Raw genomic sequence first — 143,304 nt, 5'->3', positions numbered from 1 at the left:
ATAGTCACCAAATCCAATCGTGCTGAGGGTGATAAACGCATAGTAGACTCCTTCTCTGTAGCTCCATTTTTCTGTGAGGCTGAACACGAATGGGGGTAAAGCCAGGAACAGGATTATTCCAACCACCAAGAAGAAAACAATGGTAAAAACCTTCACCCTTTTCTGCAACAGAAATAAAGGAAAATATTATGAAAATATTTCAGACCAAAAACTAATTTGTACTTTGTCTAACTAGTCTTTACGTAAGGAGTACTTGTTTGCATTGTGATTAATAACCATGCACAAAATACATCTGCCAGCACATAGTTATTATTTTTATTTTTAGAGGCAAATGTCTAAGATGGATGTTATGCTGGCATGGTGTTTAGCACTATTGCCTCATAGTTCTTCGATTCTAAGTTTGATTCTGAACTGAAGTACTTTCAGTTTGTCTTGCATGTCCTTTTTGTGTTCTTCAGCTGCTCTGGTTTCTTTTCTTCAAGAGTCATGCTAGCTAATTGAATTGAACCCTGCAATGGTGACACCTGACTGATGTATTACCCACTACTGCTACACTTAGCACTACTGCTATAGGTGTGTATAGGTACCTACTGCTGCTAGGTAAACTCTAAGTTGCCACAACAATCATATGAATCTTTCTGATAATGCATGCATGAATGCATGACAAAACAAATCTCAATAAAAATGTAGTATATATAATTCTCCCCTCTTCCTCCACCATTTGCCACTGAAAATGAAAATTCCCAGGCTATTTCCAGGCCCTATTGTTTGAAAATAGAGAAGTACAGCCAAGGTACATTGAAAACAGACCTTTTGAAAACTCTGTCGTACTGTGCCTTTAATTAAAACAACAACAACAACAACTACTACTATTTAAAAAGAAATTACTGCTGTGTTGAATGCATTCTACAGGGTATATGAGTATTTTGTTACCAGCAATTTCAACTACACCTCATCCATTCCTCTGTTGTATAGTCGAGTCCCCAGCTTCTCAGTCCAAGAAGACAGGATCTTCCCCACATGGTTCAGAACAATTAGGTTCAGGGGAATTCCAAACATCGCAAAGAGAACACAGAACATTTGGCCTCCTGCTGTCCTTGGAGCCAGGTATCCATAACCTGTATAGACACACTGTTAGTCACTACAGCTCTACGAAATGTCCTTGTTTCTCATTTAACTGTCTCCATTACAAATATTTAAAATATTTTTTCTCTAGAATTCTTAAACTTTATTTATTTTCAACCATTTCATGAAATGAACTCAACGGGGGGCGGGTTCTTCTTCCTGATAGCATTGGTATGATAGCGCTCGATGGTAAAATAAATCGAATCAGCAATGCGAATTTATTTTCTTGCAAAATCACCGCAGCAGTACTGGTAGCCTCTACATGATGTTCATCTGAAAATGTTCTCCATTGCACTACTGTCAGTCTGCTGTAGACCCTGAGCACTCATACAATGTAATTATGAACCGCTGTGATGAGACTTTACCTATAGTTGTTATTACGGAGCCAACAAAGAAGAAAGAACTGCTGAAGTCCCAGTTACTGCCATTACCCACAGGATTCACCCCACTTTTCACTGCTGCAGTCATGACCTACAAGACTCAAACGAGAGTAGCATGTGAAATTATCTGTACACAAACATTTGAAGTTAGAGGGCGAGTGACCATCCAGCAAAAAACCATCATATATTTATATATATATATTCATAAATTCACTTTACTGAAACAAATGAATATGAGAGGCCATCTAAGTGTTCCAAGGGGGAAAAGGTATTTGTGGAAATTGTTTCAAAGTCAGACTTTTTTTTTAAATGGTCACCTTCCAAAAACAATCATTTTTCTCTGTTTTTTTTTTTACAGTTTCTGTGAAGTAGGATTTGGCAGTTCTCCATTGTAACTCAAAGAAACGTGATCTTTTTTTACCCACGGAATACTCTGAAGATGCAGAAACATGTCGCCCTTTCCACAAACTCTATTGCTCATCACTTAATCTGTACTTGTATTCCTTCAGGCACCGCAATCCCGATGGCAAGAAACGCCACTTCTCCATTTGTAAAATTACTGCATACATTTAGCGTACTGTGCCAACTTTTAGGTGCTCGTATGTCTCTTTAAACTCAAAACTTCCACAAAAGAAAGGAAGTAACAGACTACTATTAGTATGTTAGTAGGAACATGTCAACATTGTTAACAGTGCTAGGAGGAAAGAGCTCTTACCTCAACAAAAGTTTCCACAGCTTCTTTGGTTAAACATGTGTAGTTTTTTAGAAACAGTAACTTCTGGAGGTACATTTCTTTTCTCATCTCTTCCTCAGAATGCTGTTCCAGCGCTTGAAAGACAGCAGCTCCCATAAGTAAATAAGCAAGGTACCCGATAATCATTAATACCGTTCTGGCGCAGCGCGAAGACATTTTTATTAAAGATTCCGGATTGCTCAATACGGAAAAAGCACTCTATGTAAACTTAGTAGTTTATATTTAGTCGTAATTACATTTTAGACACTGGATTCTTTGCATATATAATGTTCTGAAGGAATTCATGTCCTCGCAGATTCTAAAGTTTCTTTTTCTTTCATCATGTGCGATATATATCAAGAAATGAATATGCTACGACAGAAAACGAGGTAGACGATATGACCTTTAAATCCCCGGTCTGGGGAAAGAGGAGTGGTATAGCTCTGTTTTGACGACCCCAAAGCGGAAATACCAAGGTACATTTCATTGGTAGAAAACTATTACGAGGTGGGAGAATCGTAAGAAAAATAATAAGCGCTACAGATAGTATCCTAACTGCTCAGCTTGCCAGGAAGTTTCTGTGAGGAAACAAATTGAAGAGGCGCTAAAGAGACCGAGGAGGGTAAAGTCCATGGATGAATGACGTGCAGAGGCTGTCAGAATTAATGTAAATTTAAATGCCAAAAACAGGATTTTCTCCTTGCATTTGTTTAACTTTTAAGTCACACATTCATTTTTATCGATTTGAGTATCATCTACATATCCAAAATCAACTTAATGTACAGAACAGTGTTGTGTCTTACGCTACCGGTGTTTTCCAACGTCGGCTCGCTGTGTTCTATCCTGTGAAACACTACAGGCGCGCATCCAAATATATTCTCAACCTGTATGGTTGAACTGCGAGGAGTTATTAGCCTTGATTTTGGATATTCAATCAAACCTAATCAATTGCGTTTTAGGAATTAGGAAATACATTTGTATGACCTAGCTTCCTGTGCATTTTTTTTTCCATTCCATGAACAGCTCAGCTGATTCTTTATTAAATTAATCGCTGTGTTCCCGGTAAACAGGAATATCCGTCTTGCCGTCATTTAAGTTTCCACATCTTGGCACGTTAAAAATGTTAGGAAGTTAGGAACTAAGAAACAAATAGTCTTTGACAATTTCCTGCAACAATAGTACATCTCTTTGAAAAACAAAAACAACATGACAAAAACTGCAGATCATCGTCCTCTCATGCTGTATTCTGAAGTCTTAGTTTCGTGGCTTTTTTTTAGCAGTTCGTCACACGTACAGTAATATGAGTGGTTTATTTTTTTTATGAATTAGAAAAACGCAGAACACATCTAGTTCAAGTTTTGGTTTCGGTGCCAACAGGAACTATAAAACATAAGAACATAAGAAAGATCACAAACAACCAGAATGCCACTGGTCCATCTAGCTTTTTCGTAAAATGGAAGACTCACTGTGTTGAAATAGTGCCATACTGTACCTAACCTAAAACTGCTAAGGCCTCTTTGCACTGCGAGATATTGAGATGTGTGCCTTGTTCTAAAAAGGACACAGAATGGGTGTGGAGCTTTTATACTCCACAATCTACCGCAAACTCAGTTCTATTTAACAATATTTATATGTTTAATATTGTTTCTGGTCCTTACACAGGAAAGCATGGCAGTTCTTGCAGTTAGTAATGAGATGATATATTGTTTCCCTGGGAAGCATCTACCACAAGACAATGTGCAAGATATTGCAGAGAGGATGAAAGATTTCCTGAGTCTATTACTTTCACACTGGGGACACAGAGATGTCTTCTCTCCAGACAGGAGTATTATAAATTCACAATGGAAAGGGTGAGACACACACACACCATAACTTCTTTGCAACCTATTGTTTGTACAGGATATTTACGTAGATTTCCCCCCAATTATTTTGCTACTTAATTTCACTTATTTTCTAAATCTATTACAATTAATGGCACTGATGTTGCCAAACCAAAAAGTGAGACTGTATGCTTACACATTTTCAATAAATGACCCACAGAAAACTGTTAAAATGGTTCTCTCTACCTTAAAATAGCCATGTTTCCTAAGAAAGGAGTCTCTGTTGGTGTTTTTATATAAATGGTGTCCCATCTCAGATTTCTGTCTGTAACCAGTACCTGAAAACTTTCAATAGGCTGACTTATTTATAGTAGGTTGGAGGAATATTGCATGTTTAATAACCTCAATGAGCAGTTCCTTTATTTTGAAGGCAGTTAAAGAGAACTCATCGCACTGTTTTGTGAAATCATTTGGAATGGGCCCGTAATGATTTTCGGGACCTGGAATAAGCTGACCAAGGCTTTTCCATAAGCAGACTTGAAGAGATGTCTATGTGATTTCTCTTAATGTACTGTGGGTGAGGGGAGGGTCAGGACATGATGCCCAGTGGTCATCATGTGGTTATCCCTATTGGACTTGTTGAAACTTACGGTTATGAATGATCAATTAATAAAAACTACACCAGAGACAATGATCAGATATCCAAAATACATTGTTGGTACTAAATATTTAAAACAACATGCGCGCAAGAATGATAAATCATTTTCAGGGAAAATGTAACAAATGTAATAAAAAAAACAATGTAACAAAATAACAGTTATTCCCCGTAATGCTTTTATGGTGAATACCCAAAAGATGGCGATAGTGTCTCTGTGTTTGAGTTTTCAAAGTCAAGCTTGAAGGCTTTGCGGCGGAGCAGGAAGTTGAATTAGCAGATACTCGCGATACTGTCTTAAAAACTACTTCCCGGTTGCAGATCCAAAATTGTCAATGATTAATGAAATAGCGCGAAAAAAGTGATGATGATGATGATGATGATGATGATGGTGATGATGATGATGATGATGATTATTATTATTATTATTATTATTATTATTAAAGAGTAACACATTGCACATAATGATCGGATTTACCGTGTTTTGCATCGATGTTAACCACGTTTAAAATAAAATTATTATATTACAATTTAAAAATGTTTAGTTTAAGTGCATGTATTAAAATGGAATAGCACCTTGAATAACCCCTGTTTAATGTGTTTCAGTATGGTTCATAAATCATGTTTTTTTTAAGACACCACACACTCTTTACACGAATCACCGCTGTTTCTGTTGCTCGCATTAATAACCTCTTAAAGTTATGATTTGTTTTGCTAATAGGCAGTTTCCTGAAGTTGTCCCACGAGGAAAAGCCTAATTGAAAACAACACCAGATTTTACGCTAATACAAGTTTATGAGACCTATCGGGGCACCTTTTGGCAGTTTTACAGTTGTTCCAAAAGAGCTATGTACCCGCATACATAAATGAAAGAAATGTTCAATTCTAGTTATAGAAATCTTGATGTGTAAGACATAGACATCTGTATATGTTTGATTCTGTGCAGTTAGTTTCACTAGATATTTGGGGATCAACAGATCTGTATTTGAGAATTGAGAAATTAAATGTAGTGTCAGAATGATAAAATAATAAACACCCAAACTTCTCAGGAATAAAAGAAGTGTGGTGCTGAGTGAAGAGTTGTGAAGACAGGTTTCAAGCTCATCCATTCATTGCTTCTCAAGAGGTGTCTGCACACAGACTGCCTCTTCAGTCAAGTGTCATTCTCTCCAATCAGAGGCCGCTCTCATGAGTTTAATTGAATTCACTGTAACGAGTGATGACTCTCTCTCTTTCTCCCTACTACATCCATGACCCATGCTTAATTCTCTCTCCTCACTGTAACAAATAACAGACGTCTCAAATCACAATGTACACATTGAAATGTCTTTCTAGAGGGCGAAAGTGTTTGATTTTAAGCAGCTCCAAATTTTGCTATGAGTTTCATTAAGCACTCCTTCTGTTAATTGGGTCCACCGGAAATATCACATAACTACAGATAGTCCATCTTAAGCATAGTTCTGTTCAAATTCATTTCTGATTGGAGTGTCTTATCTTCCAACAGTATGAAGGTTGTGGGTTTGGAAGACTGCCATCCACAGCCCCCAGAAACAGCCCTGCTATTGTTAATGCTTATTTTATACCAGTTCCAATTCTGTTTCTATTGTTTTTCTTAAAAGCATGTGTGTGCATTCCCCTGCTTTATGTGGTATCATTGTGGCTGCTTTGTAGGTCAGATCACACTAAAAACCCATAAAAAATACCAAGAAGAGAAGCTGGTTGAGAACATTGGCTGAGCAGTCAAAAAGTTGACAAAGAAATGAATTTCTGCAGGGCCATCACATCATTGCCCTTTTCTGCTTGTATGTAGTGTGTGCCAACTTCAACCTCTATGCCTAGAGAAGAACACATCCTTTGTTCTGTATAGTCTAATGCAGTGTGGTTTACAGAAACTGGTGTATGCTGAGGTCCACATTAATTAATCTCAGCTTTTTAAACAATAGCTGACACATTATTAATCACCTTCCTGTTGTTCAGGTGCAGAGACTGAAGCCATGTGAACAATGTCATTTATCACATCTTGGCCAAATCAAAACCATCTATGAATCATTACCTTTCAAGTAAGGATTTGTGTATATAGACAACCAGAGTTGAATTTTCCACTTGTTGAAACCAAAAACCAGAAGGTAAACCTAAGAGCAGTTTGAGTTTTTTAGGTAATTATCCACATAGTGAAGTCTGAGAATTTAATACAGTTTATTAATGAAAACTTGAAGCAAAAGTGGTTAGTGGTATTTCTGTTCCTTCTTATGTGGATTTATTATAGGTTTCTCTCATCCACAGCAAAGAGGTATTTCAAAAATACAAGTGACAAGCTTACTTTCAGTCTCACAGCACTGGCTTGTGACTCAATGCATTGATGATGAGAGATTCCAGACACAATGGTAGAGAGGGGGGCTTTATCTGAAGCACAGCTTGGAAAACACCTGAAAAAGGTAAATTATTGAAACAAAATATGCCGAAGTGGCTTGAATTATGTCAAATCAAAAATGAAATTGACAAGGAATGTAATGGGCAATTGATTTGGTGGCTTTATTGTATTTGAATCAATTACTCTCCACTATTATTGTTTTTTAGCAATGAAAGTTTGAACGTGAACTTGTGGTGTGTTGCATTAAATTGATGTTAATAATTTAAATTAATACTTTGGTAAGAAAGATGTTTAAATGAAACAAGCTGAGATTAATTCAAAGCTGTATTCATAAAAGACAAAAAACCTTTTCAGTTACAGAGACAGGTGGCCGTTTTTGAAGGCTTTTTCAAAGGTCGAACTTTTATCTTTTCTTGCCTTTTCTTTCAACTTGGAATTATCTCCTACTTAGTTCCTTTGCAGGTCTCACACTGACAACTCCCCGATCTCCAATAGATTTTATAATGTTCACTTTTGCATCCTGAGTCTAAAAAGCATGTCTGAGTAAGGGAAAGCTGAACACACTTCCAGCTGTCCTACATCAGACAAACAATGAGAGAGTAAAGACTTTGGAAGTAAAAATGAAAAAGAAGCCAGTCTGAAAGATTTCACACTAAATTTGTGAAATAAACAACTGTTTCAGGCTTCTTACCTAAATTGAGCCTTTGCTCACCATACTAACGAGCATGGCTCATTAGTGCCCGTGGCCGTAACAATAAACAGGCCTAACCAATCTCTCCAGCAGTAACACTTACAGGCAAAGCTTTTAAAGTGTTGCTCAGTGTACTGTACATAAAGCAGATGCAGGAATCCAGTATCATTGTTTTATTTTTGTTACAGAGTTAGGGAAAGGTGAACAAGCTTGGCTCTAAGCACAATAACAGAAAGTCTGCCAAAAAGACATTGTGTTTTGGAAACTGTTATTCATCCTGTTTGTGACTGTTTTATTAGTGACCTGTTTCCCATACTGGACATATCAAGGAAAATTAGGACAGCACCCTCATGAGCAGCACTTCACTAAAGTCTGTCTAGCACCTGACAGCTAGATGGCTAGATGGGCCTGATGTCTCCCCTTGTTTGTAATCCTTCTTATGCTCTTAAGTCAGGCATTATGGAAGATTTGAGATCCTGAAGAATAATGTTGATGCTAAGGGGTGTTAATTAACACAGGATTTATAGGAATTTAAATGCTGGAGAACCGAATGTAGACTTGCTTTTAAATGTCCATTTCTCTAAACCGATTACCAGTATGAATTCACTGACAGTTGCTAAAGTTTTCTCTATCAAGCTTTGTTAGCTCAAATGTGGCATAGATAAAAAAAAAATAAACAATCTTATTTTTGTGCCTGACACTGCAAAGGCTCATGGACAAGTCTTCTCACAGTCAGAACGAGTGTGGTTCAGAGTGGGCCCTTGCCAGCTGACGGAAATGCTTTAATTCCACTAACCCTCCTTAGATCTTGTATTTTGTTCATAATCCATTGTTATTCTGTCTGTGTTTCATTATTTTTAAAATCTTTCAACCAGTGGTAGTTTTTCACACATAAAAAGGAAACGTTTTTGGTTATGCATATCATTTTCTTGCTACCATAATTCATCAAATGAAAATATAAAGGACCACATTCTTTTTAATCTCTCAAGGTGCATTACTTAAAATTCTAGTGCCTAACATTGCACCGAAGAATGCAGAATATTACAACTTTATCTGAATGAAAAAGTAGTAAATTCAACAGTTCAGGGCTGATTGGTGACTTCTTTCTGTACTTCCTCAATATATTTTGATGGCATGAACTTTCATCCAGATAGGGGTTAAATTGAGACCACCAAATTACCTATTATGAAGAAGATATGTGATATATGTAAGTTTTTTATATCTATACACACACATACAATATAGTTCAAGTGGGTAGCTGCGTCAGCATGCGTAGGCTGCAAAGGAACAAGTAATAGGTTTATTCCATGCTGAAAAAAAGAAGAAAGAGAACACAACGTTTCGGTCGTGGAGCCTTCTTCAGGTGTGAGAGAGACAGGGCAGTAGGCAAAGGTAAAGTAGCGGGAGAACAAAGGTTGGGAGGGAGGAGGAGTGAGAGGCGGGAGCAGGGGACAGAAAGAGAGGCCAATCAAGAGGTGTGAAATGAAACTTCCAATGAATGGAGAAAATTTAAAAGAACAGTAATCTGTCGTTAAGGAAAGGGAGAATGTGTGATCCTAGCTGCAGAATAATTTTGGTTTCAGGGGTCTTTCTGATGTATGAGTTCGGAAAACCGTCTTTGAGAACACAGACGGAGAGATTAGAGTGGTCGTGGCCGTCAGAGGTGAAATGAGAAACAATGGGCTTGGAGAGATCTTTAATCTTCACAGCCCTGACTTGTTCTCTGAAGCGGTATACAATACATACAATATATATTGATTATTTAAGGAGTTTGTATTGGTAATCCCCTTCCAAACCTACCTCTGTAGTCTTCTTCCAAAGCATTTGAGAAATTCCATAACAGTGGGCTGGTTCAGTTCCACTAGCAAATACAGCTGAACACATATTGCAGGACTGATTCCAGTAGATCAGAGGTCTGCAGCCCTGGTCCTAGAGAGCTCACCTGGATGAGTGCTTCAGACCCCTGCGATGAATGTTCAGAGGTATCCAAAGACACATACAGCAGGACTCAACAAGCTTCTCACGATGACAAGAAATCTGCTCTCTGTACTTTGAGATCAGAATTTCTTGCCAGCTCACTTGTCCACTTGATGTAATTTTATGCTGCAACCATTGTCTTTAATCCTTTGAAGCTGTCTGTAGTAAACATTAGCCAGGTCTGCTAATGCTTTCACTCAAGCTTCTGTACCACATGCTGTGACATTCCCTCTATTTTGAATAAGATGGGTCACTCCAATGGAACATGCCATTCTTTAATATGTTTACAGGTCACTATATAATACAAATATAACATATATACACCATTGTAAATCAAGTAAGAACTGAAAAACAGTTCCCATAGAGGCAAATTTAAATTTTCTGTTTTTGGTCTGTGTTCTATAGATTTCATTTTGTGTTTATTTTCTTGCATTTTGCAGCACAGCTAGCACACGGACTTTGTTTTACCAGTGTGTGATGATTGCTGGATTTTGACAATCAGCAGAATGTCACAACTGGATTAGCACAAGTGTTGCCTTCTGGAAGTCAGGAACTGATGCTTTGGAAATGTACTGTACCTTGGTTTACTCCATTATAATGGCATTGGAAACGAAAGGGGACTGGCAATGAAATAAGGCCAGATCTGAGCCAAAGGGGACTGCATGTCAACACAAGGATGTGGAGAGCAGATGTTCCTCCTGGCTCTATTGATTAATGGCTGCTGCAGAGCCTGTAATGTGCACTAGCACAGTGTGTGGATGAACCTGCAGCAGAGATAAGAACGATCTCCCTTAAGTGCTCCCAGTCTCTGGGGAGAACAAGAAAAAAAACCGGCGTGCTGATTGACTAAATAGCAAAAAGCAAACTGTACATATTGTTTTCTGAACAGGGGCTTTGACAGGCTTGTGGAAAGGTAAGTCATGCGCTTCAAATTACCCCCGTGTTTAATTTAACGACGCCAAAGGGGGTGAACAGTTTGCTGCTTTGCAGAAAAGCCTGTCTCTCCCATGGAAACCACTTCACGTCCGAGTGGTTTCCCATGAAGACATGCAGAATTCAAATGGCTAATGTGGTATGTTAAGAATATATGCACATTAATAAAATAGCATATTATTGTATATTTAATATATAATATTATACAACATAGTGAAGATTTAAATGGAAAATATATTTTTTGTATCTTTGATTGCTCTTAGAATTTAATACCATTTCTAAGCTTCTAAAATTGCTTGGGTACCATACTGTATATAAAAAGAGAGAATTACCGGCATGCCTTCTTCAGATTGTTAGCATTACAAGTTTTCTACCCTATTTTTTCATTCTGTTGTTTGGACCTTTGCTCTTCATTGCTGTAAGAAAAGACCTGGTTGTATAGGAGTGGAGAGAGAGACATGGAAACGCTGCCAGCCGAGACAAGTGCATCTCCAGCCAAACAGCAGTGAAATCAATGACCTCATTAAATTGGCAGCTCCTGTTACTCACGGGGGATGACCGCTCTCTTTAGACTCATTGTTTCTTTAAAAAAACCCCGAAAAAAAACGGAGTCTGGAGTTATCAAAGTTTTCATTCGCAGAGATTAATTTGTCTCCGGGAAGCATGTGCAATTTGGATCATTACCAACAGATTTTTTTTTTTCACTTGCCACAATGCATATGTTTTTGGATTTCCATTTTTTTCAAACAGAAGAAAGCTTTGCTTCAACTGTGTAATGAAAATATCTGCCCACATGTGACAGGAATGATCTAGTGCAGGCAGCTGAAACATATTCCAAGTGAAAATAAGAACATAAGAAAAGTTGACAAAGGAGACAAGACCATTTGGCTCATATAGTCTCCTTGGTTATCAGTAAACAGTAACAATAACTCTGTGTGTTTATTGGCACATTGTCATCTTCAAAATGACTATATGAATTAAATAGATGATGGCCTTAACATTTTAATTGGACACAAAAAAGAACAAGATGTTAGGATTCTGGACTATAAATGGAAAATGGTCATCTGGTCATGTCAGCCATCTTCCCCCAAGGCAAAAGAGCAGCTGTTCAATTTGCTAATATGGGAAGTGCAGTTTTATCTAAATGGAACAAGCTCAGAGAAAGCTCTACAGAGCATTCTTTTTTTTTACTGCATATATAATATGTGACTTGTTCCGAGTCTGAGACAGAGAAGGATTAATGTTCCCAGATCATTTATTACCTACAGACATTATCAGAGCACTGTCTTTTTCCTGGCTTGATGAAGGTCACAGTTGTATAAGTAGAACTCAGATTGTCTTTATATTTAGGACACAGCTTAAAAGTTGTTCAGAAAAGTATCAGTGTTCATAGTATATGTACCATTAAATATACTGTAAGTTTTCTGTATTTATTTCTGAAATTATTCTGTATTATTTCTGAAGGAAGGGATTGATCATGTATAACATAGATTACTTTTAAATAACGAATTCCAATAACCATTTGCCTTTTGTTGTTAATGGTCAAAGAGTGCAAAGTTTTCAAGGGTATAGAACCTTTAAATAAGAGAAGCCAGTTCAACATTGCTTCAAATTACGATATTACCAGTAGAAATAAGTCTTGTCATCTGTCATCAGTGCTGAGGTCACAATTGCCCATTTATAATCAGGGAGGACTGAGCTTTTTAAATTAATCTCCACACTCATATTTATTTTTCTCATTCTTGGACCATAACCTAATGTGATGAGCCGCAGAAAATGCTACAGGAAACAACTCTCATTCCATTTCTACAGACGCCTGAGACGCTGGGTACACAGACTGGGTAGAATCAGCCCTTTCTGGTTTCCCTTTACTTTTGAATCAGTCGACTGTCTGGTCAGCAGCTCTATATTTAGAAAGAAGGGTCTCCAGTCCTAGTCCTGGAGAATCCCAATCCAGCATGTTTTATACTGTAGGTAGCCTTTAAATAATCAGTTAAGGACAATTCAACTATGATCATTTAAACAGGTGGTGTGTTGAAATAAGTGATTTAATAAAATAATTTGGAACAAAAATCAGACTGTCCTTCAGCTCTCAAGGACAAAGATTCCCTTCACTGAAACATCACATTCTTAATTGATCAATTTCTTAAACAAAAAAACTTTAAATGACAGGTGTAAAAATACCTACTGTATATTTGGGCCTCTTCAGAACTGGTTCTGCAGACTGTTGCATAAAGGCACAGACTGGTGGGTCATTTTGTGATTAAGAGAAAAGTGGGTATGAGAAACAAGAGTTTCAATCCTACAGTAGATGAATATGACCAAAAGTTTCAAAATCTAAAAGTTTACAAAGGGGAGGAGGCCATTGGACACATCTAAAAGTGCAACCAAAATCTACTGCACCCCAGCATAACTATTTCATGGAGCCTGCTTGTCTTTTCATGTTCATTCATTTACATTCAGTGTGTAAACCTCAAAGTTAAATTCTTTGTGGAAGTGGTGTTTCATCAAGAGCTGACAATTAAGACAATTATACCGTAGTGAATTCTGTATCTGGATATCAAGGCATTCCTGTCCTCTGGCTCTCCATACAAGCTCAGGACTTCTCATTACAGTTTTTAATCAAAAGTGAGTGCGCTCCTTAGTTTCTTGGATGACATTATCTAAAATGAATCCATTCATGCTAAGCCAAACAATGTTATATTGCCTACTGTACGTCAAACCTAAGTGGTTTAGTTTGATAATTCATCATGTTTGATGTGCCAGACCTTGTGCTGTTTTCAATTCAAAGAAACGTAATTGCATTACTGAACACTATAATATTAGTCATTCCTCCAAAAAAAAAGACTTTTGAAATCAGCAATAGCTTTGTTCTTTTATTGTCTCTAAGATATACAGAAAGGCCTGAAAGACAGACAAGCCAAAACCACACTTTTTAGCTGACACAAAGTTGTCATGGAAACCACCGCTTTCAGCTACAAGGTGGGAAGATTGTCTTTTTATATGAAACAGCAAAATCACCACCATGACCACCAGCAATATTAAACTGAATGTACAGTGCTGTAACTGAAGATAGATTAAATTTTTTCTGCCTTGGAAAAATGATTTTGCTTTTATGCAAGTGTTCTTCGACTGAGAAAGGGAGGTTACACTGATATCTCTCCCCAGAAATGGAACAAGTTTGTTTGAAAAATGTTAAAAATAAACACCTTTTGAGCTTCAAATTGAGAAGAAGTTAGTAATTCTTGTGTTCTGTGGGTGATGTCTGAAATCTTGCCAAGTGCCTGGCTTGTCTTCAGTGTTGTATCAGTGTCAGATAGGTGTTCAGTCTATCCATTGTAGGCATGTAGGCATGCCTGTTCGAAAACACCATGAGAAGGCAACGTGTCGAGACTGTCTGGAATCTAATTAAAGTGGACAGAGAAGAATATTAATGCTGTTTTTTTCTGATAATGCTTACAAAGGAAAAGATCGTCTTGTGAGATTTTTTCAAATTCGACGTAAAAATGGGTTTATGGAAAAAGCCTAATTCATGCAACTCCTAATTTATGCGCGCAAGCAAAGAAAGTATAGTTTCTCATTTGTAATGAACAGGAATCTATTAATATGGTCACAGCTTTATAGGGAGCGGTCTTATTTTGTAGCAGGTGAAACATTTTTTAGTTGAAAAGACTGAAATTCTTATTTTTTAATAAGACTTTTTTTTAAAAAAGGTTTTTGAAATTGTTGGAGCATTATGAGCATATTAAGGAGACCAATTAAATTCCTCCCCTAGATATATTTCAGTGACTAAGCTAAAATAATTAATTTTGGAATATTTGCTTGCCTGGATAGGCTCCGGTTCCCCCATGATTCTAAATGTGATGAAGTGGTTAGAAAAAGGATGGATAGATTAATGCATGATGATTATTTGACTTTAGGTTCAGGACACCAGGAAATAAAAGGGGCAGCATATACCCATCCATCATCTTTTAAGTCCATCTAGTAGATGTGATAGAAACAGAACTACTGTAATGTCATGGAGAAATTTAGGTAACATCCTGGGCCATCAACTGCTGCACAAGTAACAGAGAATGCCTGCTTCTGATTATGAATGCACCAACGCACAAGTTCAGGTCTGTGCTTTTTGTGTACTCAGTCGTTTTAAAACCAAAGTACTCATCGTTCTGAGCTGCTGGCAAAACTGTCAATGATACCTTTTCAGAGAGCACCAGAATGAAAGGTCAGCCGAAATTAAATATGACAATACTGTGTGAGAAGCTCTCTTTGGAAGCCCAGGAGACAATGAAGCAGTTCGCCGTTCGGGAGCTCCCTTCAGGATTGCCAGTGTGCTGTCTTGGATAAAAGCCCTGTCCGATTATTTGAGTCACACTGCCAAGGATTCAAAGATGACCTTGGCTACCCACTTCAGTGCTGTTGCTACTTTTTGTCTGAACTAAACTAATGCCACTGGGACAGATACAGTGTGCCATTCTTTGGCAGGAGAACCATAGAGCTCTCTGCCTCACGATTTACCAGCAATTGAGTTTTGATGGCACAGAGTTTGCTATTCCTGTGCATAAATATAATCGCAATAGTTTCAGCTGAAATAACTGACTTATAAATGAAGAGTATGACTTTTATTCTCAGTCTTGAGTTTGACCACTGGCTGTTTGTACATGTGAGCTAAAAGTACCTTTTTAAAGAACAGATATTTCTTAGAAAAAATTGTAATCTTCTTATTACTTGAGAAAAATGATTTGTGATGTTTGAATAACAATGTAACAGTTATTTCCAAATACAGTTATTAAGATTAGGAGTTTGGTTAATTACTAATACAATTATATGTCCAACACGTTTCAGGCAATATTTGTATTTCAATTTGTCAGAGTATATCTGCTTTATTGGACTTCATCTTTATTTTTTAAATAGACTGTAGTATAAAGAATTATGCTTTTACATGTTTTAAACATGCTGGTGCTAGAGAAAAATAAATTGTATGTAGAGGTTTCTTCTTTGATTGCTGTTGCCAGGTGGTGCTGTAATAAGTTTTCTGCTAATTCACAAAAACAGCTTAACTGGCCAACAAAAAGTCTCCTTCATGAACTACAGAGAAAATGTATGGCAGCGGTTTAAGTGATGGTGTTGTGTTGAAAGCAGAGTTCCTTTTATATGTTCTGTAAACAATAAAAATTTCAAAGCTGTGTTTAATATTCAAATTTTTACAGAATTCAAAAGGAAATTAGTCTGGGAGAACACAGAAAGACCAGCTTTGTATCCTGTGGGCTCATGCCAGCAGGAAGCACATGAGACTTGATAAGAAACACAAGACCAACTTCCTTATAATGATTTAATTAACAGGCTGGAAAATGGTCCATGATTCCATGTCATTCCTCCACCTACATTTTAAACTGTTTTGCAAGCCAAGGATAACTGCCATTCAGAGAGGAGAAGAAAAAAATGAGTTTACTACTTTAGTGCTTCCTCTCACTGTTATTTCAATTGTGTTAAGATGCTTATGAACAAAGCACTGTGGAGCACAGTGGTGGGGCACTGATTAAGCTGAACTAGGAGTTTATCAAGCTAGATCCTTTGTTTTACAAATAATTTTGTATTTTTGCAATTAAGAAAATAAAAACATGTGTCATGGAGCACACATTAGACATCAAACCTGTCTTTTTGACAGATCAGCACCATCTGTGGTTTCCAACGGTTTCACTCTGCTTTCCTAATGTGGGCCTTGGGAATACATTGATAAATTTTACATTTAGACTCATTTATTGGGCAGACACGTTTATCTAAAATGACTTAAATTTGTCTGCATAAATAAATGTGGCTAAGTAGATTGCCTGAAATGAAAAACGTAAAGAAAGAAATCCATAGGGAACCCAAAGTCTGCTTAAGAACTATTTATTCTTGATTACAAGTGAAAGAAATAGTACAGGCAATGCCCTTTTCCAAGCCAGCAAAAATACTGGCTATAAGAGTACAGTATCAGTTTGTACCCCTACTTCACAGCTCGGCCAGCCATGTCACCCTGCAACTCACAACTAGCAGCCCACTGAAGCTCAGCAGGTGTGAGCCTGGTCTGTACCTGGATGGGAGACTCCTGGGAAAAACTAAGGCTGCTGCTGGAGTGGTGTTAGTGGGACCAGTAGGGGGTGCTCACCCTGCCCTCTGTGTGTCCCCCAAATCCAGAGTATAGTGATGGGGACACTATACTTTCTGAAATGTTTTTTGTCACTTTGAATGTGACAGAAAACTATAGTCCTGACTCTCTGTGGTTATTAAAAATCCCAGGGTGTTTCAGCAGAAATACTGTGTCCTGTACGGGTGTTACCTTGTCCCATATGGGTGTTACCCATTGGGGTGTTTTCCTGGTGTCCTGGCCCAATTTCCCATTGGCCTTTACCTCCCATAGCCTCCTAGTAATCTCCTACTATGAACTGGCTTCATCATTCTGTTCTCCTCCCCACTGAGAGCTGGTGTGTGGGGAGCAGACTGGCGCACTTGCTGCATCACCCAGGTGGGGCTGCACACTGATGGTGGTGGAAGGGAGTCCCCATTACCTGTAAACCACTTTGAGTGGAGTGTCCAGAAAAGTGTTTTATAAGTCTAAGGAATTATTATTATTATAGCTCCGATTGTCTAGAATTTGATTCCAGCTGCTGGTGCCTGTCTGTGTGGAGTTTGCACACTCTCCTAGCTCTCACATAGCTTTTTGCCAGGTGCTCCATTTTCTTCCCACCCACAATCATTCTAAGTTTCATTGGCTGGTTTAAATGACCCCTTGGTCCATAGCCTCGTGTCAGACTGGCATCGATGTGCAGAGAAGTCATGTGCCCTTGGCCTGTGCTTCGGAAAACAGGCATGGACTCTCACCAGGATTAGTGATGGATGCAAACATACAGACAGACAGAGGAAATGGGGCGACTGAACAAAATGTGTTTACTCCTATTTATCTCCTCGCAGAGTCAAAAGTCTCCCATGAACAGCCTTGACTGGCGATTTGTTTCTGTATGGCTTTTGAAACCTAGTTAATCATTATCCCGTCTTTAAAAAAAAATGAGTAATGAATAACAAAACTCAGTAGTCTTATTTAAAAAGAAGTGTCACTTTCTGAAACGTTATCTGTATTGCTAACACAGCTGGCTAATTAGACATGGATAGACAGTATAGTTGTGTTTGTATATTAACAAAAATATTTTAAATGGAAATATATCACCTTTTCAAAGAGCAACGTGTGAAGACACTATCACTTAACAGCAGTTAACAGCAGTGGTTAAAACTCCATGGCTCTAAACAACTGACACAACTAAGTGATTTCCTGACTAAGGTCTGTGCCGGATAACTCTTTTTGGGCCTTGAGACCTTTTGATGTCAAAATCCACCATATTCCAATTGTGGCCCAAAAGTGATTTTAGTATCTTTGATTGAATGCTGTTTACTGTTCTAACCCTTGTTCTTTGTGTTTATTTTTTAAACATAAAAAACTCCCTAAGCTGACGCACAAGGTGGACGTTCAATGAGGCATCATCAGTTGAAATTAAAACTAAATCTCATTCATAGCTTCAATATTGACAGGAGAATATTTGTGAAATAACCACACTTCATAGCCTGAGGGATATCACTAATTACAAAGGACTAATGGGTGGTATAACAACAGCTGATGATTCACTGTCTGACCAACTAAACAATCTCTATATGAGGTTAGATGCTCACAGCAAGGACGCTTCACACAAAATGCCCAGTGAGCCTGGGGAATTTGTGCTGCTGCTGTCTGAACAGGAGGCACGGAGAACTTTCGGAAAGGTGAAGACAGGGGCCCTGATGGCATTACCTCCTGAGCGCAGCTGGCCCCTGTCTTCACTGTAATATTTAACCTGTCACTATCCCTGTCTACTGTCCCACTGTGCTTTAAGAGGACTACTATCATGCCACAGCCTAAAGCAACCAAGGTGTGACATCTGAATGACCACCGCCCGGTGGCACTCACCTCAGTAGTCATGAAGTGCATGGAGAAACTGGCGATGGGACACATCAACAATATTGTCCCGGATTCCTGGACCCCCTGAGGTTGTCTTATAGGAATAATAGGTCGGTGGACGATGCTGTCTCACTGGCTCTTCACACCACGCGCAAAATCACTGGGACCGAGCTACCCTCCATCGACCAGATATATCTCGCCCGCTGCCACAGCCGGGCATGACCTATACATCGGGACCCAATTCACCCTGGCCACAATCTGTTTTTACCCCTGGGTTCTGGTAGGAGGAATCACAGTATCAGAACACTGACCAATAGATTCAAAAACAGTTTCTTCCCCCAAGCAGTCTGCATCATAAACAGCTCCAGTTAGCACCTGCACATATTAGCACCTGCACGTTAAGGTACTGCACTGTTTGCACTATGTCCTGTCTTGGCTGTATTATAACGTCGATTGTCTTAATTTATTGTCCATGTCTGTTTGTCATTTGTGGCTACTTTTTTTTTCTCTACTGTAACTGGGGACAGCTGAACAAGTAAGCATTCCAATACACTTGTTGTATATGGCAAATAAGAAATCTTGAATCTTGAATCAAATTATGAAAGAAACCAGGAGCATGACAATTGAATTTAAACAATGGAAAAAGGATCAAGGGAATCTTTTTATTTTCTCTGTTCCTGACTAGCCCCTTTCCACATATCTAACAGTGGAATTTTCTGTGCACAAGCTGATTTTGGCTGTGGATATCCTTATGATGTCTCCTTGATGTTAGTTTCCTGCCAGATCAGGGATCTGGACAGATTAGGGAGGAAAGGCCTGTTGAAGTCTTTCCAGACATTCGCATAAATGTTAGCAGAGGGCCTTTCTGTCTGAACTGGACCCCTATCTGTGTAAGCAGAATAATGTGTAAGTTTACAGGCAAATACAGGCCGACACTTGCAGACTTCTAAGGCCCAGAGTATGTTCTGATTCCTTGAATTCATTGAGGATAGCCTGTCACATCAAGGTAAGATAGAAAGTAAATTCAAAGGCATCTAACAGCTGTATTCGAGTCTTGCTGTAATACAGATGTATACGGCATTCAGAAGACCACAAAGTTCACATATGCTTATATGTAAAAACTGGATTTAAAAAGTCTGTGTATTTTACTCTAATATATATTCTAGGCAAAGAATTATTATTCTTTCAACGTGTTATACTCCCAATCTTTCAGGCTCCCAGGATGGGCTCATGCAAACTATTATACTACTGTCCCTAAACACGTTAATGCTATTAAACCTGCTATTAAATGTGGGCACAGGACGGTACTTTTCCGCTTTCTTACTGCATTCCACACTAGCCTTTGGGCTCTCCCGGATCCATTAATTTCACAACAATATAACTGTCAGAGGACAGTAGGGAGGTAAAGCCCCTTGCTTTCAGGGACAAAAGCCTTGTTTACTTACTGTACATGTCTCCAGACTCCTCGTAACTCCCCACCCTCATTCTACAAATGTAAACTCCTGTGGAGTCTGCTTTTACTACCATCAGCACAAGAAAGACAGCATTTACTATGGTTCTGAAGATGTCTGAACGCAGAAGTGTTCTCCATGCAGTTTGTAAGCTAGGAGCCTGAGCAAAACATGAGGGAAAAATGCTGCTACCTTTGCTGCTGCTGTATATTATTAATTTTCTACATACATCCTACACAGTGGTCTCGCCAGACACAGTCCTGTCAGGAAGTATGGTCATTCCAACTACACGGAAGAACTGCGAAACTTCATTCAGTTTCTGTTATCGCTCTAGTTTAAATTGTGGCACAGTGTCATACTGTCCATTCAGCAAACAAAACAGAGGTGGAGAAAGACAGAGCTCTGTTTTTGCACCTCATTTGAGAACACTCTGCAGATGTAGGGAAATGACCTGACAGGCGTGTTTGTACAGTCAAAGACTCTTTATTTTTAGTGGGCATGATGAATGAGCCCAACCCTGTGTGAACTCACACTGGTGCAGAATTGGATTCAGCTGGCAACTGTGTGCGATGTGATAAGACCTAAATGATTGTGTTGGTCTTAATTGAATCTTGATAAATAGCACGCCAAATCAAAAACAAACACCGTGCTGAGTAATCTTTTCACTTAGGTAGGAAATGAGGGAACTGCTTAACTAGGTAACAGCAGAGAGCCTGCAGACAAGATGAAGCCATTTCGTCCATTTCAGTCATTTGGCTCTTAGTAGTTTATTATATTTTTACTTAACCTTTTCGTTACCTGGAGAGCCATATATATAGTAGGGCTTTTACTGGAGCAATCTGTGTAAAATATCTTGCTTAGTGTTGGTCTCAGAAACCTCTTGACTCATGTTCCACACTGCTGCCCTTCTGATCCATTGGTATCTTCCATCTGGTTCTTAAAAGATGGCTGGATATCGGATTCAACAACATACCTACTGTAGGTAGGAAGTCCTAGTCTCCCACATTGCTTTGTGTAAACAAGATTTTATGTCACCACAACACAAAGCCAACCTGCTTTGCTGGACTGGAGACTAGAAGGAGCTCTTTTTATTTACCTTGAAAAAACAATGGTGGGTATCCAATCTACAATTGTTTGTAATGATAATAAGGAATATAAGAGCTGTGCTGCAACGTGTACTTCTGAAAATTATTTTATTCTTTTATCTGTGCATGATGAATATGAAAACTTCCCATCAATTTGCAAATGTCAAATTATATATATATATACAGGTGAAGGGTTTATTCCATGCTGAAAAAAAAAGAAAACATAACGTTTCGGCTGTGGAGCCTTCTTCAGGTGTGGGTTAACTATCAAAATACATTCTGATAGTTATGTGGGGCAGTAGTCACAAAAGCACCTCTCGTTAGATTTAAGTACGTCTCCTACCATTGAATAAGATAGAAACCCCCAGCAGACGACGCATCACTCAGTTGTGTTGAACTGAACAGCGGCTCTTTGAATGGAAAAAGGATAAGATAAAGGTAAGAAGTGATAACAAATTGCTGTTCTGGGTAATCGCGCTTCAGAACCGAGACCTTACGACTTTCTCATTGGCTGTCAAGTAACTATTGCTCTCGCTACGGGAATTTCAAAGATTTAATACTCCAGAAATGATATATTAAGAACTTTTAAAACAGATACTACGTTTTGTGGATGGGAGGGGAGATTTAGTGCTGTAATTTTAGCGAACATTCTTGTCAACACCTTTCAGCACCAAAACGTTTTTTTTTTTTAATTGCCCTGGTTTTAAAGGGTAAAATCTGTTTTGGCACCCTTTACCAGACGCATAAAAAGAAGATAATCTCCATTTTTTTCTGAAAAACGATACGTGTTTTCGCGAACACGAAAGTCACTGCAATGTACAAAGCGACACAGACAACGTCCGACCGGTCAATATACATTTAGCTGGCATGCCATTTATCAATAACGCTGTAGTTCCAAAATCGCTTGACAAAAAAAAAAAACAACAGTAGTGGCATTAGCCTTAACCCCCTAATCACATTGTTCCATGTCTGAACTGGACCTTTTCACCGTCCTTATCTGTAGCTGAATCAGGTGGAGACTGCATGGGACGCATTCAACACCGGGAAATGCAGTCTTTCCTGTTCTTTTGTTCCTTTTAAACAAAGGCGTGCACGCTGAGCTGCAGGTACTACACTTCCCAGAGCACCTTTCGCTTCGATATCTCCAGTCCATGCGCACTGTGTTATCTGGCCAAAAGGGATGATGTCACCTGCAACAGCAGAGCTGAGCAGCATTGTGTTCAACGAGATTCCTATTGTAACCAGAGCCTGTGGAGCCTGCTTGAATGATGGGTCGGTTTTCAAGGTAAGGAATTACTATTCTGCGTTTTTTTCGGGAAAATGGAAAAAAGCCCTGTCCAGATAAAGCAGCAGTGCAGATGGTAATAAAGAGGTTCAGTTGTGCTTCAGCAATTAACTGTAAGCTGTACACGGAGATTCAGGTTAAATAAATGGGTGGGACTTTAAGATTAGACACATGCAAATAGAAGGTAACAAAACAATATATACGCGGAAATATATAAGCCCTTGTTTTCGTTTCTGCCGTCTATATTTGAAGTTTTCAAGGTACTGTGCTTGGATGAGACACCGGTACAAAAATGATGACGATGTCGTGGATTAAAAAAATAAAACACGAGTTTGTGAGCGAAGCCGGCGGACCCCGGTGTTGTGCGGCTGATGTAGTCTGTAGGCTTGGCTGATCGAAGAAGCAAAGGTCCCAGTAATTTATGCTTCGTGTGAATTGTGAACTGAAGTTGAAGATGCCGGGTTTTGTGTGTCTGTGTTACCTTACGCGATTATGATACAACTGGTGGATCAGGAAGCGCATAGCTTAAACCCTTTTCTGTTTTCCATCCACACGTTAAGGTAAATTTAATTAAGCCAGCAGATGATGTACTGTATTTAGGTACTACATTTTCTGGCATTTGACAGGCACAGACAATTTAAGCATTTATTTTCAATACGATCAATAAATCGACTGTATGCAAATAGTCCCCCAGATACCCCCGATTCCCTTGAATAAGCATTATTGCTATTTTATATTTAAGAACGAATGTATGTACGTTGTTGCATGTTTTGACCGTAGATAAAGCGGCTTTTAATAGGTCAGATTATATAAAGCACGTCGATCTAAGAGATTAATGACAGCTGCAGCAGTTACTGCCGTTTCATTTAATAGTTTATTTCACTCTGCTGAACGCAAGCCTTTTTTAACACCATGAGGCTTGTCATGCATATTCGAAAATGTTTCTCGTACCTTTTTGCCAGCTGTTGCAGGCGTAGGAGGACTGTAACATCTGCGTTTGCGAACACTTTTTGCGTGCCTTCCAATTTCCAAAAGTGCATCGGAGTCTTCCACTATTGTTGTTACAGGAATATGTGTAAATCGTTTTTATTTGGCTGCTCAGTGTCTGTTTCCAGTTATTCATGCGAAATATCTGCAATTATCCTGACAGAAACCTGGGGAATAAATTAACTAAAACTCAGTCCTGGAGTCTGAAATTAGAGGTTTTGACAAAACAAACTTTGGCACAGTAGAGAATATTGTGCTAGTTGTGTCCTGTAGTTCCTTCACTCAGGGTTTAGACCTGATACCCTGTGATAATAACGCAAACCTCTTTGACTTCTTTTGATGAACGCTTCGCCGGAGGTACGTTCATTCAGCAGATAGAATCTTGGCTTCTGTTTAATTAAGAACGAGTAACCGTGATAGAGATACAGGCTACAGACTTTCCACAGATGCAAAAGAAAATAAAGTCCTCTTGCGAGATGACTGTATATTGAAATGAAACACCCAACACGCAGTGCCATAGCGTGGTGTTGGTGTTATTTACTGTAGCATCGTGTGACTCCTGCTTGCCTCCTGGAACATCAGCTGGAATACTGCCAAACCCACGGAGATTAAAAGGACTATTCTTAGATGGCCTCACAGGACACGAGTGGGTAGAGATTTTGCAGGCTCAACTCACCTACTTATGGACACGATTCCGTCTTACATGATGTGAATTGACAAGTACTGCAATTGCGAGACTTTTGCTCTCAGAGACTCCAAGGTCAGTGACTGTTAATTATTAGAAAGTGATGTCACTGAAGAAGATATACGTGATGCAAAGCATTTATTATAATACAGTGTTAGTTAGATGTTAGTGTGGTATAATTTAGCAAGCCATGACTGTAAAGCTAAACTGTGTCTCATTACATCAATTTAAATGACTGCTGTAGATTTGTCACCCACCAGCATAGTGGACACAATGGAATGACATTAATCAACCTAAAATCCCCACCAGTGACAGTTCTCTGGTCTTTTCCTATCTGGTCTGTATTGGAAAATATGAAGATGTTTTTACTTTAGTCAGTGTAAGCTTACTTACCCTAAATTAATTTCATTTGCTGGTGTGGATTTCAGTCTTTCAAGCATGGTTACCAGTTTCTTTTGTGTATGCTGCTGGCCTGGTAGTATTCCAGGGAATTCATAACACCTTTGTTACAGTACATGCCAGACAGCTTTGAGACTCCCTTTCACTTGCCAGGCACTTAATTTTAATTGAGCGTCTGTCTTCCTTCTCCTGGACTCCAGCACACAGTTCTGTGTAGGATCCTCTTATCTGCTGGAGCTCACTGTGAAAGCACTCCCAGCCATGCCAGAGTCAGAATTCTGCCTGTGTAAGGGAGCCAGATTATTGTTCAGGCATAAGGAAAATTCTTTTGTGTAGTATGCAGAGGCAACTTTTGAAACATGCTGGCAGTGGGTGTGCATGTAATGACCAGTTCAACGTGCTGCATTGTGAGCTGATGTTTCAAGAAAGTGTAGTGCCAAATGCCAGGAGCAATTGTTCTGCTTTTCCATTTGCTCAAAAAATGATTTATAGATTCTTGTTTCCCTAATCTAAAAGGACGTATCCTTACAATTCTAGCTGTCTTAGCAGTACAGATCTCCTTTACAGCTTTAGATATACCATGTGTCATGTTGGCATTCATGCTTTTACAACTAAAGCTGTTGGGGGGAAAAAACAAAGGACAAGTTTAAGATGGTAAATAACTTTTCTCCCGACAGATGGGACGATTTGGATAGTTCTGAATAGTGTGATATTGAAATTCAGCCCCATTAACCAATTGAAGACAGAGGCAGCCTTATTACAGATAAATTCCAGAAGTTTTTAGTTGGGTGCCTTTTTTTGGCCACAATATTCTGTTAAAAAAACTCTTAGGATTAAAGGTTAAAACCAGACTCCCTTTGTGGGTAAAGCACTGAAATAATCTTCTATGCTTTTGTTCAGTGATTTTATATTAATTAATCGGGGAAGTGATATCTTCCTGTGTCATTATTAAATCAACACCTGAAGAAGGCTCCACGGCCGAAACGTTGTGTTTTCTTTCTTCTTTTTTTCAGCATGGAATAAACCTATTACTTGTTCCTTTGCAGCCTATGCATGCTGACGCAGCTCCCCACCTGAATTATTAAATCAAGTTTGATTTGACAGAAAGTGGAAACAGAAGAATGATGAAAGACATATTACCAAAGTGCCAAATTCTCAATCTATTTTAAATTCTTTATGAATAATCTCTTTATGAATACCCTCCCCCCCCCCCCGTAGCTAAACCAGATACAATTTGACATAAACTTCGCCTCTCATATTTACAAAGGGCTGTCAGAAGGATAAACATAAATCTCAATTTTGTGTCCGATGTCTGCGTCCTGTGGTGTGGTTTTGTGAGATTAAGACGCGGGCAGTTTGTACCCAGTTTCTCCTGCTACTCAGAAACATTTTATTTCTGGTAATTCTAACATCTGTTTGTTCAGCCCATGATAGCCCTTGTATTTTTTCCAAGTGTGGAACAGACACGTGTCTCCTTACACGTGTAAGAAAAAAATCTTGATTGTTTTGGGAGGAAGGGATCCTAATTAATTCTTAAATTTCATTAGCTCAGGACAGAAAATGCATTGCTGTTTTTTTTGTGTCACTCAACTGAAAGAGGAGACGGCACTAGGGAGTCCTCTTTGTTTCTGCATGGAGAGGAGGCAGGTTTCATCCACCTTCATTTCTGAACATGGTTCGCAGTTTTTCTGATACGTCTGTTTTGGTCTTCCGTCATATTAAAACCTGTAGCACATTACACTCCATAGTGATCTCCCTCACTAATGTTTTGAACATCCATGCAGTCTATTCCCTTAGAAAAATTGCTAAACAAGCAGCTTTAACATCAGTGATTCTATAGATTTCTAACCACAGATTCTTTTCCTCTGAGATGTCATAGAATTTCTCCGACTGCAGTTTTGGGGTCTGCACTGTAGTCCAGGTTCCTCTTTTTTTTCCAAGGAGTTTTCTTCTTTTTTCTGTCTAGACATGCAGGTTTGTTGAATTTTGAATGAATTTTGTTAAAGGCTTAAATGATGAGTAAGAACTTGAAAGGAAAAGGCCAGTTTCTAAAATGAATCCAGAGTTGTGTGAATGTGACCGGTATGCTTAAACACTGATCCTGTCAGAGCAATAATCAGATAGTGCCTTAATTTGAAAAAGTCCAAAAATAAATGTTTGCTCCAAACTGGTAACACATGTTAGCAACTTGTTCAGCAGAGCCTAAACATATTTGTCATGTAGTATAAGGTGCTGGGTACCTTTCGCTCGGTGTGCTTTGAATTCTCTGCTCTTGGTTTGCACTCTTTTGCAGGGCTTTCTGTTTTTCTGAACATCTTTCTCTTGGCATTTGTTTTAGCTGGTGCCCTAATACTCCTCACCTTGCAAGGACATGCTGCCTATTTTAATTGGTGCCTGTCAATCTGGGGTCTCCCACTGTGATCCTAGAGTGGCCCTATTCAGCAGTTTTTATAGGAGGCCATTAAACCTTCAGTTTCTAAAGACCCGGAACAATTTAACTGTGATCAGTTAAACAGGTAATTGGCTAAAGTAAGTTATTCAGAGATCATCTGAGGAGAAAATATTAAGATCCTTCCTTCCTCAGGGACCAGAATTTTGTTCATTCGGGGGAGCTCAACTGCAGTACTCAAGGGCTGCTGTTCAGTGGGTTTTATGGGTCTCTTTAAATCAAAAACCTCCTAAGAACAACGAGAGGCTTCATCTTGGGTAGTTAAGGGCTCCGGTGGAAGAAAATCCCCACCACCTTAATTGAACAGATTGCGTCCTCAATCAATAACTCACACGTGTGCCTAATCTGTAAAGAGCAGGTGATTTGCGGTGACCTATAAGACTGAGTGGGGTTAAAATGAGGGTTGCTCTGATTGACCCCTGTGTGCATCCTGTGATGGACAGGGGTCTCCCCTCCAGGGCGTATAGTATCGCCCCTCTTTATACTGTACACTGTGCTTCAACAGAAGACTCCAGGTTGCCATGACCCTTAACGATAAGCAAATTTCTTGAAATGCATGGGTCTGTCTTTCCTGGGAAAGGTAATAGTATCGGCACTCAAGTGGAAGTGGCCATGCAGAGTATTTCAGCTTTGGCAGTGCGTCAGAGGCTGTTTCACGATCAGGGAAGTTACAGATAATTCACAATGGAAAAACTGAACCTCAGATTGCAATTTTAGAATTCTAAATCGGGGATATGAAAACAAACAGGCAACCTGAACACTAAGTGACAGTGACAGTGTATTAGCTTCTGGGCTTCTGCAAACAGTTTGAGAAGTTCAGTGGGCACAGACTGTGGACACCGGTTGGATAAGGTGGAAAATGAAGGGCACATAAACATGAGGAACACATAAAGATGTAAGCTCTATGTTTGTTCCAGGAAAAGGAGAAATGAAATATTTAGAAAGCAAATTGGCAGTGGTTGAATTGGAGACAGTGCTTCTGTGTTTTGTACATCTTATGGCTCAACCATTATATTTCATTAGCCAGTTGTGAAACATTAGCTTGTAGTTGTGGTGATCTAGAAAATATGTTTTAAGGCAGTGTCGTCTATATTTCAGTTCCTTATGCCTCATTGATATGAGGAACATGAGTGCAGAGTATCAGTTTTTGTTTTATTTTATGTTTTCATTTGTGTCTTGTTTAGGTTTGCCAGGTAAAATAAGTCAGTTATATACCATAGATCTGCTCCTGGCATTAGGACCTGCCATTGAACATGAGCAAAGTGACAGATCAAGGTGTCCTTCAAACTCCTCACGAAGGTCCTTGTGAAAGGAGGAGAAGGTGCTGGTTCTGTGCATACTGGAGCAGTGCCAGGGTTGGGGAAATACCCCAGTGAGGAATGCATCCTGCTGAGCTCACATGTTACATAAATGTGGTGGAAACAGAACTTTCCGATGCAGGGAAGATTAAAAAAAAAATGAATTCTTCCCTTTTAGGTTGCTGATTGCTCTTAAGGGGCTTTGACTATAGTTGCTTCAGAGTTACGGCAAAGGTCATTTTGATGGTTTTGTGTTGACTTGAAGATGCCTACTTAAAACGGGTAGAGTGGTTTTACTGCCATCTCATTAAGACTTAATTTTCCTTCGTCACATGCGGTGAAGCCATTAATCTTACAGGGGTGCTGTCTGTTGAAGAAGTGGGTACAGTGGTTGCAGTCACTTTATTTGAGTGATTGGTAGAAGTAATGTTACTGTTAGCAATTTTCTCATTTCTGAACCAGAATAGCAGAAAAAAAGGGTAAGGGGTAGTATGACGATAATTGTTTTTTATTATATGAAATCCCTCTTGGCTTGAACATATCGTAAACCAGGGAGGCTGGAAATATTGGTGCTCACTATTCAAAGATTCACAGGTGGTATTCTGTACTTCATATTGCACAAGCAGGGTTGTACCTCAAGGATCAATACTGATTGGTTTGCCCAGGTTTTACTCAGTGAAGTGTATCCATGGCAACAGACCTCTATAGATTTTCTGTTTTGCAGTCTAGGAACGTGTGTAGCTAATCTATACTTTAATGAAAGCTTGCTGTTCATGAATGTAGATCCATCCACGAGTAATACCAGTTTATTAAATTTGTGATTAAGTTGTAAGAATAAAATCAGCTCAGTACTAGTAAATTAGACGATATAACAACGTAACAAGATGTATATTTAGGTCAATCCTAGAGAAATTATAGTGATCGGATCACTATATGGGATGGGATTCTTCAGTGTAAAAAAAGCAAATAGGTTAAAAAAGCCTGGTTAGATTTTCAGGGCATATTTCTGTTTTTCTAAAGAGCTAACGTAATAGGAAAATCATACAAGTTCCTACAGAAAAAGTTTTCATAATGATAATTGGCATCGGTTTGAGTTCTAATGTTTTGATTTTGTCCTAATTTTTGTAAACAGTATTTCAATTATTTTGTTTCTGCAAACGCTGATCTCATTGTGGATAGCGAAAGCATGCTCTGCCTGTCAATATATCATTAGAAATACTTCGGGGAAATCCTAGAAAAGAATTATCTCAGCACAAAGAAAACATTTTTTCTTTCTATTTTACTTGCCTCTTATCTTGTCAGTTGTGTTCAACAGTGTATTTGCATAGACCTGTTAATGAGGTGCTACAAAATGTCAGGGGTGAGGCATTGAAAAACAGCCACCACCTTGTTTTTGATGAGTGTCTGTTGAGTTTTTAATATTAACTGTTTTGTTTGTATACCCTGGCACATGTTCTCACCCGGAGAGGTGTTGACATATGCCGTCAGTCCGCTAAACAATAATATGAGGTGATAAAGGAAAACCTTTGTGTGAGATTGTGCTGCATCCAAAATTTTAGGAACAAAGACTGTTCAGCAAAATTTGAATTGCAAAAGATACTGGGCGCTTGCAGACAAATTAACATAATGGTACCACCAGCCCTGAAGGGTTGCCATCACCCCAGAGATCAGCCTAGGTTGGTGCTGTGACAACAATAGGCCTGTGTAGTTGTTTGAATATTCCATCCTTTATGTAGTGTGGTTCAGTAAGAGTAGACAATAGCCTGATTTAAAGTTATGTACATGTAGGGTGCCGAACGTCCCCTGTCTGCACTAGCAAGCTCACCCGTGTTTTAGCTGTCAGGGCTCTGTGACTGCTGAGTGTGGACTTTACTGATGAGCAGGAGTGCTAAGAAAAACAAACAAACCAGCCCCAAGTTTTCATACCCACCTTTCCTTTCTCATGACTGTGTCCTTCTAGTTCTTACGAAGTTGGCATTTTTAAGAGAGATGTGGATCTTTGTCAAATTTATTAATTACTGCTGATGTTTATCTCTTAGCAGACCCTAGCTACTACTACCATTTATTTGTCACTAAAATAATTCTGTTGTGCTGGTAATTACTTTTATAAAGCCTTTGCTCTATGACAGGCTGAGGAACCTATTAGGGCATCAACACTTATTATGAGTTTTTAAATGATCCCGTTGCCTAATTTTCCCCACCCGTGTTTAATTAGCATCACGCCCAGAGCTCCCACTTCCTTGTGTGGTCAGTATGTTGCATGTTTTGCAAAGCACTGTGGGTAATGTAATTGTTTTGCTGGTCTACTGTAGGTTGCAATGTCTGTCATCTCTTCTTTTCCAAAGCACAGACACTTATCTCTCCAACAGCCCAACTAAGCATAAGTAAAGGGTGATGGTTCCCTGAGAGTTATACACAGGTCATTTGAACTCAAAGCATCCAGGGCATTCTCTGTGAATTCTGTCTGCATTACTTTTAAAACTGTAGAATGTATGCAGTCTCCTGTAAGATTTTTTATTAATTAGTTGGGGTCTTTGGCTTTGGTTGGACTGTTTTCCAGGTGGCAAAGGAGCTGAATATTTCCTCGGAAACTCTTAGAATTCACCCCTCTGGGGGAGCTGCTCTGCCATGATCGCAGGATATTGCAGCCATTGTACTGTGACTGAAAGCCATGTATCTGCTTAACATTATCTGTGTCTTGCTTAGTTAATATTTTATTAACATGGAACATTGTGCAGAGATTTTGTTGCTTATTTTTCATAACCAAGTGGGATTTTAATGCCAGCCAAACCTAAAAAAAATTGAGTGATTCTAAAAAGAATGTGTTGTTTTCTTACAAAAAACAGATAAAGACCCATTTTCCATGCTTTTTTATTAATTTAAAGTACATTTTTTCCAGAAATTATTTTTCCTTGCTTGAAGCCATCAAATTAAGGCCTAATCCTAAACCTGGATTCATTTGACCAAATATAGGCTCAATGGAATCAGAGCTGCAAATCTTGAAACTATAAATATTTTGAAATGCCTAATTCATGTCCTCCTATTAATAAATATAAACTGCAAAACCACAACCATAAATATTAATATCTCAATAGACTATATAGATTGCATGCTTGTAGATTTCTAACTTGTTAAACCAGTAATTGATGTAAAAGATCTGAATGTAAAATACGTCAGAATTAAGTATCACTAACTGAGAGTGTTGAGTTTGTTAAGCCTGTCAATCTTTCCTTAAGATGTGAAATAACCTTTATTATAATGCAGAGTTTCTGCATTTTCCAGAGGTCCAGTTTTGTGTTCAGTGGCCGGACACCACCAATCATCACATAGCGATTCATTTTCAACAACCCTGTTCTGCAGTTTCTCATAACCGGCAACAAGACAAAACAGACAAACATGTTTCCTGCTGCTCATAAGCTCATCTGCGTTCTTTGGTCAGTACCTCAAGTGCAATCCAAGGACCCTGATGAACGTTGCTTATCAGCAGCTGGTGGTTTGGCTGCAGCTTGGAGCTGAAAGCTGAGCTGGCTGGAGCTACCATCTGAACTCCCAGGCAGTCCTGCTAATCAAATAAATAAAAGTGAAGGGCCAAGAAAAACTCATGCAGCAATCTGCCATTAAAGAAATGGAAAAATTAATGCTCAGAACTGATGTCAGAGCACCTCACCCTGAGGCTGCAAATTAATGTTAATGCACAAGCTTTGCTTCTAGATCTCGCAGTGATATTCTGTTTCTCAGCAAAGGCTGCGCTTTGCACCAGTATTTTCTTATTGCTTTCAGTTTAGTCCAGTGACTTTGAAATGATATAAATGATCTTTATTTTAAAGGCCTGCTTACCGCAATACAAAAAAAAAACCAACTAAGCGTTCTCAAAGGATGCTATCTGCAGTCGATTATAGTGAATAGTGGAAACGCAGGATAAAAACCGTAGGATATAACCTAAAAAAGTCGGGGTCTAAGATGGTGATTTCAAAGGTCATTTTGGGCAGAGGGGGGCCTAATTCTTCACTGTCAAGCCAAGGGGAGTCTTTTAACAGAGCTGTAGAACATCATGGATGATGGCTTCTTCCCTCTCTCTGTGACAGCAAGCTCTGTCACTGTGACCCAGTCACTATTGACGCACCGTATTATTGCAACAGACGCGCACCTGTCCTGTGCCAAAAAACTTCCTCTAGTCACTCTGATGCTTCAGTCATCCAGGATATGAGGTAAAGCAGTTTGTCATAGTCTTTACAAACAAATTCACTGCAGGATTCCATTTGTTTTCTGACTGCTGGCTGGAGATGAGGTGTGTAATAATAAAATATCACTTTCCACTCCCTGTAATGAGACCATTCTGTTGGGTCTTGTATTGTGTGTGCTTCTTTTTGTTGATCTCCGTGTGCCAGCTGTTCTCTTGCTGTACTGTGTGCTGTGTGGTGTTTTCCAGTACCATTTTGACAGTCAGAATTTTTCTGGCTGATTGAATGACTGTCTCCTCCTTTGGAAAGTGGTGGCTCCCAGTATTCTGGAGAGATTTGAGTGCCGAGCAGCATCAGCATGCTTTGGCTGTGAAAGAACAAGTAAAGGTTAATTCCACGCTGAAAAAACCACTATGTCAGCTGTTGAGCCTTCTTCAGGTGTGAGGATTGTCACGGGTGATCATTCTGAAGAGATAGCTTTTTCCCAGTGGATTTCAGTTCTGTGTATTTTTCTTTCCAATAAATTAGAAACTAAATGGTTCTTCTTGACTGTAGCCAAACCACACAGTGTCACATATAGCTGTATTGTTGGATTGAATCTCTGTACCTGTGTTTGCTATTAGGTTCTGAATTAGCAGCACCTGACTTTGCTCAGTGAAGTATATTTTCAGTAATGGGGTAGGACATTAGTCTTGAAACCCAGTACATAATTTAAATAAAACCTTGTAGAGTGGCTCATCAAAAGCAATGACACAATGCTAGAATTTGATATTTTTCCAACAGTGTTCAAAAATTAATTTTTTCTTTAGCTTATATGCATCACGGTCATTTTCTGAGCTGGCTTTGTTACACTTGGTATATAAAGTTGAAGGTTGAACTTGGGGAAACAGTTGTGCTTAATCTTTGTTGCTACCAGGAGGCCTGAACTAACATAAAAATTCCTAACTGAATCAACATTCATTAATAGTTATTGGTGTCTCTGGGAATTTAGAAAAGATAGTCTTTCACTTTTCTTGTAAGTTAATTGTGTCACACGTCAGTTGCGGAGATCTAATGCCCCCCTGGGGAATCTTAGAATATCTCTGGTACAGTTAGCATCTCGCGATGTTTGCCAAGTTAACCCTAACACAAAGTCAAAAAGATTTCATTAAGTCATCATCAATCTTGAAGTGGGAAAAAAATTCTAATTTAAAGAGGAATTCCAAAACCTTGTTGTTAATATTTTGTTACCCATAAAACTTAGATGTGGTTTTAATTAAGAGGATTAGCCTAACCATACCCTAAGAACAACACTGCTCTGCGGATATCCAGATGAGAGCTAATTAAATCTGCCTTTAGCTCTAAATGAGCTTTGTGCATATCCCAAGTTAGAACATTTTCTTAATGAAATGTTAGTTACCGTCTTAGACCTGCGGTTGGGCACAAGAGGAGTCAGGTGCACTAAACTAAACCAAACAATCATAGGCTCTAATATGACACACCCGAAGAAGGCTCCACGGCTGAAACGTGTTCTCTTTCTTCTTTTTTTCAGCATGGAATAAACCTATTACTTATTCCTTTCTAGCCTCTAATATGTCATGATGATATCTAACGTGAACACGTTTTTATGTGAGAATGTTCTGCATCAGGCTGGCTACACTAGCTCAAATATTCAGGATTGAGTGGACAAGAAGATGCATTCTGTTCTATTCCTCTTATATGAGTGCTTTGGAATGTGTTCTCTTGTTTTTTCGCGGAGGCTGAAGTTATACTCTGGCACAGCTGGAATATTGGTAGTGTAAACATGCAAGGTACACATTTTGACCCAACTGGAAAACTTCCAGAGGACACTGCATGCCCACACAAAACTTCGGCTCTGCTGTCCTCCCCTTGTTCATTCTGGCATTTGATTTCAACTGGGGAACATACAGAAGGGCACCGTTCCAGTTTTCAATTTTGGGTTGTGACAATAAATTTAACTTTCAGTTACTTATACTGATTCTTTAGCATCAGGCATTGCCGTAGAAATGTCTAATGTTGGTTTAATAGACATGATGATGTTGTTGTACACAACAGTGTCAGCACTAGGAAGAATTATTCCCAGCCGTTTCACACAAGTGTGAATCCGTCATTCCAAAAACATGTGCCAGAATCTTTGCAGAGCAAATTCTACCAAGAATTGTGAATATACCTGTTGGCTCCTTGTTTGCTTTTTTTTAATTCTGTGAAAGTAAGGATAAGTTATCTTTGTCTTACGTTTTAAAGAAGGAATAACACGAAGAGTTTATTTTTTTACAGGCAACTTACAGATGAGTTACTGTTTGCCATTTAGCCATGATCCCCACAACTTTGTGCTGTCAGTTTTAATGTTTTCCTGTGTCTTACTGGCATAATAACACATCTGTCTTTCAAAGCAATAAAATTGCTTTATGAGAATGAGACTGAGAAAAAAGTGTTTTTTAAAATTCAGCAGACCAAACACGGATAATGATATGTTGTGTGCGAAAGCAGCTAAGGGACATCGTTGGCTTCGCTCTGTAAAATCATGATCTGTGGAGGTATGCATGTTTATGTAATTCTGTAATTGTCTACACTTGGATGCAAACATAACAGACCGAATTGCACCACCTGAACTTTTGTTTTGGCTTTAGCTTTAAGTCTTGACAGGTTTGGATTTTAGATTTTACAATCTAAAAAGTTTACTGTAATTAGAGCTTGCCAGTTCCATATCACCCTCCTACCAGATGGTTTTCTGTACTTGGAATTGTAGATTATAGAATAAACATTGCTTAGTATTTATCTAAGTCTATTTAAAGTACAATAACTAAAATACAAGGGTCATCTGGAAAGTAATACCACATATATTATGAAAGATTGGTGTTGTAAAAAGTAACTTTTTCACTTTTGAGACTTAACCACAAATATTCCTGCCACAATGATTAGTCAATAAATACATTATGGCTTTGGGGGTACAGGAAGACGTGGGTCGTATGTTCTGGGCACCCCAGTGTCTTTCACTATATGTTAGGATGTTTTCTGTGATCATGTGCAGATTTTCCTTTGTTAAATTCAGAAGAAAAATAGGTGACCTGGCAGTAGGCTTGAAGGAAAAAAAAAATCTTTTTCTGGACACTTGACCTACTTAGAATTATTTCTGAACAAGATGTTTCCTCTTAAAAAAAATTGACTTCTTTCCGCATATAGGTCTTGTTCAGCCTTGGTGTCCCAGGAATTCAGTTTGGAAAAGTCACCGTGAACAATCCAGTGCTTTAAATGAAATGTTTCGCCTCTGTTGCTGTCAATATGGAAATGCGAGCAAGTATCGTGGATTGTTATCGTGGATTGTTATTGTGCATTGTGAATACTGGGATACACTAAATAGTCTGTCGAGATTCTAAATAATGCCCAGCAAGTATTAAGCCACTATTGTCACTTAAACAGCTTTGCAGCGGGGGAAATTGGTTTTGTGTTATTTCAGTTGTTTTGCCCTACTGCTGGCATAAATGATGTTGTTCACATATACTGTTTGGGGAGAGACAGTCACGTGACATCGAGGTTGAGTTGTGAGAGACTAAACCTAATTCTGTCTCTCGAAAAAGGAAAAGGAATTCCTCACATGTGCACAACACATGGACAGACAAGTGAGACAAACAGCGTCAAAAGTAGTTGTTCAGCTTTTTGGTGAGATTGAGCTCTTACGTTCTAAATATCTAGACGACATGCAACATAGTTTAATGTGACTTAGTAATAGCATAATCTCTTTATTGCTTTATTTGAGTGGGTAGATCGATTGAGAAGAAATTCTCAGTTATAGTGCTAATACAGTGGCGACTCCGTAACATAGCAGGGCATTAACTGGAATATACAGGCACCTTGCTAAATTGTACAACTGCAGTGTCCCATCTGGAATTTGAACCTGTGACTGGTTCAGAGTCCAGAATCCTCACCATTTCCCCACACCGCCACCATTTTGGCAAACAAATACTTGCAGATCTGCATTTGAGATGTTTATATATGTATACAGTCTATTCATTTTTAACTGAAATACCCAGTCTTTGTATTTTTTGTTAAAACTGGGATGGAATTTCATAATTTCCCTGGGCTTGTGAAAGAGTTGTTCAACCTGTTTGTTTTTAAATATTCCTTTAGGGGGAATCTTCATCTAACGATTTTCTTGAGCTTTTTTTTATGGCAGATTTTAATGAAGTTTCATAAACGGCGTTTCCTGTCTGAAATGAAATGGCCACGACAGAGTCACTCACCACACCCCCCCGCCCCCTTCCACGGAATCTCTTCCGGTCCCGTTCCTCTCGGCCGGCCGTGCTGGGAGGAGAGGTGGATAGACTGTCCCCTACTGTGGAAAATTCTTTGGCTTCTCCCATGGAAGTGTGAAACACACAAGCAAAACATCAGAGTCACATGAAATCACATGAGATCACAACAACAGTATGTGATGCATAAACACACGGATAAATAAATAGTTAGTGGGTGAACTACATTTATATACCTTCATTGAGTAGAGTAGATTTCTTATGAATGTTTTTATTTGAGTTGGGTACCCTTTACCGTCTTCCTGATGGGAGTGTTATGAATTGAGAATGGAGTGGGAGTGTGGAATTAGCTGTGATGATCCTGGCCATTCTGAGAACTGTATTGTGATAGAAAGCACAGAGCTGGGGCTGCTGCTTCCCAAGTATTTTTCCTGCCACTTTCCCAGTCCTGGACGGTTTGGCTTTGCTTTTCAACCCCGGGTTTCCAAACCAAACTGCCGTGTTAAATGCCAGGATGCTCTCAACAAGGCTTTTACTGTATATGCCATCTCTAAGACATTTTGACTGACTGAAGTTCTTTAGTCTTTGAATTAAAAACAGCCTCTGATTTGCTTTCTTAAAAATGTTGTCTATATTCTCAGCGTATTCTCAGCCAGGGGCTCTAGACCCCTCATGCCACTGAAGAGTAAGACCAGCTACCATGAGAGACTGAAGCCTCAATACATTTTGCTGGCAATTCAAGAGCATATTTAATTGATAATTAGGGGGTTTTATCAGCACAAATGTAAATATACGTTGTGTGTTCACCAGCAGTTGTTTACTACTGCTTGCAAAGTGTGTGTGACAGCAGTCCTGTTGTCCCTATTTAGCTCAAGGTTAAGAACAGACCTTCTTAGCTGGGGTCCAAGGGGACTATAAGTGGCCAGTGTTCAGGGGAACAGCTCACTGAGTTTCTGCCAGAGTCTCCACTGGGCGTGCTGCTGGGAGTTGGAGACCGGCTCCAAGCTCTTGATTAGCATGATAATGAGCCTCAAGTGCACAAATTAACAAGCTAAACTGTCATGCTGATGGCAAAGAAAAGGAGCAGTCTGCTCTACACTAGCTGAGCAATGCCTGACACAAAAGTACTGGGGTCCGCTGCCACCAGTTTAGCCTTGACTGAATTCTACTCTTTCTAAGAACTCTTGAATGGAGTGTTGTAGAGTTTATCTTTCTTTTCTGGCTTCTTGGGATTTAGACGTTAAATGAGGGATCCTAATGGCAGGGGAGGAGATTCTGGAAGCTTGTACAAGTTCCTGGACTCTGGATTTTCAGTATACCTTACAGCTGTTTTGTGAGCGACGTCCTTAAAACAGGTTCTCAGACGTTTTACTAATTTACGGAAAAAAATGCAAAATTAGCACTATGGTATTAACATAAAGTAGTTTTTATTTATGTTTTTAATGGGAACAGCTTCAGTAGGGTTGATCACCTGTTGAGGATGTGTTTTGGAATACAACATTCATTGGCCTGTTCGGTACATATGCAGCTAGTAAACAGGAATCTTATCAGGCAAGAGTGTTTCTTGTCTCAGCATGTTCAGTGGGGGTAAAATAAGACTATATGTACTTTCTAGTTACAGTTGATTTTAAGATGCTTTTCAACTGCTGCTGTATGGAGCAGTTTATTTTGTTAGATATAGCCTATGCCCTGGATGGTACCCTTACAGAGCAGACACATGGACAATTTAGAGATGCCGATTCACCTGAGCGTGCATGGCTCACTATTACACGAGCATGGGCAAAACATGCAGACTCTACTCAGTCACAGCAAGACCTGGAGTCCTGCTTTGTGCTGCAATGGAAAGACTAACATTCCCCAGAAAGCACACGAATCAAAAGTGCAAGCACTTAGCCGACCATATTGTATCCTGACATGGATAGTAACAATAGGATAAACTCATTGAAATTGAGCACATTCACTTAGCTAATGGCCTTTAATTATTTAGGACCTTCAAGCGGGATTACAGATACTAAAAAATACTTTTTTTTGTTGAGTTCATTTGGGGTACTTACAGTAGCCTGCATGCCAACTTAAGTTAAATCATTAAAATTTAAACATGCATTAAAATCAAAAGCCATCTTAACAATTAGTGTTTATTCTATCGATAATGTACAATCCTTAGCTCATTATAGCCATGCTGGTAGGATTTTCCTTTTCAGCTGAACCCATTAATGTTATTGTACGTCAGCTGTGGGACACTGTCCCAGTTACAGGAATTTTCTTCTTTTTTTTAACGTACCAGCCTGAAGGGCATTTTTTCTCCTAAGCACACGTCTGGCCTAGAGCCTAACGATATAGTCATGCTTGGTCTTGTGAATCTTCCTTCAGGGTCTGAGCTGCGCCAGTGATTCTAACTTTGGTCACTGTCTACTGCCTTAATTTGTATCCTCAGTATTTACTCAAAGTGATGTTTTGTTTTTGGTTTTAGAGTGCAGGAATACTGGAATCCAGCAGTGCAGATTCTTGTTCAAAGTATAGTGTTCCTTTACACTACATTTGTACTTTTATTCTGCCTTCTTATTTTTGGCTGTTTGCAAGTAGTAAATTATATTTCTGCCTGTTCACAGAGTGACCTAGCTCTTCAAAAAACAACATGGAATTATCTAGAGGTCAGAAGGAAATAAATTATTTACAGCACAATGCTCATTTAGCCCAGAGCTCCAGTAACATGGTTATGGAATATTAAGCTGGTATGCTTTTCATAATAGTTCAGTAGCAATGTACAGCACGATAGCAAAGTGAAATAAGACAGTGTGTAAATCTGGCCCATGTGATCTTCTCCGTGAATAATCTGCATTCGAATGAGGACCCAGCTGCAGCATGAGCAGGTTGGTTCAAGTAAGAGTGGACGTGTGACCATAATTTAAAACGGCGAAGAGACCTTAGGGACTCTTATTCCGTACTTGAGGAAAGCCCTGCTTTCCTTGTGCTCTGAGCTCGGGTTGCAGGGAGCCTCCTCTCCAGCGGACCTTTCCCCCTGCTCTCGCCGCCGCTCCTTGGCCGGCCCGGGCCTCGCCCAGGAGCCCGCCTGCGTGCACTGGGGGAGCAGCAGGAGGCCGAGACGCCCCCCCACGCCCACACCCACGGGGTCGGGAGCGGAGAAACTCCTGCCGGGAGCTCAGCTGGGCATGTTATTGAAAGTCAACACCCTTCCTGTGCCGTGAGAGGAGGGAAGGACAATGCTTTGAGGCCCTTTTTTTCTACAGAGACCTTGACATTAATACTGTTAACTGTCTTGGAAGTATCAGGAAGACTATAGATAGCATACATGCTGTGAATGTGTATGTATATAGACACTCTTAACCGTGCTTAACTGTTGCTTTTTTTCCTGCTGGCACCGTGGGAATGCTGATCCACTTAGGGAGGATCTAACCTTTTCTTCTCTTTTGAAAAGCCTTCTCAGATGCAGTGTCAGTACTGTGTCGCACACTGCCCTGTTTCTGATTCATGAAGGTGCCAGTCCTGGTATATCAGGATGCTGTCTGGTGTGGCCAGCAAGAAATATTTACAAAAAAGGACGGTTTTTGAGTCCTATTTAGTAGTGGGACTAAAATTGCCTGAACAGGTGGCAGTTGCAACCAGATTTTATCTTTTATCGTAATGGGATACATGTTGCTTTTGGTCAGAGTATCAGTCCTGCGGTTTTAAAATCAGGTTGGAACATAGATACAGGAATCACCCCTATAGTCTGTTTCCAGGGTTACAGAGTAAACATTTCATGGAAAAGGTAACAAATTATTAAAGTTATGGGAATTCCTTAGCTGGGACTGAATAATTTTGAAAGCTGCTTTAAGGTAGCATGAGAGTAATAAATGCTGAATGTTATCATGATGTGGCATACACCTTTGCCATGCAAGCTCTTGCATTTAGAAAATTAATCACTGTTTTAGAAGCGGCAGGAATTGTGGTCATTTTCTTTAGAAGGAGTAAAGAGCAGTGATCCATTGGTGAAGAGTTCTAGTTTGCGGTTCAGATTTTAAGAGTGAAGAACAGCGTGCATCTAGGGCATAAGCTTGTTTTGTTTTGGTTGTGCTGCAAGCTCTCTGCCACTTACTGTTCAAGCTGCCAGCCCAACAGTAAAAAGGGACCCAAGCTGTGTCAAAACAGTGTCAAATGTCAGGTGTCTCTCTAGGTAGAAATTTTAGATTCATTGAGACACTATAGGAGATTAACCTTTATAACAGTAATAATGCAACTGAAGTAGGAAGGTTAATCTGATAGCCTACCCAAGGGACGGGCAATAGTACTCTGCTGTTTGTGAAAACAGAGCGCAGTGTTATCAGGAAAACAGAGCGCACAGCTGATGCACAATTGATTCTTCTGTTTAGCTAATTATTTTGTTGAAAGTGTTGGTTCTGGCGTGGGTGGTATTACCTTATAATCACATTGATGTGACCAGGCTGAACCTATTATTTGAGCTGGGTGTTGCTTTTGGATGGATATATTCTTGTCTGTCTTGGCTTGGCCCGACATAAAATGATTGTAATTATATTTTTTTTCTAAAAAGAGCATGTCTCAAGTGTTTCAGGGATGTGAAATGTTGAGGACATTTTAATAATGTCAAAATTTCACAAGCCGGCAAACCAGCTTTTGCAAAATAATAGTTTAATTAGGTCCTACCCAAGGACCTAATTACTCACACCTGAAGAAGGCTCACACCTGAAGAAGGCTCCACGGCCGAAACGTTGTGTTCTCTTTCTTCTTTTTTTCAGCATGGAATAAACCTATTACTTGTTTAATTAGGTCTCTGAATATGACCTTCATTATCTCCCCACAGGACAGAGAGCTCAAGACTGCTTTAATCTGTGCTTTTTATTTTCTATCAGAGGTTGGGAGGAAATCATTTTTCACCGCAGTGGTAAAATCGAGATGAGTATCTGAAAGGGTGGTTATTGTCTGCTTTTCTTGTTTTTTCATCCACGCCGCAGAGATGTCAGTGCAAGCTTTCATCCGGTACTAATTGGGATTCTAACACAGTAACATTTTCCCCCCTTAGCCTCTATGGAAACACAAGTCCGCAATTGTTACAACAGATTGTTTTAGTTGTTTAAAGGTCAGACAGAAGTGGGAGGGGCTCCGGTTGCCCAGAAATGCTAACCTTAAAATTCCTGTTATCAAGCTCACTGTCTTAGAGAAGCTCTGTGTTCCACGTCTTGTTCTAAAGTCTGTAAAGCACTACACACAAAGCACAAATGTGTGGCGTGAATGTTACACGCATTGAACGATGAAACATTTACTGGCGCTCCCAAGCTGCATTTTAGTGATAAAGGACAACTCATATGTGATTTGTGGGTGACCCCTAAAATAAGGTGTTGCGATAATATACTGGTAGATAGCACACAAAAAGATTATCTTGCATATATCCATACAGCCAGTATCAATGGATGCAGTGTATTAGAGCAAAAGAAGTCACCAGTTAGAGGATGCCATTCTGTAGCATTGCTGGATGCTCTAATCCACAGAGAGTACAAAAAAAAAAACACACCACTGAAAATCAATTTTTTTCTAAGACGGGAAGGGGGGGAAACATTTCATTTTTACTGTGTTTCCTTTTCATTTTCTTTTGAGGTGGGAAATACAACATCAAACAAAAGACGCAATTTCCAGTGGAAGGAAATTACGCCCCCCAGTGTATGTGCACATTGCAGTACAGAGCCAGGCAGCTTATATTGAGCTGAAGAAGGCTTCACACCTGAAGAAGGCTCCACGGCTGAAACGTTGTGTTCTCTTTCTTCTTTTTTTCAGCATGGAATAAACCTATTACTTGTTCCTTTGCAGCCTACGCATGCTGACGCAGCTACCCACCTGAGCTTATATTGAGGTTGTGAGTCCTGGAATGACTGAAGACCATCCATGTTCATATTATTTTAATAATATATTTGAATATTTTAATCTCTTTATAGCTCTCTATAAGGGAAGCAGACATAAGGGGCTCTACCTGTGAGGAGTTTATTATTGACAGAATGGGAATGCCGTGTTTTCTGGGACTTTGAATCTTTCCACCAAATATTTATTTCCGTGATTATGGAGAATAATGTAATCTACAGTGTCTAAGGGGTGATGTATATTTTTAAGGAAATCTATAGCATATGCTTTGGCATTAAAATCGCCCCCTGAAACTGTCTGCATTGCTTAGACTGTCTGAACCCTAGATTCTACTTCTTGGCTTTCTTTTATTAGAATGCTGTCCAAGATTATGTTAACGGTGGTCTGTGATGACCAGATCTGGCATACATTACTTAACATAAGATAAATATTAAATGCATGTTCACTGTTACAAATGCATGAAGTACTGTGCACTGTAGGTGCACGTACAATATAATAAAAGAAAAAAATTGCAATGTGCAGAAATAGTCTATCCCTTGATAATTGTTAGTCTTATGCTTTACATAAATCTGTTCTGCACTGCACATATAATTTATAGTTAATTAACCCATTAACTTTAATAAGTGCTTTGCAAGTATGAGGATCTATACAAAATAATGATGTCCTTTTGATTGAACAGGCTCCCTTGGGATTGTAAAGGTAATATTTTTAAATACTGGCAAACAAGCCCACAGTTTCCACATGATTTTGCAAAGTATTCAGTGTTTCCAGTTTAATACTGCATCTATACTGCTGTGTGGGTCATCATCAACGATTCATGTGATGCACTGGTGGTGTCGCAGAGATGAGATACTGTAGGACACAGAGCTCCTGTTGTTCTAAATTTCTTAAAGGCTCTTCTGTGCAGGACACTTGGCCATAAATTGAATTTCTTAAAGTACGTTTTGTACTCGATGGGTGATTATTTTTAAAATACAAACATGTTACTGATAAAAAGTAAATTCCCATATGGTGCATTAATAGAGTTTTGAGCTATAAATGGCTTGGAGGTTAGCTTAATTGACAGTTTAGTCATTAACAACTTGTTAGATTAAGGAACATGGCTGCGGGTTTCATGAATTGCTTCTCACATGCTTTTACAGTATTTTGTTAATGTCTGGTAGTATATTCTCTGCGTGATTCTCATATTAGAATTCTGTTTGGCGTCTGCGATGATTCAAGGTTAATAGCCTATAAAATTTCATTTTTGCGTGTTTTCTCTTGTAAAGAAATTGCAGAAATGTAAATGTAAAGTCCAGTCACTGTCTTTAGAATCAGCGATTCATTCTACATTTACAGTTTGCTTTCTGGAAGTATGCCTATATTATGCCCATTAAGAATGTACAGGAGGTGTGCTCCTCTGTGAAACTAAACTATGTAGTGAAATGATTATGAACAACAGCTCCACATCGAAAGCTGATGGACAGCCAAAACTCTCCTTTTAAAACTATGAAAGCAAAGTGCTTCTGCAGAATGGCGTCTTTGTGTATGGGCAGTTTAAAATACCAGAATGTTTAGAGACCTTTTGAAGTTACTAATCTTCACATCCCTGTTGGAACCATTTTCCTCTTCGGAAGGAGTTGCTAAATTTAAGACTTTTTTTAAATTTAAAAAGGAAATGCGTATTCTGACAGAGAATACTGCCTTTCAGTATAGGCCAGAATTACTCTACTTGAGAAGAAACAAAACTGTTATACCTAAAAATGACCTGATAGTGTGTGAATTGGTACAATTGATGTGATATTGTTAAACATTCTTAAGTCATCTAAACTTTTCACCTACTTTCTTTTATTCAGATGTTCTAAATAGATTACAAATGAGAGGATTTTTAATCTTTGGATTATCTTGCTCGTATGGTTGCTGATAACTGGACAGGATGCTTAGATCAATAACCGTTTCTTGGAAGATGGCAGAAATCTGCCCTGACAACATGACTAGACTTTTTTTCCTTACTGTCACAACTCTTTGTGCAAAAGATAAATCTCCTGTTTATCATCACTATTAAAGTTAAGATAATGATTTTGATCAGTTCTTTTTGTATGTCTGTAACCAGACTAATCAATCAGACTGAGGCCTTCAGAAACAAAACATATTCAATTTCAAATAGTCAAATTTTAAATTAAAAGCTGATCAATAAATGTCCAATAAGCAAACCAAATGTTAGAACTGTGATAAGTTAAGGGAACCAATTATTCTGTATATTATAGTATTAATACTTCACATTTTATTACCTTAAGGATTATTTGATGAAGCCGACTTTTAAAATGTTCTTTGGTTTTTGTTATAAACAAAAGGTTTGAAGTTTGTGGATGAGAGAGAAGTGCAGCTGGGAGTAAATCACTTTCCACTCGGTTTGAAAATACTTGGTGGGTTAATAAGTAGATATACTGTGACTTTTTCTTCTCACCTAGATTACCTATTGTTGTCTGGAATGAAATAGGAAAACATCTGTTCTACTGACGCGATATAGGTGGGGTTGCACCAGTTTGCTGTCAGGGGGATGTACCGTGTCTCTGGAGCAGATTGTAATCAAGTTGTTCCCCTTGGCAGTATGTTAGGTAATCTTGCATGTTTCAGCTTTGGCAGGAGCACAAGATTCCACTTTGGAAAGGCTCCCGAGGGAGCAGTGTGAAAGAGTAAGACTTCTCAAGTTGTGCCTTACTTGCACCCGCAGTCAGCCTGGCAGACAGACAGTTGTCCTGAAGTGGCGTTGCTGACTTGGATGACTTACTAGGAACCTTGTTAACCTCCGGGGCTTGTGAAGAGCATTTTAAGGCTGTGCCCACACTAGAAAAGCCACAGTACATTGTAGCGCCGCAGGCTGAGTGGTCTTTCTTAAGTCTGTTGCCGTCTGCGCTTATTGATATGAAGGGACACCACTGGAAGGAAGCCGGGACCTGTTGGGTTCTGGAGTGTCGACTGCAGGTGACTGTGCCACCTCTTCAGTGCTAATGCCTCCCGAGGTGGTGCGGCAGTTCCATCTTACAGCCCTGAGCCCACCGGCGCCGTGTCTCACGTGACACCTGGGACTGCGCGAGCGCCACTCTGCCCCGACTGACGTGTGAAACTCCTCGGAGATTGACCTTGTCGGTGTCGACAAGAGGTGCTGGGTCACAAACCAGCCTCGTGAAATGCAGATTACGGTTAGCGAGGACTGGAGCAACAGGGCTGGGTTCTGGCTCTTGTGGGCACTTGTGATGCTTCCATCTGCACATGGGGCATTTCAGGCAGAATACTTTGCTCTGGTGGTCAAAAGTGAGATGCCCTTCTATGTGCTTTTTTATTTCCAAGATATTCTTTTGGTTGACCTGCTGTTAGAACTTTACTTTTCTGAATGTAACTGAGGGACTTTTGCAGGATTTTTAGACTGGGGCACATTTCAAAATTTGGTCATTTGTTTGAACTTAATTGCTCTGAGTTTTGTGGGTTGACCTAGGCAAAGCTTTACTTGAATGGAATCACCCGTTCTCATTTGGAAGTGGAAAAAAGCTTGTGGCGATGGGGCTCGTCTTAACAAAAAACAATCGCAGGAGGAATATTGAACTGGCTTATCTGTCATCAGCTGGCTTTCTGTCAGTCCTTGCTTTTGCTTCTCCCCGTGTTTGTAGACTGTTCTGTGTAGACAGTGTTGGGCACTATTAAACGACTGAAGAAATCTAAAACAGATTTTCAAGAAGGAAACATTTGAATCTTAAGAGAAAAGCTGGCAAGACTGCGCCTGTGTTGTTCGTTTGGCGAACTTATCTTGAAGGACATTGCAATCAAGTCTCGTCTTGTGCAGTCAGACTGACACGGCTGCCCTCCTAACAGTTGACAGCCTTAATAAACTTGATGTACCGGGTTAGTGCTGCAGTCACACACACACATGCATGCACGTGTGTGCAAACCTCCAGGCATTCCTTTCAACAGCTCTGCTTTGAGCAAACCAGCTATTTCAAACGCGCACACAAGCAGAAAAAAAGGAGAGGAAGAGAGAGGGCGGTAGCTTAGCTTAAGCTGCATCCTATAGGAACTGGGGTGTTGAAAATGGGCGTTAGCTTGAGGTAGGGACTGACTCACAGCAGCAACATCTGTGCCTTTGCACTGGGCTTCACTGCTGTGGAAGCCATCGAGTGGCCTTTTGTTTTAGTGTAAACTAGGAAATGGCTTTGGAAGGCTGAGTCCGCTGGGACAGGAGAGATTGTTCGTGCTTTCTGCTTCTCCCACAGACCTGTGTCAAAGGATGTGTCAGATCTGGAGCAGCTTCTTCAAGGGAGCATTCTAAAGAGGCATTTGCTTTTACCTGTTTTCAGGATGGACCATTGGGAGATGTAACTCGTGGACCCCTCTGCCTGCAGGTAGAGAAATGCATTGTTTCTGAATTCAGTTCTAAAAAGATGTGATTGTCATATCACTCACAAAAAGATATGCTGTCAGCTGGGAAATATGAGGATGGTTGTCCTTTCAGTGTTCAACTGATAAATGTGCAGTCACTTGAAATGCAGACTGGGAATTGTAGCTTTCACAGTCTGTTTTTATGAGGGAACTAATAATTTTATTATAAGAATCATTTGCCTATTCTATCGTGGTTCTTAATGGCCCACAATGTCTTCTAGATAAAGAGCTGTGGTACTGTTTTTTTTCTTTTCTTTTGCTTTAATGGGATACGATTTGTTTGACCCTGTTGGGCTTGATGTTGATTTTAATATTCTTTTTCTTTGTAAGTGTTTTTTTTTTGGAAGAAAGGACCCGTTTTACATGGTGCCCTGGGTGAAATCCTTTTAATGGGGTAACCCTTTACTTTTCGCGTGCCCTCACTCCAGTAACTCAATCATCAGCTTCCGTTCTGATAGGCAGTAAGCCTTTGAAGAATGACTGCAGTTATCAGCGGTGATGTTTTTAATCAAAAGATATGCTGTGCTTAAAATAGAAGAGGGTGCCATGTTGTAGAGAGGAGCCTTCAGACTGCTGAGGAGTGTCTTTGTTCATCCATGTGCTGTTTCTGTGAACTTTGCATTTATAAATATTCAGTAAAGTAGCAGAGATGACCTCATACATTTAAAATGGAAATGAAAAGAAAAGGAAAAACATCAGCTATGTACTGAACTTCTTTGCACTACAAAAGGCTTCTTTAACTGGGGCATTCTGGATGGAATGAAACCTGCATGCATTTTATTCTGGGGTGTGACTGCTGAGATAAGGTCAGTGAGAGAAAGTTACCTTGAAACTACAGTAGTTGCATGGCTAGCCTCAAAATTTCTTAAATTCCTCTGAACCAAAATGGCTACAGGCTATTTGCTTTTTGTGACAAAGCAGATTTAAAATCTGCTATTTCGGGTTGGTGGCATAGGGTTAAATGGAGACACCCTGCTAACAGAGCCTTGTGGCTTGGGACTGGCTAGATAAGAGGGCAGAGTACCCTTCTGCCCCCACCAAACAAACGTCTGTCCGAACAGCAGCCACCTTGACAGTACTACTCTGCAGTCTCATGGCAACAAACGTCCAGGCGTTCCATGCAGATGTTTAAAACAGATCCATTTATTTGACTCTTGTCAAAAATAAATAAAAATTGATTTTTCAAATTGATTCACTAAAACACTTAATGTAACAGATTCTCTCGTTGCACATTATGCCAGAAATGGGAAAAATAAAGTACTTTCTTATGAAAATTCCTAGGTATTGTGGGCGTTTTAATCTATATTGGACCAGACTTCAGTAAACCACGGAGCTCCTAAATGCCTGGTTAAGGTGAGGTGGTCGTGTACTTGCAGACTGACATGAGAGTGTTCCTGTTGGAATACAAAGCATTTTTGTTTGTTTTTCAAATATTATGGTGATATTTCCTCATGTTGAGAGGCAGAAAGCAAGTTTATTTCAGCACTTGGAATGTTCTGACAACGCCTGTGTTTGGAAGCATCTTGCTTTGAGAAAGGAAAGTATATTGGTGAGTTCAGTTCGAAAAGAATTCACTGAGCCTTCATATCCATAAAAAACATTTAGCACTTTTTCTGTGTTGTATTGTAGCATGATTTACAGCTGCAGTTATTTTGCTAAACAGAAACATTGCCTTCAACATACTAATGTTGAGCATTCTCTGTGTGTGTGTTTTATATTCTTGCTCTTGCATGTTGAGGTGTCATCATGATATCCAATACAGTATTGCCAGTTGTACTGTAATGTCGGGGTTGCCTTTAGATTGCGCTGAGGGCTGGGATAGGTCTCGCAAATTCAAAGTCAAATGGCAGACTTGTCATTTTACCAGTTGTCATGGAACAGTGGCTCCTGCAACCTTTTCCTCAAGTTCTGCGGTAATTCTTGTGTCTTTGTGTATTTGCATAAAAGGTGATACTAAGCCCCACTGATGGAGAAATAGGCTGATATTTGCCAAGGAATTTAAACTTTGACTCTGGATATAAAGGCCTTTGTTGCCCAGTTCAGTAGGTTATTTGCAAAAGCAAAGTCTAGCCATTTAAAAGAAAATCCCCTTTTTGCCAAACACTCTTTAGTAAATATTAATAACAGCTTAGTATATGTACTTTAAGCTGCTGAGCATGCACATCAAGCAGCTATTGCCATGGTAACAGTAGTAGAGGGCTTTTTTCGTAACACCCTACAATGCATAAATATTCAGTATGATTTGATGTTGGGGCTCTACCATTGGCAGCAGCAAATTCATTAGAGGCTTAGCTGGGAAAACTCATTACTCACGCCGGTCTCTCGCAATCTTAACGGCTTGTCCCTCGGGATTAGTCATGAAACAGGAAGCAGCGAGATGGAAAAATCCTAGCAACCAAGGATCGGCAGCGCCTTCAGCACATCAAGGTCACAGCGCTGATGTGTGAGGAGCGACAGTGTCGGGGAAAAAAAAACAGCTCGGGTGCATTGGGGTGATGAGGAACGTTTCGAATTTGCGCAGAATTTGAATTCAGCCACCTTCATCGGCGTAAGGTGTTTATTCCCCTGGCAGCGTGTCTCCTCTCCCTTTTTCTGTACGGCGGAGAATCCAGACGAGGCGGTAGGGTTTTTTTTTTTACTACACTTCTCCCTCCCCATCACCTCCACCCTTTGGAATAGGGAATGAAACATTCATGGAGGTTTCCAGTCAGTGGGGATGTGGAGCGTTCAGATGTCACCGATTGTAATCGAACTCTTCTGCTGCCAGAGTTCCCAGTGCTGGACACAAGCAGGAAGGGGTCGGTGCAAGAAGCAGAACGAAAACCAGCCATTCCCAAAATAAAACCTGCTATTGTTTTCTGGACCCCCTCAGTGCGGGCTTGTCACCCTTCAATCAGCTGTAGGAAATCTGCACAGAGGGAAGATTTAGAGACTGCACCAGTGAAGTCGGTGTGTTCCAGCTCTAATGTATAGTATCTTCCCCCAGAGACTCCTAATGTGGAATTGGTCTCTTCTCTTTGCCGTTTAATTCTCCGTGGCTGAAACATTTGACTTTAAATTATTACTTTAAATGAAACCTATTTGTTTGCTTACAGTTTCACATTTCAGGCAACGTAGAACACCGTTGTTTTGTGTTTTCGTTCTCCAAACAGTTATAACAGTATACAGTAGTTCATAAAGATGCTAATAGATTTTCACAGGCATGTCAGCTACAGGTGGCACATGAATAGCGTTCTTCCAGTTTGAGCTCCTTATCTATTAACGGATGCACACTGCTTCACAAAGTGGATGTTGGATACATTCTAAAGATCCCTTATGGAGTGGCATAGTCTGTACACTTTCCATTTCTCCTTGAGGGTAAGTACTTTTCTGCACTGGGCAGAAGGACTACAGGAGCACAGGCCTACTTTGACTTGAACAAAAAGTGTTGAAAAGTGGCACGGTATTGGCATGCCACTGGCGGTGATGTCGGCATCATGGCTATGCTATGGTATGGTCCATGCCAGAGGTTATTGCAGATATTCATTGTGCAGTGTTTTTGTTTGTACTGGAGGGTTGCTTAGCTAAAGCTGTCGAACACAAATCTATATCTACATTTGTATAACTGCGGCTTTTATTTCTGTTAGGAGAACCAACTATTGCTTCATTCTTATATACATCATACTAAACCTCATAGAAAGTGTTTTTTTCTGTTAATACTCATATTTAGAAATGCCCAGGTCACAATAATCCACATAAAGTAATGGATACAAGAACATCCTGTGTTATAATAGGTTTCAGATGTTCTAGTGTCTCAGTAGCCCCAAAGCTAAGACTAATAGTTTTGAACTGAAATATATGAACACAAATTTACACTGTCTTCAGTCTGCAATCAGTAAGTAAAAAATGGCAGTTACATTTTCTAGTTTCAGTTTTTCAGGTCCTTCTATGTGATTTATAAAATGGATTTTGAATATCACTGTAAGGAAAAACTTTGAAATTGCGCCTCACCTTTATATTTTAATTAAATTAATATTAACATAAAAATACATTTCCAAAATATTATGAATAGTTCACTGAGATTAATTGGGAACTATTGACAAACATTTGACTCAATAATTTCTCATGTACAAAATACTACAAAAACCAAAACTGTTTTATTAAAACTCAGTGCTTTGCAACACATCACAAGGTGCAAATTATGACATTTTATTGTTCAGGTATTCTTTACACGAAATTAAAAAAAAGGTTTTTAGTTTGGACAAATAACTTGTAGATGTTACTGCAGTTTCATAGAAAATGTTCTTAATGTTGTAATTTTTAATCCAATAAATCTAGATTTATTTAAAGCTTAGGGTGTATTCGTTTAGCAATTCCTCATTGTGATTGCAGCCAGTATTTTCCTTAACAGGGAAAATCTTGGAGTAAACCTGTCCTGCCTGGAATGAACCTAACCACTGCTGCTGATGAATTCTAAAGGGTCAGTGATTCAGGCAAGCCTCAGGAAATTCTCGAGAGCCAGTCATTTGGTCATCCGCTTCAATCAGTAATCTATGGATTGAGGGATCCAATTAATTTTGTCGTAAATCTGTTAGAAACCTAAACATTCCATAATATTAAAGTACTACATTTGTGTGAAATCTACTTGCAATCAGAAGCGAACATGTGTTCATGAACTTTGGAAGTGTTTTCTTTGCAGAGGTGTTCTGGAGAGTATACAGTATAGTTTACAGTCACAGTTTAAGGTAGCTCTGTTTTAATAACATGAGAACGATTACAAATGACAGCAGGCCATTCAACTCATCTACCGCATTTTGTAATAAGTAGATAATTGGTCTAAGAATGTCGTCCAGCTGTTTTGAAAGAATCCAGGGTATTGTCTTTAGCAACAAGGCTCATGGCTTATTCCATACTACAATATTCCTTTGGATAAAGACATGCCCCCTGGTGAGGTTTGAAAACTTCTGCATTGTTTAGGTGACTTTCATTATTTTAATCACCTGAGTTATTTATAAATTAAGGGGGTACTTTTAGTGAATGTTTTCTTGTGATTGTACTGGGGAGGAGGAAACAAGAAATCCGGGATTTTGAGTTCCTTCCGTCTCTTTTATAGACTGCTGTGCACGCTGAGACTATCTGCCCGTGTGTAGAGTATCTATGGTATAGAGAGCCCCTGTAGCATCAAATGGGAAATGTATTGTTCTAGAACTGTCATTGCTAGTAGCTTCGTTGTTCTCATTCATGGACAAAATGGTATTGCAGTTTCAAGCAGTTGTGCTGCTGTCATTCTGCCAACAGGCTGTGTTACATTTTTATAATGCTGTATTCTCAAAAATATAGAAACCTTACTAGACGGGAAATTTAACCTACGTAGCTGCATTCAATTTGTACTGTGAGGAATAGTGCAGATACACTTTCTAAGTGGTGGCCAAGCCCTTGTAAAAATGTAAACAGGTATCCTTGTTATGCATAATTGATTATAAATTAATATATTTTGAGAACACTAGTAGTAAAAAAGTGGAGTCCCTGAATTATTTTTACATTCTAAAAAAAGCTTTTATGTAAGCTGTGTCTTCAACAAACAGCTCCCATCAACACTGTAAAGATATTCCAGTGTAACATTAAATTGTTTCTTAAGCTTTCCACAACATAAAGCCAATATCTTGGACTTCCCATTACTAATCATCCTTCTTCCTTTGAAAATCTAACTCGGTTGGTATTTTGGACTTCCTAAATTGAAAAGGGCATCTTTATGGTTATGTTCTGTGATTCAGGAAAAGTCAAACATCATAAAGCTAAAATACTGCCTCAGCTAAACTGAAAAAAGAACATTCGTCTTTGGCTTTTTGGTCAGTCTAACTTTGAATTAAATGGTCATAAACTCTCTCGTAGAATGGCTTTGATTGAACTTATTTTTAGTTAAGGCTTGTACATTAAATATTTTTTTTATTTTTAGCTGTTTGTGATTATATTAGACAAGACACAAACCCCTATGACGTCAGTACTGGATGGTTGTGTGTTACTGTGAATTTGCATTTTAAATTTGATTCTGAAAATCCAAAAATAAAAGCTTAATTTAAGACTGTGTATACAATACTGTATTGAGAAAATTCCCAGTTTTCAATCCTGTAATACAGCAGTTCAAGTAGGGAGCTGCGTCAGCATGCATAGTCTGCAGAGGAACAGGTAAAGGTTTATTCCCTGCTGAAAAGAAAAGAGAGAGAACATTTTGTAATGTAATAAACCTTTACCTGTTCCTCTGTAATGCAGCAGCAGCTTACAGTGCTGTCAATCAGAAGTTATATTCTAATGGGTGAAAGGGAAGAAATAAGTAGCATCCAAATTTAGGTTTTTACCTTCTTTCCCATTTAATGATGTATATGGCTATTTCTGCTCATAGCAGAATTGTGTCTAGTTTCTAACTTCTATATATATACAGTATAAAACTATATTCCAGAAAATATTTGTCAGCAATTACCTTTAGGGTCTCACAGAGCAGGAGTAAAAATGAGATGATAGGCAACCTCACTGATAATTATCAGTGCTGTTCTGACATGGCTGAGCTGGTGAAGGAGGTCTAGTGCTGTTTGCACCTGCTGCCCTAAAAACATTCACAGCGCTCGAGGTCTAGTGCTGTTTGCACCTGCTGCCCTAAAAACATTCACAGCGCTCGGCCTCTCAAGAACACAAGAACGGTAAAAAAAGAGAGGAGCCCGTTTGGCCTCTTTATCCTGTTTGTTAGTCAGTCGCTAATTGACCCGAAGATCCCCTCCAGTCATTTCTTGAAAGAAACCAGGCTTCTGTCCTCAACAACATGGCTGGGTGGCTTGGTCTTTGCTCTCACAATACTCTTACTATTTTGGCAGCTGGGTCCAAGGCTTTTGATAAAACTGACTAAAATGGTCTTTTGATTTTAGACTAAAACGCTGTACTGTACATTGTGTTTCTTCAGAAGTCATGCATGTGGTCTGTTTTGTTCTGTAATTGTTTCTGTTTCCCACTCCTCTGAGCTGGAGTTTAAATAAATAAAGGACTTGTTAACAAATGGTCTTTGCGGTTGATCTGAGATCAATATCAGCCTGCTTTTTTGCCACAAAATAAGCTATTTTAGGATACGTCTTTAAGAAAAAAATACACGATAACTTCCATCTAGCCTGTCTGGTAATTAACTTTTAAGTACCAAATGGGTGAGTATTGTAGCCACACGTAAAACAGCTTGTTGGAAGATAAGGTGTGTACATTTTTTCTGAAGTGAAATGTGTTTTAGAAGAGCTTGAGGTAGGGTAAGTGATAGTGGTGCCTGCAGTATTTGAACTGGCTTGATGAAAGGCAGGTTGGAATGCATTTATGAGCCACTCTGTTTTGTTCTTAACATTCCTTCCATATAGATTGAGGTTGTGCAGTTGAAGTTCTCTGTTGTGAAAGCATGTTTCAGTGTTGATTATCTTAAATGATCCCCCAACCTAAATAACAGTGTAATGGAGGAGACAAGCTGTGCTGAGACATTTAGAGCATTTCAGAACACAGTTTGAGATAAGTCAAAACAGAGCTGAATTAGACCTGTCATGGTTTTGTGGTTCTCTTTTAAGTAATCGTTAAAAAATAATGGTACACAAAGGAAGTACGGCACAACCTTTCTCATATTTTGTTATACAATATTAAGGTGATTATTTAAAATCATTTGAGCAGAAAAAAAATCAGTTTCACTTGTTTGCTAAAGGGAGGATGGTCCTGAGTATAGTGTAAAAATTGTAATACACCCCATAACAGCACTTGTTGCATTACTATTAAATTACCATTTAATAATAAATGATTTAATTTCAGACGATGATCCGTGAAGAAACCATTTAGTTAAATGAAGTTACCAGATTAAGTCTGAAGACAATAATTTTAAGGCAAATGTTCAACACAGACACTCACAATAAATATCACTGTCCCTTGAGTTTGAATAAGGAGATTCTGCACTGCTGTAGCTTTTTTGCCAAACTGCATCTGCCATTATATAATATATATATAAGAAGTGAGAAAAGGGGTTGTGTTGTTTGGGGTATAATCTGACATCTGGATGTTATGGAGTGAGGCTTGTGTACGGAGCTTATGGGATTTGCACTGGGAGGATTCAATGGGTCCTGAATACGTTAGGCAAGGTTGCACTTTCCAGATTGCTAGAGGTATACCTCGGCATGGGAGCTCAGAATGTACGATACCACTGATGTGCTCTTTAGACAAGGGTGTTTCAACTTGTGTCAGATTTGAAAGCACGTAAACCAGTATATACTTTGTTCAGATTTTCAATGGCACAACCATGTTTTAAGAACTTTGAACATGGGTCCGTACTACTTTCATTTTCTTACTGTGTTTTAGGGTTTTATTCTCTGTTGTGGTGCATTTCCTTTGCTTTGCGCTTGTCAATTTAAAATGACAAGTGTTAAATGTAATTACAGCGTTCCTGTAGAAGGCTCCAATTCACAGTGTAACTGCACTGAACAAAACTGAGCTACGTAAGGCTTAAAATGTGCACCTTAACAATGTCTTAGTTTGAAGGTATGAGGAAAATGAGTGTTCTCTCAGAGTAAACAAGCAGGCACATCAGCTGTCAACATGCAAACTGGTGTACTGTAAAATAGTTCCACTGTGGATCAGAGTAATTTAAATTTAAGTTAAACTGGCAGATTCAGTGTCACAAAACAAGGAGGATAACTCTTACACAGTTTGAAGACTGATCAATCAGTAGTTGTACTGAATAGTCTGGAGTACATCAATTTAGTTCTCATAAATTGGCCAAAGGATAGTTTAAGTGATAGTTTAATTGGTTAATCTTTTAATTTAAGAATGGGAAAAGACAATTTTACATTTCTCACTCTACCCTAAAACAAAGCAGTTTGCATGACCTGCATTTGGAGTAAATATTCACTTTACTTTCAGTCTGCATTGTAGTCTGTCTGGTAGTTATGCTTCCCACTGCTATTTCTGCTAAGAAAAAAATATCTGAAAAGTAGTACTCACGTTTTCAGCCAACGAGAGTTTTGCATGATATGTGTGTTTAATGTACAGCCAGAGCCACTGCAATAGATCATGATAAAGAAAGCTCAACCCCTTCAAGCCCACCAGGATGAGTCCAGCTCCACCTGGCAGACATCGCTCCTCCCATCAGTCTCCCACTGCTGCCAGGAGCGTTGGTACAATGTGCTTCTTCTGGAACTAAAAATAATCTCCTTTCTGTATAAAATCGGTTTTTAATTATAATGTGCTAAAAACATAAGAAATGCTGTAACCCATGCTCCGTGATTCTAGTTTGTTGCTTTACAAGAAAACTGTAAGGCAATGATCTCCGTTCTGCACGGCACTAAGAAGATTGTGGTGGCAGATTTCTACACCACCTGGAGCTGATGAGCTTTTAGCAGTTGCTCTTAAAGCCTCGACTATGATGCACATTAACTTTCTCCCTCTCATTCCTAGAAAGGGAGCTGACTATACTGATCAGGACGCTGCATTACAGTAGAACATTCTCACCCTTTTCTCAATTCCTGTCTGTAGATAACAGCCCAGCTGTCTGAATGGAATTTCTCCAGTCAAGGCAGGTTTCTGGAAACTTGAAACACGCTGTTGGTGTGAGACGCGGACGTTAATGCCATCTCTGCACAAACTTGCAAAACTGCTGGTTGGTTTAAAGGGACTTTAGTCTTTTTCTTTTTTTTCCCCAGTCTTTGGGCTGGCTATAACACTGCAGCGGCCATTATTAACCCCTTGGGACAACACCTCATTAAGGGTTTCATTTGGATGTCTTGGATAAGAATGCACTTTATATCATTTTCCTCAAACGTTGTCCTTCAACACAGACCAGGAGGAAATCGGGAGAGCCACATCTTTCCGGGTTTTTGCTTACCAAGCTTAAAATGTGCCTCAGGAAACGAGCAGATTTCACTGCCGAAGAACACAAATGCAGGCCATTAGGCAGTGGCTGCACTTCAAAGCTCAGAGGCTCTGCAAAGACGATCATTTTCCTGCAGCTGACCTCTTTTATAAGATTGATTTTTTTCAAATGGATTTCACAAAAGGAAGTCTGCAGCTCCCAATAAAATGCACGTGTTGCTGCAAACTGTTCGCCTATCCTGTTATTGTTTCAGCAAGACCTGAGATTTGTCTTCAGTTTAACATGTTTACTAGGACAAAATGTAATCCAGAGCCATTACAATTCTTTGTCTTGATGGGCCCCATTAAACACCAGTGACACGAGTGTGCACACTTACAGTTGTGACACCAGACACTTGTCGAGCCTTTTCATCTGATTTGTCATGTGTAGTCCTGGTGTTGAGCCATGCAATGCACTATTATGTTATTGCTGGCCTGTTATTTTGATTTATAGTACCTGGCACAGTTTTTTTTTCTTCATACCATTTCAGCATTAATGTGAAGGTGTTTGTGTGTAGGTAGGCATTGGGTATAAACTGTGTTGAGGATCAGAAGTGAACTTGCAAATACATTTTCCAGTTTTGTGGTTGTGGAATCTGCAGTGTGTTTAGATTACCCTGCCTTTGAGAAGCTGGACATTCTGGATTAAACTCATTTGAAATTAAAATAAATAATTGAAAATTACTGTAGTTATTGAAATCTGACTAGCATTAGAGGTGGGATCCATTGTCACTGGGGATTAAATAGGCACAATTGTGTCAAAATAGAATTTGAAAAACATCAGTTTCAGTGCATATAAAATACTTCCTTCCTTGCAGTTTGCCAGTAAATGTTATGGTACAGAAAGAAAGCTGCTCAAGGATTTCTTACGACTATCTTCCTAATTAATGCTTATTCCATGCCTTTTCTTTTTTTTTCTTTGTACACAAAGATTCTTCAGCGAGGGCTTGGTCACCCTTTACACAAAAATACAAACACGGTTAACACGGAAACCTTTTTAAGGGATGAATAGCCCTCTGTGCTCTGATTCTTGTGAAGCTAAGAGACGCCATAATCTGTTTTTTTCCATTCAAATCCATGTGGCTTTGCAGTGATTCGGTCTTCCTGTGCATTTACGTGGGGCAGTAGTGTGAAACATGGGGCGGCCTTTTAATTCGCAGCCTTTTATAATTAGAGGCCTTGTACCTCTCAGGACAACTATGCACTAAGATCTTTAGATTCCCAGCAAAAATGTAAATCTTGTAATTTGACGGATTTGTATTTAAATAGCCTGTCTTGATATGACGTTCAAGCCGTACCGCATTGCTCCTTCAATTACGTAATGAATACCACTGAACTGAACTGAGCCAGTTCTCATTTAGTTCACTCTACAAGCAGGTGTTCTTCCAGTCTTTCTGTTTCTTTGGAGGTATGACCATTATGTCCATTCTTCTGCCTTATTCTTAAATGTGAAGCCCCAGCTCTCATCTTTATGACAGAACTAATTATGTGTTTTGGGTAGCTGGAGAAGAGATCTGCACGCATAGCTGGACAACAGGGTCATTGAAAGCTGCGGTCACGCTTGTGGTGCATTTGCCCTGTTCATTTAGGACAGTGGACGTGCTCTGTGTCAGCTCTGCCTGTTTCAGCGAGGTTTGCGGGACTGCTCTGAGATTTTCTGAGACGAGGGAAGTAGGTGATCCTGGTTTTCTCCAGTGATACCAAAGAAGTGTTACTTTCTAAGCCCTCTCTGGTGTGCGTGAAGAATAACATTCCCATCCACATGTTGGTGTGAATATTGTGGCTATGGAGTGTACCCAGAATCTCCGTGAGTGGAACATGTACTACTGAAACCTGTATGGCCTTACAGGTTGGAAAGTTGGGCTGGGCTGTGCTTGTGAACACATGGAGAAATGACCGAGCAAGTTAACCAGTCTGGCTTTTTTCTGCTGGGAGGCCTGTGGGGAATCTGTGGCCAGCTCAGCTTGTCTTTTGCGGTCAAGCTAAAGTAAACACAATATAGGCTGACCTGGCCATTGTTTTCTGGGCTCTAGCTCAGGAGGAAACAGCTGCCTGCCTTTTCTTCCAGTGCAGCTCATAGCACCAGTAGAGAGCAAGGTCCTGAACCATTCATGTAGGCTAGGTGCCAGGGCACGTTGTGGACTGAAGGCAAGAACCAGGTGGCTGGAATTCAAATGTGCTTGAGACTGTGTGAATGTGGAGGAAGCCGAGAGGATACCCTGGGGGTGCAAACTGTGAGAAAAGGTGGACTGGCGTGGCTTCTGGGTTTGTTTAGCCCAGCAGGGGAAAAGGTAAATTTTGCTCAGTCTCCATGCGAGCTATGCTGTGGCTGCTACGATCCACCAAGGGTTAGATAAGAGTAAGAGCTGACTGTTCCGGGAAGGTTGAGGTTTACTGTACTTTCTGGGTACCTACCCTGTACATGAGAATTAACCACTTAATTTTAGGGGCATTTGATGGAAAAGCAACCCTGAGACTGGCATAGCTGCTGTATGAATTAGGACTATCCTTGTGAAGATCAGAGATATGATCCATTTTTCCCATTTAGTAGTGTTATACCGTAAGTTTGTTAAAAAGCCCAGATAGTGAAACCGAGTAGATTATTTTAGGTATCGGTATGGTTGTTTGATTTTGAATTATTTACCTTGTAGAAAAATGACATTGTAGTAGATCTGTGAGGAATGTAACATCTCATACGCTAAAGTATGTGTGTGCCCAAATCTCCATTGTTTTTCTTTATAGTTTAAACCTTGTAACTAAGCTTTCAAAGCTTTGAAGTACAGCACGTCCTCTGCAGTGCTTTGAGATCAGTCTCTCTGTGGGGGATATACATTTTGTGGGGAGTATTGAAAGAGGCTTGAGGAGTAAGCTTTGAATCCTCTCACACAGGCTTGCTTCCCTGTGCATTGTTGCAGAGAAATAGTCTTTAGATACTCGATACTCCATCACCTTGAAATCGTCGCCGAGATCTGGTGTGGTGCCTCAGGTCCCCCACCACCTTAAAGGGAATGTCTTGATGTGAGTGTCAACTGGCATGGAATCCATAAATAAAAATCTAAAACGAGTCGTGTTTCGTAAGAAGAAACAAGAATATAATTTGACAATATATAGGGTTTCATTATTTGGAGAGTTTTCTTACATCATAGCACTTTTAAATGCTCGTCTTTTATAAGGAAACGAGTGATGAAAGAATAACAAATCGAGGTTAGGTTTTTCTACTGTAGTCCCCATGGAGGACAAGTGAGACCATCACATGGCGATTCTGAGCTATGAGGAAATTCCAGCACACGGCGGACATTGATTTGGAAAGTGCTGGATCATAAACCTGGAAAGGAAAAGTAAAGCTCAGAAGCGTGACTTTCTGTTGCTCAGGCAGGGAGCTACATGTAGGTGCAGATTAAGGGCAGCATGACTGGTGAGACTCCAGGTTTCTGGTAGTGAGATCAGAGACAGGTCTGACTGTGCATGAAATCAACAGGATTTAAATGGGCTGACAATTCACGGTTGCTTATCTCCTCAGAGTGACGTAAGAACTCTCTACTTTTTGGCCAAAGGAATGGTGGTACCAGCATCTGGCTTTGCCTCCGTACATAAACTGGACAGGGGAGTGTACCATCAGGACTGTTTGCTAAATAGCTGATAAGGAATGAGGTGAGTGCTCAGTAAGCAAGGGGTGAAGGGGAGAAGACGGTGACAAGCCAGCGATTCGATCAGCGTCCCTCATGATAATGTGAAGCTGACCTGTTTTACCGGCTTGTCTGCCGTGGCTTGTGTTTCATTCCAAAACTCCCAGAATACTTTCAGAATACCTCCAGAGGACGGTGTGACTGATAAGATGTGCCAGCCATGGTGTGCGTGGAATGTCTGTGATTGTGTTGCTGAATAGTTGACATAACTTTGCTGCAGAAGGAAACCTGAAGAGCTGATGGCGAGCAATTTTTCACTCACTCATTTGGACATGGAACACATTGCACGGACACAGTAACTAATATCCGTTCAGACAAAAATGAACCAGATGTATCATGAACCCAAACTAAAATAGTGAACTTGCCCAGTGCGCTGAAGCAAGTGGGCTTGAGTTTCACAATAGTTCCATTTGCCATGGAACTGCTTGTCCATCGAGGAACCAAAGTTTTGGACAGATTATCACAAGAAATAACATTCGTGTTTTTCTACTGGGATACCTTTTGAGACTTGAGAGCTCACAAGGCAAAAAGCCAATTACTTGTAAGATTGAAAGGTGTCTGTTTTTCACGATGTGGCAGTTTGCTGTGGAATTTGTTAGCAAGCTAGTGATATCTTTTGTACGTTTTGTGATGAAGTGGGTCTGCTTCACGGTGTTTACACAATTTCGTTCTGCGTATTGGTTTGAGACGGAGGCAACTATTAACATTGCCCAGATTAATAAAGAGGTTTGTCGTCCTTTTTGTCATCAGTTGTTCTTGTTTCTTGTTTGATGTAATCTTGTTTGATTTCACGGCAGGTATCGTACTCTAGCTTAAAGATAGCTCACAGTAGCAAGCATATCATTGCAGCTATTAACATTCTTTATAGAGTACAATACTTTTCAACTGCTCCCTGGCCCCCCGCTCTCTCTGTACTTATTAAACTTCATGGCTACTATGTGGAGTTCCTTCTGACCAGAGATTGTCTCCTGATTTAATAAAAGCTCCATGCTGAAATGTTTATTGTAACATTATTACTGATTTAAATGTCTAAAAGTGTCAAATCCTAAGAATCTAAACAGCAGGCACTGGGACACTGTGGCTTTAAAACAGTGCCAAATGTATAACAGATGTGTCATATATCAGGTTATCCAATAAGAAAAATCTGAGGATTTCACTCTGTGTAAAAAAAAAAACCCAACAACATTGTGGCACTTATATGAAGAATGATATTTAAACTCCATAATCTTGTTCAGTAGAAGATATCTGAAGTGCTGATGTGAGCACATTTTCATTTACACATTCGTCACACCCGTTTGAAAATAAAAGGATTTCAGCATGTTAGTCGGACGGGCGTTTACAGACCCGTGTAGCTATGTAGCTGCATTGCACTGTAACAGAAGGAAGATTCAGTAGTCCGATCCGGTAGGAGACGGGTGAAAGGAAGAGTGCAGTCAGAAAGCAAGGGCATGAAGATGACTTCTGCCCCAGCACAGCCCCCCCAGTGGTGACCATGTGGGCGTGCCAGCAGCCTCTCTGGCTAACAGCTGTGAATTTTCTGGCATTGCGAGACAGGGCAGGGTTTAGGGTTGAGCCACAGAAAGCCATCCTGAAAGAAATTAAAGCAAAAGCCACAAGCAGCGCCTGAAGTGTTCAATCAGATCTTTTGAAGTGCTATTAAAAGCGTCCGAGTCTCTGTCAGATATATGATTTTAAATTTCCAGTTGCCTTTGTACTTATTGTTGGGTGCAAGCGTTCCCTACCTATCCAGAAAGCAAAGACCTTCCCACAGTCTCTTTGCCTTGAGGGGGGAGGTTTGTAATAGATGAATCACTGACTCAGACCCCTGGTAGTTTCATACCTATTCCTCTGTTCGTGCTTCAAAGGTGCTAGATGATAGAATGGCAATTTTCTTTGAAGACACTGAAACCTCATGACCGTTTTGTCACGTACTGCAAGCCCTGGAGACGGAAGGTGAAACTGCTTTAATCCCGCCTAATGAGCTTCTTACTGCCACCCACACTTTGAATTCCTGGGTTATGTTTCATTCACTGTTTCACAGATCTTTCATCCCTAGCTCTCCAGTCTCACTGAAAATGTATTTCTCTATAAGAGAGATTATGTTGGGTTTTGTATCTCCACTTTAAATTTGTTGGGCATGGATTCTTAAAGTTGCTGGGACAGTAGTATGTAACGAATCAATTCTAGACATTTTTTTTTTAGTGAAAGGAACTTTAATAGAAGGCAGTTGGAAACTCCATGCTTGGTCAAACCCTTTGCTTTAGATTGGAGGATCCACTGCTGGCTCTGCTCGGGACTCTGCTGGTCCTCTCTGTGCTTGAGCTCGATTCTGACCTTCCCTGACTGCCTTCGTGTTCTTTTGAGCACTTCTTAAAGTGAGTTAGACTGCAGCTGAACTTCAGTACGAGTTCAAAGGGTCCCAGTGCTTTGATCTTTTATTTATACCGTCAGGCAGCAGTTGGTTATCCCCTCAGTCTGCTCTTTTTACATGGGGTTTAGAATGAAGTCCTCATCTTTTATTAAACTTTAGTCTCCTTGTGCGGTTTCAGCTGCAGGAACGAATAATTTCTTCTTTTTTTCTGAAGCTTAAGTGTCCTCATTTCATTTTAGGATTACTTTGAGGAGCATTTCTCTCTTACCAAATCAAAGTTAGTCTAAATATCTTCATTATGGTGTCATGGGCGTCTCAAGTGACTAACCTTCCATATCATTTTAGCCTTTTAAGGTATTTTAGGTTGTGTGTGGTATGACTGATAGGTTTATCTGTGCTATACAGTTACTATACATCAAGAAGATGTTTTTTTCTGCTAGACTTATAATGGCTTATTGGGTTATTCTTTAATTGTACTGTGGGCATATTTATTTTTTGCTTGGATTCTAATAAATTGGAGTGGAATTGGACAGTATTGGTTAGGGGGCTCCAACCCAGAGGTTCTTGTGTTCAGATCCCAACTTGTGGCACTGACACTCTGCCCACGAGTGAGGAGGCACTTGACCCAGCTGTATAAATAATTGGGTACCACAATTTGTCTACAAAATAAGAAAATCATCACCTTGGATAAAGGCAGAGTCAGGTTAATAAAACAGAAATGTAGAGTTACACAAATATACTTTGTGACACTAAGTTGCGTACAATATATACTGAAAGCAAATGTATATTACTGTACCTTATTCAGTGCTTTTGCAGGTTTTTAAACTCCAAAGAGAAACACAACACACACAACAATTTTTAAAAGGTACAGCCCTTAAATCCAAAGTGAATTACAAATACATGCCAAATACGATGGCTTGGACTCGTTGAAGGAACTGTTTTTCTTGTACAGCAGAAAGAATGGGCTGATGAAGGCCCTTTAGTTGTGCTGGTTGTCTTCGTTGCTAGGGGAAGCCTTTCTAGGTACCAGTCCTTTTCAGAGCTGAAAACGACCCTAAAGACTTCATTTCAGTGCCGTTTTTTTCTTTGATCATCAGATATCAGGTCCAAGGTCCCTGTAGGAAAGCAAATTAATTTCAGCCTGTTTGCACAGACTTTTAAGAGTGTATTAAGGGAACACTGTCAACTAATGTAATTAAGCTCTAGCACTCAGCATGGCCGTGAAACAATACAAGAGGCTTTTCAAATGCTTGAGATGAAATCAGCATCTGTTTACCTTTAGATTCCTTCTGTCTTGTTAGCTGAAAATGAAGGAGTGTGGTCAGGGTGGGATTTCAGAACAGCGGCGTCTCGTGTTCCTTCATTTAAAAAAAAAAACAATGACTGCCTTCAGGTTTATCAAGTTTTATTTCCATTTTGCCCCAGGATTTTTAACATGCTGCACTGGAACATTTTTCAGGCTCTGCCGATTTATTCAGACGTACATTGCTTTTTTTGCTGCGTGTCTGACAGCAGGCTCCTTAATTTGTAAAATAAAGAAAGTGTCGTACATTTGTGAATTGTAGGTTTTCCCTTAAGTCCTGATTAAATAGTAGTTTTTGTTTCCATCGATCGTCTTTCTTAGGTTTGGTACTGAGGCAAATGGCATTCGGCAACTAAAGGCTCATGTGCAGTAGCTTGTTGCAGTCCCTCTCAGTCAGGAAGTTAATAATTCTCTGGTGACGTGCATCAGCCTTCCTGCACCAGCGTCCCCACAGCAGAGAAGTCCGGGAGGCAAGCTTAAGCCAGCTGGGGCTAACTCCCTTACTCTTATGAAGAGAGCGATAGGATCTTTCATGACCTCATTTCAACATCCCCTCCAAGACTGGCACTTCCTAACCAGTCACCATACCAGAAATTCTGGTCTGGGAGAAAGCGCGCCACCTACTGGTCCACCAAGACCACGTTCAGCAGCTGCTCGGTTTCCTTCGCGGCGTTCCATCCTTGTACTTAACTTAACCAGGACCAGCTTTGTTAAGATCAGGCTACAAGGTGGTAACACTGCTATCAGATGCCATAAAGACTAAATGAATTGTGCTCGCACTTCTGTCCATCGCAAGTCAGATAAGTGAAATTTGTTTTTTTCTTTCGTGCTTTTTGGAAGAGTGCACTCTAGATCAAGATTGAGCTGGGTTAATTGTCCTTTGTCGTTATGTTGTTTGCTTGTGAAACAAAGGGCACTCTTCCATTTCATCATTTATCAAACCACATAACCTGGTTTAGTGTATAAAACAGTGTAGACAAATTATTTTCTTAATGTGGTTCAGAAATCAAAGTAAGATTTGTCTGGCTAACACATTAATTGGATGCAGTGCTGTTCATACAGATGTCGTTCATAGTTTCCAAGTCAGTCTTGTGTATGGCATTTTCAGTTTTTACTGTAATAACTGCGTCAAAGGCCTTTTAAAATGATTAATTTCATTAGAAGGTATAATTGAGTTGGAAGAGTGGTCATTAGGAAGTACAGGCAGTGAGGGTAAAATAAACTGATCCTGACTGAGAACCGATCTGGAGTTAAATCAATTCTGTTTGCACTTATTCAAATGCAGATTTTTTTTTTCTGATTTTGATTACATTTTGGATGGATATACTTTGTGGATACATGTTGTCAATTTTCAAAATCTGTGTTTTTTAACTTAAATTTCATTTTGGCTTAGGGAAGCTATTGCTTTCAAGCCCTGTTTTCACAGTGTTCACTTAATTGCATTTAAAATTCCTGTCCTTAGCCAGGTGATTGTAGCCATAGAAACTATCAGTCTTGTCCCAGACATATTATTATGCAAAATAAGCGATTGATTAGCTGGGGTTAGTCTCCCTTGCAACAGTTGAGGTATCGAGCGACTTTCACCTTTGCACCTCAAAGGATATTATGATCTGTACACAGGTGATCTGGGTCTACATTTTCCAGAGTTTAAGAGCATCTGCCCAGATGGTGATAACTCGGCTGCTGTCAGCCTGCGTTCACTGAGGAAAAATAAATGCTGAAAGATTTAGTGGCACACGTGTTAAAACACGCATGTTGTGTGCAGTTCAACAGTTTTTTATCCTCTCTTACACAGTGGCTACAAAAGTGTGATTTGGGCTAGATTCTGGTGTCAAGATAAAAAAGCTTCCTCTGTGAAATAAGACCTAGTATAAACATTTCCAGTAACCTTCAGCTTGAGAAAGCTTTATTTTGGTTTGGCCTTTGTACAGACGTCATGACAGCGACACCGTAAAATGACAGCTGGCTTACGAAGTGGTGCAATACAGTGTTATCCATCTGTAAAAGTAACATAGGAAAACCTTACAGTTCTAATGATATTAAATGCATTTTACAGAAAACAGCATTGAGGCTGAAAGTTTTTTTTTTTGGGGGTTAAGCACCAGTGGTGAGCAGGAAGCTTCTCACAGTACAGAACAGGTGGTCGGGCCCAGCAGGCGAGTGGGTCTCTAGGGGTCCGACTGTGCAATTGGTCTTGGGATGCTCCTGCTCATCCCCCTGCTCCTGCTCCTGCTCATCCCCCTGCTCCTGCTCCTGCTCATCCCTGCTCCTGCTCCTGCTCATCCCCCTGCTCCTGCTCCTGCTCATCCCTCTGCTCATCCCTGCTCCTGCTCCTGCTCATCCCCCTGCTCCTGCTCCTGCTCATCCCCCTGCTCCTGCTCCTGCTCATCCCCCTGCTCCTGCTCCTGCTCATCCCCCTGCTCCTGCTCCTGCTCATCCCCCTGCTCCTGCTCCTGCTCATCCCCCTGCTCCTGCTCCTGCTCATCCCTGCTCCTGCTCCTGCTCATCCCTGCTCCTGCTCCTGCTCATCCCCCTGCTCCTGCTCCTGCTCATCCCCCTGCTCCTGCTCCTGCTCATCCCCCTGCTCCTGCTCCTGCTCATCCCCCTGCTCCTGCTCCTGCTCATCCCCCTGCTCCTGCTCCTGCTCATCCCCCTGCTCCTGCTCCTGCTCATCCCCCTGCTCCTGCTCCTGCTCATCCCCCTGCTCCTGCTCCTGCTCATCCCCCTGCTCCTGCTCCTGCTCATCCCTGCTCCTGCTCCTGCTCATCCCCCTGCTCCTGCTCCTGCTCATCCCCCTGCTCCTGCTCCTGCTCATCCCCCTGCTCCTGCTCCTGCTCATCCCCCTGCTCCTGCTCCTGCTCATCCCTCTGCTCATCCCTGCTCCTGCTCATCCCCCTGCTCCTGCTCCTGCTCATCCCCCTGCTCCTGCTCCTGCTCATCCCTCTGCTCATCCCTGCTCCTGCTCCTGCTCATCCCCCTGCTCCTGCTCCTGCTCATCCCCCTGCTCCTGCTCCTGCTCATCCCTGCTCCTGCTCCTGCTCATCCCCCTGCTCCTGCTCCTGCTCATCCCCCTGCTCCTGCTCCTGCTCATCCCCCTGCTCCTGCTCCTGCTCATCCCCCTGCTCCTGCTCCTGCTCATCCCCCTGCTCCTGCTCCTGCTCATCCCCCTGCTCCTGCTCCTGCTCATCCCCCTGCTCCTGCTCCTGCTCATCCCTGCTCCTGCTCCTGCTCATCCCTGCTCCTGCTCCTGCTCATCCCTGCTCCTGCTCCTGCTCATCCCTCTGCTCATCCCCCTGCTCCTGCTCCTGCTCATCCCCCTGCTCCTGCTCCTGCTCATCCCCCTGCTCCTGCTCCTGCTCATCCCTCTGCTCATCCCTGCTCCTGCTCATCCCCCTGCTCCTGCTCCTGCTCATCCCTGCTCCTGCTCCTGCTCATCCCCCTGCTCCTGCTCCTGCTCATCCCTCTGCTCATCCCTGCTGCGTCAGATAGCAGGGGGAAGCTGTGCAGCAGAGTGGCCTGACACTTCCCCTCTGCGGCCCCATGGGTTTTGAGTTGTAAACGGGGCCCTTTTCTCCCCCCTCAGGGACCAGTAGCTGACGCAAGGGCCTGAAGGATCTGAGCCATGCCTCCTCGGAAACGAAGCGGGCGAGGGATCTCCTTCATCTTCTGCTGCTTCAAGGGCAGCGACCACCCTGAGATCACCTACCGCCTCCGCCATGACAGCAGCTTCGCCCTGCAGACCATGGAGCCGGCCTGGCCCATGCCCCCCCCGGAGGAGCTGGATGCCATGTTCTCCGAGCTTGTGGTACGTGATGGCCTGTTCTGGTGCGCCGGCCTCTGACGGCCCCAGGACTTCGATATCCTTCCTGTGTCGTCACTTGCTTCACAATCTCCCACAGCTCGACGCCCGCAGGACATTCACTCGATGTGTGTCATGCACACGCCTGAACAAGGCTCGACAGCCGCAGTTTCAGTTGCAATTAACCTTTCTTGTTCCTTGTGTATAATAAATACACTGTTAGTCAAAATGCTGTCGACGACTTTCACAGTTTAGTAGAGATTAATTACATGGGTTACTGTGACAAAAAAGTGTTTCAAAGGAAAGCATAAATATCAAAGTTTCTAACAGTTACCTTACAATCCTTCACCATCTGTGGAGGAGAAAGCAAAACTTTAGAAAAATAATTGGCATTCATTCTTGTCGGCAACCCTGTGCCTGTATGGAATTGTTGTCCATGCTCCTCTAGTCTTGCCAAACAGTAAAGGGCTGTCTAAACCGAAAGCTGGGCTTTTAGTTATTCACCACTCTGCTAAATAGGTAGTACTGAAACTAGCCCTGTCAGAAACAGTGCTAGAGCTCTGTTTGCCATTTTTTTTAAAGTCCCGGTCTTCCTTCCATGCTTCTTTTTTCAGCCACATTTACTGAGCTGCCCTCTGGTAAATTCTGTTCTTGAGATGTCCCTGTTCTTGTATCAAGTGCAGCATCATCTTATGTGCTTACGAACCTCGTTGAGGTCATGAAAGGAGCTTGCTTTACAGCTGTTTGGTTGAAAAGCCTTTCTGTTTCACTTCGAAGACCCTTGTGTTTAGAGGTGATGGAATTGAAACAGACCTCTGTGGCATGCAGCTCCTCCAGTGCTCCTGTATTCACCGGTGAACACAATGGAGGTCGAGAGGTGTCATTACTGTTCAATAGACTAGACAGCTTACATGAAGAGGATGGGTTGTGTCTCCTTTGGGGGAAACTTCTTACAGAATTCCCTTTGCAGCAACGTTCTACCAGAGATCAATTGCTTATGGAGAACTGTGTGTTGCAAGAGTATTTGCGTATTCCACATCAAGTAAACCTATTGGTATTTTCTCTGCACTAATCACTAATTTTCATGTAGGCGAAGGGCAACTCTCCTGTTCCTTCAAATCCACAGGACTGGGAAGGTAGCTGAAGAGTTTGCTTTGAGTCCTGCAGTTGAGGCAGTGACACCTTGTGACGTCTCCTCTGCTGACCCTCTCACAGATCACTTAGTTTCTACCTGCCTTAACAAGAGGACTAAATTATTGTCAGGATGCCTCCTCTTCCGCAAAGAGCAAACTATACAGTAACTGATTGTTAAAGGACCTTGTTTCTGGTGCAGGGGGCAAACAGATTTAGAAGTAATGCCAGATTGACAGGAGAACTTTAAGCTATTCTATAAGCTTAGAGAATAAAAAATTCTCTAATGTCGTGGGGATGGTAAGAATGTCTCTCCTATCAAAAAGTAAATAGTTTTTCTTGGCTTTGAGCTTATGGAAGTCACCAGATTTTGGATATGATTTTGCTGAAAATGGCTGTATAATTATTTATTTCTGGAACAGAGACGGTCAAGGGAGTGCAAGTGTATTGCTTTGCTCTTAACACATCAAGATAGAAATATCCGTAAAACGAAGAGCAGCGCAATAAAATGTGTAATAACAAATGACTACAGCAGGACTTCTGAGTGTTTGTCCATTACATTGTGCCTTTTTAATTAGTATTCTAAAGATAGCCTGCAACAGCCTGTGGAGAGGCGTGCGCCAGTCGAAACCGCTGCAGTGACAGGATTTTAAACCATGCCAAGGGAGGGTGTCAAAATGTGTTCATGTGCAGCGGATTTCCAGTGCAGTGCACCCTTGCAGAATTACAAAATTGCAGAGTGTTCGGAAAGGATAAGGGGGTCCTGTATCGGCACCCCACAATGAAAAGTGTTAAAATTCAGATGGAAAGGGGTTTCTCCTCCTGTTTCTTGTCTGCTGATTGCTGTTCTTTTTGAATCGGGCTGCTGTTACCATGTTCTGACTAGTACAGCGCTTGAAAACTCAACAAAGCAAAGCTAAACTCTCACAGCAGATTCCAGGAGATGTTATAATAATAATAATAATAATAATAATAATAATAATTGTTTACACTTATATAGCGCTTTTCTGGACACTCCACTCAAAGCGCTTTACAGGTAATGGGGATCCCCTCCACCACCACCAGTGTGCAGCCCCACCTGGATGATGCGACGGCAGCCATAGTGCGCCAGAACGCTCACCACACATCAGCTCTCAGTGGGGAGGAGAGCAGAGTAATGTAGCCAATTCATAGATTGATGTTATCTGCAACGTCTACTAGTTGTACTATATTTTTGATGTTGACCTATTAAAGATGTTCACCTGTCAAATCTGCTGCACGCACTGTCCAGTGACATTTTGTCCTCCTTCTCTTGGGGTTTGCAGTAAAAAGTCCATAGTGACTTGAACTATTTAAGGTTTGGCATAGTCAGGGATATAAATTTAGAAATGTTTCTCATCTTTTTGCTTGTTCTGCCTGCACTATACTAAGTATTCTTCACTTCTTGAAGAAAATAATTCACAGGTTAGGACAGAGGCAAGGAAAATGTTTTCTTCTCCTTCATTTTTACACTGAAAGTGCTTAATAATAGGATTTATAAAGCTAATTTTCTTTGGGTGTTGTATAAAGTTAATGTTTTCAGAGACCTTAGATCATTAAAGGGTATGATGGCATTTGGGCTAAACTCATTATCACCAGTATTATTAATTTGTAACAGTCTTAACAATTTGCAGTCTAGGAGCTTGTGTTAAGAAGCCTTTGTAGTGAGGTCATCAGATCATACATTTAAGTTTAATCCTTATTTTAGGAAAAAACAGTGGATTGTGTTATTGTAACTCATACATTTTTGTTGCAAGAGGCAAACAGTAGATTTCCGAATATTTAAATATGAAGGTACAAGCATGATGCGTGGTAGAAATTCTGTTGATCGCTGTCCCCTTTCATTGATATCTGATTTTTATCCCTGTAATAAAAAAATGACCATGTGTGGTCTCTTTTAGAAATATTTAGGAATTGACTCTTGTAGTTGTAACATGTTGGATGTTTTGCAGCCACTGTGAGCCATTAAAAAGAAATAAAATGTGGTTTGAAACTGGCAAGCAGTTTTTCACAGATGTAGAAATGTTGACTGTGTTGATCTGCTCAGCCTCTTTGCCTTTTATCATCCTGCGTGCTATTTTAAAAATGTGACCAGCTGGTGTTTTTGGCTGCTTAGAATAGGCTTTGGTGACTTTAGGCGATTTTCTCTCAGAAGAGGTTGAAGCTTATATGCTGCAATTTTTTTTTTAAATGAGCACAAGTGTCTATGCCACTTTCTTTCCTAAAAACAGCCTGCTAGAGTAGAGATGAGAATCTACAGCAGGAGAAAAAGAAAGGAGAATCCCGATGGGTTTTTCCCTATATGGATTTGTAGGCAAATGCTCACTGGAACACAGGGATTGTGTTCTGTATGCCGGGAGGATCTTCAGGGTCATTTCCGCACTTTTGTTTTGCAAACTCTTAGCCTGTTTGACAAGAGAAGCCTCTGAGCTGTTCAGTACCGTATACCCTAGATCGCAGCCCTGCAGTGTTTGATACTGCTTGCAGTCAGTTGTGGAGTGAAGTGACCTACTAAAGGCGTTGCACTGTGGAGTGGTCCGGTCTACCAGTCTTAGACTGAGAGATGAGAGCCTTAGGGTGAGGTGTGGCCACGCCAGTTGCGATGGCGTTATTGCAGTCTCCAGGGCGACGGAGCACGGGGGGGGGGGATGCAGACATGAGCTGACAGTGCAGGTCATCACAGCGAACCCCAGGGCACAGTGAGGAAGGAGAGCTCTGGAAAAGAAATTATGCGATGCATCCCGGGCTGCCTCTTGTGCACACAGTGAAGGATAGACTGTCTCAACACGTCTTAGGACTATGCTCTCTGCAAGTGCAGAGAAGACTGTCGCAAGACAACTGTTTTGCACATATATGTATATGTACAGCTAGCTCTTAGGAACTTGAGGATGGCAGATCATGAAAAATGTAATGTCAGACATGCTGTGCTGACAGCTTTGATTTCATACTGCATTGTTTAATTAGAGGTCAACTTACAGCAGTGGTATAGGAAACCAGTAGAGGTCAAATATAAGCCTTTGGTTTTCTGTGCTTGTCTATCTCCTGCCCAAATTGAATTCAGCCCCCATGGGAGGCCCAGACAGGCATGTTGGGTGTCTGGCTATCATCAGCGTACACACGGCTGAACTAGGCAGCGATCTGGTCTTGAGCTCTCTCCTGTGCTGGCATGCTTTAGTGTAAACTAGTTGCCTTCAAAGTGCTTTCTTGTGACTAACTGATTCCTGTAGTTGATGTACTGTATACTTTTTGCCAAATAGTAGAAAGGTTTTCGTTTTTTTTTCTTTAAGGTTATGGCAGAGATGGGGCAAAAACGGATGGGGGTTATTGCAATGGCTTGCAGGTGAAGCTATTAAAGTTGCACCCGAACATCTGGAATGAGTTTTATGAGACAGGCTGCCAAGGAATGTAATGCCGGTTATGTAACAATGCAGGTAATAATTTAACAATTCCATGGAAGGCTTTTCGAGGCTATCACAGCCAAATAAGCATGTCCCAGAGAAGGGCGAGTAAGAAATTAACCCTTCCTTCCCACAGAGAGCTCAGGTTTAAATGCAGGAAAAAAAATGCAGTTTTGAGTTTCACATTTACTGTACACCAATTACACCAAAGAGACCACAATTATTACTTGTGCTACAGCATTTTCTGCTGTGTATCAAATAGTAGAACCACCGTCCTTTATCTTTTTTTAATATTTTAAATTGAAGTTGCTAAACTGTGCTAAAAATTGAGGGTAGGTAAAGAGCACATCAAAGAAAAAATTTGCAACGTAACGAGTGCAACATAAAACAAATGAGCTTAGCTGTGATTTTGAGAGAAAAAAATTAACTTATTCATGAAAGAGTGAACTGTTCATCTCCATACATCCTTGTTAGCATCCCTGCAATGGTTAAGTCTTCTAGTATTTCTGACTCAACTCCAAACCAGACAAGAAAGATGTTGAAGAGCATCCACGTGTAGCGCAGACATGTTGGTGTTGGGTGTTGGGATCTGAGCAGGTCGTTATCAGGCACAGTTCTATGCAGAACAAAGTGAAAAGGTCTGCAACATCATTCCAGCTTCCACAGGGGTTGTTATCCTGATTAAACACTAAAGGATATGTTGAGCAACTTTTGGTTTCTTTCAGAACTGAGTGATTTCTCATACCAGTCCTTGTACACGAGTGAAAAGGCTGATATCAGCAGGATGCAAAAATGTTTAGTGTTACATGAAACACAGCTCACCAAACATTACTGTCCCACAATGCACACGTCTGCTTCCTGCCTCTCCTACGGGATTGTTTGAAGTTAAAAATAGCTGAAGACCTCTTGTTTGCTAGAATGCCTTTACGTTTTTTTTAAGACCAGATTTTTGCTAATGTGGTTTCCAGAAAGTATCCCCATCTGTTTCCAGAAAATATGGAGTTCAGCCTTGCAGTGCCTCATCGTGATCTGTTCTATGTGTTTTCTTACCCCTTTTCATCACTAAATCTTTTCTGCAGACCTTTCCTGCAGAATATGTAGTGCCTGATTTAGCTTGATCCCCATCAATCAATGCATCCACAAGTCTTCTTAAGCGAAGAGCTGGGATTGAGTGCGGAGGGATTCGCCCAAGTTAATAGAAAGCCATTGTTTAGAAAGCACCAATCGATAACACACAAAGGGCAGCTCCTTACTTTGGAACGTGCTTCTCTTGTAACATTAATGTTTTGTTTTGCTTTCATTTAGTGGGACCCAGTTTTGTTTGTTTTCAGTTCTGTGTAGCGCTGTAGGATAGCTCCGTGTTTGGGAAATGACCAACTGTTCCTCTCCTTCTGTCCCAGGATGAGCTTGACCTCACGGACAAGCACAGGGAGGCCATGTTTGCCCTACCAGCAGAGAAGAAGTGGCAGATATACTGCAGCAAGAAGAAGGTAAGGATGTTTTATAATGCCTCTCCAGGGACCAATTAGGACACGTTGCTGTGCAGTTGAGCATGCAAAGAATGGAGAAAGAGTTTTGTTTGATTTAATTTTGTGTTGTCCCCTCTTTTGTGAAATCGCAACATTCTTCTGAGTTGCTTTTTTGGAGATAAAAGGTCTCTGTTTCAGCTTTCTAATTTGCTTGCCCAAAGTGTAAAGTGTTGCTGAGTTTGACACGGAATTGAAATGGGGGATAATTTTACTCTATGCAGCGCTGTAGTGTACGTGCCATTATGTGTGTCTCAGTGAATTCTGTTTAAACTGCTTTAAACTGTGGTGAATAGTCGCTTTTGTTAACAGTGTTGGAAATGTTACGTAACATTTATTGCAAGTCATGTCCTTTGCATTAATGGCTTGGAGTGCTCTAATAGGGGCATATTGCTTTTAACGGAGACCATTCTGGGCACTAATTATAATCCCTCCTGGAAGACCTCACCCTGTGCATCACAATACCCCTCACTGCATAAACCTACTTTTTCATGGAGCAGTTTCTTAAAATCCTATTATACCTTTAATAGTTTTAGCAATGTAACCTTTTTTAAAATAGTTACATGTAGACATTTTTCACAAACTAATACAAGAAGGTGGTTGAGTGAAAAAGAAGATGAGGAAATTACCTCCTTATATTGGTGTGGTAATCTGAATTTGTATTCCAGTTGTAGATGCTTGTCTTCACAGTCACCTGTCTGTGTCTAAGATTAAAGGGAAATAGCTAAGATCTGTATCTAGCAAAAGAAAATAAGACAACCCAAGTGGAAGCAACAGCAAAGTGCATTTTACACTGAGAACACCTCTTTGTAGAAATAGTAATCTGGAATAAAGCTACCCATGTTGTCAAAGTTGCTTCTCAGATATCTTTCTTTCATGAAATGACTGGATTAGATCTTTGTGTCATTTGGAAATGTGCCACCAAACAAGTTAGCTGTGTCAAATCTCTTTTCCCATTTACAATGTTTCTTATAATTGTTCTTATAATGCTTGCATTTATGAAGACTGTGCAGGTGCTAGTGACCACGTCCCAGCTGCCTCTTAGTACCTCCATTTATTTCTGTTACGTGAGGCCACCAGCAGGTGCAGGATATTCTGAATTATAGCACCCCCAAGACACCATTCAATGTCTCCTGAAAAAGCACTTTAAAAATATCCTTTCATTAACAAGACCAGGCATGGAATGAAATATTTTCTAAACAGTTCCAAATGCTATAAAGATCTTTACCTGGAGGCAGGAGATATTAGGTCAGCAGAAATGCTCGTGAGGCATTTTGTATTTCTTCCCCAGCAAAGCCAAATTTTCATTGTAAGGCTGCGGTTCTGAGCTCGTTATGAGACTTCTGAAAGCTCTGAGGAGCTCTTGCTCTGAGAGGAACAAAGCACATTGGATTGTATTAAGATGCTGCTGAATACAAAATGGTGTTTTCAATAGGAAACGCTTGCAGTTTTTTGCTAGAAAGGTAATTCCCCTTTCTTGTTCCAAACACAACACGTTCCTACTTTGAAGCAAGGTCTCTCCCGGGTCCCAGCCAAAAACCAGCATCTGTTAGTAATCTTTTCACATTTGGAACTGACAGATTTTCTTGAAACAATGAACTTCTGGGCCATGAAAGGCTTCTGCTGGTGAGCTTGTGTGTGTGTGTGCGCGCGCGTAGTTTTCAGAACATAGGAAACGGATGGAATTGTGGTTTAACTTTGAGGCACACTTGTTTTATTTTTATTTCCATCTTATACACAGGGTCCAGGGTTCTTGGTTTTCCAAAATCAGAAGGAAATGAAATTCTGTCACCTTGACCATATCCTAAATAGGAGAACTTTCTGCTTTCAGGTTGTTTACACTGTATTTTGTGCTAGTGTGTTGAAACAGGCCTTTAAACAGTGCCGTCTCTTTTAACATAATAGGCTTACCGTTTTTTTTATGTCTCCCACTATATTTTTTTCCCTCCTGCACTCATGTCTGCAGTTCAGATAGGAGTTCTGCATGGAGGTTACTGATTGAAATAAAGATGGCTGTCTGCTGTATCTAGTCTGTATCTCTCTGGCCCTTTATGCAGAGGGACCGCTGTTTGCTGTGCATTGTCTTGCTTGATCCTTCACGTTGACAGATACGCTCCGTAACGTTTCTGTGTCTTCTCTTCTCAGAATTTTTTTTTGTTCCCAAGCTTCTAAAGAGCCTGTGACAAGATGCAGACCCTTAGACCCTGGTGTTGCCTTAGAGCCATCCTTTCAACATTCTAACATGTTTGCTTTCTGAAGTAAAATGTTACTTTTAACGTTTACTGGGTTTGATATTGAATTTGTTTTGAGGGCTTCAGGACGAACAAGACTTTCTCTGAAGGAAAAAAAAGAAAAAAATATCAGTAAATATCTAGCTGAATTTAACTGAGTGAAATAGATCAACAATTCATGGTATGGTTATCAAAAAACGTGTTCCTTGTTTGTTAATGCATTTCTATTTGATTAAAAGATAACTGTAATTAAGATGCTAGAATCCTCTTCTGATTAATGCCTGTGTCTTTGTAAGAGGAGGCACCGAAAGTATTTCCTACAGTATGGGGAAGGGCTTTGCCTTATATCCAGAGTACTCTTGGGCCTCAGTGCCGAGCTGGTACCACTCACAGAGCCCTGGAAAGTAGATCTCCAGCTTCGTAGTGAGCTCTGTAGGAGGGGCAGTAGCGCAGGGTATAGTGGAAGAAGAACCTCCTTTGTTCCTTCGTCCACCCTGTGCAGTGCTTGGGTGTACAGTAGGGTTTAGAGGTGTGGGTGGCATTTGCTGTCTCTTTGTGGCTACAGAAATCATGTCATATTCCTCCCCAGAGACTATATTTCATTTTGTTGGGAATTATAGGCTCAGACTTCAGAAAATGTGCTACAGAGCACACTACTCATTATCTTCTCCCTTTATTTAAAGATAATATAATTGGGATTTTTCCAAAAACAGAGAACATCATGACATTCCTGTGGCTCAGCAATAAAAATGTCACCATCAGGCATGTTTTATTTTCTTTACAATCAGGGAGAAATAGGCATTGGGCTGTGTAGACTGTAGTTCTTTTCAATTCCAGAACGGATGAGATTTGAAGACCCAATGAATAAATATAAAGGCTGAGGATGGGGCTTGCTGAGTTTCTTGTCTTTATTCTTACGGAGAGGTCTGGGTGCTTGACACATCCCATGAGCTCAGGGGGAGAGTGAAAGGGATGTGTTGTGTGGCTTCTTTTTCAAAGAGTGAATGCAAAGAGATGACAACTCTGTGCCACATTTCACAAGCTGTCGTGAATGCTGACATCAGCCCGGTAACTTGAGCTCTTGTCTGTGTCCAGACTCTTTGCTTTCCTTTGATTCATCAGCCCTATGCTACTTTCAGGGGACCTGACCTTAAGATTCGGCATGAGTTCTTACAGCGACCTCTCTTTGTTTTAGCTGTGGCCTAACTTGACAAAATGTTCATTTAAAGTACCACGAGTACATTTTAACATCCTTGTCAAAGAGCAGAAGATTTATTGTAAATGTATGTAGGATTTATTTAATTGTATTTGGTTTTAACGCAAGCATTGTCGCAGATTTGATGTATTATGAAAGTCTATAGTTTTGATTATGTGGTTTTGAATTAAGGAAGATTTCTGGAGAGCACAGAGCAGAGAGGCAGTTCAGAGCTCCTCCATGACGGCTTTGCTTTAACATCCTTTACAGTTGGAGCAGCTGGCGCAGTTTTAATATTAAGCTTCTGGGGGAGAAGACACCCTCGCTGTGTTGGAGATGGATGACTTCTGGAGATCAGCGCAGTCGAAATCCAAATTCCTGCCACATGTGCAAATCATGTTTCAGTCCTCCCTGACTTGGACCTTTTTTTTTACTTTGTAAAATGAGTGTTAACAAGCCTGGTGCCTTGGGTGAGGGGAGGAGCTGATGTAGCTGACTGCCATATCTCCATTTCAAACTCCGGTCCTCATCAGTTTCAGATAACAGATACGCGAGGGTCTTTGTCCAGCTGTGAACCTGTGGTATTCTCTCCTCAGAGCCAGCAGGTCTGGAACCCAGACACCGTTTTTTTTTTCTTATGGGGGGGGTTGGAAAGGATGTAGGGGAAGCACACTCCCTTCTGCTGATGTCGGTCTTGTAAACATTGCCCCTCTAAACTCTGTCATTCAGTATAACAGTCCCTCCTGTATGCTTGCTGAAGAGTGTGTTGAGTAGGCTTCACAAGTGATACTCATTTTGTTTAAAAAGCTTACTCTTGGACCCAGCAGTGCACTGCATCCTGAAATGGACACATTGCTTATTAATCTTTGCGTGTTACAAGTTTGATAGTTCTTAAGGTTCCCTGGCTCTCAGTCCCCACAAGCCATGTTATCATCGTGTTAATATTTTGAATAGTTAAAAATAGTTTTGTAAGATCAGTCATCTACTAATTTGAGTGCTTTCAAATGTCACTAGCAACGCCAATTCTATGAAAAATTCGTAAAAATCATATTTGGGACATTGTTGCAGAGGGAGCTAACCTTGCCCTGAAAGTCTTGCATAGATCAGTTTTCCTTTAACGCCCTTCATATTTTTAGACATAATAGATGTCTTGTTCTTTTGGTTTAGCTTTGAAGCTGATTAACTATTCATTTACAAAGCTGGATCATTTTTGGTGAATGTCTGATCCAGGCAAACAAGCAGCAAATTAGAACAGCTTACCTAATCGCACCTGCTGTGTGCCAGTTAAAGTGCAAATTACTTGGTGTCGAGGGGGTTTATGTTTGAGGATAAAATAGGGCACTTGCTAAAAAAAATGAATATTGCCCTGATTTCTCTAGTAAAGAAAAAGATGCACATAAAAATCCTGGAACTGCTCAATTATTCTTCAAAAGGAGCAGATGTTTATTATAAACTAAGTCCCACAAAATGTTTGTCTGGTGAAGACCTTGGTTTATATAGAGTTCGTCGAAATGTGTTGTGGTTGACGTGGGGCCAAATGCATATTTCATCACAATTAATTTTGTTAGCAGAGCTGAAGAAAATAAATACTGGGGAGCACCCAGTCTTCCTGATTAGCCTGCCAAATGATGGTTCTTGGCTATGGAGGCAATAATGCACGCTCAGCACTGCGGCAGGCCAGAGCCCAGCCCAGCCCAGCTTGGCACAGGTCTCTCAAGGCTTCAGACTTGCTTTGAGATTGCCGAAAGGGAAGTGTGCAGACTTTCCCATCCAAACAAGTACGTCTGTGCTCACAGGTGCAGCGTTGTTTGGGGCTTACGGTGGGACTGGAATGCCTACAGGGATGGCGGCGTCGCGCCATGCCTACCGCCTCAGCACCCAAGACTGCATCTTCCCACTCTGTCTGGGCTCAGTCAACAAACTCCCAGATTTGTAGAAATTGTTGTTGCAGTTCATACAGTGTTGCAGGCATTGTGGTGGGGAGTTTCGTTTATTTTTAATGCATCTTTTAAAGTGTGCTTGAAAAACACAAGCCCGTCCATTCAGAGTTTTCTCCTCAGTTCCCTTTGTGAGCTTGCAGCCTTGCTGAGGCTGGGAGCACTTGCGATGGAGGTAAAGATTAAGACGTTTTGTTCTTCATAAAAAGCTCAGGAAATGTAGCTATTCTGTTGAGCATAAGAGGAGTGCTGCTTGTTGGAGTACAGTGCTCAAAAAGAAGAGTACTTCCCTTTTTGTTGGTTCTTTTGGAGATAAGTAACAAGCATCTGGAGGACAACCCCAAGCCCAAGACTGGCTGGAATTGAAATGGCTGGATTGGAGGAAGCAGGTTCTTCCTGACCCAGGAGGGGAAGCCCAGGTTATATCACACAGGCTTGCCTGTTCGAGTGACTGCTTCCTCTGCTGAAAGTGTCCCACACTCAACAGCTCCTGTGTCCATGTTACCATGTCCATGCTGTGCTGGTTGACTCATGTCCACCCGGCCTTGGTGCAGCTTGGTTACGTGTTCTCCTTGCTAGAGGAGCCCTGGTTGCATTTAATATGAGGACAACATGAGGATAGCGTCTTGTACTCCAAGGCACAGAAACATTCTGTGCTTTTTCATTGCTAATGCTTGCACAATTGCGAGATCGCTCCAGCTCCCGCCAGTTGTACAGCAGATCTTTGGGGCCAGTGTTCCCTGTCCGTGGGAATAAGTGAGGAAAGGGGAGCTTGCCTCTTGAGCTTCTTTGAAGTTCTTGGTTGCGTGTCTTACATAGAAAGCCTGACCTCTTACTTGCTTGACTCTTTGACTTGTTTTCCAGGGCACTGTGGATTACTGCACTGGCTCTGGACTGCATTAACTGGCTAAGCGTCTGACATTTGCAGAACTTTTTTTTATCTTCCTGCACTGTTATTGCCACTTACTTGAGGAAGCCATTGACCACTCACCATTTTGTTCCATAATTAAATTTAATCTTAAAGAAGAATTTGCTTAAGGGATGCCCTTTGATTGGGAACTGTATCTATATTTTTCCAGGTTTTCCTGGATTTGTAAGATTTTGCAAGTCTGAGATTTGCAGATACTTTCCAGATTGTCAAGATGATTGTTGACAGAATGTTAATGTTTAAGGCATTTCAACTGATAAATTACAAAGGAAAACAAAAGGCATTCATCCACTTGAAATGTCTTTTTTAAGGATTGTGTGCAAACAGAGAACGTGGTGCTTTGAACAAAACTGTTTTTGGCAACATTTCTGTTTTTAACAATAGTTACTTTCTCTGTGCTGACTTACCTTGTGTCTACCAGTTCGGCACTGAAGTCAGTTTTGTCATTAGCTGGTACTGTGAGGCAGGCAGTCTGTTTGCAGTGTTTTCTGCTGTTTATTGTTGTTACTGAGAGTATGCCTGTTGAAAGGAGCCATTGTAGAGTGACAAAACAAGCCGCGTCTTAGGTCATCGCTCCTAGGCAAGCGCCAACTATCTTTCCCCTTCAGTCTTCATGGTTCCAGTCCTCTCATTATCAAGGGGGATGTGGGTTTGTCATGAGGTTAGATGCCAAAAGGTTGCCACCTGTGGTTCTCAGTTCCATGTTCCCTGGTGCAATACTGTTGCTCTTAATTGCACTGGCTATAAGCTATACTGTATGTGTCAGTTTCTGCATTACAGTGTAGAACGGAAAAAGGAAAGCCGTTGTGTTAATTTGGCAAGAGCAAGCATAACCCCTTTGTTTGTGCTTCCAAAGACAAAGGCTTCTTTCTCAATTACTGGTTACAGCTCAAGTTTGGTGTATGCTGCTATATCAGCCCACGCAGATTTCTTTCATGTCACGCCTAGCAGTTTGCCTAATTATGTCTTTCTGTTTAGATTCAAGAATAAATCCTCCTAAAACTTTGTACCATTCCGTACCTTGTGATTTTAGTACATAAGAACATAGAAAAGGTTACAAACAAGAGGCAGCCATTCTAACCCAGGTGTTAGTTAGTAGCTAGTTGATGTAAGGATCTCATCCAGCTCTTTCTTGAAAGAAAGGTATTGACTTTAACAACATGGCTTGGTCGCCTGTTCCACCCTGCCTTGACCTTTTGGGCAAAGACCTGCCTCCTGTTCTCAAGTTCTGTACTAGCTCTCCAACTGTTTTATCTCTAAGCAAAGATTTTTTTCAAGGATATTCTTCAAAGCCGTGCAGGTTCCTGAGATAAAAAGACTGCATTGACAGGTGTTTGTTCAGCAGTGTTCCCACAAAATGCACAATCAAGAGGTTATCACTGTTCCTGAGTGACTGCTCCATGAACCCTTTTCTGGACAGTCGTGAACTGTAAATCTCCTCTTGGACCTTCTGGCTCCTATTGTGCAGTTTCAAGGGTTTAAGCATGGTTGCAGAGAAACCTGCAATATTAGTTATTTTTCTTCCAATAAAATTGAGTAATTTAGGAAACATAACAATAAAACAGGTGTCCTGCTGCTTAATTGTTTTGGAAACTGAAACTGCTTTGAACTTCTGTTTCCTTGTTTTCCTTCTGGATGTGGATTGTTCAGATAGTCAGTAAAGCTGCTCAACAATACATTCAGATGCATTTTTTTTCTGCAGCAGGGGTAGAGGTTGCAAAAATAAGTGCTTCATAACACAAATGCCAATACCTGAATGGAGTTTTTCAAATTGTACAAACTATATTCAGAAGGAATCTACACATGATTTGTGAGTATCCCTCTTAAGTCGAAAGCAAATCTATTTGCCAGAACCTCAGCAAATAGATCAGCAGAATATAATTTTGCAAATTAAGATAGCCGCAGTCTTTGGAATTGTTGGCAGGAGATTGTTAAAATGGCCAGAAACATTTTTAGCTAATGAAAGTCTGCTTTCCTTTAAGAAATGTCTGGTTAGTTATTGAAATTATGCACTTAATTTTTGAATTGGTAAAGTGGAGGACTCTAAATCATATTTGGCTTTTATATCTCAGTTGCTGTAAGTGAGTAAATCCCTCTTCAATGTAATACATTGTTATAATGTCAAGGAATTTGATCATTTTAAATGTAAAAGCATTTAGTGTCTGAAGCAGCCTGACAGTGTAGTCAGGGTCCAACTGCAGACACAGTTTACAGTAAAAAGAATTATTTTATGCTGGATGACTGCCATTAATCACAGGAGACTGCACAGAGGTGGAGTGTGAAGCTATTAAGAATTACCACACCAGGCCTTGCTTATTAACACCGGCTTCAGACTCCTGATCCGTTTAAAGCACTTGTCTGTATGCAAAACAATTATGTTGGCAATTAAATGTCCTTTAATTTGTTTTCAGAAAACAAAAGAGCCATACTGTGTTACTTTAGGCTTTGTGTGAAGAAAGGGCCTGGATTGTGTGACTCTCATTGTGGAGATCTTTGTCTGAATTGAAACATTCTTTATTGCCAGGCAGGCTATGCCATGAATCATAGTTGCTACGTTACCCCTAGGTGCCCCACATGTTGTAGATTCAGTACGAAACAGCTAAGAGACTTTAAGCGGCAAATGCAAGCTCAGAGCTGCTCAGAATCAGGTTTTTTATTTACAAATCTCTAAAGCTTTCCTTTATCTTGTCATTCCTTCTTAAACCATACAGCTGCTTTTTCAATGTAGAGCAGGTCCTCCAGAGGACAGGAGGGAATTTTACTTGTGCTTTTTTATTAGAAGTATGAATCCATTTTACCCGAGCAATTCTTGACAGTATTTTGTTGTAGCACCTTGCTAATTTGGCCATAATTTGTCTATCTCTCTTTTGTGTAACATTTAATTGTGTAATTCAGCATACGTTTTCCTGAATCTATTTTTTTGTATTTTTTGTATTTTTGTGGAATGCTACGTTTATCTTGTTTTCACAGTGGTTGATAAAGCATTGCAGTGCAAAGCTTCATTCTCATAAGAGACTTCATTATTTCAGCCTCACAAGTATAAAATTAACTTCGAGCTAATTCATTAAAGGATGTTTACCTTAAATACTCAATGTGCACTTTTGAGCAGAATGGGAGGATTTCCAATGAGTGTTCTTTCATTTTATTTTTCTCTTCCCAGGATGGCATATGCTCCGTGTGTGTCTCTTCCAACCTCTGCAGCTTCAAATGTGTCGCACAAGTCAAAACTGAATTTCATCCTCCGTTTTAATTCTGCACATCTCTTTACCATTTCAGGATCAAGAGGAAAATAAAGGTGCAACCAGCTGGCCTGAATATTATATTGACCAACTGAACTCCATGGCTGCTGTGAGTTGTCTTAAATAAATGGTCTAGTGTGAGCATTTTACTTGTATTATATCCTTTATTCAATGTTCTTCGTCATATTAAAGGTAACGTTAGATTGTGAGCTAACTGGCCTCATAACAATATTTGAGAGAATCAAAAAATCAGAGCAATTTGAAGTGTCTTGTATTTTACTATAAAACAGGCTTTGCTTTAGGTTGGGTGGGATCTTAGAATAAAGCAAAACACCTCTACAAAATTTAAAGGCATGCAGGCTTTTAGGGGTTTGGATATCTTTTCTGTTATATATTTCCCCATAGAACTGATACCCTGTCACGTCACAGTGCTTAGAGAATTGACGTATGCTTCCAAGCAAAGGCAATGGCCAGGGATACTAAAGAAACAATTAAAACTGAGTGCAGTCAAATCATATTTCTGTTTAGGTTTGTGTATACGTTTCCACTGATCATCTTGCTTTCCAGGCAAGGATTTCATTAAATTAAACCATTCATAACCTTTTTTTTTTGTCACACAGAGGAAAACCCTCCTGGCCCTGGAGAAAGAAGATGAAGAGGAGAGAAATAAAACAATTGAGAGCCTGAAAACAGCTCTCCGAACACAGCCCATGAGGTATTGTTCGATTAAGTCACCCCATGTTAACGCACACTGACTTTAAACCGGTCGCTCTCCTTCTGCGGACCTGACCAAACGCGACCCCCAGTCCACATCAAAGGCAGGCAGCACACAGTAGCAGGAAGTTTGCCTGTTGAGGGCCGTGGCTGCAGGAAAGCGGAGCTGCTGCTTAATCCCAGTTCCCCTCAGGACACGGCTGAGTCATCCTTGCTCTGGAGCCATTACCAGGGTTTTTATTACTTTGTGTTGCTCATCAGCCTTCGGTTCCCCCCTGAAATATAGCAGAGTAAGACCATCAACATTATAACTTTGCTCCTGCAACAAAAAGAAATGATGAGACATCCCCCCGCTAAAAAACCCCAAGGAATCTCACTTGAGGACACCTTATAGAAGACAAACATCGAATTCATCTGGCCATTAGCACAGTCTTTCACAGTCTGTAGTTTTCAGTGAGGGGCTGTCGGCTGACTGAGGCCAGATAGAACTCGTTACTTGTTTGGAACACACTCTTCAGATGACCCCTGTGAAGCTCAGAGAAGCAGTGTGAAGAAGAGCAGTCTCTGATGATTTGAGAAGCAAAAAACAAGACACATCTATCTTCTGCAGACTCATCTCTAACTAGTACCAGTACTGCCATAAGTTATCCTTTTTAATTTGTTAACGCTTGTTTTTTGCCTCATGGACTATAAAATAAGCTTGTCATATCATTTTAGCTCATTTGGAAGAGAAGCAGTTACTATAATGAAGAATTATAGAACCTTTTCAGCTTTGAATGGATGACTTATTGTCAATTTATTGTTTAGTGTTAGCAGTAATATATGAATTGCTTTAAGTGTTAAACTGGTTTATGGTGGACTATAGGCTATATTACTGTGAACGAAGGTGCAGAATTATGTAGTTCAATTCTCATATTCTAAGCAGAACATACACTATTAATCAAGTACTGGGATGATGTTGCAATAAATTATTGATCAAGGAGTGTGGTGTGTTCAGCAGAGCAGGTTATTTCATGAGCAATTACTTGTCACAGCCCATCTAAACAGTGTGTCCTTAATTATAGAGAAATATATTAAGGGATACCATTGATTTCAACAGGATAAGGAATGTAGTGAATTCCACTATATCCTAAAGACAATTGGTATGATAGGTTTAAAAGGTTGTACTAACAGTGTTCATTTAGCAACTTACCTTCAACTGAATTATTTTGATAATTTATTTCGTATGTGATGTTGCATTTGGATTTGGAGAAATATATCAGCCAGCCTCTTTCTGTCCCACACATGTGCCTGAGCCCTTGCTCTACAGCAACACTGATTGGCTTTTTCATTTATTTTTCAGGTTTGTCACCAGATTCATTGACTTGGATGGCTTAACGTGTATTCTTAATTTTCTGAAAAGCATGGACTATGAGACCACAGAGTCTCAGATACATACCTCACTGATAGGATGCATCAAGGCACTTATGAACAACTCTCAGGGCCGGGCGCATGTGCTGTCCCACTCGGAGAGCATCAACATCATTGCTCAGAGCCTCAGTACGGAGAATATCAAGACCAAAGTGGCAGTGCTGGAAATCATGGGAGCTGTTTGCTTAGTGCCAGGAGGCCACAAGAAGATTCTTGAGGCCATGCTACACTATCAGAAGTTTGCCTGTGAGAGGACACGCTTTCAGGTAAAACTAAAAAAAAACAAGGATTATAATATTATTAAAAAAAAACTGTTGTAAGCATTAGTATCTAAGTATCACCTACTTTTTAAACAAAAATCAGTGTAGTTTTCTTTTTAACTAAGAGAGACTATATCAGTTAATGTATCAACTATTTAAAGCTCCGTAACCACATCACAATCATTTAAAAAAATATTTCCAGAGACTTAAATAAAAAAACGAATCTTGGAGACTGAGTGACAGGGTGTAATACTGGCCACTCATGTTTGTTTTTTCTTTCTTCAGACATTACTGAATGATCTGGACCGAAGTACAGGGCGATACAGGGATGAGGTGAACCTGAAAACTGCAATCATGTCATTTATCAACGCTGTTCTCAGTCAAGGAGCTGGAGAAGTAAGCACCTCTTTTAATACTGAGCTGTCAGTCTTGGCGAAACATGTCTTATCTGCTGTGTGATGAATAACTCTTGCTGTTCCTTTGCAGGACAGCCTCGAATTCCGAGTGCATCTCCGATATGAGTTTCTCATGTTGGGAATCCAGCCTGTGATAGACAAACTGCGGTCACACGAGAACTCCACGTTAGATCGGTAAGCTGCCCATCGTCAGTAAGGTCTTTGTGTTGGTATCTTGAATGCTCCCTTTCAGTGTTTCACACTAACAGTTCATTTGTCTTATCTTGCGTGCCCTCTGCCTCAATATATTGTATTCCAGGCACTTGGATTACTTTGAAATGCTGAGAAATGATGACGAGCTGATGTTGGCAAAACGATTTGAAACGGTAAGTCCTCTCCTGACTTCCTCTGGCAATGTAGAGATGGTTTCATCCCTGGTATAATATCCATTATCTGTTATGATGTCCGTTTTGTTTAGGTGCATATCGATACTAAGAGTGCTACCCAGATGTTTGACCTAATTAGAAAGAAGATGAACCACACAGAAGCATTTCCACACTTCATGTCCATTTTACATCACTGTCTCCTAATGCCTTGTAAGTAAAGTGGCATCTTTATAATTGTGGTTGATATTTTTTTTATTTAAATACAAAAGACTTTTATCAGTAACCTAAGGTGTCAGCATGCTTGCAGTATTTTATTCCAAAACCCCTCTTAAGTGTTAAAATTCCACTGTGATTTTCTGAAAGAGATGGGACTAAAATAAATAAAATGTGCTATTGGCTCTGAGGTCTCTGAGCCCAAGAGTAACTGTGAACTCCAGCTCGTTGGGTCTGCTTGAGCGGTGACAACGTGCTTTCTCACCAGAGGTTCTGGCCTCCAGGGTTGCAGAATTTGAACCCCCAGAGGTGATAGAGATTCTTCTGCTTCTTGTGCCGTTTGTAAAGCCGATGCTTCTCCTCTCCTGTCCTCAGATAAGAGAAGTGGAGTCACAGTCCACTACTGGCTGCTCCTCGACCGCATCGTCCAGCAGATCGTCCTGCAGAACGACAAGGGCCAGGATCCGGACGCCACGCCTTTAGAGAACTTCAACGTAAAGAACGTTGTTCGAATGTGAGTCAGCTGCTGCTGGGCTGAGGGGTGACATAGACTAAGGAAAAAGAGGTACAGGGGGTCCTCACCAAGTGCAGCGGTTCTGTTCTGAAAATTGCCTGATGTCAAGGGCTCTGTGGCTAAGGATCTGCGCCTGTGACTGGAAGGTTGCCGGTTCAAATCCCGCGGCCGGCAGAGGAATCCTACTCCCTTGGGCCCCTGAGCAAGGCCCTCAACCCTTACTGCTCCAGGGGCGCCGTACAATGGCAGACCCTGCGCTCTGTCCCCAGAACTTCTCTCCCTGTCTGTGTGTCTGTGTCTCCATGGAGAAAAGCTGGGGTATGCGAAAAGACGAGTTCCTAATGCAAGAAATTGTATAGGGCTATTAAAGAAACATTACATTACATTACATCACAAATACAGAGATGTGTGGAAAATAGGGTTTTTGTAGTCAAGCACACTTCCCATTACTTCATTACTGTGAAAGGGGATTGAGTTTCTTTATACACATAACAAAAAGTGCTTTATAGTTACCGGGCTCCCTCCAAAGGTTAAATGATTTTGTGACGGAACGCCACCAGCCAGCAGCAGCACTCTGCGTTCAATGATTTCTTGTTGTTGTTGTTTTTTTTTTGCTCCATTCAGGCTGGTCAATGAAAATGAAGTCAAGCAGTGGAAAGAGCAGGCAGAAAAGATGAGAAAAGGTTGGTTGAGTTAATGTGGTAGCATACACGGTCTCTTATTAGTGTGGTGTGTTGTTTATGCTCAGTTCAAACAGGAATTGGACTCTTTGGCACAATCTGTGTGGATTTTCTCAGTCTTGTGTTTCACTGTTTTTCCATCACTCTGATGCGTGCCTCCGGGTAGAAAGCCCTTTGTCTTGTTGTGCACCTCCAAGTGAAGGCCTGTCATTGGGCTTTGGTCATAATGTCTTCCCTTGTCCTATAGAGCACAATGAGCTGCAACAGAAACTGGAGAAGAAGGAGAGGGAGTGTGATGCCAAGACCCAGGAGAAAGAAGAGATGATGCAGACCCTCAATAAAATGAAAGAGAAGCTGGAAAGGGAAACCAGTGAACACAGACAGGCCAAACAGCAACTGTCAGAGCTCTCCACACAACTCCAGGACCTCAGCACTGTAGGTTTGCCTGCATACCTCTTTGAGCTCCCTCGTGCCAGTTTTTATAGAATAGAGTTTCAGAAGAAAAATATACATGAGAACAAAATGTTAATGCAACACCTTACAATTTGTTGTGGAACTTATTTGATGACGCACATACATTCTGAAACAACTCTTTAAAATCCTCCGGCATGGTTGGGATCACGCCTGCCGTTCACCTCTCTGCGCTCGAGGCATGGAGGGCTGGATTATGAGATGAGAGACGTTCATCGTGGTGTGTGAACTTTCTAAATTTGCTGTCACGTGCTTAAGGATGTGGCAAACTCTAAAAACGGTTGTTATTGCCGAGCGGCTACTTCGCTCTTCGTGTTGCAGCCCAGCCTGCCGCGCCTCCTGCTCGACTGGATTGGTGTGCGGGGAGCGGCAGTGTGTCCTGTGCCGCTTGTTGTCCTGCTGAAGCTCGATTCCTTTTCCCTTCCAGAGGCAAAGCTCCGCCATCCCTGGGGGCCCTCCTCTCCCGACAGGGGCCCCAGGGGGTCCCATCCCTCCCCCTCCTCTTCCGTGCGGTATGCCCCCGCCCCCGCCCCCCCCTCCTGGGGGCATGCCGCCGCCCCCCCCTCCGCCCCCGGGTGGGCCCCCTCCCCCTCCAGGACCCCCACCCCTGGGAGGGGCTCCTCCTCCTCCGGGGGCCCCTCTGGGACCGGCCCTGAAGAAGAAGAACATCCCACAGCCGGCCAACCCCCTCAAGTCATTCAACTGGGCCAAGCTGGCTGAGGTGAGCCGAGCCGAGCACCGTGCTGGACACCGCGGGCCTGCCACATGGTTCGGCTCCGAAAGGAAGATAAAGCATAGTGGTTATTTCTGCTGCTGTCGCTCAAAACAGGCGTGCAGATGTTTATGGGATTGGAGGCTGAGTGTGGGATTTAGCTGAGAGACAGACGCTCAATGAGGAAAGCAAGTACAGGACCCTTAAGTGACAACCGGTTGAGAGCTCGGGTGACTTGGAATTTCGTTTTGCCCAAGCTGTGTTTGCAGACACAGGAATCTCTTAAAAATAATTAAAAAAATGTCCCGTGCAATGTGCAACAAAACGTTTTAAACCACTGACTTTGAATTTCGTTGTTCACAGAACAAACTGGAGGGTACCGTGTGGACTGAGGTTGATGATGTAAAGGTTTTCAAAGTGCTGGACCTTGAGGACATTGAAAGGACATTCTCTGCTTACCAGAGGCAGCAGGTAGAGTAAACTCGTAGTGAATTCGGAGCTCTTAAGGAATTGCTATATATTTTAAAACTAGTTAAGTCTCTGCATTCTACTGGTTAGACATCGGAAGAGCAGATCCAGTTCATTTTCAAGCACTTGATCTCTGATTATTGCATTGTTTTCCAGTCTTCAACTGAAGATGCATTTCAGGTGTTAGTAATGTGATATGATAGTCAAGATGTCGCTGTCCAAACACTGTTGATGTTGCATGTCAAGTGAATGCTCAAAGCAAACTAAAAATGTAACAGGTTTCTAAGTAATATGCATGCCATTACCGCAATCAAACAGTGCTCAGATTAACAGTTAAGGAGTGATCAATAATCTAGTGTTACCCCTAGGGCACAGAGAGGCTACTATGGAATAAACTATTACAACAATAACATTTACATGTTTTTTATGCAAAAAAACATCTTAAATTGATTTTTTGAGCCATATGAAAAAGTTGATTGGTTGCAATTTGAAAGTAAAATTAATTTGAGTTTCTCATAAAGTCTCCAGCAGAAGCTGGAATAGCCTTTCCTGTTCCTTCCTAAGGAGAACACTTCCTGAAATTAATAGATTACATCACCACCCAAGCTTCTTAATTAGAGGATCGATCCAGGTGAAAACAGTTTATTTTGTGTCTTATGTTTCCATAATGCTAAAATATGATATAAATCCTGGCAATGTAAGGTAACTAATTCTTTGTTGCTATAATTCATAAAGAATATTGAAAAATGTTTGGTTTTTTTACCTGGAAATATCCTGCTCTTTTAATCAAGTTTTAACCTCTTCAGTACCATCAGGTTAAGAAACTAAAAATTCCATCTGCTGATGATCATATAGTACATTGGAACATTCATTTATAGCCATATTCTTTTCCTTAGTTTCAGGAATGCTTCACAACATTAGAAAGTTTGCAAGTGAGCGGAGACCATTTGGGCTATATAGGCCTTTTTGAGAGAGACAGATTTTTCTGAGGGTCATGTCCAACCATTTCTTCAAAGAAGTCCTGTTATTGGCAGGGCTGCTTGTTCTGAGCTTCACCCACTCCCTGTGCAGGGGGTCTCTTGTTCTCGGTTTTAAATACACCATAGTTACCATTTTTTGTAGTGCATTGTAGCATGTGTTTTCTGTGAAAAGCAGTGAATACCGTTAATGTGCTGAATTGAAAGTTCATCATACAGTTATTCTTTATTAAACTTGCCATCATGGTATTGGAGAGGTTAAGTTTACTATTCTCTTTGCCATTGGAGAAAACCAATAGTGTTATTAATATTTGTGCACCTTTGATTTGCACGTCTACACTATTCACAGAAATGTCGTGATTTTCTCCTCTGAGCCATTGCTCACGGGGCACTCTCTCATTCATCACTGGTATTTATATTGATTTGCTGTGTTGGCTGTTTTTTTTTTTGCTTTGATTCACCAAACTGCCCTGTTTTTAATGAGTGCTGCATCTTCCTTGCTTCTTGCTTGCATTTTAGGACTTCTTTATGAACAATAACAGCAAACAGGTGAGTTTTATTTCTGAGCCTTTACACTCCTGTTTTTTGTCTGTGTCATCAGTCCTGTCCCTTTCATCTGGAAGAATCTTTAATAAGAGCAGAGTCTGTCCTCTTACAGTATGTTTTGGATGCATGTTGCTAGTTGTCTGTCGTGTTTGGACCATGTTTTCCTGGCAAATACATAGATGGCTGCATTGCAAATATAATGTGAACCATTATTCTTTAGTTCTACAAGAAAAAGACAGAAAACGAAACTTTTCAGTCAGCTATAGCGTTACCTGTGATGCTTCAGCATATTTTAAGATGTTCTGTGTAGTATTTTCATTTTCTGTTTGATCAGTAAGCTGTTCTTTCTAAGCTGACTTTTGGTAGAGTCATCTCTTCTCAGCGGAAAAAACTAGTGTTGTTTTAGTTAACTGAGGAAATAGGTATTTTAATGCTGATGTGGAAAGCAGAAAAGACTAAGAAAATAACTTTTTAAGTAACTGTTTTACTCTCGCACACATCTTTGCTTTGAGCTCAGTTACATAAATGAGTTTAATGGAATGGCAAGCTTCAGTGAACAACCAGAAGCTCAAGAGAAGAGATTTTTGTTGTCTAAAATGTTCTAAATGGTGAAGAATGGAACATCTGTCCTAATCCCTATTTGTTTTGCATGTTTCCTTTAAACAACAAAATGCAAACAGCAAGGTTGAAGTTTGAAGTGCCTTACACAGTAAACATTTACCTCGTCATGAAAGAACTTGACTTTCATGCTCGTGCAGTGTGTTGTGCGTCTGTGTGTCTCTAGATGTCTATCCAGCTATTTGCGTTGACTACATACTGTGTACAAATGTTTTGTATCAAAGCAATTAAAGGAACCAGGTGGAAGGCAGGACAGTCTTCTGTGAGCTAGACTTCGCCTCAGGCAGGCCTGGCCTTTGGCCAGCAATCATTCCCCTGACAGCTGGAGAGCTTCTGGCTGTCACTTGTGCTGTGAAATGTTTTTTTTTGCTATCCATTTTTAGTCATTTTAATTTTCAAATTCTCAGGGAGGTTGTAGAGTAACTGTGTTTTTATTAGAATGAATTAATTTTGTTCATTATATTTTGTTTGCGATGCCAGGTGGTTTATATTTAAGTGTTAAAAATGAAATTGTGTTTATCCTATTAAATATCAGAAGGTGTTGTTTTTTTTATTTACTGATGTATTTGGCAGGTGCTTTTTTATTCAAAGCAATGTAAATTTGCCCCATTCATGTACTGTAGCTGAGTATCATACTGGTGCAATTTGAGTGAAGTACCTGGCTCAAGGGTACAGCACCACTGTCTCACCTGGGACTTGAACCCACAAATATCCGCGTACAAATCCAGAACCCGAACCTCTGCTCAGCACTTTGCCACAGTGTATCTGCAGCAAGTTGTTTCAATGTCAAGCAAAGCTAATAGGAGTTAACTGTCTCTCCCTTTAGAAAGAGATGGATGATGATTCCTTGAGCTCCAAAAAAGTCAAGGAACTGTCTGTCATCGATGGCAGGAGAGCCCAGAACTGTAATATTCTTCTTTCACGGTAAGCTTCGGTGCCTTTCTCCTTTTGCATATTTGCTTTAAGTTTGAGTTTTGTGTGTTTTTTAGAGATTAACTGCAAGCAATTTATCAATAGGGTATTTCCATTCATAACAGATCTACATGTTTTCTTGTGTTTCTTAACTGAACACAGCAGAGATCTGAGTCTTAAGTTACAGATTGTTCAGTGTATACATTGATGTAGCACTCAGCTTCTGACATTACATATTCCTTTTTTGGACGTGTTTGTATTTGATGGTTTTTTTTTCTTATGTTAAAATTGAAATGCTGTGGCAACCTCATGGTAGCCTGTGAATATTTTATAATGTTACGCAGGGTGATTCTCTGTAGCCTGGGCTGGAGCTGCTAGCTGATAGAATTAGATTTAATTGTTTACTTGCCTTGCAGGGCAGTATTTACAATTCAATAAAGAGTAAACCAGCATGAACATTGAGAAAGTGGAATCCAGTTATTTTAGGAGATGCTTTTAGCTAGCCTTTCTCTGAAAATCTTGTTTTGCAACCATTTCATCCTTCAGTGAAAAAGAGCTTATTGCTCTGTACCATGTAAATTATAATTATTTCTTACAGGGGTCTCAAACTCAGTTCCTCAAGGGACTAATTTATCCTGGATTTTATGCATCTCAATCTGAGTTACATAGTTGGTCGAATTAGCTGCTTAATGTTACTGTTAAATTGGTGCTGTCTAGTGGTTTAGAGGTAACTGGACTTTTAATAAGTTAATAGTTTCAGAAATCTGCTGTAAAAGACCTTAAGAAAAATCATGTGAATGTCTAAGAAAATGGTTTAATTGACAATCTAGGTTGAAACAAAAACCAGAAAACACCAGAATAGAAAAATTATTTTTAATAAACAATGAAACAGGCGTTGCACAACACAGTGAGTTAGTGTTAATTTTGAAGTCACTCCAAAATATAAAACATTATTTTAGATTTTGCAGAGATATTTTAACAGTGCATTGACATTCTGATAAACCTAATGCAGTGCATTATATTCAGTGCAGTGTTTGGTCCATAGAGCCCGCAGGAAAAAAATATAAACTTCTGCTTGTTCAAATTTCTCATTGGCATGTTGTCAAAAATGGTATGTGATGGTATGTAACAACATGTTAAGGTTTTCTTGGATCAAAACCCAAAATAACTACTTGGTGATGTGTAGGCTTAGGTAAGTTTGTTTAGTGTAGAAAATTCCTACCCAGCAGATTATTCCACGGGTCAGAATAGTTTACAAAGTGCAGGAAACTTTTTGGCCCGTCTGGCTTGTCTTGCTTGTATCTAAGTGCTCAGACGATATCTTTCAGCCACTGAAAGAAGACAAGGTATCGGCTTCTACAACCAGGCTGGGAGGGTTGACTTGGTTTAAGCCTTTGATGCTTTTCAGTCCTATACTGTACATGAAACATTTCATAGCTTCTCTTTCTGTTCTCTTTCTTGAGAAAATGTTGAAAGAATTTTGTTTGTGTTATATAAATGTTTTTTTCTGTAAACACCATCAGGGCCTGGTGATCTGTTGATCTAGTGTCTATAGTACCTATAATACCTTTGTCACATATGTGGTAATACTATATAACACAGACCTTTCTTTCCTCAGCCCTAGGCATGTTGCAAATACTAACGAAACATTTATTTTAGCCTCCCTCTCAGCCCTTCTGCTGTTTTCTGACCTGTTCTTTAAATTCATTGTATTCCTTTTCTTCATCTTGACGCTTTTCTTGTTTAATCATCCTGATGTGTTTTCTTTGCGATAAGAGCTCGGTTTCCTTTCTTTCACTTGAAGCAAAAGAACTCCACCAATTTTTTTTTACAGCCTAATTCACAAAGAATTCTGTATTTACATAAGATTTTGACTTGTTTTCCCTGGGAAATCATTTTTCAAATATGACAATCTGCTTAACTTTCTGCTTTGGCCTAGAATCATAGTTAACCTTTTCATATATGGATAATGTTGATCTCCACCACACTTTTCAGTTTTCCTCTCTGATCTCTTTGTAGTTACAGTCTTATAAGTAACTTAATTTCACACACTCCATCTTATAGCTGTGACTAAAACATTTTTTTTCTCATTAATTATCCGTGATTGGAATTTGGTCATTGTGGTATCAACATTCAATCTTTGATTCTTTAAAATATTTAGAAATGTAATTAAATAATTTTCGTGAGGTATAGGTGAATATGCAGAATATTGAAGCTAATACAGAAACGAGAGATATGCACTTCAATATGGTGTTTGAAGCATTAACAGTAATAACATGTTAAATACTGTAAACATGTCCAAGTGTCTAAAACCTATAACCGAAATTCTTGTGGACAACAGCTAGAAAATGCATTTGAAAATGGCATCTTGTGATTTTCACTGAACACTTCAAGTTCCAGTTTTAAATGGGCAGACAGCCCAAAGCTTTGATTACCAGGAAGACCTAGGAATGGATAATGGCATAATGGGAAATGGGATGTTTGTTGTACTGTAAGGGCTTTCAGTGCCTGTACAGCTTTATGTGGAGGGTAATTAAAATTGCACTATGCGTACGTTTTACGCCAATGTCCAGTTTGAAATGCAAGTCAAGTTCTTTACATCAATTAATTCACAGACCAAGAAGAAATATGATCAATTCTTTGCAGAAATGGCCTGCACATGTCTGCAAATACTCAGACGTGATCAACACTGTAGCGTTGCTGAAGGCAACATTCAGAATAAGTTGTTTGACCTGAACTTAACTTAGTTGCTTTTTCTCCCTATAAGTGTTTTGGTAGGAATCTTTTCCCAGGACAGTTTAATAAACTTTCTCAAACTCAAGGATGTAAAAGGATCATGAGACCTGTTGACTTTCTGGGAGATCATGTGTACGTAAAGGGGTGGAGAGCTGTATGGTTTGTGGACCATACCTCCTCTAACCACTTCTTACATAGGCTTAGAGATTATAAAGCTCCTAGGGAGTGGCCTGGTCACCCAGATCCATGGGTGTGGGGCTAAGTGCAGTTATCACAGAGCTGTGTAGCCCAGCTTCAGACTTGTAATGGCAAGACGCAGGGTGTGGCTGTCATCTGGTGCATTCAGGTGATTATAAGTTATGAAATCTACAGGTTGTGCATCTATAGCACGCTCTAGTATGATCTGCACATTTTTACCAAAGCTCTTCTTCGGAACGTTGCCTGCAGTTGGGTCTGCAAGGTGTTGTGATTCTGGATTGTTTTACAGTTTGCTAACTTGCCTGCTGTCTGCCTTCCCCCCCAAATGTATGCGTAGAGATGAAGCTTCGGGTGTGTGAAGGACAGGCAGTCCAAAGGCGAGCGCGTGATAACCACCAAGCTCGTGCAGTGGCGATCTCAACATTTGTTGGTATGGCGAGGACTTGCGTCAGGCAGAGCTTTAAGCAATAATAGACTGTAAAGAAACATTTTTGGAGATTGAGTTGCCACGTGGCCAAGTTAGGAATGATAGGGACAGCCATATCCAAGCAGGGAAATAAAACCAACTTGTTAGCTGCACTATTTGATGTCAGAGTTTGCTGATTTCACAGTTGGCCATGAACTAACGCTTGTTTTTGGAAAGCTGGCAAGATCAGGCGCGATTATGAGCAGAAAGGAGTTTCCTGCCTCCTGGGCAAAGCTTCCGTGGCTCCTGGGTGTGAACATCACCTGCGTGTCCTCCTGGGAGTGGCACGCTCCGAGTTGTGCAACGGTTTCCTAATGATCCACACGCTATCCTCTCAAGCTAGTTCTCATTCGTAATGGAGAAATGTGTTTGTGGTGTTTTAATAAAGACAGACCGCCTCCGTTTAGCTGTTTTTGATTTGAGCTGGATGGCTTCTAATGTTTTCATGTGACTCCATGACATCAATGCTGGTTCTGCAGTGACATTGGTTGTGTTCTGTCTGTGTTGTTAAGATGACTGCCAGTTCACTCTCAACAGTACCTTTTGTACTGTTAAATTATGTTTGGGACTTTGGCTAGCATTCTATGCAACTACAGTGCCCTCAGTTAATAAGTAATGCTTTCTGTTAAAAGGCAAGCTCTGTCAAGCAGGTGTTTTAACATAGACCTTAAAATACATTGAAATTTGAATCTGAAAGCCTGTGGGTGAACTCAGCTTTATAAATATCCCCACTTCTTTTATCACCGCTGAAGCAGTACCTTTTCCAAGGCAGCTTTTATGGGCATGTGTGGCTTGAAAATCATGATAATTGTTTTCAATAAAAGCACGGCAGAAACATTTCATTCTATTACATACATCTGCTGTCAGTCTTTTACCAGATTCCACTCAGGCTGTGACTGTTTCTCTTTTGTTCTGAATGAGCCCCATAGCACCATTGTTGTTTGTGTCTGCAATGCCCATTTGACTTCTGGAGCGTTTTTGCTGTGGCACAGTTTAATGTCTTCTTATTCTCATGGCTACGTGTGAAGTAGCTTGGGAGCACTCCTCAGCAGCCCGAATGTAATGTATGGCAGCATTTGGGTATCGTAAAAAACCCCTTGAATACGTATGTAAGCCTTCTTTTTTAAATTGGGTTATTGACATCTCTGTGGTAAGTTTTATTGTGAAGCATCCATAATATCAAAGAAGAAGTTGATGGCAAAAGTAAAAGTGACTGTTTTTGCATGCAAGTGGCTGCTTTTTGCAATGTGAGAACTGACACCATTGTGATGTTTGGTTTTTCAGTTTGAAGCTGTCTAACGATGAAATCAAGAGGGCCATTCTGACTATGGATGAGCAGGAGGATCTCCCCAAGGACATGCTTGAACAGGTGTGATCACAGTCTCTGTGCAGAAAGGCGCACTGCACTGACAGCACGTGAGATAGCAGAGGCAAACTTTTAAGTGTCCCAGTGACTCCAGCCTTAGCTCAGAGGACAGAGAGTATCTCTCTCACATCATGCGGAATTAAAGGATTTTACACTCATCTGCGAGCGGTGTTAAAAGTATAAGGTAGCACGATTAAAAGAAGCAGTGAGGCAAGTTCTTTTGTACGGTTATGAAACATCAGCATGAATCTGTGGATTATTAACAAGTTAAAACATTGGCTGCTATCTAGGTGCTTCCGTGAGCAGCAGGTTGGATTAATCTGCTCTCTGTGGGCACATGTGGTTGAGGTAATGGAGCTGGAGATAAACACAGGACTGGTTCTTCAGCTGCTCTCAATCATCCTCACAACAGGATTTGGGTAAACCACCTGATAGACTGAGAGTGGGAGTGTAGGGTTGAGCAATATTCTATTTCATTTTGAAGAATTCGTATTTCTAATGTGCTTATTTCACAAGCATTAAGCAAGAAAATATTCCTAAGAAGCTTAAGCACTAGTTGAGCTTGTCAACAGGATAATTCTTATCTACAGCAAGTCACTCTTGTATTAATCAGGCTCATCGACAGTATAAAAATTTATGAAGAGATGTACGTTTTAAAAACCCTTCTGAAACCTCTCCGATAGCAGGGGTCTTACCTCCAGTAAGCATCATGTGTAAAAGGAGGGTAAGATCTGGGTCTGATCATGTTTTTTTCCTCTTTCTCTCCGCTCATGGTATCATTACTGTCCTGTTGGTATCCTGAGAGCCACCTTCTGTGAGCGCTTTCACATCCAGACTCCAAACCTTCTTCAGAAAAGCTCTTGTTTCATTGGTCTATGTCTGCGTCTTGCATCTTCTTCTGCTGTCTAAACCCTTGTTTTTTAACCCTTGTTAATTTTATCTCCTGTTAACTTGTTTTTTACCGTAAAGGTCTTTGAGAAGCGACTTTTAAAGATGCTATATAAAATAAATTATGATTACATTATGTAATGTTGTTAACAATATTGCAATATTATAATAGTATTGTAGAATACGATTGATGTTGAATAACATGTTTAAAGAAAAATAGCTTCACTTAAAAAGCTGACTTTGCTTCTCAGTATATTGTCATTTACTCTGGAGGTTCAGAGTTTGTAAAAATGTGCACACTTTGAATTTTTGGGGGTTTTGTGCGTCCGTTTAAACCTTATTAATTTGGATCTGGATAAAGAGAAGACAGTTTTCTATGATGAATGAACATTTGCACTGAGGTATTTGTTGTTCTAACCTATGGACTATTGAAGTGATGTTGTCATTATAATAGCCCTTGAACATCTGAATATTGTTAGGGACTCTATAGCAGCTACTCAGCAGCACTATAAAATATGTTCCAATTGTGTTCAGTCTATATTTGTGTAGAAGTGAGATGATGTGTTATCTTGGCACTAGGTTAATAGCTGGGCCATTTTTCCTTTGGCTTAACTTACTAATGGTCCCTTGTGTTTTAGTTCAGATCAGCATGAACTGACAAACATTTAGATCTGTTCTTTTGAAAATACATTAAACTTCCACTATCTCATAATGTGGAGCTGGGAAAACAAGTCTTTTACAGAGTACAGGATTCTTATCGAGTCCCTTGAGTGAATCTGGTCTGAAGTCCTGAGCAGATTAATGGGATTGGTTTTACAGTGCCTACAGTTCTCAGTTTCAGTCTTTCTGTCATCTGTCACCTGCCCTTGGAGACCTTTGGTAAACATTGCTGTTTATCAGTTCATGTAACATTAGGATATATCTAATCCAGTTTTATGTTACCGAATCTGTATGAATGAATTAAGTTTAATCTTTGATCTTGTATGTTTTCGGGTGGCCGGTGTGGCTATGACAGTAGTGCTTGTGAACTGTGAGAGCAGTATCAGCTGCCTGCTCTACCTTGCTTTCTTGAGCTAGCTCAGGCGCAGTAGCTGTCTCAGCCATGGGAGGGCTTGTGCTTGGCGAAAGCAGAAGGACAGAAAAGGGATGAACCTCATTTTCCCCTGAGATAGGGCTGTCGAACATTCGGTCCACAGGCCAGGTTTGGCCTGCCAGGCCCATTAGCTTGGTCTGAGGGCCTGTCATGGTCTGAAGGGCCTGCATAGCTCACACACCAAGCAGGTGTGCCTGCCAGCATTACTGAGATAGCACTCCCTGTGCTGCTCTACCTCTATCTAATCACGCTGCCCCTTTGTGATGATGTCACGCATCTAGATTGACAGGGGCGCGTCTTTGCCTGAAAGCAGTGGAGGAAAAAGAACTGATCCAGAGAGACCTGTCCACACTCTTCCTCTACATTGTGGAGCAATGTCAGTGATAAAATTAACAGTGGATTTACTAAACCTAACTTTGGGTATGCTATGGTCTTGATAAGATTTTTTTGGCTTTGTAATAGTGGCCTTTTAATTATCTTTAGTGAAAAGGAAAATATTGCATTTGCTAGTAAAAAACACACTGAAGCTCTGTTGTGTCTGAATCAGGGTAAGAGCTGCTTCTCACTTATTATCAAGGAGTGCCTTATCACGTTCTCAGCCATCATTTTCATGTGATTGCAAATCTCCGAGCCCCTGTAATGTTTCAGTCCTGTTGTTTACTAACCGATAGAAAAATTGCAAGGGCATCACCTTCGTTGAAGCAACGGTGGCTTCATATATTTTAATAAAACGGTATTAAAATAAATGCTTTGTTGTAGCACAAATGTGTAAATCAAGTTTCTGTACAGCAAGGGGTGTGTACGTGTCTTTGTGCATTAATTTTGCCAGTTGTTGCATGGCAATATCTTTCTCAACAGAGCGAGACTTTATGTAGTGTGCTGTAAGCACAAATCCAAAAGTTTAGTTACAGTTCATAATGATAAAAACATAAAGCTCCGTCAAGATGCAGTGATTGCTGATGGCATAAAAGAAGTTTACAAATCAATAATACTGTCTTGCTGTGTTAAGTGTTTTGATGATTTATTGTTTTCATGGCCCATGTGAAGTACATTGAAATCAAATCTGATTTAACACAGTAAGTGAGTTTGACACCCCTACTCTAAACTCTGTTTTTCACTTCGCTGTGTCTGACCTTTTACCATAGTGTGCTGAAGGGCTAAGAGCAACTCATTTTTCTTCCATCTCTCTGACTCTCTGCAGCTCTTGAAGTTTATTCCTGAAAAAAGCGATGTGGACCTCCTGGAGGAGCACAAGCATGAGCTCGACCGCATGGCGAGAGCTGATCGCTTCCTTTACGAAATGAGCAGGTATGATCAGACTGAGGAACAAAGGCTTTATTCTTGTTGAGATTCATTTCCAATCATGTGCCAGTAACTGGCAAACCCATCTTGTATGTTTTATTATTGTCACAATGATGTTTAGGGCTGTGTTCAAGCTGTGTGTGAACAATCTACAGTACTAACATGCTATCAATGTGATAAAAAGTTACTTGGATCTGAAGGTATGGTTCAGAATAATGGTTTTATTAACAGGCAATTAATTATTAGGGTTTTTATCAACACATTACTGTCACTCTTTTACCATGTTATTCATGTTCTGATAATAAAATGTGAAAAGTGTTTGTTACTGTTAAATTCAGTTTGTGTTTGTGTCTGGAAAGGAAATTGTTCCAAATTTCTTACTGCAGTGTGATATTTTAAGAACTGTGCCACTTCTAATGGGATGTTGGGGGGTAGATGATTGAACAGTCTGAACTAAAAAGAAAACATCCACTTACACGCAGGACATTAGGTCATAATCTAAAACTCTTTCTGCTGACAATGAAGATTGTAGCCACTTTTGAAAAACAAAAAGCCTTTTAAATTAGCTGCTTTGAAGCACGAGCTCAAACCATTGACAGTATTCTTTAGCAGGGCTTCGACTTTTTAAGTGATCACAGTCCCTAGGCAGATTCTAAAATGTCTTTATTTTAGAAGAAGTAGCCCAGGCGAAAGAGCTGGCTGTTGTCACAGCACAGGATGACGCGCCCTGGCCATACAATAAAATATATTTCCGACTTCTGAAACCCACTCCTATATGGGAAAAAATGCCTGGTTTCCTGGTCAAGTCTTTGTAAGGCTCATTTCAGAACATTTTGGAGCTTTAAGAGCATTAATGTTCATAATCTGACATCTATTAAAGATAATTTTAAAGTGTTTTAATTAATGTTATCAGACATTTGTAATTTGTTCACATTTTTAGTACAATTCTGTTAACTGTGCAGCTGCCCTTTATGTGCTGATTAGCAAAATAAACACTATAGGGACGTGTTGGGAATCATTTGTTTCCTGTAATTATGAATGAAACTTGCTTTTCATTTTGTAATTGTATTCATTCTGGTTAAAGGGGGAGGAAAAAAGCTTCCTTCCATGAATTGGTGACCATCTCAGATTGTAGGCCTGCAAGCGTTTTAGTTTGTGAAAACAAAGCAAGTCTCGCCGACTACCCTGTAAATGGAAGTATTGGCACAAATTGAATCGAATTGGCTAAATGTATTGTAAGGCCGACAAATGCTTTTCAAATAAACATGTTGATTGTTGTGTTACATGAGCTATTTTTCAGTGCTAAAACGTTCACATCAAGATTCTTCTTTGAGAACCTGCTTCTGCTTACTAGTCACTTAGAACTAAGGCAGCCACCAGTGAAATCCATGGCAAGTGTCAGTATCTGTGAGCTCTTTCCGAGACCGTCTTCTTCACAACCCTTCCATTGCCCTTTCTTGACAGAATAAACCACTACCAGCAGAGGCTGCAGTCTCTGTATTTCAAAAAGAAGTTTGCCGAGAGAGTGGGGGAAGTCAAGCCCAAAGTCGAAGGTGTGTGCTTGATATTCTTGCAAGGGACGTTCTTAAATGCTCTTGGATATCCTGAAGTAGAATGTAGTACGTTGGTCCATGTGCTGCCTGAGACAACACAGCCTGTGGGTCCTGATTCTGTTAAGCATTACTGCAAGTATGTGCCTCTGATTAATGTTTCCTGTTGTATTGCACCTTTAACGGTGCTGTGGAAAGACCATGTTGCACGCACGCACGCACGCTGAGTGTGTTTTTGTATTCTGCCTTTTGTGAATGTAACCACATGTTTTCCATGCTGGGCTCGCAGCTCTCATTAGGGCCTCTAAGGAGGTTCTGCACAGCAGAAACGTGAGACAGCTGCTGGAGGTGGTGCTGGCGTTTGGGAACTACATGAACAAAGGGCAGCGAGGCAATGCCTACGGGTTCAAGGTGTCCTCGCTGAACAAGATTGCTGACACAAAGTCCAGCATCGACAAGTAAGCATCCAGTGTCGTGGCATTGTTCTTGCATGGTCTCGGACCAGCAGAAGTCAGACTCATTGATTCATTCTGTGTTCACATGGAACTCTGGACTGAAATAACTGTAAAGAGCCAAGAACAGACTGTGGCATTGAGAATGGGCAATGTTTGTAAAGGGATTGTACTGAATATACTTCAGGCATTATTCACAATGTGCACAGAAATTAATATTTCATTATTTAAGCTGCAGAGTTTCTGATAATTACATAACACGTGTTTCATTTATTGATGTAATTGCAGAAATATTACTCTCCTGCACTACCTGATCACAGTCCTAGAAAAGAAGTACCCCAAAGTTGCGCTGTTCCATGAGGATCTGCAGAATGTACCAGAGGCTGCAAAAGTCAAGTAAGAAAATACTGTCCTTCAGTTTAATAAAGACATGTTGGAAAATTATCAATAGAAAATAATGTAATGTGAAACTTGCAAACACCTTGCTTTTTCCTTTGATATTTTTGCAGGGAAGATGAGTCCTTTTGATGCCTCCATATCGATTTTTTTTTTATTGATCTGTATTCATTTTAAATGAAAAGCTCAAAAACAGTTTATTCTAACTTGAGATTTGTGCACCGTTTTCAAAAAGATTTATCCTTTCAGACAATAAAGACTGATCGCTCTCCAAAACACAGGGGTGTAATTATCACAACAACAGGATTGTACATGGAAAAAGTCCAAAGCATTTCAGGCTTAAAGAAATCTTGATAAATAAATCTTGGCTGTTTATTCAAGGTGTGCCATACCCTTGGAGTAGACGAAAATTGACAACTTGAGCGAACTACTTCTCTTCAGAGGGCAAACGCTTTGTGAAAAGACAAACTGTATTGAGCTTTCCAAGGCAGACCTGAGAAAACATTAACTGCTGACCTAAACCTAGTCTGTGTCACCACCTTTTTGAACAGATTGGTAGTTTCTAGTTCAGGACAGCCCTGAGGATAAACAGCTAAGGTGTGTTGAGTTCCTGTTAAAGAACTGCCCCTTGAAGGTTTCGCTCATTTGCTCTTTGGAAACTTTAAAACGGAGAAATCTATGTAAAGTGCAGTATGTTGGTACAGTTCTCTGAACTAGTATTGAACATGCTAGGTTGTGAACCCATGGTATACACACTTGGGCAGGAAAGAGCTCTTTATCATCAAGCTCATTTTAATACACTGTTTCATAAGACTGTTTTATACTGTCATCTCTCCTGTGAGCCCAGCAGCGGCCATAACCACATGAAAATCTGAGTTAAAAGTGAAAAGGCGCTGTGAGACAGATTACCAACACCTTTGTCACTTACAGTAGCTCTACTTGAAACATATATGTACGATGTTTTTTTATTGGGTTTAAGATAATGCACACCATCCAATAATTAATTTTAAAAAGGTTACTTTTTTTGCAAATAGCTTTCAGTCTGCTAACACAATCTTTTATGGGTGCTCACATACAAAGTCTGCTTAGGTAGTATTCTTCTGTATGTTGTATATAGACTTGGGTCTGACATCCCTTGTTTTATCTTATAGCTTTAGGGTCCATTTGTGATGCAGAAATATGTGTAAATAGGGAAAGTTAATAACTGAATAACTGAAAGTTATTTACTTTTAATGAAAGCATTCCATCCTTTTCATCCTTATTATGTGCAAATCAATAAAAAATCCACTTTTCTTCTTCAGATTCATTACTTAATCTATTATTAATAGCTTTTTCTGTTATCAGTTAAATCCCATGGAAACACATTGCTTTTTCAGCTGGATTTGGCTAGACTCTCCACAGAAATGATGTATAAGGTATTGAGCCAATATTTTTGTTTCTGAATGACCTTAGTCTGGGAAAGAAAAGCATAAAAGGGCTAAAACGTGTATCAGGTGTAATCTGCTTTAACCTTGCTTTTTACACTGTCGTGATGGAGCTGTTCTTGAAACAGGAGAAGTGTTACGAACTGAGTCAGTGTAGTTGTTGATATAGCAGGTGAAATACCGAAACAATTGTTTCATTGCTTCATTGTCATTGCTGTTTGCCAGCAGTGTTACACAGTACTCTATATTTGGGGATTAAATATATAGGAGTATTTCTGGTCTGGTAATTTTTAAAAGCTTTTGACAGTGTAGCATTTTACAAAGAATATTTCTTGGGAATGCTGGATTTTCATTTTTCTCCATCACAACTGCAGTATGAATACTTTGCTGCATTCTGCACAAAAAACAAAGCTTCTGCATTGACAGAAGATGGTTTGAATATTCCTTTGACAAGGAAGCCTCAGGTCTGATGATACCCGGCTTAATCCGTATGGTCTTGCCTTTGGTCTTGGAAAGATGGGAGAAATATCTGTAATATGGACACGGTCTTTACTGATAAAGCAGAACAATAATTCTCCTACTGTATATTGACTTATTTTTTCTCTGCCCGTAAACATCACAACACCCTGAAATGGCTGTGGACCACGTGCAACAGAGCACATCATGAACAATGAGCTGGTAGCTCCCTGGGTTCTTAAGTCTGCCCACTCCTCTTGCGGCGTGTGGTGTAGAACATACATCTGTGGCTTGGCAGGAGCTCCCACAGACTGCTGAGACTAATTCCAGCTTGGAATGTGAATGTATGCGCCACTCTGAAAAAACAAAAATGCTTATAATTGGTGTAGACAGGTTTTGTAAGCATATGATGTCCAAATCCAGACTCTTACAATGAAAGGCTGAGATTTTTCTTCTTCCTCGTCCTCGGTAGGGGCAACTTGAGCAAGCCAGCATTGTTCCAGTAATGTACCCTGTTCCAAGTGGGTACTTCGCGACTGGGGTAAAGCTTTAAAAATACATGGAAGGAAGGCACAGTCTGGAGTGGATTTTTGATATTCATCAAATTCATCAAAGTTTTCTGTGCAATGATTATTAAAAACATTATAATCATTACAGCTTGAATGAAGTGACTAAAGCTGTTGCTCTGTTTCTTACAACCCGATTTAAAATTCAGCATGTTTTTAATCAGCCGAGGGCAGCAGCAGGAGAGGAGAGTGGAAAAACAGCCTCCGCTGCAAAGATACTGAAATAAGCAAAGATATCAAAGCGTGAGCTTTGCTGATTGGGTATGTACTGTATACCAGGTGATTGAAGAGTACACACTTCTGTACAGGCAGGGAGAAGATGCCCCACAAAGACTGTCTTGCTGGAGAACAGTACTATGCACAGCTATGCCTTAAAGCCTTAGTCGGGGAGATCCCAGGTGTATCCTTGGAGACTTAAAGCTTTGCGTGGAGGCAAAGTTGGACAAAACTCTGAGCTTGGTTAATTTAAATGTCCATTTGAATGACCATAAGGTAACCGAACTGTTTTCCTCTTCTGTAGCATGACAGAACTGGAGAAAGACATCAACAATCTGCGCAGTGGCTTGAAGAATGTGGAGAGCGTAAGTGGTTTGCCCTGCCTTCGGTTTCCACATGTTCTGCAGTTTGAGTCTGGAGTGGAAGGAAGTCAGTGCAGAGGACTTCATATCCAGGATGTTTTTTCCCAGTTTCCTTTGGGGTTTCCCTGAACTCTTTCCTTTCTAACCTAATTGTGTGACAGCCTTCCTGTTTGCTGTCACTTTGCTTGGCAGACATACAAGAGCTCTTCCTAACACTTAAACAAATGTGGCCGAAAGGCTTCACGGCAGTCTTTGGGTTTTATTGAGATCGATCTTGCCAGCACAAGGTCATGTGGCCTAAGCCAGATAGTTAAAACCCAGAGTGAAATTTAGAATGGACACTGGATGTCATATCCCTACTCTTGGAAACTATCCCATAGGATCTTTAGCAGAAATATTATTTGTGTATATATAGTGCATAGTTGATTGTGTTGGCTATGTCTTAATTGGAAAGCTTTGAAGGAATACCAGTCAGACAGCATTCATCTTTTCTCTTACTTCTGCAGGAGCTCGATTTCCAGAAACAAAGGCCTCAAGAGTCAGGAGACAAGTTTGTCCAGGTTGTCAGCCAGTTCATCACTGTGGCCAGTTTCAGTTTCTCTGATGTTGAGGATTCACTCCAAGAAGCCAAAGAGCTGGTAAGCATAGCCTGGGCTCGAATTGCTGTTATAATAAGGATGGTCTAACAACCCGTTTTGCTCTTTGAAAAGTTAATTAATCTCACATGCTAATTTCTCATTTATTTCTTTCTTCAGTGGCTACCTGGTGGGATATTGAATAAAGCTACAAAATATAAACACAGACATTCTGCATGTGATTAGAATTCTTGGGTTTCAAAATGTGGCAAGCATTCAGTTAAGTTTATTTTTAACAATTTAAATGCGGTAGAAGCTATCTTAATTACAAAACAAGAGAGTGCAGGTACATTAATAGTTAACGGTCGACTATAGTGCTCTGTCTGTGATAATGTACATGTGGAAAAGGAATGCTGAAAAGTGATTCTTAAAGTATTGCACATACACATGTAAAGCCCGTTTGTGTTGTAATGGCTTGCTTAGCTTAAACTGAAAGGGAGTTTCCTGACAAAAGTAGATAGTATCACAGAGAGAAGATGACATGGTCCATTTGCACTCATTAACAACAGACTATATTTCAGAATGTGTCCGAGCAGAGCACACCTCCTCCTCATGTCCGTCACGTTTTGCCAAGACATCAGACCGCAGCGCTTGTTAATCATGCACCATTTAATACCTAAACTGAATACAATTCCTGAGCTCAGAGCTGTGAAAAGTCCCACTAACACACATTTGGTTTTGATATCTGGCCCATATGGCAATGATAAATTAAATTGACATCAAAGGGACGTTGAAAGTAAGAGTCCCTCAGCCCCTGCGGTGTTTACTATAGACTTTAAATTCTTGGTGCCCTTGGGCTGTAGTATACAGCTTCCATTTTCTCTTGTTTTGCCTTTGCTTTGGTTAATAAAGTCTTTTGCGGTTAGGGGATTGTAAGGAGAAAGAGACATGTCGAGTGTAGAACCTTCAGGGGTGCAGTTTGACTGAGACACTGCTGTTGGAGTCTGCAGTCACACCTACAGGAGATTTACACCAGGGTGTTGAAATACGTGGACCTGTCCTGCAGCAGACTTTTGAGCATCTTAATGAACTCGTAAAAGCCATGCATTGCCACACTGACATTTTTAGTGCGAGCTCCAGTGACATTAGTCCTGTAACTTTATCTGTTTGCAGCATGTTTCCTTTGAGGGCGCTACAATTTAACACAGCTTGCCAGTGCATGAATACCAGCAAACATGCACCTATCTTTGCTTTGAACTTCACATGTAATTACAAACAGCCTTTAAGCCTTCAAGCCTACTTTATGACTCCATTTATCTATAGGTTGACATGTCGCTTGCTGCTTTTTCTGGAATACATTGTTTGTCTTCTTATTTGAACATTGAATTATTGAAAACATATAGAAACCAGGCTTAGGTATTGATTTCAAAGGCTTTTTTGTTTCTAATGCTCCATGTGGTATTTATTTGATGCTACTGCATGTGTAAAAAATAGGGACAAAACAGTCTTGCACTTGACATGAGAGGAAAACAAATCTAAAACATTATTAAACAATAATAAAATTCATTCTTGAACACGTATGTAGTGCATTTCCACTCAGTTATTAGTTTTATTTTTGTTGCATTCAGAGCTCCTGATAGATTTTCATTGGGTTTCTTTCAAAGCATTTCATTCCTCCTTGTTTGTAGTTGCACATGAACTTGGGCTTCCATTTATAGAAATAAAATATGGGAAAACTAGAAGGTTGAACTGGGAGTGGTGCTATTTTGTATTGGCTGCAAAAGAGCTAGTCAAGTTTAATTCCACAATGAAGCACAGAAAGAGAAAATGCAACATTTTAGCCTTTGAGTCTATCTCTCCTTCATGCCTGAAGAGGGCTCAAAGCTGAAACGTTGTCCTTTTCTCTCTGCCCCTCGGTGTGGAGTTAGCTTTTGTTCCTGTGTAAAACCGGCATGTGCGAGATCGGATCATCAGGTAGGCCGAGAAATGCACGATGCAGTCTGTTATTCTGAACCGGATCTGCTCGTTTTCCCAACAGTTTTGCAAAGCAGTAAAGCACTTTGGTGAGGACGCCAGCAAGATGCAGCCCGATGAGTTCTTTGGGATCTTTGATCAGTTCCTCCAGGCATTTGCGGAAGCCAAGCAGGAGAACGAGAACATACGTCGCAGGAAGGAGGAGGAGGAACGCAGGGCCCGCATGGAGGCACAGGTGAGAGGAGCAGAGAGCACCCCTCCTGTCCGAAACACCGCTTCACTCCGCCAGTGTGGTCGTATCCTGGCTCCAGAGCAGTAACGCGAGACGCGCAGATGGTTGACAGATCCAAGTCTTTCGCAGCTTAGATCACTGACTACAGACTAACATAACCAAGTCTTGGTTTAGGGGCCTCTTTAAAAAAATAAGGAAAGTTCAAGCGTGGGGAAAAAAACGAGCAGAGTTCATGCACCTGTTTCGCTCAGTCAGTACCTTCCATTACTGGCAATGCTTATGAGATCGCTGCAGTAAGATACAGTGAAGTGCTAAATGTAGTTCGCTACCTGCGATGGGCAAGTTGGCATTCTTGTCTTCCTCGTGTTTTTAATTGAAGTCTAGAAAGTAAATTCCAGCAGGATGTGTTTTCTTGTATGGCGGGTGACTCCCTCCATACAAGAAAACACCTCTTCGCGAGAAAGAAAGGCACTGCAGAGAATGGTCAATATGGCCCAGAAGATCATCGGCTGCGGTCTCACCGAGATTAAACAGCTCTATGAGGACCGCTGCCATGGTAGAATTCTGGCCATCACAGAGGACAGTCACCACCCAGGGCATGAGCTCTTCACCCCACTGCCCTCAGGCAAGAGATATAAGAGCATACGGACACTTACCACTAGATTCTTCAATAGCTTCTATCCACAAGCAGTGAGACTGGCCAACACATTTAGCCATCCCCCTCGGACCACACCTACACCATCACCATCTACCTCATTGTAATTTATTTATTGTACATCTCCAGTCATTGTTTACACGTCTGTATTGTTTACATTCAAACTGTCTGCATGTTTACTTGCACATTGTCTATTGTTTGTTTGTACATTGTCTTGATGCACTGTTTGCACTTTGTCTTGTTTTTTACACTTGTTTTACAATCGAGAGACTTTCTGTAAGTAAGAATTCCATTGTACCAGTACCGGTTACATATGGCAATAAAGTTCAAGTTCAAGTTCAAGTTCCCAGACCTTCGCGGCTCGTTAGTGTCCCGCTGTGACCCGACCCCGTCTCCCTCCTGCAGCTGAAGGAGCAGCGCGAGAAGGAGCGCAGGGCCCGCCAGGCGAAGGAGAACGGCGAGGAAGACGGCGAGTTCGACGACCTGGTGTCGGCGCTGCGCTCGGGGGAGGTGTTCGACAAGGACCTCTCCAAGATGAAGCGGAACCGGAAGCGCATCAACAGCCAAGCGACGGAGACGAGCCGCGAGCGGCCCATCACCAAGCTGAACTTCTGAGCGGCACGCGCGCAGAGCCGCCGCCGCCGCCCCCTCGCCGGCGCGCGGGGCGCAGCCCTGGCTCCAGCCGCTCATCCCGGTGGCCGGCTCCTTCTGTAGCCGACTCTCTGTGTCTGTCTCCCTCGGCTCAAACCTGAAAAAAGAGAAAAAAAAAGCCAATTTTCTGGTGCTGAAGCACAATAGTGTCTGTCTGGAAACAGATTGCGAAAGAAACATTCCCTTCAGTGAAGAATGCGGACAGTAAGCAAAAACCAAACTAGGACTCGAAATGAAATGAGTCACTGGTTTTCAAGTACCATCGGCCTGTAGCTGCCAAAATATTTTTTTCCTTTAGACTGTGGACATGACGGTGAAACTGTGGCGCTGGTGCACCATGGATGAAGGTTATTAGAATTAGTATCCTCTTCGAAGTGTGTGAAGAGGTCCACATTAATGGAGCTTTTGCTGAACTAATGCCGTTCTTAACCACAGGGGACACTGGGAGTATCCCTATATGTTTTTTTTTTTGTTCCAGGAACTTTTACCTTCCTTTGTACACGCAGAAAAGGAAGATAAAATCTGGACAAGCTTTGCCCTTTTAATGTCTGCAGTGTTGGTCATGATGGAGAGAATGAAAAAGCATGTTTATTTCAGCTGCATTCCCCAGGATTGTCATGCTTTCGTAGAAAACACTCCATGCCGTCTTGACTGGCAGGCTGTATTTCCATAGTTGAAAAGTAGGATTCCCATTCCGTATTCTGCATTAGACATGTAATGGATATATGCTGGATTTTTAAGATATGACTTGAGAAAGAAAAAAATCTATTCCTGGCAATAAAATGTAATTAGAATGAAGCATTTATTTTATTCCCCCCCGCCCCAAAAAAAAAAAGAAAGAGCAAAGTTAAAAAACATTACATCGTTTTAAAAAAAAGAATTTCCTTGGGAAATGAGCAGTCTTTTACTGGGAGCTGGCTGATTATTTGATTGCCATATAACCCTAGAGAGGAGTTTGAGCAAGTTGTGAAATATTTTGCGTTTTGGAGCACTTCCACTGATGGATCTGAATCGACTCCTTTGACAGGTTTTCTAAATTTCAGGACAGCTGCATTAAAATACACTGTGGATGAAAACTTCTATGCACCAAAAAAAGGTATTCTTTTCTAGTTGGCTAACAAAATTTACATTAAAAAAGCCTTTGATGCGAAATGTAAAATAGGCAATATCTCATTTTTCAGCATCGTCAGTCAGTGAGTGCTCCCTTGAATAAAGAAAATGTTTTTATTAGCCTCCTTTTCATGTGTGATAAGATTTCCTTTATATGTGGGTTCCTTCTATATGATTTTTTATTTAAAACTGCCTTTTAATGTAAGATAGATCTTAACTGAATAAAGACTGTTGGAGGTGTTGATTGTCTTTTTGTTAAGTTGTTAAGATACATGATCAACATTTATCTTGTCTGTATTTTAACCTTGCTTCAGAGCATTTTAGACACCTGCATGTGTGTTTTATTCCATGCTGAAAAAAAGAAGAAAGAGAACACAACGTTTCAGCCGTGGAGCCTTCTTCAGGTGTTCTTCTTCACACCTGAAGAAGGCTCCACGGCCGAAACGTTGTGTTCTCTTTCTTCTTTTTTTCAGCATGGAATAAACCTATTAATTCTTCCTTTGCAGCCTACGCATGCTGACGCAGCTACCCACCTGAACTATTAAATATTTTAGTCCCAACCTACCTTAAACTTTTGGCCTGAATGCAAACGTTTTGGCAAATTGAAAGACTAGTTCCTATTTAATGAAGCAGAAAGTCCCTCACTGCTTTGTCTTATAGCTTTAGAATTTCAAGTGGTCTACAAATCAAAGAACACTTTTGTGCACCAGGACACCCTGGTTATGTACTGATAACGGAGAATGATTTGCATAGAGCGCCATCTGCTGTCTAAGTGTTGCCACTTCCCCCGAAAATTAAGTTGCTCATTGGTACTGCTATTCTGTTGAGGAGTTCTGTCAAGCCACTGCCTACCTTTGCAGATGATTAGGGAATTTAGCTGCCGATTGCAATGGCCCATTTACAGTCACAGTACGTGTTGAGGCTGCAAAGCCATTGGTCACAGAGGTGAGCTGCCTCTTTCACCCTGAAGACATGGGCTCCTTCCTGACACCAACTCAGTGCGTCAGATTCCAAATCTCAGTAATCAGTATTCATCGTCTTTTTAGAAAACCCAAATGTTGTAAATGCCTTGTAAGCCAATGAAGCACTTCTGTAGCTTGCACAGTCTCTGTGCGAACAGGAAAATGATAAAGTAATTTTTGGCATGTTGGGTGTCAGATTTAGTGTAGCATCATTGCATTTACAGAACAAATTAATGCAAAAAAGGGAAAATTAGTCAATTTTCATGACATTGAATGATCTGATGGTATTGTATGACATTGTCTGAGAAATGCTTTCTGTTCTTAATTCTTAAGTACTGCTTGATTCTGAACAGAATTTCAGAGAAATCCCAAGACGGCTAGATACTGCTACATTCTGTGCCAAACTTGGACATGCCTTCTAATGAAGAGCAATGAACAATTCTTTTACTTTAGAATCACCTGTGGTTTCAATGTAGGGGTGGATTTTAATTTCTCTTAGTATTAAAACTGCATTTTCAGTAAGGTTTTTGCATTCATTGGTTCACAGGACATTGCACAAGAGGTAGAACAAATTTCACTGAAATTTAATGTTTAACGATCCTGCTATCATAACTTGCAATACAACTTGAAATGATCATGTTTGCTTGAGTGTTTAATCTCTTAATTACCACGTAGCAATTTTTAAAAAATGCCACATTATCACAGTGGGTTTCTAGGGGGAATTCTTTTTTAATATATTTACCTCGGTGTATTTGAAAGGAAATGAACTTTCAGAGACCAATGTATTTGCACAAAAGTGTTTCACCTGTTGGTAACAATTGGAAATGAGGCAGGGTTAGGGTTTAATCAATCTTATGCCAGTTTAATGTTTCAATTCACCTTTTCACTTTGCCCTTATTTGATGTTTTGCATGTCTTGCTGAAAACATCACCCTCTTGTATTGAACAAAACAAAAGAGTTGTGCAGTGTCATGTTCGATGCATAAAAGACTTTAATTTATTTCAGGTTTTAGTTGCAAAATACTGTAGTTTTACATATCAGTACACAATAACAATAACAAACTGGAAATCTGACATTTACATACTGAAAAAACAAGCAGTGGAGTGGTAATCTTCGATTGCAGCAAAACAGGTAGGGAAATTGATCTTTTCTTGTTTTAAAAGGTGTTTTAAGGCTTTTGGCCAATAAACCTCTAGCAACTAATAATAATTTACTAGAACAAATTTATTATGTGGGAATGGTGTATAACGTGACATTGTGCTTTTGTTCAGTAACGTGTAGTGGCATAACAATAAGAACAAATAAAATACTGCATTTTGTGGGAAATATGCACTGTAGCAATGACATCAAGAACCATACAAATTCAGGAAGTAACTTCCTTATGTACAAATCACAACATGAAGTGTAAGCAAATTAAATCTTGTCACAATGTACCATTGTCTAGCTGGAGGCTAAACGTGGGCTTTTGCGCTACAGATTGTGACAATTATCAACTAAAACAAGAACCAGTTTGATTGGCACCCCAGACTCTTGGCAGCCATGCCCCGGACACTGACACAAAGGAACAATAAGAAATATGCGCAATATATGCCTATCCATGCTATGTGGATTTATATTCACAAACACCCATTTAAAAACTGACAGAATAAATCTATGAGAGGCGAAAGAGAATCTCAGAACGAAACTGTTGCGGCCAACCAGGAGTGTGGGATGAAGCCCAGTCATCAGCCAGCACCGTGTACTACTTTAGTCGATAAGGGGAAGACCTTGGTCTCGGCAGCGGTCTCTCGCATTAGATCAGGTCGACGAGCAAATCCGTTCCCTTCGGGATACTTACAGGGCATGTTTACTTTCTACCAAGGTAAACCGACTGTTGATCGCTTGGCATTCACAGTACCTGGACTTCGGTACGCCAGAGCTGTCCGAGGTGCTCACAACTTCTTGGTAAAACAGAAATAAAGATCTCGGTTGATTTCAACATAATGACTTATCTATACAGTACATCACAACAGTAAAGGAATACTGTAACGGGCTCTTCACAGAGGCAAGGTTAGGATCGTTCAGGCGTAAACTGTTGCACACATAATAATGTGTGCTTCGCGCGTAACAAGGGATGCACCACATGTGGCATAGCCCGGATCATTTTCAATTATAATGTGAAATAATAACGGTTTGCCTAACACAGGGTTTTGAAAACCAAAAACCTGCGAGAATGTCATTGAAATGATTAACGATGTAAATGGAAAAGTTGGGGGGTGACATGATTAATACAATAGTACAGTAACGATAAAGAACCCTTTTCCGGACAGGTCTCTTTTCATTATTCACAGTGTAAGCTACTGCATATTGGCACTTTAAAAGGCAATGAAGTTTAAACCGCTGACCACCTTCAGCGTTAATGGCTGCGCAGTTAATTAAGAACATTATTTTGGAATGCGTTTTTTTTTTGGCACAGTTTCCAAATATTTACAATTTACTAAAGCCCTTCCAGTGAATTGGGTACCACGCTAGGGCTCAATAATAATAATAATAATAATAATAATTTGTTTAGAAATGCACCCACAGACCGCAATGCCAAATTGGCTGCAGCCAGGATTTATGGCAAAGGTTATTCAAAGGCTCGTATCTGCAGTTTCAGATTTGGGCGCTGCAGGTTCGGACACAGTGTCCGGATGCCCGTCCCGGCAGAACAGTACCGCCGGGTTTTTGCACGCCCACACGGCCAGCTCGCCGCCGGTTCCTGGGCTGGAGGAAGACAACCTGCTGCCAGCTCCGTGCCTGTTCACATACCGGTCCCTGATCCTGTCGGCGCGGCTCCGGGCTTCCCTGCCCTGGCCCTGCGTGGACAGGTAGGCGGCGATATTTCTAGTCCTGTACCCTTCCTCCCTGTTGCGCCCCAGGAGCATCGATATGTTGGGGTTCCTTATCGCGTAGATCAGAGGGTTGATGGCTCCGTTCGCCCAAGCCATCCATATGGCTACAGTATCCATCACTGGATTGAAGGAGTAGTCCCCAACGGCGGTGATGATGCCCATGACACAGTAAGGCCCCCAGCAGAAGATGATGAACACAATCATGATCAGGACGGTCGTGGCTGTCCGCATCTCGCTGTAAAAGCGCAGCAGGTGCGCGTATGTGGTCACCGGCCGCACCCTGATTTCCGACAGCCTCACGGTCTTGCAGATGTTGTAGTGGCAGAAGCACATGAGGGCGAAGGGCAGGAGGTAACAGACCAGGATTAAAGCTATGCTGTACGCTGTGCCCATTCTGGAGGTGCCAGAATGGAAGACGTACATGCAGTGGTAAAACCCCCTCTTGTGAACCACCATGTCCCCGGCTGTCCGTGCGACCAAGTACCACGGGAAGGCAAAAAACACCGCCGTCAGCCAGACGGCCACCAGCAGCTGGATGGCCTTCTTCCGCCCTATTTTTTCTTGAGGTTGCCTCACTATGGCGTAATACCGGTCGAAGGAAATGAGGGTCATCGTGAGGGTGGAAATGATGCCGAAGCAGGTGTTGAAGAAGCCGTTAGCTATACAGAAGCAGTCCCCAAATATCCACATGCCATCCCTGCTGAAGAGCATGATGAAGGAAAATGGTAAACAGAGGATAGCAGTGAGGAAGTCGGACAGCGAAAGGGACATGATGAACGCATTAGTTACAGTCCTCAGCTGCCTGTGCTTGATGATGACAATGACGACGGCTGCGTTTCCTAAGCTTGAGAGCAGAAAAATCACAAGGAGGACGAGGGCTTGGGCGGCCACGGCGATGCCATGAAGGAGAGAGTTTGTCTCGATGCCTTTTCCGGGGGAATAGCGTCGGTCCTGGTCGCCTCCGGCCCCCGTCTGGTTTCCAGTGTCGAGCTGGGTGACCAGGGAGCTCAGGGCGGGGGTCAGGGTGAAGATTTCTAGCGCAGGATTTGTCCTCGACGTGTTTTCGGCAGCTGAGGTGTTGCTGGTGCCGAGCAAAGCAATGTTCGCGGACAAATCCATCGGACTCGACTGGGGGGCATCCACGAAATGGAAGAGGATTCATCACTTTGGAATATTTTAGATCAGCGTTTAATGAAACACAGCAAAGCAAACGGCGTATATCCTTTACAGAGACCTTTCTCGTGTCGTAGACCTCAAAGTGTAAAAGACAGTACTTAGCTCATTGCAGGATCCCCCGACAGTCGGAATAAGATGCATTTTTTCCCATGGTTGTTCATGACAATCGCAGGGGCTGATCTTTGCTCTGAATGTTTTTAATTGCCACCTCAGTCACTCCCAGACCCCCTTTCTCCTTCGCTAGTCTCCGCCTGCGTACACATGTTGGAGGCTCTGATCGACTCCGTGACGTTTAGTGCCGTTACCAAGGCAGCGGTGATGGGCTTCTGCTCCGGGTATTACGCACTTTGCAATAAAGAAGGGTCGATTTTAGGCAGGTTACGTTAGTCTTTTCACGCAAATGTGCTGGGTGGGAGGGAGTTCAGCGACTATAATGAGACGAAAAACGACAATTTAACAACTGGGTAGAGGAGAAGCCGCAGACAAATTATCCTTCTGGTCAGCTATGGGTTGTATACCCCTTTTGTATTTTATTTCCGCTTAGCAAGCAGTGTTTCTGTGAACAAGAAACGAGACATCAGATAAAGACAGTTGGCCAGCTAATTAGATTTAACAACGTAGTCAGGAAAATGGGGTTGCTTGATAAATGCCATGTAAAGAAAAATTACATCATGCATCAAAGAAAAGCGTTCCTTTTGCTTAGGTGATCTGAGCACACCGTGTGTTCCTCCTAAAAAAAAAAGTCATGCATTGAAAATCAGATTTGAAAAGGCTGAATTATCTGAATAGACCATTTTGGTTCACGTGTCATGGTACATTTTATTAGAAACATCCTTCCTGTCATCTCATTAAAAGAAATCTATAACTGAACAAAAGAATGACATTACTGGGTGAAGTGCCCACCAGGTTTGATCGACTTTAAACACAGGACAGTCATTAGTCTTGTTGTTAAAGGTCATTCTATCATGACTGTAAACATCTTTCTTACAAATGTATTATACTATAATCATAGAAAATTAAGATTTACCTAAATTAGAATTAAAAATAGAACAAGACCTTGCAGTGCTTCAACCAACAAGGGTTTAGTCAGAATCATATTCCAATTAATACAAAACAATAACTTTGATAACACTGTTAAAATGACTGGGTTTGAGTGCACACTATATCAATCATTAATCTTTGTCTTAGGTACTACAAGATCATTTTGGAGACAAGCAGTATAAATGTTCACTCAAAGCAAGTATTCTAAATACCTTATAAATGATTTATAGAAATACTGTTTCATATTTACTTCTATAATGAATAACCTCCATGATCACAAACATTATTCCACCGATATTGTAGATTTGATACGTTTAGCCAAATAACGATGTGGTCATTAAGGGGCCCATGGCACTGTTTGCAAGACTAGCAGTGTCAGCCTGGTGTCCTGGCTAAATTCGAGTAAGGGCTTTTCCTTTTCTGAAGTTTCCCTTTAATTCAGATGGTAAAGTCATTTCGGACTCCTCCACCAGACTTGCTGAAATGGGGTAACTGGTGCAGAATGGCTGCCACACTTTAGTCTGGCTGGGGCTGGATTCCAATGGTAGAGTCCGTGGGTTCCCTCCTGTTTATTAAGCACACTTTGGGATGCAAAGTTCTAAACAAGTGCAAGAAATTGATATCGTTTAAGTTCCTACAAATAATTGCAAATGAATACATTCCAAGACTTCAGAATTACAGAAATGCAGCACATTTTTCATTTCTTTTAGAAACACACTCGAAGCCTGACCTGAACAGCATGCAGAAACAAGATTAACAGGCCCTCTGTGCACTTTGATTCTGTCAGACACTTATAATGCAGTGGTCTCCACACCTCAAGTACAATGCCAAATATAAGTCAAGGGGGATTGTTCGCTCATGTTTTCAAACATTATTGCATTAGCCGTTTTTTGGTGTACTACACTTTTAAGGGAAAATTTTACATACAGTATAAGGTACTGTGCATAATATAATGTTATTTCAAAAGAAAGCCATCTTTCAAACTGTCGTCATTTTCAAGTACAAAGCTTGCAATCCCAGTGTAATGTGCATGTCCTGCAACTTCCACCACAACGGCCTTGAAGTCGCCACATTTCGTTTCCTAACGGGACAAAAAAGAATAAAGTATCAGACATTATTTTTCATACATCCCTGGATGACTATGAAGCCTTATGGCCTGACATTCAATTCTAAGTATCTACCGCACAGTGATATCATGACAGCTGTACATTTAAAGCCTTGTAAACATTTGGAAAAAACAAAGTTCATTTCATCGCCTATGTTTAAAGAGGGAAGGTCCCGTTGTTACCTCCACTGCTCTGCCAGTGAACAGGGAACCAGTGGCACCACTTTGGAATGTCCTGGTCTCGTTCAGCTGAATAAGTCCTTTGTAATACTGCAGGGCAATACGAGCTGTCACTCCTGAACCTGTAGGGCTCCGGTCCACCTATAAAACAACAATGCAATGCAAAATATTATACAGCACTACCAAAAATATGAAAAAGAATACAGCTTAGTTTTTTCTATGATATGTTGACTTAATCTTCTGCTTTGCAAACACCATAGGAAACGCTAGATAAGAGACTAACAGTGGGTGAAAGACCGTTCACAGCCCTCATTACAATTTGGGCTGGGTTAATAAGAATTACAATGAACTCCTTGGTTCCCCTTGCTTACGGTTATCACCCTCTCTCTCACTCTGATTTGCTGTACAGTGTGAAATCTGTGTATTTTAAAGAAATCCAATTTATATCGTACCTGCGCATCCGCAAACACACACACATTAGCCGTAGGTTCTTGTGAAAAGGTGTCCTTGCCATCAGTGAGGATTGTACCATAGAGAAAAGCCAAGTCAGGACTTGTAGGATGATGAAGTTCGACCTACAGATGGAGCCAAGGAACAGACATGCTAATTTTAGCTTGACAATGCAGTTTTTCAGTCTAGTTATGTCATGCTGTTTTGTTGATAATGCAGTTTTTCAGACTAGCTATGTCATGCCGTTTTGTTCAGTCTTGTGTGTGATGTTGTCCTTCTTTTTGTGTTTAAACAGCGGTCAAGCCCATTTGGGCCAAGTGTTCTGGTACCTGAGATTTAACAGCATTCGATACTGCAGTCGCTATGTCCACGAGATCCCTGGTTCTGGAGGTCTTGACATCCACCCCAAACGTCTCCGCACTGACAATTGCATAAAATGCTCCCCCATATCCTATATCCACAAGGACTTCCCCATATCCAGGCACAGAAACAGCAACATCTAACACATTGGGGGGAAAAAAAGTGTTTAGTACTTTGAAAACAACAGTGATACTTTAAGACTTTCAACAGAATTCTGTAAATACCACTCCATTGGCATTTTCTGCCTATATATTCATTTATTTATGTATTAATCTGCACTAAAAAAGTAAAGACTGGGCCCTCTTTTTACAGTGATCCAAACACTACTTTTAATTTACTTTGCCTGTTGTGTGCGTGTGTGTAGGGCCCAGCTTATTTGCTGGTAAATGTCTTTGCACTTTATCAGGGGTTTTGGCAAGCTACAGTTAGACGTTAGCATCAAACTTGACGCATTCCAAAGTGTGCTGTGAATTCTGCTGCATCAGACTTTCAAAGCACAAATTTCCCTTCAAAAATTCAAGTACACGTGATGTCAGTTTTTTTTTATTTTCCCCACCAAGTGTAGGGCACAACTACCTTGAACAACATCCTACCTATTGCAAAAGCAAATGCCGGCACGCTGTGGAATCTGACTTTCCCTGCTCGCCCATTGCAATACTCCACAAAAGCTTTCACCAGGCCGCAGGGGCAGTGAATGTTCACCTGAGTCTCTGGCGACTGTGGCGCTTCTATGAGGCCATAGTCCACCGCAAACCTGCCCAGCGCAATAACGGCATGGCCGCACATGGTGCTGTATCCCTCATTGTGCATGAAGAGCACGCCCAGGTGAGCGTCGCTCAGCTCACTTTGCACGACCAGTGCGCCATACATGTCGTAGTGGCCCCTGGGCTCAAACATCAACACCCGTCTCAAATGGTCCAGGTTCTCTCTCACGTAGCGCCTCTTCGCCAAGACACTTTCTCCCTTGACCTCCGGATAACCGCTCACAATCACCCGTAAGGGCTCCCCGCCAGTGTGCATGTCGACCACCGACAGAATCGGCCCGTCGTGTGGGGGGATCTTCACTCCATCCATGTCTGCAAACTTTCACGGTAGCGGTGCAATGCCACGTCAGCACCCTATTACAACGACGGTTCTTGACACCGTAGTAGAAGTGGTCTACTTTCTGAAGTCCAGTTGGATTTTCTTTTTAAAGTACACCTCCCTCAGCTGTTCCGACGTCTGGTTGAATTCCTCAGTTCTTATGACTGGAAACAAAAAGGCGCGTTAAGCATTAGTCGTCGTCGTTTCACCCCCCACACTGAATAAGCTTCAGGTAACGCTAGCTAAATTCGCCGTTTCTTGTTCAAGTCCAAAACTAAAGAAAAAAACGGCAAAGCGGAGCAAACAGAATATATTTGTGATGAGAATTGTCCCCTTTCAGCCCCCGTACGGAAAGAGCCCCGTTTGTCACCCAGCTGCGCAAAATCCGTATTCTTCAATCCTTACGCCACTTGCTCTTCGCTGAATAAGCCCGAAGGTGCGCGTTCCTGTCGCAGTAGGTTTCGTCACTTCCGGTTTTTAGCGCTGAAGGCTGTGTTGTGGAAAAGGTGGAGCAGTGTGATGTTTTGGTCTCGTTAGGTCAGGGCATTTTTTAGATCATTATTATGGGTAAGCGCTTCTGCCGGATTTTATTTTTTTCTTTCATTAGCTGCAGATGTCATGGTCGCTGTCACTAAGCCTCTGTGTTTATTAGAATTTTATGCCGAGCCTGATTGTCCTGTGCTGGAAGCAAGAATTGATCTGCATTTTCTGTGCGGTTGTAGTGCCTTTTACTTTAATTAGGTGAAGTGTCAGTGATTTAAAAAAAAAATAGCTGCCTAACATCTCACTTCTATTTTTGATCCTCACCATTGATTTCTTGTTCTATTTTATAATACGCAGATATTTTAAGTGCTCGCAGTAACCTTATAAACGTCAAATGACGGTAATCGAACTTCATTTATTATTTCAAGTGATTGTGAGTGACTAAGCAACTACTATTTACTTTTTACTATTTAAGATGAGTCGTCATCTTAAGTGCAGATGTACATATGCGGTTAGTTTGGATAAATGAAAAGTATCGTTGCTTGGTAGTCGTTAAGAAACTCGTTTCGTTTGCTTCGCTTCCAGCCGTGGAGATGAGTTCCACCTGCCCGGGGTTATACTGTGGGAAAAGCTCTCTCAACGGCTCTCTAGGGGAATGTGGGGTGAGTAAAAACAATTTCCAGCGCATCCTTAAAGAACATTTGTGAATCTTTAAATGCACATGTTAAAGAGTTAACAGTATGGACGAATACATTCAAGTACACGTGATGTCACTTTGTCTTCTAGTAACTCAACCCGATTAAGATGTTTTTCTTTGTACTACTCAAAGGTTTGTCCGCGGGGCGAACGGACCAACGAGCAGAGTATTTGCCAGAGGTGTGTGGAGTCTCCGGAGCTGTATGACTGGCTGTATCTCGGCTTCATGGCTATGCTCCCTCTGGTGCTTCACTGGTTCTTCATCGAGTGGTATTCTGGGAAGAAAAGGTGAGGCTGACTGAGCCCCCGGGCACTCTTCTCCTTCGGGGCCTGTCAGAGTCGATCCAGTGGACGTCTTCAGAATGAGCAGCGAATTACAAACCAGAGCACACCAGTGGAAATGCTATAGAAGTGCTTTTAAGAACAAGACCAGGAGGCACTTCTCTACCTAAAAGGTGATACAATGGGTAATAGATTACCCTACGGGGTGTACAGTACCTGGGTGAGATCCTTGGCTTCATGAGCTGTGGACTATCCGCTAAGAAGCTCCTCTCGTTTGTAACCTTTCTCACATCAGCTTCACTCTTGTAGCAAATGTACACATTGGTTTGGAACTTTAATTGGCTCAATGAAAAACTACAAGTTTTTTTTTCTTTGAATTAAAGAGCAGAAGGAAAGTTACAAATGACAGCAGGCCATCTGACTCTCCTTACTAGTAGTTCAAGTAGGGAGCTGCGTCAGCATGTGTAGGCTGCACAGGGACAGGTAAAGGTTTATTCCCTGCTGGAAAGAGAAGAGACACAATGTTTTGGCTCTGGAGCCTTCTTCAGGTGTCATTTCTTGATTGATCTCAGGACAACTCTTTGGCAATGTGACTTGAAGGTTGTCACACCTCCTCCATCTCTTGTAAAAGGTGCCTTTTTTCAGCCTTTCCCAATACCCATTGTTGCTTTTGTGTCACTGTTGATTGTGAAGATGTCAATTGAGTCAGTGTGCCTTTCGGTGTTTTGAATACTTGCATTTACACCTTTTAAAAGGAATATTAAAACAATTATTTTTGGATATCTTGTTTCCTAACTACAAAACTAAAAAATCATGCAAACATACAACATGGCCTCATAATATGCATGACCTGAATTGTATAATTGACTTGTGCTTTATTGTGTTGTAGCTCCAGTGCCCTTTTTCAACACATCACTGCATTGTTTGAATGCAGTGCTGCTGCAGTCGTCACACTCATAGTAAATGATCCAGTTGGACAGCTTTCTATCAGGTCCTGCAAGGTTAAAATGCTTTCCGACTGGTACACAATGCTCTACAACCCAAGTCCTGATTATGTCAATACACTTCATTGTACCCAGGAAGCGGTTTTTCCTTTGTAAGTACACAGTTTTTTGGGGGGATAAATTCACATTTTACAGCATGCTGTGATTGTTTCTAAAACATTAAAACACAATAGGTGTATTGCCTTTCCATATTTATTAATGTGGTTATTCCGTGAATTGTTGATGTTATGTACAGATGTTACTTTTTTATTTAGATGTTCTGTATGTGACTACATCACAAATGGTATTTCAATCATTTCATTTAAAGCATAAACCTGTGCTTTATATCACTGTATGTGAAACCTGTCACTTGTTCTGTTTATTGCAGGTATACAATAGTGTTCATATACTATGCTTTCTGCTTGATGTTCATGATGCTGCTAAGACCTCTTCTGGTTAAGAAGATAGCCTGTGGTTTAGGAAAATCAGACCGCTTTAAAAGCATTTATGCTGCATTATACTTCTTCCCAATTCTGACAGTACTACAGGCTGTAGGTGGAGGCCTTCTTTGTAAGTATTTTTTATTTGTATTCAATCATATATAATTACATATTTATTTAATATGCATTGTACAATATATTTCATACATTTCTGTAATGCAATATGATATATATGACAGCATAATTATAACAAATGTAATTATGGGTAAAACAAATAATGCATTGTTTTTGCCTTCGATATTTTTAGATTACGCATTTCCATACATTATCTTGGTTTTGTCCTTGGTTACCCTGGCAGTTTATATGTCAGCCTCGGAAATTCAGGTAAGGACGCCTTGTTATAAGAATATTTCTTCCCCAAATCAAATTAATGCTAATTTAAATTATTTTATTTAATCTATTCTATTTTTTTAATGTTTTTTTGACTCACACTTGATTTTAAGTAGCCAATTTTAAGTTTTTTTTTCTCTTGATGCAAAAATAGTTGTAGAAAAATTAAATGTTACAGCACGTAAATAATAATTTATGGACAGGGAGGATTTATAACTGTTTATTTCTGAATATGTCTGCTGTAAGAAGTTAAACCAGATTTGCCTACCAGCATTTAGTTCTCAATTCCCATAACCAAATTAAGAGTGATTTTTTTTCTTCTTCAGTGTGGCCTTAATTTTTCAATGTTTCTTTCTGTTTCTGATACATGCAGTCTTTCAAGAATCTAATTGCCAAGAAGAAGAGACTTGTTGTTCTTTTCAGTCACTGGTTGCTCCACGCATATGGAATCATCTCTATATCGAGGCTAGACAAACTGGAACAAGATCTCCCTCTCTTAGCTTTAGTGCCTGGACCTGCTCTCTTTTATATTCTAACTGCTAAGTATACAGAACCCAATAGGATCTTGTCTGAAGGAGGGAATGGACATTAATCAACATGAACAAATCATAAATGTGCTACTCCAAACCAGGATTTCTTTGTTTACCTTTCTCCCTAATGCAAGTAATGCATACATTTTGGAGACTTCTGTTCTTTTCAAGTCATGTATATATTTGTATAATGCAAATCTGCTTATAATGTAAAAAATCATGCAGAATATTGTATGTTCAGATTCTATGATATGTACAGTATATGAATGCATGTTTAGGGAAGTAAATTTGCAGTTATCTACCTTAGGCTGTATTATACTTAATTGCGGTCCATGTAAATATCTTTGGGAAGCCATGGACTCCTATCTGAACGGTCTTATATCGAGTTGATAGTCCTAGTGCGATCAAAGTCAGTGATGTAGTTATATTGTTTTGCATTCTGTTTTTATGTGTGTGGTGCAATAAAGTAATACGTGAAGAAGACTAGTGTCAAGCAGTGGTTATAGATGTAGGCTCATATCTAGAATGTTGTCAGTTTAAATACTGGTTTGAACTGCTGTTGTACTATTGAAGAAGTCTTCATTATAACTTCAGTAAATGGCCCAGCTGTATCTACAAAGTAAACACATTTGCCAAAACATGTAGATAAAGTGGTTGGTAGGATATATCAGGAGAACATTTTTGAAAACATTTACAAAATCCTTGATTATCATCAAGAATGGCATGTATTTTGAACTACTGTGAATGTCTTTGACTGTCCGACTCAAAAGTCCTGGCTTGACTGAATACCTTTGCAATCAGTGAATCTGAATTTTTACATTTTATTTTTTGGGGTTTGCCAACATTCAGTATTCACATACTGTATAACAGTATTTATTTTGGCCATTACAGTTTTTGAATAAGAGAAGCTTATTTAAAATAGATATGCATGTCTGTCCCTCCGTTTCTAACAGCTTTTTCAATACAGGCTCTCAGGAGTACTGGAGCCTAATCTGGCAAGCAAAGGGAATAAGGCACAGTACACCCTACAGAAGCCAATTAACCTACCAGCATGCCTTTGGACTGTGGGAGGAAACTGGAGCAAAATGTGCATTTAATATTTGTAATTTATCCATGTCTGACTATTTGTGGGGCAGGCAAACTGGTGCAAGTACCATATACGGGTACAAATGGAACTGATTTTAAAAGAGCCATGGAAATATTTTGTCTTTACAGATTTGGAGAATAAGAGTTATTTTAATTAACACAGAAATGTATCAGAATCTCTGGTATTAGTGATTAGACCTAATAAACCAGAGTGCTTCTAATGGGTTTATAAGGAACTGATGTATTTTACATACAGTAAAGTAATGTTCTCACATTATAACATCATCCTGTACCCTTATCAGATTATCATGTTGTTGCAAATTTCCACTCTTCAATAGTTATATAATGGAGTACTGATTTAATAATAGTTTATCACATTGCACAAATATTACTAGTAAAAGACTTAAATTCAAATAGAAACATCTTCACAATCATGTATTAATGAGAACAAGTTGTTTCCTTTACGTTCGCTTTGCATTCTTTAAAAGGGAGGTAATCCCATCAAGTTGGTCCTTAAGTTTTACACCAATGCCTCCAATCTTTTGTTCTCTTTGTTGTATTTTCCTCACAAGCTCCTGCATGCCATCAAGGATGCCTTGGTCATGCTCTGAATACTCCTGGGGAAGAGAAAAATGGGAGAATGGTTTTAGGGAATATGGTTTAGAGCTTTAAAAGTTTTCATTTTTGTATGTAGAGAGATAATGCTTACCAAAGTTAAAGAGGTATCTTCAGCCCAAGCCTTCAGGAGACACTCTAGAAGAAAAGCACTGAATTAAAATCTACATGATGGGTGTCACAATCAGATATCTTCGTTTTCAAGTCTGGAACAGTCAAGCAATGCAACACATGCAATGTCAAACATCTCAAACACACAAAATGTTTAAAGCTAATTTAGCTCAATTTAAATATACATTTACTTACTGAATAAGTTATGTAATTCATCTTTTAACCACTGTGTTTCATTACGGTGTCTCTCTGCTTCTTTATTGACATTGTTTATGTCCTCCTTCAGTCCTGCAATGCACTGAGGAACATCAGGATCAGTCAAGGCAGGTTCAAAGGGTAAAGAGTGAAGTCACAGCAGCAATCACATAGGTAGAGAAGTTTGATAATTGCACAATTCCAGTTATTTTCATTTTTTTGAAATTTTACAAAACTGAATAAGAAAATAAAAGCAATGCATTACTCTCAACTATCTAAATGTCCTCTGCAAATGTTTTCCAAAGCTGTGTATGAAATGCTGGAAAATCTGTTCAGAGCAGCTGTGCTGGATATGTACACAAATACACATCATCTACAATCAATTAAACCAGTACAAAATGTTTAAGCTTACCAAATGTAACCTGCTGTTTTCCATGTTGACCCGTTCAAGCATTAACCCAGTCTCGTAAATTACTCTCTCAGTTTTGCAGATTTCTGTTGTCTGCGTTTTAAGATGCTGCATGTATGCAGCACGAAGAGTTTCAATTTCACATTCTAGTTCCTCCTGTAACATAGATATTTTATCATATTTTAACAAAAATTCTAAAATAGATTTGTAATACAAATACGTTTTGCTTGCATTACTTATACTTTGATATTAAATAACATTACAAAAGACAGTGATATTCGGAATTTCTTTACATTTGTTACCTTTGGTTCCAGAATTATTTTGATGTCCTCCCTGAGTTCAAGGATTGAGGATTCCAAAATGTTCTTTTTACTTTTTAGTTCTAAAAAATAAAAAATGTTCATAACCTGGTAAAAAATAAGCTTATGATTTAAAAAAAGACTTAATTCTTTCAATACCAGATGAATTATAATGAGAATAATATGCACCATATGGTATTCCCATATTTATTCTCTTTAGCTAACTATCAATCACATCGGCACCCCCATCCTACAGAAAAGTACCTCCAAAATATCATTCATAAAGGAATACAAATAAAAATGGGGTACTTCTTTTTCCTTTAATGTTCTTATCCCTAAAAAACTTAGCAGTTCATCTAAACATCTAAACACTACAGTATTAGTCCTAACATCTTTATTTTTTTTATAAATATAAAGTTTATGGAGTCTGGATACTGATTAAATATGATTAATAATTTAGATGAATTGATTAAGTGGCCACACATTACTAGCTGGTGACTTGAACAGAAAACCCAGTGCTGGTCATCCCCTGAACCACTGTTAATGACAAATGCCAATCAGAATAATAAATTCACTTAAGTCTGTTCAATAAAATCTCAGCAAATATTTTTTTATTTGTAGTTATAAGATACTGTATGATTTTCTATTAATATTCTTGAATACACACAAATGTATTTTTTACACCCAATTTATTATGCTGAAAAACAATTCCATTTCTAATCACCAATTAAGTGTCAAGCAGAAAACACCTTTGATTTTTAATGACTACAATGTTGAGCCCCCAACCCTTAGAGATTACAGGTTAGCAGCTCTCAATGCCAACAATCAGTGAACATATACAGGAAAATCCAATGGCTGCAATACCTGCAGTTTGTTTCTTTAACTCCTGGTAGTTAAGATGTTCTGTGTCAAACTCGGCTTCAGCTTTCTGTAGTGTAGAAATGCTCATCTTTAACTGCTCTCTTTTTTTCTGTTGGCTTTCCTCTAAAGACTCAGCTTCTCCCTTTAGGAAGGAAATAAAAGACACAATCCATATTGATGAAAAAAAAAGATCAAAGTAATGCTATATTTAACATTAAATAATCGGTGATCTTGCAAATATTTGAAAAAGGTCTATAAATTCTATACATCATAGAATATTATGAATTATATTATCCCTCAGTTAAATTGATATCAATATTCCAGCTAACATATTTAAAATATGTGACAAATGGTGAAATGGGTCCTGCAATTCCTGACACCAGCATAGAATATTTCATTCTTACACTGATTTGAAGGACAGCTGTATTTAAAGACTTTTCCATATCTTTGTACGCCTCTTGGGCTTTGCTGAGAGTTTCACTTAGACATCGGATCTCTTCATCAACTGAGTCACATCCTTTTAGACTCTTTTTCTGATGAGAAACACAAAACGCTTTTACAGTACACAAATGTAAACAACCAGCTTTTTAGGTCCTTCAAAACCACGCAAAAAATCATAATTAAATGTTTGTTATACACATACAGACTACCTACAGTAATCTTATCTTCAGAGGCAATTAAGCTACCCTTAGAAAGAATTATGATATGATATACTGCAGAATATAAAGAGCTACCATTATTTCCAAAAATTCAAATGAAAAAATATTGTGTCAATACCACAATTTAATGAAATATCACATCAGTCTCGGTCTTAAAATAGTCAAAGTTGTTAATTCTGTTGGTCTGTTGGATATAGATGATAGGAAATGAAATGATAGGCATTCAAGGAAATCGTTGTAGTTATGGTTATGGGTAGAAAACAGGGTAAACTGGGATGATGTAATTAATGTAATTAATGGAGTACCACGAGAATCTGCATTAAGATAACGACACATAATTATTGTAGACACTTGTAATTAAATTGATTTACACAGAATTATATCCCTTCATCCATTTTCTATCCACTTTTTCCACTTCAGGGTCGTGGGGAGCTGGAGCCTATCTTGCCAAGCAGCGGGCGCAAGGCAGGGTTCACCCTGGATGGGCTGCCAGTCCCTCACAGGGCAGACACACACACAAACACAGACATGCACGCACTCACACCTAGGGACAATTTTCCCAGACACCAATTAACCTAACAGCACCTGGAGGAAATTTCTTTTTGAGAACAGGAGGTACTTTTTGACAAGAGAGTTTCTGCACGTCTGGAACAAGCTACCCAGCCATATTGTTGGAACTAATACCATGGCTTATTTCCAGAAATAGCTGGATGAGATGCTTGAATATATTTGCTAATAACAACGAAACAACCTACAAGGTTTGAATAGCCTTCTCTCATTTGTAACCCTTCCTATCTTTGTTATGATAGAGGTTATGAAAAAAACCCATGGGTATTCAAAGTAAAAGATGCAAGATGGAAATCAGAAACTGGTGAAAATAGCTAAGCTTTCAGTTAAGATAACTAAGAAAAGAAAAACAAAACTTACTTCATTTTTTAGTTCAGCATATTTCTTCTTGTTAAGATCAATTACCAAATTCATTTCTCTTACTTCATCTACGTATGCTTTATGTTTTTCTGCAAGTTTATTTCCTAGGTTATCTTTCTCAGCCTGCAAAAGTAACCTACAGCAAAAAGAAAATATGAGGGAAATTACTTTAACAGACCATTTCTGCTAAGTAGTGAAAAAAATCTGGACAGTCTATAAAAGGCAATCATTTCAATGGGAGGACCATTTCCTCAAATAAAACACATTTTCAAAGTTTTTATTAGTTACCTATTCCGTTTTTCTTTCTTAAGCTGTTCTTGCAGTTCTCCAGAGGTTCTGTGCCACCTTTCTGAGTTAATTCTATACAAATAGTTAGAAAAAAAAACACATTTTGAAAAGAGTTAAACATTGATATTATAAAAATAAAACCATTTCATGTATTGTGTCTTCTAAAACTAGGATATGTTAAATACAGGTTAACCCTACTTATATTAACCCTACTTATATTGTAAACTACAGGTAATATATAGGAATCTTACTCATTGCTCTCCTTGAGTTTCTTCATCTCATCTTCCATTTCCCTGATTTCTATTTTAAACTTTGCAATAGATTCGATTCGTTCTTCAAGTTTCCGTTTCGAATCTTCTAGCCTGAAAAAAAGAATCGGTATTAAATTTAGCAAGAATTTTATCTTCGATATATTAAGATTAGTTTACCAATCTATCACAATTTAATTAATTGATAGTCATTAAAGAAGTCCTAGTATTCTATATTTTAATTTGCATTCAGAAAGATGTGCTACTGAAATTCTTCCAAAAAATGTCTTCATTTATATATAGCTGTATCAGGCAATTTATACCTGTCCAAATTAGAAACCAGCATTCTAAATGTATTAGCACATAGCAAATGGTACAGTAATGAGGCACATTGTGTTTCATGGTTATAAAAAAGTTATTAACTCATATGTTAATCATATTCATTAAAGATTTGAATTTTGTATTTGCGCAGTAGGACGGGATACAGAGGATATGGAGCTTACTGTTTTGAGACATTAAGATGTACTGCCATGCAAAAGTCCTCTCTTTTTCTTGCTGCCTGAAAGCTCTCAGTCAGACTTGTTAGTGCTTGTAAGTGCTTAGCATTCACCTCTCGAGAGTATTCCATTTCCTTATCAATCTGCAAACAGCAACATGCTTAATTAGGAGAATAAACTAAGACATCAGGAATGCCTTCTGTTATGCTCATTTGCCTTTTGTTGCAATTATGTTGTTTGATTAATTCCACCAATCCAACAAACATAAGGAATTATTCATGTTGTAGATCTTCCTTTCTTTAATGAATGCTTTAAAGGGGGGGAGTAAATATTGTTTTATAACTTTATAAAACTTTCACTGCTAAAGCAAATGCTCTTACAAAAAATGTTCACTTGCATACTCATGAGTAAACCCAAAATATTTATGTAAGCCTACTGCAACCTTCTGCATGTACACACATTTTTAACAAAGGTTTTACTTCATGTCTCTCATATAAATGATACAAAAGGATAGTATGCCTATAACTGTGATGAACTGCTTTGTTTCACAAGCAGACTTACAAATGTGTTTGTTTAAAAAACTACCCCTTTATCGAACAGGACATTTACTTTTTTCTCTATTTTGTTCCTGACTTTCATGTGTTCATAAGGTACTGTATGTTGTTAACCTCCTCCTGTTCCTCTGCTGTGTGAACTATAACACTTCTGAAGAGTACCAGTAACCTGATAGTTTTAAAGGTCATCTGTGCACAAATTGCCTTTGATGAAGCATTTTAAAAGATCAATTTGAGTAAACTAGAGAGTCCACTGCTTGGCAGGAAATCAATCTTCTTCATCTGGCATCTAAGGAATAAGGGTTGCCCTTTTTTAAATTTTATCCACACACTATGTGGGCAATCAGCATTTTTCCTAGCCTAAAAAACTTCATTTATTTTCTAAATTTGAGTTAATTTATCAGCATAAAATTTATACCATAAAGTTTTTTGTAGTATTTATCTGTAAAAATCCAATATTTACCATGCCGGTGTTACAGTAGGCCACAGCAAACGAGTACAGTGATATAAAGTTTAAAATGTTCATTTTCCATGGTGCTAAAACTTTCAAGCACAATTATAATAACAACAATCCAAAAATAAGACTAACAGCTTGTTATCAATTTTTAACAATAAGAATTTAATCCAATTATAGTAAAATAAAACTGGGATTATGGTAGATCATTTATTTCGCTTACTCAGTGACGTCTATATATTTAACTAATTTTTGATTTATTGTCAGTAAATGTCTGCATATACAGTATTTAACATTCTCCAGTCTCCAGAAAATTACTTTTATGTGCGTGTTAATGATCAGATATGACAGGTAAATTTATACTGTTGATTAAACATTTGTCATTACCAGGATATACCAACAGTCGTACTAATGTGAAATTCATAGGGCAGTAGCATGTGTGACCAATGTTGGAAGCAGTACAAGATGTTTATATGTGACATTTGCTTTGAACTACAGTAGCTTGCAGATATAACTGTGTGGGATGCTTGCCTGTTCATTGGTCTCTGTGCCCTTAATGTCACACTTTGTCCCAGCTCATCCTACAAATGTTAAATGGAGCTCAAATGTAGTGCAAGTTATCACAATCTCATCTCGCAAGGAAGCTGTTGTTACATTAGCATCATGAGGATGAACATGAGTGAGTGTACACGCAGAAAGCAGCAGATGAGATCCCTGAATTTGATCGATTTCGTCCTGTGCAGTCAGGCCACCAACAATCAGACTGTGGAGTTCTGTACAGACTAAATACTCTTGTCCAGTCCATTACACTTAGACTCCACATCAGCTGGTCTGTTGTACACAACAATATTATCGTATTGTTCTGCAAATCTGTGCTACACTCACTGATTTCCATCACACTGGCTCTCCTGCTAGTAAATATTCCTGAGCTGTTGCTCTTACATACCAATGGCCCATGAAGGCATTATTCTCTTGATAACTGAGGCAATTTGCTTCCTGTTATTTTATCTTTCCAGATTTTCACCAGGATCAACATTCAACAGGTTACATCTCCTCATCATCTTTCTCACTAATGAAGTGATATAGGACATTTGCTACAAAGTTGTGCAAGTGTATCACAGTCAGGCACAAATAATCAATCAAAACGATACAAAGACATTTAATTGTATACTTTATGCTTCCAACAACAGAGACATACATGTCTTGATCGTGCTCAATATATGAAGAGGAAAAGACATTACTATACAATTTTTACACAATTAGTTCATTATTGTGTTTGAGTAGACAACTGCAATGTAATGTATGAGAAGTCTAAATGTTTCTAACCTTGAAAATGTCATCACGCAGGGACTGGGCTTCCTTTTGAAATCTTTCAGTCAGTTCAGTTAATTCTTTAGCAAGACAGACCCTGTTCATATTCATAAAAATAAAGAAAACATGGTTTGCATTTGTGTTTTGGGATCATATCTACGTAGTTCTGCATTTCAATACACAACACGAAACTTAAGAGTGATCTGTTGTACCACAAATGCCTCTGATCATAATATGGCTTTTATATTAAAACACAGTAATTCTGTATTCTAGCCTTTAGAGCTCTTATATCCAAAGACATTATCTCTATCAGTCTGAGAGTGCTAGTGATGCAGAAAATAAGAAACAAATGAAAGTCCTTACTTTTGGCTGACCAGTTCCTTAGCCCTGTTCAGTTCTTCATCATACTGTTTTTTGTGCTGCAGCGCTGAATCTTTCAGCCGGGAAATGCTTTTTTCTAACTTTTTAATACACTGTAGAACAAGTAAGCAAAAGAAAGTATTTAAGCACATCATAAATAAAGAACTTGCTACTGTACACAGCATTATAGTTTAATTAATGTTAAAAATGTCGACATTAACCACCACAATACTAATTAGGATAAAGTTCCAGTCTTGTCAGTATGCGATCTGCAAAGGAACAAGGTTACTTCCACACTGTGACATATAGAAAAAAAACAACATTTCATCTACTGTGCTTTCAGTCTTCTTTCTTGTTACTTTTCAGTCAGGAATTAACCTTTGTTCATTCTTTAAGATGCTAATGTAAACAGTAGTAAATTTAAGTGTAAACTAACTGTTCAAACAGGGAAACAGCACACAGGTCAATTTCCCTATATACATCACAGATGTTCAAGTTGTAAACAAACACAAATTAAGTTAATAGAATGATCTATTGTTGTATGAACTTACATTCTTATGTTCGGAGATCTTTTCCTCCATGTCTAGTAATTCTGATGTGATGACATCCACCTGTCTTCTTTTCTTTGCATTGTCTCCTTTCTGGCGCTGTACATTATTTTCTGTTTCTGCAAGCTAAAACAATACATTGTTGTCACATAGAGGCTTGCATCCCACTTCGTTTATCCATCCACCCAGCCAGTTTCTAATTGCTTTACCCAATGCAGGGTCGCAGGGAAGCCAAAGCCTATCCTGGCAAGCAACAGGCACCCCTGATAAGATGCCAGTCTCATCACACACACCAGGGCCAATTTTCCCTGAAGCCAATCCACCTACGCAGTAAGTTTTTGGACTGCAGAAGGAAACCAGAGCATCCAAAGACAAACCACGTGAACCCTAGAAGTACATACAAACTCCACACTGATAACACCCCAGATTTTGGCCTGTGCAATCAGATTTACACACTACTGATTCTAATTCTAACCCGAGAAATAAGACAAAGGAAATATCTTACTTCTTTTTGAAGGTTTTCTTTGTGTTCTGCAAACGTCTTCCTCTCCTGTATCATATCTTCCTCCAGGTCTTCTATGGCATTTGCTAAGTTGGCAATATTTTCCTTTAAGTCTCGTATTTGATTGTAGGTCTCATTCAGAAGAATCTGTTTATGGGCTTTTTCTGACAGCTGGTGGTTGAGCTGATCAATAACATCCTCATGGCGACTCTGCACAAGCTCTCTCTCTGGACTTAAACACATTCATTATTTGTTGATTTTTATTAAATACTCCAAGACAAAAAAAGTAAACCAGAACCACACCAACCATTTTTCCTGGCATAATTTATAAAAAGGCATACAACTCCCATCATTTCAAACAACACAAATATCCTAATTTAGGTACATTATGCAACTCAGTTCTCAATTTCTTTGAAGTATTAAAATACTAATATATAGCCTGCTTACACAGAAGAAGTAGATAAATACAATAATAGTCACTTACAATAATAATGCATTTTGTTCTTCGAGACGTTCTTGCTTCTTTTCCATAAAGTCCATATCCTTTATAATATTGTTCATATCAGTCTGTAACTGATTTAATTGAACTGCATTTGAATCTCTTGCAGCAGCAACAGAAGCTAAGATATAAAATAAATAATTTAAACTACATAACAAAAAAAGTCTCTGAAGAGTGGAGGTTTCTTAGTACTGACAGCAGAAGAAAAAATGTGCTAGGAACATGTAAGTATTGTGAAATGTGAAATTAATTCTGCACCATTTACTGTATTTTTCATGAATTAGACTCAGTGTAGAAACAACAAGCTTCTTATGTATAGGAAAAATATCTTCAGAATGCAGAATAAGTGAAGCATAGTGCACTAGTTCACTGGACCATCCTACTGTATCTATGGTTTCCTTTTCTACTCAGAGCTCAAATTAAATCGATTATGTTGCCATATTCTGTTATCAAACATCATACAAGAATACACCTTTCAACACAACCTAGCACCAAATGCAGATGTTCCATTTGATGCGTATCATGCTTTGGATGGTTTGGAAATGTTTTTAATATTTCTCCCAATAGATATATTGATTCTGTAAACAGCAATTGAGGCCTTAATAATACAAATTGTCCTGGTGATTTAATGTTTGGTGTTGTCAGACACCATTTTTTTTTGTTAGAACAAGCTTAGCTCACTTAATTGTGTACCTGAAATTTCACTCATAATCTCATCTGGTAGCTGCAACACTCTGTATCTCAGTTTGCTGGTTTCAATAGTTTCTACCTCCAGACATTCACGTGCACTCCTTCTAGACGTCTCCTATTGAACAGAACATTTAAACAAATAATGTTACAAAAAACTAAAACCCTTCCTGACAGCAGTTTCAGTTTAATAGCATGGTGTACATGCGAAGAACAGGAAGAAAATAGGTGAGACACAGCTTGACTGAAGGTGACTGGTAATACGAGATCTGCACTCTCTCTGGCAGGTGGAGCAGATGTTGTTCGGGAGATATCTGGTTCTGCACTGCTCAATCATGTCATGGAGAACTCTCTCTGGCACTCTCACTTTGCCTACATGTTCTGACATCTTTGGGTCTCAAAGCGCTGGGCTCCTTCCCAGCCTTTCTTTCACCATCTGGTTCAGTCGAGGGCTATAATCCCCTCGGAGTGGATATTCACCATTCGCTTCCGTCATGCTTGCTTCTGCCATAACTGTGAAACACTTTTTCTAGCCTCCTCTGGTATGATTTCCTCAGCTAAGCTGGGATAAGAGTATCTTTTTTTTTTTTTTTTAGACTGAAGTCTGATATTCAGACAACTTGACCAACCCAATGGAGCTGAAGGCAGATACATTAAGACCCTGAAAATATGCAGATCAATATCTGAGGCCAGATTTTAAACTGCATAATTGAAACTGGATGTTTTACAGTGATTTTATTTCTTATTTACTGATCACCCGTCTCACATATATGTAATAATAAAGCCATGAATGTATACATCGCTCCCGTCTTAATCACAGATACACAATGATTCCATGACATAACAATAAATCAAACTGAAATATCACATTACAGAAGGAATCAATCATATTCCAGCACCTTCCCTAAATAGGAAGGAGTTAATTCTGTAGCCAAGACCAAGACGTGGTTAAAAATGGACACTTAAATTTTTAGACTATGCACCTACCGTGATTTAACTTTAAAAAACTGCTGTTAAAAATAGGCTAATTACCATTTGTAGTTCCTGACTGTAACTTACCAATTCAGTAACTGCCCCCGCAATTTCCCTAAGGTGATGACATGCCTCCTGGTGAAAACATAACCCTTCATTTTTAAGATGTTTCTCTGAAAATACACAGCAATTATATAAAATTATTTTCGTGGCTTTGCAGTAAAAAACAAAACAAAACAAAACAAAACACAGAATTTAACACAGACATCTCCGTGGGTCAATGAAGTAAACTCGATGCCTGCGTGGAACATTTCTTGATCTTCTTACGAAACAAATGAAATTATAGGACCGGGGTATCGACTATCAGACGTTTTCGATTTAATTATTCAACCAAGGGTTACTGCGATGACAGGTCGTTTAAAAATACAAGACTGGTTTTAAAACAACAAACAAACAAAAAAAAACTAGACAGAAAGTACTGAAACTCACCGATTTCGCCTAAATGCTCCAAAGCAACGAGAACAGCTGGAAATTCCGGCACCAAACAAGAACTCATTAGGAGTATTTTTAAATCTTTGAAAAGTGCCGATGCGTGATATTAAAAGTTTAAACACTACAACCGCGCCGCTCCTAAGGCCTGTGCAGGGGAAAGTGTCGTGGTCGTCATGGCAACCGCGCACAGCGGAGCTCCCGAGCAGCTGGCTGCGGTAACAAAAAAAAAAACAGGCGATCGGAGGAATAAATAACTATGAAAAGTTGTTTAACCGTTACTGGTCGTTGTAGTAAGTGTAAGGAAACACGGCTCTCGGCGGCTTTCCTTGTGCTTTTCAAAAACTCAGGTCAACGTGAAAGGGAAAAGCAAATGTACGCTCTTCTAACATTAGTAAAACGTTGTACTACAAATTCAAATAATAATAATAAAAATAAAGTAGAAAGGATGCTGCACCAAGGGTGTATATGACAGTCTTCCGTCTTAAGACACTTCTACATGCGATCCCCGATCGCATTGCTTCACAACCCCCATAACCTTACTTTCTTCAGGTCCGCTGGCAGTCCAGGTGTGTGGAATTAGGGATATAAAACACACTCACAACCACAACCAAGCACCATTGAGCTGGGACAGCAGGAGTCAGGGAATTACTTCTTAAATAAAGGTTTATTCGTTTCGTTTCAGTGAAATATCAGTGTGCTTATTTAGGTTACTAATATATAGTCCCTGTTGTCTGTTATTCAAGAACCATGAAACATATTGCTGTCTGTAATTTCTATCTGTTCGGTGTTTCAAACTACAAAACATACAAGAACCCACCCTTTGTTAAACCATCGTGCCTGACAAAGGGATATTAACTTATAAAGCGATTCGACACTGAGTTTGAAACGATTGGAAATCTACTGCCTGCATTACAAATGTTGCTGTCTAACTCGATTTATTTCAGTAGGTGTCACCAGTTCCTAGCGTCCTGTTTGAGTCAACAGATTTAATTTACCTACATATTCACACTGGTGGTGAACTCCTATATTGACAGACATACATGGCTCCTCTACTGTATTTTTAAAAATTAATCTTTAAGGCCGCAACAGGTAATCTTCCTGTACTATAACTGTTCTTTTTCTATACGGTGTAATTTTTTAAAAAAAAAGTTCATTTGTTGAGCATGATTCATATTTAGACACGATAAATATGAACTTTTTTACATTAACTGCAGAAAGTGAAGTTGTTTTATGTGGGTAAACAAATTGACTTACTGTATCTGCTTTGCGGGCAGGGGTTAAAGAACAAAGCAAGCGTATCTTATAGACGGCCAATATGATTACGCGAGTTACCTTTAAAATAAATAAAATGTCTTAATTTTATGCTTAAGTGTGTCTTCCTCTTCAGGAATGATCCGCGTTTTATCGTTCTAATTAGCTGATTAATGTTAATGAGTGCAGCAGTTTATTAAGCACTACTTTATACCAGCATCGCCCACCAGGTGGCGCCAAAGGGTCAGTAATGTATTTACAGATCACAGGCAGTAGAGTGGTTCTTTCATTTATTATGTATTGCCAAAGGTATTAAAGTGAACTGAATAAAAGACCCGGTATATTCAAGGTCATTAAAACTCAATAAACCATGCAAGGCATTTTTAAAGCTGCATTATAAAGGCTTCTATTAAATATCCGGGAATTCGCCTTTGGATCCAACGAAGACATGTCTACTTTTCCTGTCTCTCCCGTCTCCTCCGGTCTGCACATTCGTGCGGCGCTGAGAGACCGGTGAACTCTGCCCTTTAGACGGGTCTCAAACAAACAGATAAAACCTGCTCTCCCACAATGGTTTCTGAACGAATTAAATGGAATCTTTCTGCTTTTGGTCATTCAAAACCAAATAATTAAAGTATATTCTATAAACAGAAATATCTGAGACAACGTAAACCGATTCTCCTCAAAATGAATAAATAGTTCGTCACGTACTGTAGCTGGCGTAATAATAACCGACTTACTGACTGACTGATCAGTCAGTAAGAAAAATAAGACAGTAATACGATCACACAGTAAGATACAATATGAATGGCATGACCACAATTTAAACATTTTTGAGGAAGTGATTGACACAGATTTAAATGAGCTCAGGCACCGTGTGGATGGAGTCAATATACATCTATGCAGCAGAGGGCAGTGTTGAGTCGTCCAAAACCAGTCGGAAAAATTCTCAGACGGGAGTTGCGTCGCAGTTGAAAAGTAATTAGACAAACCTGGAGCCCACAGAGTTTTAATATCGATTTTGCTTTTTTTCTCTTTCCTATCACTACAGCACCCAGGAAATATAATGCACACAGTTTTCCCGTTCGTTTGTTTCTGGATCTCCCTGTGTCCATAGTAGATGTTGGTTACTTGATTGTCATTACTTGCAGCAATTTAAGGTCACGAGTTCGTAACCTGCTGAGACTGGGACAGGATCCATACTGTAAACCTCGAAATGTGCTTGATCTTGTTTTAGTTGTTATTGTTTAAAAAACTACCTGTGTAGCAAATATTGTTTTTTTTTTTACTGGAGAGGGTTGCTTTTTTGTCAGTCTTGAGGAAATGAAAGATTAATCAAGATGCTATCTACATGTATACAATCTGCATAAGCTATGCAGAAACAAACAATATGATGATGCCTAAGGATGCCTAAGGTACAAACATATATTTTTTCTTTCTAAATATCCCTAAGAAGCATAACTGTCATGTTAATTGGGAAATTAACCATCTTTTTAAGGATGTTTGTACACACAATAAATATATTTAGCAACTAACATTTTATAGACCACTTCTCAACTAGTAATGACATGAGCTGGACTAACACAGAGAGCTAACGTCAGCAGCAGGGGCTCATGATGCACTGTGCTTATAAGGAGGGAGGACAAATATAGTTTAGTAATTGGGGTAAAACCCTAATTGCATAGAAAAATAAGTAAAAGGGATAGAAAAGAAATTGGAAACAAACGCCCAAGATAGCCCCAAGGCTCCTAGATAGTGTTTCATTGCAAAGGGTGTGTGCGATATTGTGTTCTTTGGTCCTACCCTGAGGGGTATTTCAGAGGAGAAATGTTGCTGATATTTTCTGAGAATCACCGAAGCCTTGATACTGTATGTTTGCTGAAATGTGTTGAACTGTGAATCAAAGTGTCAGTTTATTTAATAGTTTCATTTTTTTCCCTCCACGCCAGCACAAGAACCCTTCAACAAGTTGTCAGATTTTCAGTGGAGAGATATTGTGTACTAAACCACAGCCAACTAGAACCATTCACTCTTATATCAGAGTTTTGACATGTCCTGGGTATGGCTGTTCTTGGTCTTTTCCCTTGTGTTGCGTTTAGAATCAGGTGGTGTCTTATCCCTTCTTTACATAAGTGTGCATATGCTGACATGTCTGCACATTCCCCCACGTGCATTTACACACGCCTGCACTCACACACGTCTGCATCTACACACGCCTGAACTCACACACACGTCTGCACCTACACACGCCTGCATCTATACACATCTGCACCTACACACGCCTGCGCTCACACATGCCTGCACTCACACATACGGTACGTGCAGTTACACATGCCTGCACTTACAGCATTTCACACCTCATCTGCCACCGATATACGCTGCTGTCTCCTCAGCAGTTGTGAAAGTGACTGTTTGCAGTACGATTGCACAGAATGAATGAGGTAGATAGACACATACAGTAGGTACCTAGCAGCTGTAGGGGACAGGTAACCTTTCAGCACTTACTGTATAAAGAAGTTATCCGTTGCTCAGGGGCAAGGGCCAGTGCATAGGAGCTGACTCCTGTTAGACTACCATTCTGAGGTCAAGAAGGTTTCATACTGTACTCTGGTGTGAGAAATAGCCAAAGTCAGAAAGATAAACAGGTTCTTACTGGTCAAAATTATTATTAATAATACATTTTATCAATAGACTCCTACGGCAAAGAAAGCTTATTACTTTAAAAGAGAATATACTGCATGTTTATTGATAATGCAAAGAATAGATTAATGTCCACTATATTTATTCTGTGGTTTATCTTCCCTACAGTGTGTGTATAGACATAAAGTATGACTTAAAACTGTTCACCCAATCCATTACTCTGTATAACCCAGTAGTGTTGATGATGGTTAAGATGCTTTGCTAACATGATTATCTACATTGATTTTTCTGATAGATGTCATTTGCTTCACTTTTGCTCTTATCATTTTTGGTGTCATTCCAGTATTCTGATGGACTCTCAGCCTGATTTATGTGATTATCTTATTTAACCTACTTTCCTATATCTCTGAGCAGAGCTGTTGACTCATTTGTACTCAGACACAATTTCTTTGCATAGTCATTACTGCGTATTTCCTGATTGAGTGCTGGGTCTTATGGATGAATTTAATAGCACAAGGCGAAGCAAAGCTGTAGATCATTGTAATACACAGCTTTGCTTCAACTTGCGCAGCCAAAGAATGCTGAGCTGTTTTTTGGAATCCTTTCTGCTTGTGATGAAAGGATATAAATTATGATGTTGAAACTTCTCTCCCTTTCTGTTCAGTTATAAGAGAGGGGCAAGCTTTGGGTATCATCCATTTTACTCCTCTAACGATGGAGGAGAGCATTGTAACTTCAACATGATTTTGAAGCAAATTTGTTTGTGATTGATTAGAACCAGATGGGGGCCATTGTGTCCTTCCGGTTGAGGGTTGTAAGGCTCTGCTGAGAAGGTATTTACATTTTGAAGTGCAGATAACATTCGCACAAAATGTGACCACTGAACTGTCACGAACAGTTCTTTCCGGGCCCTATGCGGACAACATGATCCGGAAGGTGAAGAAACAATAGGGGAAAATATCATGCAGGAGTGGGTCAGGAGACAGGGGGGCGTGTCCCAGGTGAGCAGGTGTCCTGGGGAAGTGAGTCCGGGGCAAACAATCCAAGCATGAATCCAAAAGGGAAATCCAATACAGGAGACCAGGGGATCCATCCAAAGTAATTCAAAACCAGAACCGGGTCGGGGCCGGCGGGGCAGGGAATCAGGAACAGGAAACTAAAACCATGACGGAGCCAGACGCGGCAGGAACCCGGGCTCTCAGGAAACGGGATTCAATGAGAAGCGCCGGGCAAACGCCTGCGTCTGGCTGTAAAGGTGGAACTAAAGAGGGGCTGGAAAAGGAACAGGTGTGGGGAATGGGACAGAACGAGGAAGGGCTGGAGCGCCCTTAAGAGGGGGGGTAGCGATCGTGACACGAACAACGTTAAAACTAGAAAGTGCGGCTGCAGGAAAGCTGGCCTCCAGGCCAGGGAGACTAACAGTGTGTGAGGCTTTACAGGATGGCCTCCTGAGAAAGTGTAGCACAGACAGCACTGTAAATGGTCCTGATTTATCATCATTTTTTTTTTCTTAATGCCATGCATGTTATTTACACGTACAAATCCATCCATGCATCATCAGAAAGCTGCTTACTCCTGGTAAGGGTCAGGGCATCCTGCTGCCTGTGCTGGAATCTTAAAGTGCAAGACCGGATCAGGAAATCTTGAAAATCCACAGCAACACGAACGGAAAACCCAAACGCCACACAGAGGACTTAAATCCAGGACCCTAGGCAGCAGTGTTAAATGAAATGCTACCGTGCTGTGCTCACGTAAAACCCATTTTCTTTTATAAAACCCACAGGAGTCAGAACATTCCCCAAAAAGATAATCTAACATCTGTCTGAGGGGGATGCTGCTGTATCCAGAGTTTATGTCTCCTTTTCTAATGGCATACATTAAAAAATAAAATAATCCAAAGAGCTTACTTTGGAATCATCTATATATAATGATTACATTTTCCGATTGCTTTATTTGTACATTTGTATTTTCAATATTCAGATTTAGAGCAGAAAATACCATCACGATCAAGATCAGGAAACTAGAGCTTTTCTTATCATGTATTTGAATGTATTAACAGGCTTCAAATTTACAGATCCAGAGCACGGAAAGAGAGCAGATGACAGGGATTGTCCTGGCAGTGGCGCGGAGGGCATTGCTGAATGAACACGTTTTGAATTAAATGTGCATGTGTGAGCCACAGGGACCATAATAAGCTTCAGCCAAA

General features: G+C 40.1%; 6 protein-coding genes across 10 annotated transcripts in view; 2 read left to right on the top strand and 4 right to left on the bottom strand.

Annotated features, from left to right (window-relative positions):
- Positions 1-2,856, bottom strand: part of LOC102690880 (potassium channel subfamily K member 16-like) — a 6,936-nt gene extending 4,080 nt beyond the window's left edge. The window contains exons 1-4 of the mRNA XM_015350060.2: positions 2,221-2,856; positions 1,491-1,596; positions 952-1,118; positions 1-162 (exon numbers count right to left, since the gene is read on the bottom strand). The exon at positions 1-162 is cut by the window's left edge and continues 7 nt beyond it. Coding sequence (XP_015205546.2) covers positions 1-162; positions 952-1,118; positions 1,491-1,596; positions 2,221-2,415 — 630 coding nt within the window. The 5' untranslated portion in view covers positions 2,416-2,856. The remainder of the gene's footprint in view (positions 163-951; positions 1,119-1,490; positions 1,597-2,220) is intronic.
- A 19,507-nt stretch (positions 2,857-22,363) lies between these two features.
- daam1a (dishevelled associated activator of morphogenesis 1a) lies at positions 22,364-111,841 on the top strand. Of its 4 annotated transcripts, none has more exons than XM_069193024.1 (26): positions 22,364-22,472; positions 67,837-68,058; positions 74,000-74,089; positions 83,693-83,764; positions 84,276-84,370; positions 85,712-86,045; positions 86,325-86,435; positions 86,526-86,629; positions 86,754-86,820; positions 86,913-87,030; positions 87,409-87,547; positions 88,172-88,230; positions 88,475-88,662; positions 89,126-89,419; positions 89,774-89,881; positions 91,375-91,404; positions 92,846-92,943; positions 97,616-97,700; positions 100,880-100,986; positions 102,445-102,533; positions 102,820-102,988; positions 103,271-103,378; positions 106,345-106,405; positions 106,909-107,040; positions 109,016-109,186; positions 110,244-111,841. In XM_069193024.1, the coding sequence occupies exons 2-26, from the start codon at positions 67,876-67,878 to the stop codon at positions 110,451-110,453; spliced, it is 3,222 nt and encodes a 1,073-aa protein (XP_069049125.1). In that variant the 5' UTR covers positions 22,364-22,472; positions 67,837-67,875; the 3' UTR covers positions 110,454-111,841. The 4 variants fall into 4 exon arrangements, with proteins under 4 accessions (XP_069049125.1, XP_069049128.1, XP_069049126.1 ...); XM_069193025.1 differs by lacking the exon at positions 22,364-22,472 and adding an exon at positions 46,692-46,965; XM_069193026.1 differs by lacking the exon at positions 22,364-22,472 and adding an exon at positions 60,462-60,544.
- Positions 111,842-113,534: 1,693 nt separating this feature from the next.
- On the bottom strand, positions 113,535-117,321 carry LOC102690475 (G-protein coupled receptor 135). Of its 2 annotated transcripts, XM_015350506.2 has the most exons (2): positions 115,352-117,321; positions 113,535-114,498 (listed from the first exon to the last, which is right to left on the bottom strand). In XM_015350506.2, exons 1-2 carry the CDS (start codon positions 116,551-116,553, stop codon positions 114,450-114,452), a joined length of 1,251 nt encoding a protein of 416 aa, XP_015205992.1. In that variant the 5' UTR covers positions 116,554-117,321; the 3' UTR covers positions 113,535-114,449. The 2 variants fall into 2 exon arrangements, with proteins under 2 accessions (XP_015205992.1, XP_015205991.1); XM_015350505.2 differs by having other exon boundaries at positions 113,535-117,321.
- Positions 117,322-118,205: 884 nt separating this feature from the next.
- Positions 118,206-121,190, bottom strand: LOC102698417 (trans-L-3-hydroxyproline dehydratase). Its single transcript, XM_006632146.3, has 5 exons — positions 120,340-121,190; positions 119,716-119,885; positions 119,389-119,511; positions 118,940-119,077; positions 118,206-118,732 (listed from the first exon to the last, which is right to left on the bottom strand). The coding sequence occupies exons 1-5, from the start codon at positions 120,818-120,820 to the stop codon at positions 118,607-118,609; spliced, it is 1,038 nt and encodes a 345-aa protein (XP_006632209.1). The 5' UTR covers positions 120,821-121,190; the 3' UTR covers positions 118,206-118,606.
- Positions 121,191-121,285: 95 nt separating this feature from the next.
- On the top strand, positions 121,286-125,114 carry jkamp (jnk1/mapk8 associated membrane protein). The gene is made up of 7 exons (XM_006632145.3): positions 121,286-121,396; positions 121,898-121,974; positions 122,142-122,296; positions 123,180-123,386; positions 123,662-123,843; positions 124,021-124,097; positions 124,477-125,114. Exons 1-7 carry the CDS (start codon positions 121,393-121,395, stop codon positions 124,693-124,695), a joined length of 921 nt encoding a protein of 306 aa, XP_006632208.2. The 5' UTR covers positions 121,286-121,392; the 3' UTR covers positions 124,696-125,114.
- Positions 125,115-125,208: 94 nt separating this feature from the next.
- Positions 125,209-137,569, bottom strand: ccdc175 (coiled-coil domain containing 175). Its single transcript, XM_015350503.2, has 19 exons — positions 137,205-137,569; positions 136,803-136,888; positions 135,750-135,861; positions 135,042-135,177; positions 134,561-134,789; positions 134,059-134,181; positions 133,511-133,620; positions 133,163-133,244; positions 130,835-130,971; positions 130,335-130,445; positions 130,084-130,155; positions 129,796-129,931; positions 128,614-128,742; positions 128,213-128,351; positions 127,352-127,431; positions 127,053-127,205; positions 126,641-126,743; positions 126,429-126,472; positions 125,209-126,336 (listed from the first exon to the last, which is right to left on the bottom strand). Exons 1-19 carry the CDS (start codon positions 137,269-137,271, stop codon positions 126,181-126,183), a joined length of 2,205 nt encoding a protein of 734 aa, XP_015205989.2. The 5' UTR covers positions 137,272-137,569; the 3' UTR covers positions 125,209-126,180.
- Positions 137,570-143,304: the final 5,735 nt, after the last annotated feature.

The sequence above is a fragment of the Lepisosteus oculatus genome, chromosome 8, assembly GCF_040954835.1.
Source record: "Lepisosteus oculatus isolate fLepOcu1 chromosome 8, fLepOcu1.hap2, whole genome shotgun sequence".
Lineage (NCBI taxonomy): Eukaryota > Metazoa > Chordata > Actinopteri > Semionotiformes > Lepisosteidae > Lepisosteus > Lepisosteus oculatus.
The sequence above is the reverse complement of the archived record's forward strand: the minus strand, read 5'-3'. Positions and strand labels throughout refer to the sequence as shown.

Excerpts from the sequence above, each read along its gene's own strand:
- daam1a (XM_069193024.1), top strand. The coding sequence starts at position 67,876 with ATGCCTCCTCGGAAACGAAGCGGGCGAGGGATCTCCTTCATCTTCTGC. Across the intron at positions 86,821-86,912 it reads TGGCAAAACGATTTGAAACG|GTGCATATCGATACTAAGAG; the intron begins GTAAGTCCTCTC and ends CGTTTTGTTTAG. Across the intron at positions 107,041-109,015 it reads TCCAAGAAGCCAAAGAGCTG|TTTTGCAAAGCAGTAAAGCA; the intron begins GTAAGCATAGCC and ends TTTTCCCAACAG.
- LOC102690475 (XM_015350505.2), bottom strand. The coding sequence starts at position 116,553 with ATGGATTTGTCCGCGAACATTGCTTTGCTCGGCACCAGCAACACCTCA.
- LOC102698417 (XM_006632146.3), bottom strand. The coding sequence starts at position 120,820 with ATGGATGGAGTGAAGATCCCCCCACACGACGGGCCGATTCTGTCGGTG. Across the intron at positions 119,512-119,715 it reads CGAATGCTGTTAAATCTCAG|GTCGAACTTCATCATCCTAC; the intron begins GTACCAGAACAC and ends CTCCATCTGTAG. Across the intron at positions 118,733-118,939 it reads TCACTGGCAGAGCAGTGGAG|GAAACGAAATGTGGCGACTT; the intron begins GTAACAACGGGA and ends TTGTCCCGTTAG.
- jkamp (XM_006632145.3), top strand. Across the intron at positions 121,975-122,141 it reads GCTCTCTAGGGGAATGTGGG|GTTTGTCCGCGGGGCGAACG; the intron begins GTGAGTAAAAAC and ends TACTACTCAAAG. Across the intron at positions 123,387-123,661 it reads CAGGAAGCGGTTTTTCCTTT|GTATACAATAGTGTTCATAT; the intron begins GTAAGTACACAG and ends TGTTTATTGCAG.
- ccdc175 (XM_015350503.2), bottom strand. The coding sequence starts at position 137,271 with ATGAGTTCTTGTTTGGTGCCGGAATTTCCAGCTGTTCTCGTTGCTTTG. Across the intron at positions 129,932-130,083 it reads AAGAAAGAAAAACGGAATAG|GTTACTTTTGCAGGCTGAGA; the intron begins GTAACTAATAAA and ends TTTTTGCTGTAG. Across the intron at positions 128,352-128,613 it reads CAGCTGTCCTTCAAATCAGT|GGAGAAGCTGAGTCTTTAGA; the intron begins GTAAGAATGAAA and ends TCCTTCCTAAAG.